This window comes from Trachypithecus francoisi, unplaced genomic scaffold (assembly GCF_009764315.1).
Source record: "Trachypithecus francoisi isolate TF-2019V2 unplaced genomic scaffold, Tfra_2.0 Lachesis_group5, whole genome shotgun sequence".
NCBI lineage: Eukaryota > Metazoa > Chordata > Mammalia > Primates > Cercopithecidae > Trachypithecus > Trachypithecus francoisi.
The window spans coordinates 80,990,303-81,120,668 of record NW_022681470.1 but is presented as its reverse complement, the minus strand read 5'-3'; the positions used below and the strand labels follow the sequence as shown (position 1 = coordinate 81,120,668).

General features: G+C 45.7%; 2 protein-coding genes and 1 pseudogene across 2 annotated transcripts; 2 read left to right on the top strand and 1 right to left on the bottom strand.

The window, feature by feature from the left end:
* Positions 1-22,538: 22,538 nt before the first annotated feature.
* On the bottom strand, positions 22,539-22,636 carry LOC117077005 (annotated as a pseudogene).
* Positions 22,637-43,961: 21,325 nt separating this feature from the next.
* On the top strand, positions 43,962-120,769 carry CAPN8 (calpain 8). Its single transcript, XM_033195321.1, has 22 exons — positions 43,962-44,280; positions 55,001-55,070; positions 82,010-82,128; positions 82,646-82,779; positions 83,633-83,801; positions 84,908-84,991; positions 87,517-87,602; positions 90,171-90,245; positions 90,984-91,144; positions 94,242-94,417; positions 98,121-98,132; positions 100,997-101,208; positions 103,423-103,459; positions 108,509-108,577; positions 111,381-111,438; positions 113,034-113,165; positions 116,182-116,233; positions 117,101-117,167; positions 117,549-117,627; positions 118,216-118,332; positions 119,239-119,297; positions 120,519-120,769. Exons 1-22 carry the CDS (start codon positions 44,002-44,004, stop codon positions 120,540-120,542), a joined length of 2,271 nt encoding a protein of 756 aa, XP_033051212.1. The 5' UTR covers positions 43,962-44,001; the 3' UTR covers positions 120,543-120,769.
* LOC117075278 (small nuclear ribonucleoprotein E-like) lies at positions 67,187-67,574 on the top strand. Its single transcript, XM_033197452.1, has one exon. It carries the CDS (start codon positions 67,187-67,189, stop codon positions 67,463-67,465), a length of 279 nt encoding a protein of 92 aa, XP_033053343.1. The 3' UTR covers positions 67,466-67,574.
* Positions 120,770-130,366: the final 9,597 nt, after the last annotated feature.

The window sequence follows — 130,366 nt, the reverse complement described above, 5'->3', positions numbered from 1 at the left end:
CACGATGCTGCAGTTACTACTGCTCAGCTGTTTATTTGATTACAGATAGGGTTGTTAGATTTGGCCAATAAGGCTGGGCGCAGTGGCTCAAGCCTGTAATCCCAACACTCTGGGAGGCTGGAGGCAGGTGGATCACCTGAGGTCAGGAGTTCGAGACCAGCCTGGCCAACATGGTGAAACCCCGTCTCTACTAAAAATACGTTGTGGCAGGTGCCTGTGATCCCAGTTACTTGGGAGGCTGAGACAGGAGAATCGCTTGAACCCAGGAGGCAGAAGTTGCAGTGAGACGACATCGCGCCACTACACTCCAGCCTGAGTGACAAAGCAAAACTCCGTATCAAAAATAAAATAATATAATATAAAATAAAAAGATTTGGCCAATAAAACAACAGCTCTCCCAAATGTTTAATTTGAATTTCAGATAAACAACAGATACTTTTAAAGTTATGTAGGCCCCAAATATTGCATGGGCATACACACTTATACTAAAAGAAAATATGATTCATTGTTTATCTGAAACTCATATTTAACTGGTAGGATGAGTTGGGTTACTGTTGGGAGAGGGTTTAGAATAGTGCCTGTGTTGGCTACTGTGACCACTCTGTTGTGGAGTTAGGGTGTGATTCTCAGCTCACACACAGAGACATGGGTGTGTGCCAAGAAATGCAGATGGGAAGAAATTACCTCCTCTCCTTCTCTACAGTAGTAGGGAAGAATTTGGGTTTCACTGGAAAATTGTGCATGGTGTACAGCAGTGGTTCTCAACTGGGGCAGTTGTGTCCCATATCCCACCCCAGGAGACATTTGGGAATGTCTGGAGATAGTTTTTATTGTCACAGTTAGGAGATGAGGTGCTACTGGCCTTTACTAAGTAGAAGTTAGGGATGCTGCTAAGCATCTTACAATGTCTGGGATAACTCTTGTGAACCCAGAAAACCTGAAACAGGTCTCAGTTAATTTAGAAAGTTAATTTTGCCATGGTTGAAGATGCACACCTGTGACACAGGAAGTCCTGAGGACACGTGCCCAAGGTGGTTGGGGTGCAGCTTGGATTTATACATGTTAGGGAGGCAAGAGTCATCAATCAAGTACATTTAAGAAATACATTGGTTTGGTTCAGAAAGGCAGGACAACTCAAAGTGAGGCGGCGGGGGATGGGGGCGTGGGTGGGGGCAGTGGGAGTGGCTTCCAGGATATAGGTAAATATTTTAACATTTTCTGGTTGACAATTGGTTGAGTTTGCCTAAAGGCCTGGGATCAATAGAAAGGAATGTTTGGGTTGCCATAAGAGGTTGTGGAGACAAAAGTTTTATCACATAGATGAAACTTTTAACTAGCAGGCTTCAGAGTGAACAGGCTGTAAAATGTTTCTTATCAGACCTAAAGTCTGCATTGATGTTCACACTGGAGAGGTATAATGAGGCATGTCTGATCTCCCCTTTCCTTCATGGCCTGAAAATTTCAGGTTAAAATTTTAAGAGCCCCGACTAAGGAGGAACCATCCATTTAGATGACTGGGGGTGGGGGGCGCGGTGGGGGCTTAGAATTTTATTTTTGGTTTACATTCTGCACCCAAAAGATGATCTAGTCCAAGACATCAGTCATGCAGAGGCTGAGAAATCCTGGTTTAGAGCATCCCCTTCCAGAAGATCTGGGTCTAGCCTTTCGTTGTTGTTGTTGTTGTTTTGAGATGTAGTCTCCCCCGTCACCCAGGCTGGAGTGCAGTGACATGATCTCAACCATCTCAGCGAACTGCAACCTCTGCCTCCCAGGTTCCAGTGATTCTCCTGCCTCAGCCTCCCAAGTAGCTGGGATTACAGGTACACACCACCACACCTGGCTAATTTTTTATATTTTTTGTAGAGATGGGGTTTCACCATGTTGGCCAGGCTGGTCTCGAATTACTGACTTCAGGTGATCCCCTTGCCTCTGCCTCCCAAAGTGCTGAGATTACAAGTGTGAGCCACCACACAGGCCCTTTTCATTGTTTTTGAGTTATTTTGTAACTCTAAGTTGTAGATAACTGTAGCAATGTACAGTTATCTAAGTAACTCTAAGTAAGTTATCTAAGTTGTAGACAACCGTAGCAAAATAATTTTTCCTATGGATATGCAAATGCATTCTGTCCGGTAGAGGCCTACATTGCCCCTGTAGAGAGACTAGCTTTTTGTCTAGTTGCATATTCAATTTCAATACTCTTTACATATGTAAATTGTGCTGCTTTGGCTTCTCCTTTGAACCAGTTATAACATTCACCAGATTGCCTCATTTAATCAAGTTAAATGGACTCTTTTATATATATTTTTTGAGATGGAGTTTCACTCTTGTTGCTGGAGTGCAATGGCACAGTCTTGGCTCACCACAACCTCTGCCTCCCAGGTTCAAGCAATTCTCCTGCCTCAGACTCCCAAATAGCTGGGAATGCAGGTGCCCGCCACCATGCCTGGCCAATTTTGTATTTTTAGTAGAGACAGGGTTTCTCAATGTTGGTCAGGCTGGCCTCAAACTCCTGATCTCAGGTGATCCATCCACCTGTGCTTCCCAAAGTGCTGGGATTACAGGTGTGAGCCACTGTACTCCACTGAAATGGAATCTTTAAAATGTGTTTATTTTATACTAATATGAGAGCTGTGATTTTGCCTTTTCTTAAAACAAGTATTTTTGTCACTATTATTCCTCTGCCCCATCTATTCTTGTCTCTGACCATGTGTCCATAGTCGCCCATTACTTACCCCCTTTGCTTGACAAAACTTTGGTCAGACTTCTCTCTTTCCTACAGATCCCTGAACTCTGCTTGCCCCCAAGCCTGAACAAGTACAAAGTGGAGTGTCCCTGCCAAGTCACCTCCCTGCCCAGCTTCTCCTGGGAATCGACTGAATACAGCTAGATCCTTTTCCTGTCAGCTCCCACGGGTCATTTCCCCTCACTTGTCCAGCTTCCCCTCCAAAGAGGCTGCTTATCTCCACTTGCCCCTCCTTTACCCTAGAAAAGAAGAACCTTTTTCTGTTTGATTCTGAGCTGCTTGCAGGTTCTCTGCATTGGAATTGTCTTTCTCTCTTCCCTCCCTCCCTCCCTCCCTCCCTCCCTCCCTCTCTCTCTCTCTCTCTTTCTTTCTTTCTTTCTCTTTCTTTCTTTCTTTCTTTCTTTTTTCTTTCTTTCTTTCTCTCTCTCATTCTTTCTTCTTTCTCTCTTTTTTCTTTCTTTCTCCCTCCCTTCCTCTCCTTCTCTCCTTTTCTCTTTCTCTCTTTTTCTTTCTTTCTCTCTCTTTCTTCTCTTTCTCTCTTTTTTCTTTCTTTCTCCCTCCCTTCCTCTCCTTCTCTCTCTCCCTCTCTTTCACTCTTTCTTTCTTTCTTGTTTCACTCTTGTTGCCCAGGCTGGAGTGCAGTGGCACAATCTCCACTCACTGCAACCTCTGCCTCCCAGGTGCAAGCGATTCTCCTGCCTCAGCCTCCTGAGTAGCTGGGATTACTGGTGCCAGCTGCCATGCCTAGCTAATTTTTTGTATTTTTAGTAGAGACGGGGTTTCATCATGTTGGCCAGGCTGGTCTTGAACTCCTGCCCTCAGGTGATCCACCTGCTTTGGCCTCCCAAAGTGCTGGGATTATAGGTGTGAGCCACCGCGCCTGGCCTGCAATAGTTATTCTTTCTATCGAAGTGTCCCTTTATCAAAGTCTGGATTTTTTTTTTTTTGACAGTTTCACTCTTGTCACCCAGGCTGGAGTGCAATGGTGCGATCTTGGCTCACTGCAACCTCTACCTCCTGGTTTGAGTGATTCTCCCGCCTCAGTCTCCCATGGTTTGGTTTTTATTTGACATCCTCCCTCTCTGGTTTGTAAGTCTGGGCACACTGCCTGATGGGCAGGTACCACCGTCCACCACCAGGTTTTGCTTTCTGTACTCTTGAATAAGATGGGGACACAGCTTTCATTGTGTAATGGTTGGCACTCTGGACTCTGAGTCCAGAGATGGGGATACAGGCATTCATTTCTAGCTCATGGGTTTCTGGTGCAAAGGTTTTATGAAACCATCACAATTGAAAACAGAGGAAAGAGACAGCCCTGTCCTGGAAGCTGTTCATTTGTTCCACTGTCTGATTTCCATTGGCCCCACCCTAACTTCTTCTGGGCTTGAGGCTCCTGAGAGAAAGCTTGTCCTCCTGCCCAGTGGGGCAGAGCTCAGGCTTCTCCTCCTGCAGATCTCCTCAAGGACAGCTCATCTCTGGAGGAAGTGACTCCTCCCAGGCAGGTGGAGGTTGTTTCCCTCTCAAGTCATTTTAGCAACAAATGGGCAGATCAAACCTATCATTCCAGTCAAATCAGAAGCTTTGCGCAGCCAGGGAGCAGAAGAGCCTCCTGGGTTACCTGAACTTCCTCTACCCTAGCTAGGCAACACCATCTTTGGTGCAGCCCTGACAGCTCCCCTTACCAGCCTTCTAGGTATCGCTGTGCACACAGGGTTCTGCTTACAAAGGGCTTTAGGCAGTCCTATGCCACCCACATTTATTTGCAAACACATACAATGACTACTTTCCCCAACCATTTGGACAAAGTCTAGTTTTTAAACCGGAGTAAATGCTGCTTTTTCTACTTCCCCAAACCTCTCACACTATGCTATCTCACTGGACCCAGCAAAGTCTTCTTTTTCTCTGACCACACAGTCCTTTTCACAGGAACACAGGGACACAGACAAACACTTCATGGTGGAAAACCTTCCTGGAGTGAGTCAGCCAGCCCTGGGGGTGCTGGTGAGTCAGAAACAGCTGGGATTATCCAAAACTGCCTGGGTCTGGGCCACTGACCTTGTGAGTAAATGTGAGAGAGAGAGAGAGAGAGAGAGAGAGAGAGAGAGAGAGAGAGGAGAGAGAGAGAGAGAAAGAGAGACAGAGAGAAAAAAAAATGAGAGTAAGAATGTGTGTGTCTCAGAGGGCTGTGGTAATGGAATCTTTTTCAGTAGCATTTTCCTTTAGATTATTTTCTCCTTGGCCCTGGATGTTTGAGATGCATCAGAGGCACAATCTGCAGGTTCTGGAATTTTTTTTTTTTTTTTTGAGGCGGAATCTCGCTCTGTCACCCAGGCTGGAGTGCAGTGGCACAATCTCGGCTCACTGCAACCTCTGCCTCCTGGGTTCAAGCGATTCTCCTGCCTCAGCCTCTTGAGTATCTGGGATTACAGGCGCTCGCTGCCATGCCTGGCTAATTTTTGTATTTTTAATAGCGATGAGGTTTTGTCATGTTGTCCAAGCTGGTCTTGAACTCCTGACCTCAGGTGATCCACCCATCTCGGCCTCCCAAAGTGCTGGGATTACAGATGTGAGCCACCGTGCCCAGCCAGGTTCTGGAGATACTAACCAAAACATCCTTTTTAATTTTGCACCTCCACGTGTCAGTCTCAGTTTTTATTTGACATATTTGTGCACTTTACACATATTTACACATATTTGTGCACTTAATCTTCACAGTTAGTCAAGGGAGAGCTTATCGCCTCATTGTATGGATGAGTAAACGGAGGCCCAGTGGAGCAGCTGACATGTGTTGTAGAGCCAGCCTGGCTGCCAACACCTAGACCACGGTCCCCTGGGGTCTGTCCGTGCCCAGTGTAGGAGGGCAGAGGGAACGGCAGGCCCAGGCTGAGGAAAAGACCCTGTTTTCTTCCCCTCCCTCTTTCAGGTCCATGATCTGAATCCAAAGGAGATCAGAGAGAATATGAATTCCACAGGGCTGCAAAGAACGGTTTCATTTGAAGATCTTTCTTTCTCTTGTGAAGCAGCTGCAGGGTTTCTTCTTTCCTCATAGCTGTAGCATGGGTATTGGACAGGCCTGTTAGACGCCACTCAGCAGGGAGGGCTTCTGGAGGGATTCCAAGAGCTGAAGAGGCGATGGAAAGGCTTCTCCCTGGTGTTGCAAAAGATGGGAGATGCTGACAGTAGAAGGAGAGAGGGAAACTCTGGAAAGAAATCCAGCCGCCCAGACAGTTTTCTAAGCCCCTTCTCTTTTCCCAGTCTGTTGGAGCTTAGGGTATTACATCCCACCCTTGCCAGGAGGCTAGAGCCGAAGCTGCAGCCCTTCACCCACCAGTGCTATCTCCCAGAGGGGTTTTCATAGCTGGAGTTCCCTAGTAGTAACTTTACTAATAATACGTGAAGTCTTATATGTGTGGGGTCTGGCAATTTTCAAAATACTAACTATCCATTCTCTCATCTCTTAAAATGGGGAAATAATATCGACTTTGCATAGTTCTCAGGGTTGTTATAAGCGTCAAATCACAGTGTATGTGAAATTATTTGGGGAACTATAAAACCTTAAATGCTATCATTGTTATCGCCGGCAGCAATGGCGCCTTTCTTCTAAAGGCACGTGAGTACTTGACATGTGGCAGCAAATCCTGTTTTCAAGCTTCCTGATATATGGAACAAATATAGAGAAGCATGCTTTTCTCCACTGCATGGGAAGTGATCAGCTCAGATGTCAGCACCACAGGGTGCTGGGAGAGGAGCTGGCCCCATCCATAATTCCCGTCAGCCAGCTCCCTAATAAATATGTCTCCAAGCCAGAACAGGGAGCTTACTAAGCAAAAACAGCTACAAAATAAGCCTCCAGTCCCCTGCCCCAAACTCCATCTACCATCCACATTTTATTTTTTTATCCCTAAGTCCCTCCCACATCGAAATTCTAGAACTGCCCAGATATATGCTCAAGTTCACGTGGTAAGAAAGCCAGAGTAGCACTCTGCCACTCAGTCTTCTGAGGATGTTGTCGTGGTGGTCAGTATGTCATTTCCCCAACACATCTGCTGGGGCAGAAACCAGTTTCCCCAGTATGGTTCAGTGGTGGTTCTCTGCGTGCAAGATCACCAGTGCTTGTCTAAATTGTGATTTAGGTAACCATAGGAGACACTTGGCTCTATCTTGCCTCTTTGTTTTGTTACTTTGCCCCATTCCATTTCTTTTCTCAGTCAGTCCATGGATAGACTTGTTATCAGGGAGTGATATTGAAAGTATTCCAAACCACTGTAGTGCTGACACTGGCTTACTGAATGGGAAGTTGGTGTTGGCCCATGGGCAGGAAGCCTCCACTGAGTTAGCCATTAATCCTGTAGTGGATGAACTGGGGGAGTATGGGAGTTGCCAGGAAGGAGCTGGTGGGCCAGGGTGCTGGAACAGGGAGGGGCAGGATGGGGCTCAGGGCAGCCAACTACCCATCTTGCTGTGACATATGACAGCCACCCAACTCCATCACCTACTCACACTGGGGCTCCACATTTCCCCTGCCTCCGTTACATTTGTTTTATGACAGTCTAGACGTGTTTCTATGTTTTCCCCTCAATTCAGTGTTGTATTTCCCCTGAGATCAGGAATTTTTTTGTTGTTGTTGATATCCTTGACTACCTCCCTCCTTCCAGGTACAGGGCTGAGCCCAGTGACATCTCATTATTTCTGTGGCCCACCTTATTGCAGGGCTGAGATTTCAGATACCGTTCTCATCTTGCTTCCCTCAGCTGTGGCTCCCTTTGGTTTTCCATCCTTGTGTCACACTGATCGTGACTCAGTGGCAAACTAAGACCTCAACTGTGGGTCTGAGACAAGTGTCTTGGTCTTCCTAGACCTCAATTTCTCCACCTGTAGAATAGGGAAAATGGTGCTGACAAAGCAATTATCAGATGGGAGGAGACTTATAAATATAGCTCGAGTTGCTAATGCAATTCAAACCAGCCTTTGGGCTTCCCTTCTGTAGAATAAGGCCCTAGGCGACTGAGGTGTTTCACACTTGGAGATCCATATGAAAGAATCCCAGGGTTGGATGGAACTTTAGGGGTCTTCAGTTCAATGTTTTTTGGTGTTTTTTTGAAATAGAGTCTTGCTCTGTTGCCCAAACTGGAGTGCAGCGGCGTGATCTCGACTCACTGCAGCGTCTACCCACTGGATTCAAGTGATTCTTGTGCCTCAGCCTCCTGAGTAGCTGGGATTACAGGCATGCGCCACCACGCCCTGCGAATTTTTCTATTTTTAGTAGAGATGGGGTTTCACCATGTTAGCCAGGCTGGTCTCAAACTCCTGACCTCAAGGGATCTGCCTGCCCTAGCTTCACAAAGTGCTGGGATTACAGGTGTGAGCCACCACGGCTGGCCCAGCTCAATGTTTAACAAACTTTACTCAGCAAAACGTTTCATGAGATGTTCATGAGAGGGTCTGTGGTGTGTGTGGATGTGAGTGTGTGGTTTTTAGTGATCAAATGAATTTGGGAAATGCTTTATACTATTCCCTCTTGATGAGTTATAATGTGTATATTTTAATATTAAAGGCTCTGACAAGTCCTGTAGCAAAGATTTCTGTTTAACCAAGTGTGTCAACTTGAGTCCTCTGGGAAGCAAATACCAAAGCAAAGTTAGACAAGCAAGAGACTTTTTAGGGTAAGTCCTGTGTAACTAGAGGGGAGAGAGAACAGGAGGAGTCCGGAAAAGCCTTCAGACTGTAACATAAGCCTTACACCTACAAAAAGAGAGGGGGAAGGAAAGGCGGTGTGGTAGGAGGATCCATAGACGGCAGTGCCACTCTGAGAAAGCCTTGGCCAACCCAGTGGGGATTCTGGAGCAAAGGTGGGCCAATAAAAGTCTGCATTGTGCAGAAATGACCAGCCCAGTACCTCTACTGTGGTGTCATTGGCTGCAGCAGCCTGGAGAGAACATGTTCTTATCTCAGGTGCTTTGCACATGGCCAGGCACAGCACATTGGGGGGCAGAGTTGAGAAGACTTCTTGAGCCCAGGAGTTTGAGACCAGCCTGGGCAATATAGGGAGACCTCCATCTAAACAAAAAAAAAAATCAAATGCTTTGCACATATTTACTCATTTAATCCTCAGAATAACCCTATGAGATAGGTCTTGTCATTGTTTCCATGTTTACAGATGAGAAAACTGAGGCACCAAGATATTCAATGACTCACCCACAGTTATACAGTCAGTGGGTAATGGAGTCGGCATTTGAATACAAAACTGCTTTTGGGAACCTCTGTCCGAGACGGGGCACTGTGGTTTGCAGAGCAAACCGGGGAGAACATGAACATTCTGAGCCTTACTTATCAGCACACTTCCAAGTGCAATGGCCACAGTCCCCGATGACTTCCTTGCTTTGAAATCCAGGGAAACCTTCTCAGTTCTTACCTTCTGTGTCCAGCAGCTGCCACTGCCACAGTTGCCATTCCCTTACTTTCTTCCCTCTGCTTCCATGGACACCTCTCTCTCCTGGTTTTTCTTCCACCTTCCTGGCTGTTCTTTCTCAATCTCCTTCACCAGCTCCTTCCTCTCCTTCCTCCACTTGTAACTTTGTGGATTTTTTTTCCCCTCAAAACCCACCTAGGTCAACAACCCCTATGCTTCTCATTTCCAGTCACAGGGGCCACTTGGAAATGTATCAGTGCTTGGGGGAATATCACCAGGACACTTCCACTGGCCGAGGCTGCGTCTCCCTCTGGGAGGTGGAGGTGGGTTATGTCCTATCCTCCTCGTTTTGTTCTCTTCTTGATATATATATGAGGAGACTTTTCTATGGACTTAGAGATAGTAATTTTTTTTTTTTTTTTTTTTGAGATGGAGTCTCGCTCTGTTGCCCAGGCTGGAGTGCGGTGGCCGGATCTTGGCTCACTGCAAACTCCACCTCCCGGGTTTACGCCATTCTCCTGCTTCAGCCTCCCGAGTAGCTGGGACTACAGGCGCTGGCCACCTTGCCCAGCTAGTTTTTTTTTTTTGTATTTTTTAGTAGAGATGGGGTTTCACTGTGTTAGCCAGGATGGTCTCGATCTCCTGACCTCGTGATCCGCCCGCCTCGGCCTCCCAAAGTGCTGGGATTACAGGCTTGAGCCACTGCGCCCGGCCAAGATAGTATTTCGGCTTTCACGGACAGCTAGTGGAAGTTTGATGGTGCCCAAGTCATTTTCCATATAATTTAGTATTATTTTCCTTCCTTTCTTTCTTCCTGTCTTTTTCTTTCTTTTCCTTTCCTCCCTCCCTCCCTCCCTCCTCCCTCCCTCCCTTCCTCCCTCCCTTCCTTCCTTCCTTCCTTCTTTCATGTTTTTTTGAGACAGGGTCTCACTCTGTCACCCAGGCTGGAGTGCAGTGGTGTGATCTCAGCTTACCGCAACCTCCACCTCCCAGGCTCAGGCAATTCTCCTGCCTTAGCCTCCTCTGTAGCTGGGATTACAGGCAAGCACTATTACAGCCCAGCTAATTTTTGTATTTTTAGTAGAGACAGGGTTTTACCATGTTGACCAGGCTGGTCTTGAACTCCTGACCTCATATGATCTACCCACCTTGGCCTCCCAAAGTGCTGGGATTACAGGTGCCAGCCACCGTGCCCTCCCTCCCTCCTTCCTTCCTTCCTCCTTCCTTCCTTCCTTCTTTCATGTTTTTTTGAGACAGGGTCTCACTCTGTCACCCAGGCTGGAGTGCAGTGGTGTGATCTCAGCTTACCGCAACCTCCACCTCCCAGGCTCAGGCAATTCTCCTGCCTTAGCCTCCTCTGTAGCTGGGATTACAGGCAAGCACTATTACAGCCCAGCTAATTTTTGTATTTTTAGTAGAGACAGGGTTTTACCATGTTGACCAGGCTGGTCTTGAACTCCTGACCTCATATGATCTACCCACCTTGGCCTCCCAAAGTGCTGGGATTACAGGTGCCAGCCACCGTGCCCTCCCTCCCTCCTTCCCTTCCTCCCTCCCTTCCTCCCTCCCTTCATTCCCTCCTCTTTTTTTTTTTTTTTTTGAGACAGTCTGTTGCCCAGAATGGCGTGCAATGACACTATCTCAGCTCACTGCAACCTCAACCTCCCGCGTTCAAGTGATTCTCCTGTCTCAACCTCCTGAGTAGCTGGGATTACAGGTGTGCACCACCACATCTGGCTAATTTTTGTATTTTTAGTATTGACTCACCATGTTGGCCAGGCTGGTCTTGAACTCCTGACCTCAGGTGATCTTCCTGCCTCAGCCTCCCAAAGTGTTGGGATTACAGGTGTGAGCCACTGCACCTGGCCTTCTTTCTTTCTTTAAAAATATTTTTTCTTTGCTTTTTTTTTTGTATTCTCCACATAGTTGAACATCCTAGAAATTTGTTCCTTTGCGTTAGTCTCTGAGGATGGGCCAGTTAGCTACAGAGCCATCAGAGTCTGAGTGTCTGGCACCCGAGCTCCTCCTTGGCCCACAGAAAGGCTCTGCCCACCAGCTCCCCAGAGAGAATATGGAAATGCTGCTTGGGACCAAATAAGGGAATATAATGAAAGGGGCCTCAGGGCTGAGTCTGTGTCTGAGTCACATTTTAGCAAAGTGGCCACATAGCTTCTGACTCAGAGCACAAAGATTCTTCAATTCTTCATGGCAAGAATGAGACTCACAAGAGCATAGGCTCAGAAGTGGAAAGGAGGGTAGAGCTGTCTCCTCCTGTCTAGTCTAACCAAGGCAGCTAAGAAGCTGAGGCCAGAGAAGGGAGGGTCCCGCAGTCCTAGGGAGGGCCGGAGCCAGCTGGGGCTTCTAGACTCTCAGGAGAGGTGCCATCCTGCCACCCACTCTGCAGGCTCTGCTCAGTCTGCTTGGACGTTGGGTGTGTCGGGAGGCCCTGTCACCCTGCCCCTGACCCGGCTATGCTGGGGAGACCTCAGCTTCCTGACTCATACTCAGAAGGGAGTGTCCTAGAGGAATTTCTTTCCACCCAAGCAGTCTATGGACTGATCAAAGTGCAAGTCATGTCAAGACGTAAGTGTTCTCTAATATGTATTCTGCGATGTGGAGTTGAATATAAACTGAAAAGCACAATAGTGAATAATTAGAGCTGTCATCTTAGCACTTTTTATGTAACTTCTGTGAGAGCGTGTATCACCTGGTGTTACAAATATTTACGTGTCCAATTCCCCGCTAGCCAGTCTGTTTCTGAAACAGAGACACCATGTCTTTCTTGTTCACTTTTGTGATCCTGGCATAGTGCCTGGCACCTGGTGGGTGCTTAGTAAAGGTTTGTTGAACGAAGGGTCATAGGCACAAAACGTTCCCAGGCAAAACTTGTTGGCATCTTTGATGTCGGAATCATTGATTTAGGGTGAGGGAAACACTCCTTGGGCCCTATGTCCTGCTAAAGGGGTCGCTCAATTGAGAGCTTCGAGGAGCCCAGATTTACTATCCACTAGGATTGCTTCAAATGTCTGAGTTTAGGGTGGGGTGGAGTGAACCCTCCTTTACAAGAGAACCAGAAGATTTCTCCCCCAGGGTTTAATGCTTGAATTCCTCTAGGAGAAAGATAAGAATGTTGCTGGACAAAGCTGCACAAGCATTTCTTGTTGCTCCCTCCTCCCCCTCTCTTTCTCTGAGGTTGACTGGTCTGTCCGTAAGTTGTGGGGGCTGGTGCTGGTGTGGAGGAGGATGAAGGGCCAAGGACATCTCTGTGGGGTCTACTTGGGACCAGACTGGCTGTCAACACACAGCCCAGCCTCTCCGCTTCATTGCCACTCCTGGGGGCATTTCGGTGGACTACAAAGTGCTAGAAACCACGGAGTCTCTGACGTCCCCTTGGCCCCCTGAACATTCTGTGTGTGGGGATGGGGGTGGTTGGGTGTGTTCTGGGAGTGGGGTCCTGGGGGAGGGTGGTGGTGGTAATGTGAGGTTGGTGTCAAAAAAAAAAAAAAGAAAAAATATTCAATGGCACTTGTTAAGGTATGATTAGGAAGGTTTTATTCAGGACCATTGCAATAGGAATAGGGGCCACTGCAGTGGGGTTTTGCAGGGGTGGATAGAGATTGGGCTCAACTCTGAATACGGCATGGCCAGGTGGGAATGCATAGCCAAGGATAAGAGTGGGGGTCGCGACGGATAATTACTAAGAGGAAACATAAAGAATAAGGGGGATTCTGGCTAAACCCACCTAACCGATTCCTGCTGAAGACAGGACAGGGTCATTGGACGTCACCTAGATGGTGGAGGATGAGGAGCACAATTAGATATTGGGGATGATCAGATAGCGAGGCATGGAGGGGTTCTGGCTAAATTGACTTAGCAGGTCCTCTTAAAACTGAATTTTTCAAAGAAGTGCACAGATGGGCCTAGGAAAGGATCAGGAGGCTCACTAAAGTTTGGTCAAGCAAAGAATCTTTGTCAAGGGCCAGAGGAGGCCAGAAGTGAGGCCAAGAGGTGAGGAGGGACTAGCTACTATAGAACCTTGTAAGGGGAATGGAGGGGTTGGAATTGGAGGGTGAAAGGGGTGAGTGTGGTGGTCAGGCTAGTGGGGAAGGAGTAGGGATCTGGGCAGCTCTGGAGAGGCTCCTGAGCCCTATCACAGGTGTTCAGGGGCCATGAGAGCGTCTTCCTGAAAGCAGGACTGCAGCCCCTTGGTCCTGCTCCCCTACCCTTCAGAAGCAGGCTCTGACAGAGAAGAACTTGGATTTTTATTTTTGTTTAAGCGACAAGACCTTGCTCTGTCACCAGGCTGGAGTACAGTGGCATGATCATAGCTCACTGCAGCCTGCGTTTCCTGGGCTCGAGTGATCCTCCCACCTCAGCCTCCTTAGTAGTTAGGACTACAGGCATGTACCAGTATGCCAAACTAATTTGTGTGTGTATATGTTTTGTAGAGATGGGGGTCTCGCTATATTGCCCAGGCTGATCTTGAACTCCTGGCCTTAAGTAATCCTGCCTCAGCCTCCCAAGTGTGAGCTCGAGTTTATGAAGATACAATAATTTGGGGGTTTCTCCCAGTCTATTTCCACCCACAATTTTTATTTTTATTTTCATTTTTTATGTTTTTTGAGGAGTCTCGCTGTGTCACCCAGGCTGGAGTGCAGTGGTGTGATCTCAGCTCACTGCAAACTCTGCCTCCTGGATTCAAGCAATTCTCCTGTCTCAGCCTCCTGAGTAGCTAGGACCACAGATGCTCGCCACCATGCCCGGCTAACTTTGCATTTTTAGTAGAGACGGGGTTTCACCATAATGGTCATGCTAGTCTCGACCTCTTGACCTTAGGTGATCCACCTGGCTCGGCCTCCCAAAGTGTTGGGATTGCAGACGTGAGCTGCCGTGCCCAGCCCCCACTCACAATTAAACACAACCTGCACACGTATTTCTGCACCAACAGGCTGACAGGCTCTCATTGGAGAGAAAATAACCCACTTCCTCCTTTTGTGGAACTGGAATGATTTGTGTGTCTTGGAAAGTTTTCCTGAACAACAAGATTTCCTGAGAACAAAAATAAGCTTACTAGACCACAATCATGCCTTCCGCTGTGAGCAATGGTGGGTGATGTCCTGCCCAGGAAGCTGATGACGGTAAAATGGAGCCTCCGAGGGCCTCTTTGATGTTGCATTAGCTCCACCAGGTGGCAAAATGCAGTATTGTTATTTCAAAGCAAGAAAACCCCTTATTTAGCCGTGGAAAATGAAACCACTATCTCAAAAGGCCTTTGATGCTTTTCAGCATCTTGCTTTGGATCTCAGGCAGTCATGACTCCAGATCCCAAAGCCCTCTGGAGTCCGATACTGAGCTCCTCGTGAACTGATCCATCTGTTTATGTCTGTCTTTTTATCATTATTTGTGGCCACATACGTGCCAGGCATAATGCTGAGTACTGAGGCTTCAGCCGTGAACAGGACACCGTACTGTCCTTACAGAGGACACAGACAATGGGCAACAGGCCGTTGCAATTCACTGTGGTAAGTGCTGTGGAGACAAATTACCGAGGATCCTCACCCAGATTTGGGGAGTCTTGGGTTATTTCACTTAGCATAGTATCCTCATAATATCCTCAAGTTTCATCTACATTGTAGCATGTGACAGGATTTCCTTCCTTCCTTTTTTTTTTTTTTTGAGACGGAGTTTCACTCTTGTTGCCCAGGCTGGAGTGCAATGGTGCAATCTCAGCTCACTGCAACCTCCGCCTCCCGGGTTCAAGCGATTCTCCTGCCTCAGCCTCCTGAGTAGTTGAGATTACAGGCATGCACCACCACACCTGGATAATTTTGTATTTTTAGTAGAGACCAGGTTTCTCCATGTTGGTCAGGCTGGCCTCGAACTCCCAACCTCAGGTGATTGATTCGCCCACTTCAGCCTCCCAAAGTGCTGGGATTACAGGCGTAAGGCACTGTGCCCGACCGATTTCCTTCTTTTCTAAGGTGGAATGATATTCTATTGTCTTAGATATACCACATACACTGAGAAAGTCTTTTTATATTTAATTTATTTTTTTATTTTTGAGATAGAGTCTCACTCTGTCACTCAGACTGGAGTACACTGGCGTGATCTTGGTTCACTGCAACCTCCGCTTCTTAGGTTCAAGTGATTCTCCTGCCTCAGCCTCCCTAGTAGCTGGGATTACAGGTGCGTGCAAACACGGCCGATTTTTTTTTTTTTTTTTGTATTTTTGGTCAAGATGGGGTTTCGCCATGTTGGCCAGGGTGGTCTCAAACTCCTGACCTCAAGTGATCCACCTGCCTCGGCCTCCCAAGTGCTGGGATTGCAGGCATGAGCCACCACGCATGGCCAGGAAGTCTTTTTTGAGACAAGGTCTCTCTCTGTCACCCAAGCTGGAGTGCAGTGGTGTGATCATGGCTCACTGTGGCCTCGACCTCCTGGGCTCAAATGATCCTCCCACTTCAGCCTCCTGAGTAGCTGGGGCTACCGGTGTGCACCACAACACCTAGCTACTTTTTGTATTTTTCATAGAAACGGGGTTTTACCATATTGCCCAGGGTGGTCTTGAACTCTTGAGCTCAAGTGATCCACCTGCCTTGGCCTCTCAAAGGGCTGGGATTACAGGTGTAAGCCACCATGCCTGGCCCTAAGGGAGGAAGTCATCAACTGGGGCCTGAGAGCTGAGTTAAATTCGTGTAAAGATGGATGGATAGATGGAGAGAGGATAGGAAGGGGAGAGGGCTCCAGAATGACTGAGTAATGGGCTGGGAACTGAGAGAAGTTTCGGTGGCTGTAGTGTGGACTGTCAGACGAGGACAGTGATAGGAGATGAGGCCAGAGAAGAGAGCAGGTGCCGGGACACACAGGGCTTGTGAGTTCTGCGAAGGAGTTTGCCCAGTGTCCAGCAGGAGGCAGTAATGGTGGTCTCCCCACCTTGTTCTTACGAGCCCGTAAGATTTAGGCTGTGGTTCTCGCTGCCTGGCTTCTCTGTGTCTGTTTCCTCAGCCAGATCTTTTCTGAGTGGACAGCACTTCGAGAAGACCTACGTGGGATGGTTGGATCCTGGAGAGGCCTACAAGTGGCCATCGATTCAGTCCAGACTCTGTATTTGCTCTGGAACGTGCGGGACTGGCTCACATTGGCTCCTGAGAGGAGGGAGAAAATGTGCGCAGGACAAGTTGGAGACGTTGTTTCTCAGTTTGCAGTTAGTTAGATCATGTCAGCCCATCAGGATATTAGCCAGGATGGAAACGAGCCTCCCAGAGCATTTGAGGATGGGGATTTGCCACTTGGGGAATTAAAGACAACAATGACAAAATGAGCTTATCAGAGGACCCAGTAGGATTCTCATTCCTATGGCTGGGTACTGTTGGCAGGGGAGCAACTTCCTGGGCACTCGAAGGCAGGAGGAACTTGACTCTTCACTGGGGAGAACACGGCTAACATCCGGTATTGTACAGCTGTGGCCATGCTGTTAAATTCTTGTGTCTTCTAGTTATAGTTAGAGGAATTATATCTTTTTACTGTGTCTGTTAGTATTTTTACATCAATCACGGTCTGTCTTGTAACAATAAAAAAACTTCCAAAAACTGTTTTTCTGTTTAGCCTAAAACTCTCTCTCTCTCTCTCTCTCTTTCTGTCTGTCTTTTTGAGACATGGTCTCACTCTGTTCCCCAGGCTGGAGTGCAGTGGCACAATCATAGCTTGATTATATCTCACTGCAGCCTTGACCTCCTAGGCTCAAGTGATCCTTCCACCTCAGACTCCTGAGGAACTGGGGCTACAAGCACACACCACCACATCCAGCTAATTTTTTTTTGTATTTTTTTGTAGAGGCCAGGTTTTGCTGTGTTGCCCAGACTCATATTGAACCCCTGAGCTCAAGCAATCCACCTGCCTTGGCTTCCCAAAGTACTAGAATTACATGTGTGAGCCCCTGGGCCTGGCCCCTAAAACTATCTCTATCATTTTTCAGCAAAAAGTATGATGAGTACTAATTCTCTTTTCTCCCAACTTCGTGCCTAAGATTTCGAATGTTGGGTGTTTAATGTCTGAAGGTATTTTCCTTCATGAAACATGCAGGAGAGGGAGCTGCAGCTGAAAACTACGGTTCTGAGGCCTCTTCTCCCTGTTCTCCCGCAGGAAGTCCAAGGTTCATAGCACCATGGCTAAGAACACATCTTAGATAGCAGGGCCTCTGGATAGAGTGCCAGGGGCCAGAGGAGACCAGGCTTCCCCTCCACAGGTATTAGTGTGTATGTGGGGGTGAGTCTGCTGCGGCTTGGGGCTGTCCCTGGCCATTCCACTGAGAAATAAGCCTCATGTGCTGGAGGGCCACCTGCTACTTTGGTCCTTTCTGCCTACGATCCAAAGGGGAGGATGGTGCCTAGTTAGCCTCATCTCACTTGTTCCCTGCTGGTTGATTGGGAAGTGTGAGCCCCCACCCCTGGGATGGCCAAACCAGTCTGCCTAAGACTGCACACCCTGAACTGATGTGATGGAGGCTGACACCAATCTTTTGGGGGTCTTTTGAAGGATTTCTTTTTAAATAAACTTCAGATTTATCAAAAGTTATGGAAAAATTGCAAGACTAGTCCAAACCCCTCCTGCATAATTTTTACCCAGATTTACCAATAATTTACTTTTTGCTTCATTTTTGCTTTATTATTCTACCATCCATCCATCCATCTACATACACACCATTATATGCATATCCATAGCATTACATCCCCATTACATATGCATGTATGTGCTCTGTGCCTGTGTGTGTATATTTTTTCTGAACCACTTGAGAGTCAGTTGCAGACATTGTGCCCATTTACTCCTAAGTACTTCAGGATGTATGAAAGTCAGAATATTTAACACTGACATATTGCTATGATTTAATCCAATTGATATTCAAATATCATCAATTGTCCCAATAATATCTTTTATAACCTTCATAATTTTTTTCTCAGGTAAATGATCCAGTACAGGATCATAAAATGCCTTTAGTCATTATGTCTTTTTAGTCTTCTTTAATCTAGGACAGTTCCTCAGCCTTATTTTGTCATTCGTGACCTTGACATTTTTGAAGAACACAGTCTAGTTAGTTTGTAGAATGCCTCTTGATTTGGAGTTGTCTGATGTTTCTTTATGAATAGATTCAAGTTATGCATTTTTGGCAATAATATCATAAAAGTGATATGTCTTTCTCAGGATATTACATCAGGAGGCACATGATATTGATTTGCCCCATTTCTGATGATGATAATTTCGACCATTTAGTGAAGGTGGTGGCTGTCATTTTCTCCATTGTAAAGTTACTATTTTTATAATACCTTTGAAATTAATCAGTTATTTTTTGGGAACTACTTTGAGACCATATACAAATTCTGTTCCTCAACAAACTTTTACCTACTGATTTTGCATTCATTGCCTGAACCAACCACTACTATGATTATTACAAAATAGTGTTTTTAAAAATTACAATATTTTTTCTTCCTTTATTGGCTGGTGTATGACTGCTAGGAAGAGTTTTCCATGATCTCCCAGTTATTCACATAAATAAGGGCAGATGGGTTTCTATTTTGTTCAATGGATTAAATGCATTACTATTGTTTTTTATTTTGACGCTCAAATTGCCCCAGATTTTGCCAGGGAGAGTCTCTTCAGGACAGCTCCTGTGCCCTTCTGACATGTCCTCATCATTCTCCGAGCATTCCCTTACTTCCTGGAACATGAAGATATTCCAGATTCCACTTATAATTTTTCTGCCCTAGCTCTGGAATTAAACATTTCTTTTTTTGTGAGGGGAAATGAAGCATTTCTTCAAGGAGCCTTGTTTTTTGTTTTCATTTTTTTTTTCTCCAGTGGGGAATAGTATTTAGAAACCAAGATCTGACTGCTCACTGCTACTGAAATCGCTTCTAGGGCCTCAAGGCAGACAGATCTCTGTTCTCTATAAGAGGACACTCTGTTCACCCTCTAGCTAACAGGCCCAGCCAAGAATTTTCTTATTCTTTTTTTTTTTTTTTTTGGTGGAGTCTCCAGGCTGGAGTGCAGTGGCATGATCTCGGCTCACTGCAACCTCCGCCTCCCAGGTTCCAGCGATTCTTCTGCCTCAGCCTCACAAGTAGCTGGGATTACAGGCGCCTGCCACCATGCCCAGGTAATTTTTGTATTTTTAGTAGAGATGGGGTTTCACCATGTTGGTCAGGCTGGTCTTGAACTCCTGACCTCATGTGATCTGCTCACCTAGGCCTCCCAAAGTGCTGGGATTGCAGGTGTGAGCCACCATACCAGGATGAATTTTCTTATTCTTTAGGAGAATGTACCTTGATTTGATTTGTTATTCACTATTGAATGGGGCCAGGACCATAACGCTACATATTAAGATGTAGATTTTTGTCTAGTATAGCTACAAATAATTTTATTCAGGGAAAAAAACCCACAAAAACTAAAACAAAAAATAAAAACCAAACAAATAAAAAACAAAAACCCTAGATCCCAAAGATTATAGTCTTCTTGCCCTGTATAACATTAACCAGTTTTGTATACCACCCCAAAATCCTATTTTAACATCTTTTATTCAGTGCCTGTCATACTTAATCTCTCAAGTTCTCTTTAAACCAGCTTTACCATCCCACTCATTCTCTCATTAATGAGGTCAATGAGGTTTTAAAAAACCAGGTACATAAATCCTAAACATAATGCTTTCTTTATAAAAGTAAATAAATAAAATACAATTTTAACTCACAAAAACTTATACCTGTGCTGGCGCAGAGGCTCACACCTGTAATTCCAGCACTTTGGAAGGCCGAGGCAAGCGGACCACCTGAGGTCAGGAGTTTGAGACCAGCCTGGTCAACACGGTGAAACCCCGTCTCTACTAAAAATACTAAAATTAGCCAGGCGTGGTGGCGGAAGCCTGTAATCCCAGCTACTTGGGAGGCTGAGGCAGGAGAACTGCTTGAACCGGGGAGATGGAGGTTGCAGTGAGCCAAGATCGTGCCATTGCTCTCCGCCTGGGGAGCAAGAGTGAAACTGTCTCAAAAAAAAAAAAAAAAAAATTATACCCAGCTGGGTGTGGTGGCTCACACCTGTAATCCTAGCACTTTGGGAGGTTCAGGTGGGCGAATCACTTGAGGCTAGGAGTTTGAGACCAGCCTGGCCAACATGGTGAAACCCCATCTCTACTAAAAATACAAAAAATTAGCTGGGGGTGGTGGTGCACACCTGTAGTTCCAGCTACTCAGGAGGCTGAGGCAGGAGAATTGCTTGAACCCAGGAGGTGGAGGTTGCAGTGACCCAAGGTTGTACCACTGTACTCCAGCCTGTGTGACAGTGAGACTATCTCTTAAAAAAAAAAAAAAATTATACCCTGCCACTTGAGTTTAAATTGGCCTCCAATTCCAAATGACCACAATGTGATTTACTTTAACTTTCCCTCTTTCCATATTTGTAATTCTCTTCTCCAACAATAGGAAATATTGCTTTCATCCTTCTGAATATATTTATTAATTTATTTGATTAAAAAATACACAGAACGTAGTTTTAGAATCACAAACCCATACTACCATGAAAATTACAACCACCAACTAGGGTTCAATATTTGTTTACAGTTCTTTCTGTCCTTACTGAGAACATACAGTCAAAATGCTATAGACAAAGTCTCTTGAATTAGTTCTTTTCCCCCCTATTCAGTCGATTCTTTTTGAATCTGTCTGGCGTGAGCCTATAATCCTAGAACTTTGGGAGGCCAAGGAAGAAGGATTGCTTGAGGCCAGGAGTTTAAGACCAACCTGGCCAACATAGCTAGATCCCATCTCTACAAAAAAAAAAAAAAAAAAAAGAGAGAGAGAGATTCTTTCTGAATCTAAAATCTGTTTAGAACAGGAGTGGCCTGGTTTACTCCACTACCCTTAGCTAGAGTGTTTTTAACTGTGGAGGTTCCTTTCACATGAAAATAGGTCCTCACTTTTTGCATAGGTGGCCATAAACATATAATAGAAATAACAAATAAACAAGTAGCAGAATATACAAAACAGTTGCATTTTGATCACTTCCCAGGAGTTGTGCATTCAATTTACCAGTGACTTCATGTTTTTACCAGCCTTTTGCTGATATCCTAACTACACATTAGTTCTTTCCACCCCAAAGTACAGTATTGGCATACTTTAATTAACTCCAGATATTTTTCTCTATTTAGAACTCTGAGAAGTTGATCTCTCTCCAGAGGACCCCAGATAATAAAAAGCAGTTCTAATTCTCTAGAGTTGGGCCATTCAAAGCCAGTTTTAAACAAGAGGTTGAATGATGTCCCCACATGTTCAATTTTATATATGGTGTTAGCATGCTTCCGGTGATAAGGGAGTTTTGTTAATGACTCATATAAATGACAGCTTAATTTTTACTTTTTAATAGTTGTGCTGTGTGCTTTGCTCTCATTTTTAATAGTTCGCTGTGTGATTTGTGTCCTATTAGTAACAGAATTCTAACAAAGCCTAACTCTGGGTGGAATCTGGAGTTTATCTTCAGGCCCCTGGCCCTGTTGTATCACCCTTTCCCACCTTGATGGTAGTCTCCCTATTTTCGTTGTATGCAGTGCCCTGAGGAGATCTTTTTCACACATGTAAAAGTCTTCTTTCATCACAGTATCTGAAAGTCATTCACACGAAGTTGTCAATATCAGATAATAGCTTAAAGTGTTACTCTTCTCCCTTAGACTCCTACAGGACAACCAGAGACAATCAGCTTCACAGGAACCTATTCTCCTCGCTGGCTATGTGATTTGCATAATTTGTAGGGCTGGGTGCAAAATGAAAATGTGCTTATCTTGCTAAAAATCTAGAAAAAAAACTGTAGTTAAAAATACTAAAATATAAAGCTGGCGTGGTGGCTCACACCTGTAATCCCAGCACTTTGGGAGGCTGAGGTGGGCAGATCACTCGAGGTCAGGAGTTCAAGACCAGCCTGGCCAACATGGCGAAACCCTGTCTCTACTAAAAAGACAAAAATTAGCCGGGCATGATGGTGGGGCGCCTGTAAATCCAGCTACTTGGGAGGCAAGAATCACTTGAACCTGGGAGGTGGGGATTGAAGTGAGTCAAGATTGCACCACTGCACTCCAATCTGGGCAACAGAGTGAGGCTCTGTCTCAAAACAAACAAACAAACCCCTAAAATATAAAGCTTTTTTTTAAAAAATAATTTTTATTTATAAAATGTAATATGGATAATAGTGATATATGAGTCATGACATAAACCTACAAATTGCAAAAATGTACCATTTTTTGTTTCACCAATTTATATAATACAATGGATAACAATACTTTATTGATGTGAAATCTTGATTAGTCATAAGATTTTTCTGACTCACCTTTCGGCAACTCATTTCTAAAGCCATCAAAAGTTGTATTTTCTGTTTTATTTTTTAAAAGAGGGGCTATGTTAATCTTCTCTGTATGGTTCCAATTTTAGTATATGTGCGGCCGAAGTGAGCACCAAAATTTATATTTTCAAGATGATGACAGCAGAGTAAGAAATAAAAATAAAATCCTAAGCCTCCCAACCAATTGAATGGAGTGCCTGTCAGCCAAAGGGACCCCAGAGGAACCTTAAAAACTGAGTTCCCAGCCATGAGGGGATGGGAGGTCAGACACACCTCAATATGCCCCATCCTTATTCATCTTTAACCAGAAATTTTTCCTAAGGAGTATGCAGAAATCAACCCTGGGGAACAAGAAACAGATGACTCATTAACTTATTGCCTTTAGCCAGTTATCTGAGGCTGTGACTGGACTCCCCCTTTTGTGTGTGTGTGTGTGTGTTTTTGAGATGGAGTCTCACTCTGTTGCCCAGGCTGGAGTGCAGTGGCATGATCTCCTCTCACTGCAAGCTCCACCTCCCGGGTTCACGCCATTCTCCTGCCTCAGCCTCCGGAGTAGCTGGGACTACAGGCTCTCACCACCACGCGTGGCTAATTTTTTGCATTTTTAGTAGAGACAGGGTTTCACCGTGTTAGCCAGGATGGTCTTGATCTCCTGACCTCGTGATCTGCCCGCCTTGGCCTCCCAAAGTGCTGGGATTACAGGCATGAGCCACCGCACCTGGCCTTTTTGTGGTTTTAACACAGCAACTAACCAGCATTCCTTTCTGATAAGAGATCACTTGACCACAGAGTGGTCCTCGGCAGTCTGCAGAAGATGTGCGTTGAGCAGATAGATATTCCATAGTTTAATTTCTTTAGCTTAGTGCTTTATTGTATAGTTAAAATTAAAAAAAAGAAAGCAAGAAAGGAAGGAGCTATCAAGTTATGAAAGGACATTGAAGAAACTTAAATGCATATTACTAAGTGAAAGAAGTTGTATTAGTCCGTTTTCATGCTGCTGAAAAAGACATGTCCAAGACTGGGTAATTTATAAAAAAAAGAGGTTCAATGGACTCACAGTTTCACATGCCTGGGGAGGCCTCACAATCATTGCAGAAGGTGAAAGGCACATCTTACATGGTGGCAGACAAGAGAGACCTTCTGCAGGGAAACTCCGTTTTTAAAACCATTAGATCTTATGAGACTTATTCACTGTCGTGAGAACAGCACTGCAAAGACCCACAAAAATCATTATTAGAGATAGAATGGGATTGTTTGTGATGATAGAGGCTCAAATCATTTTCCCCCATGATTCAATTACCTCCCACCGGGTCCCTCCCACAGCATGTGGGAATTGTGGGAGCTACAATTTAAGATGAGATTTGGGTGGGGACATAGTCAAACCATATCACAAGTCCATCTGAAAAGGCTACATAACATATAATTCCAAATATATGACATTCTGGAAAAGGCAGAGCAATGGAGACAGTAAAAAAAACAAAAAGATTTCTGGGTGTTTGGTGAGGGGTAGATGAATAGGCAGAGCACAGAGGATTTTTAGGGCAGTGAAACTATTCTGTCTGATACTATAATAGTGGATACATATTATCATATATTTGTCAAAAACCATAAAATATAACATACTAAGAGGGAACCCTGATGTAAACTACAGTGATAATGACATGTCAACATAGGTTCATTGATTTTAACAAATGTACCTCACTAGTGTGAGATGTTAATAATTGGGAAGCTGTGTGTGCGTGAACACCTTATTTTCCTCTCAATTTTTTGTAAACCTAAAACTGCTCTAAAAAATAAAATCTATTAATTAAAAAATTAATAGGAGGCTGTGTACAGAGATTCTTTTTGTACAAGGAACAAAATCAACTCAAATTAAGCAGAAAACAAAAGTAAATGCGTGATAGGTCTTGGTCCTGCCGTGTGATGACTTAAATCTAAGGTTATAGCAAAACATCTGAAGCTCATTGCCAGGCTGTGATGGTGTAAGACCCTAAACAGAATGCTCACAATGGAGAGGCTTATGACATTAAGCCACAGAGGCACTATGAGAAGCTTGCCACAGGTGACAGCAGCAGAGCTGTGAAAACTTGCCTGTGGATCTACACTTTGGAAGTGGCCCACAAGATGAACTTGATGGGAAAGAGTTGGGCAGGTGGATCCATGGCAGGCCTGCTGAGTCCTGTGCCTAGGACACCCAGTGCAAAAACCTCATCCATTTTGTGTTGTCTCTTCTTCTTCCTTCAAAAACCCATATAATGTATATTTCTCTTACCTTTTTTTCCTACAGTAAACCTAATCCTATAGATGCAAGAAGGCCTGTATACACAGAACAATCCCTGCAGTCAGAAATGGAGCCTCTCTTCTATTAAGTGACAGCGAAACTGAGTCACCAAATAGCCTAGGAGTAGAATGATGGTTGCTAGAGGATACAAGGAGAGGGCAATGTGGAGTTGGTGTTCAATGGAGATAAACCTGCAGTTTTGGAAGATGAACAGATGAAAGCTATGGTTTTGGAGATGGATGGTGTGATGTTGCCTAAGAATGCAACTGCATTTAGTGCCACTGAACTGTACACTTAAATGCTAAAGCTGGTAAATTTTATGTTATGTATATTTTATCACGGTAAAAAAAAGTCCAAAGTAAATGCATGCTAAAGATTCTGGAATGTCATTGTAAAACCAAGGTAGAATATGCATGGCCTCAGGAATAACTTAAACAGAGACTCAGAAAACATTGAGATCCCCTTTTCAAAATGGGAGGAAAAGTGCCCAAGCTTTATTTTTTACAGCTTCAACCATCAGATTCAAGTCCAAAAATCTAGGGAAAAAACTCACTGACCCATGTTGGGTCAGGTACAGTCTCCCATATCAATCAACTATGCACAAAATGTCCCCATGCCGCCAGGACTGTGCGGTGTGTGGCGGCCAGTCTTGGTAAGTACTCCATATGCATTTGAAAACAACATGGACTTTGCTGCTGTTTGGTGCAGTATTCTACATATGCTAAGGAAGCTAAGTTTGTTAATTGTGTTATTCAAATCTTCTATATGCTTATTGGTATTTTTGTCTGCTTGTTCTATCCATTACTAAGAGTATTGTATTAAAATCTCATACCAAGATTGCATATTTTCCCTTTTTGTCTTGCCAGTTTTTATTGTACATATTTTGTGGCTATGTTGTTATAAGTATGTAATTTTACTACATCTTCCCAATGAATTGATCTTTCATGATTATGAAATCTTTCTCTTTATCTCTAATAATACTTTTTGCCTCAGGGTGTTCCTTTTCTATTACATAGCTATATCAGCTTTCTTTTGGTGTTTGCATGCATTTCTTTCTGTACTTTCATTCTTAACCTTTCTATATATTTATAGTTAAGCTATGTCCTTTGTTGCTTTTAACTAGGCTGAGAATTTTGTTTTTAATGTAGTCATTTAGATTTAATGGAATTAGTAATATATTTGTATCTAAACCTACTTCCTTCGTTTTGCTTTTTGTTTGTCCCATCAAGTCTATGTTTTCCTTCCTCTCCTTTTTTTTTTTTTTTGCTTTCTTTTGGATTAACTATTTTTTATTATTTCATTTCACCATTAGACTGGTTTTTACTACTCTTTTGGTGGTTATCCAAAATGTCAATAATGCAGAGGCTAAGAAACCCTGACTAGCCTTTTGTTTTCTCTAAACTGGCGGTGAAATCTAGAGGTTTGATTGGATTCAGTTCATTTTTGGGGGGAGAACAGAGGTCTTCACAGATGGACCTGTATTGTACACTGTATTGTATGAGAAGGCAATCATGTCCCATGCATAGATGCACAGATTGATGAGTGGCCTTGGGTGTTTCAGTCAGATCCATCTATTACAAAGGTCTCCATTAGGCTTTCACCTAATTGTGTTAGCATCCATTGGTGATGGCTACCCAGACTCATTATTTCATTAGGGGTTGCAAGATGGTGACTCCTCTATCACTTATTATCCTATTAGCTGCAATTCTTAAGAAGAGCATTGGCTTGTTAACTATTTACAGTCCACACAGGAAAGGTAGGATAAATGCGTGATTGATGAAGCAGGAAAAGAGTGTTACTATGCAATATTACACCAAACACTTGGTTTTAAATTAATCTACGAGGCCTGTTGGAGGAAACAGACGTCTAGGGGGCAGCAGAGACCACCAGCTGCTGAAGCCATCACTGATCCCTCTGACACGCATTACCACTGAGTGTTGTCGCTGTGCAGTGTAATTTCAGCTGCCTAGAATGCCAGCTGCTCTCAGAGGCCATATTCCCTTGCTCCTGCAGTGAGGAGCTGGGGTTGTCTCTGGTGCCTCCTGGTCCTTGTCACCTGCTGCTGGAAGGTGAAGGAGTGTCTCACCTGGGACCTGCAGAGGAACCCAGCAGTCCTGTGTTGGGGGTAAGGGGCAGATGTGGAGGGGAGAGGGGACTCTGCCTGTGACAAGAATGCAGACTCCACCAGTTCAACTCCCTGGGTGCATTCTTTAAACAGTGTCAATATGGTATCTTGGATAAACGTGTGGGTTTTTAGCTAACACACTTGGGTTCCAGTTCTACTCCTGCTACTGAGGAACTGTGGATGAAGCTCAGCTTTCTCACCAGTAGAATGTGGCTGATGATAGTTGCTACTGCACGGCATTGTTGCAGAAGCAGGAGATGGTGTGTGTAAAGGGGTCGGCCGGGGACCTGATGAGCAGGTGTGTGTGTGTGCACCTGTGTGGTGTCGGAACAGGGAGCCCCTCACTGTTCCCTGGTGAGGCTTGGCCCAGCTCCCAAGCTGATGGCTGTGTTCAATGCCCAGCAGCCTTTCGCCTCCAGAGAACATAGCTAGACAGGGTGCACAGGAGGGCTGGGCTCCAGGCTCCCATGCCCTCTGTGACAGATGAGCAAAGGAAGACCTTGAGTGACTTCTCCAGGTCACTCAAGAATGTGGCAGAGTAGAGGCTGGAATCTAGATTTGCAGACTCTCAGTCTTGAGTTTGTATTGGCTGCATCGAAGTTATTATTTTCTCTGGATACTCTTAGTGCTTCTCAAAATCCTTAGGTTGTCTTTGTTTAAGTTGTAGTCACAGACATTTTCAGAGACTCACACATGAAATGAGCCCTCAGTATACACGTGTACTTTAATTCATACAATTATACTCATCCGGGGCTTAACTATACTCTATCTCTTACCAGCCCAAGAATGTGAAATACAAAGTGCAGCCTACACCCTAACTGCAAGGGAGAGTGACTGAGGGGCTGTGGATACCACCTTCCTAGCTGATTTCCCCGCCAGGCCTGCTGTGGGAACAGGCTTGTTAGATCTGAGGCACCCTGGACAGGATTCTTAACTCATAAATATCTCCCTCTCTACCTACTGTGGGGATTTCTTTTTTTACTGTCCATGTTCAAAATTGGATTAATTGTAATCCTTGATTCATAATACCCTCATTATTATTAGTCAACACAATGCTTTCTTTACTTTATTTATTTATTTATTAGGCAGAGTCTCACTCTATCACTAGGCTGGAGTGCAGTGGTGCGGTTCACTGCAAACTCTGCCTCCCAGATTCAAGCAATTCTCCCGCCTCAGCTTCCCAAGTAGCTGGGATTACAGGGATGTGCCACCACATCTGGCTAATTTTGTATTTTGAGTAGAGATGAGCTTTCACCATGTTAGCCAGGATAGTCTTGATCTCTTGACCTCATGATCTGCCCGCCTCAGCCTCCCAAAATACGGGGATTACAGGAGTAAGCCACCGTGCCTGGCCAACACATGGCTTTCTTTAATTTCTTTAAGTTATTATTAGTAGTATGATGAACGGGGCGCAGTAGCTCGTGCCTGTAGTTCCAGCTCTCTGGGAGGTCCAGGTGGGAGGATCGCTTGAGCCCAGGAGTTTGAGATCAGCTTGGGCAACATAGGGAGAGCACCATCTCTACAAAAAATACAAAAAATTAGCCAGGCACGGTGGTGTGTGCCTATGGTCCCAGCTATGTAGGAGGCTGAAATGGGAGGATCAGTTGAGCTCAAGAGTTCAAGGCTGCGGTGAGCCACGATCACACTGCCGCACTCCAGCCTAGGCAACTCTGTGAGACTGTCTCAAAAACAAAACAAAAAGTCTGATGAATTCCTATGTATCCATCACCCCACCCGAGAACTAAAAAATTACCTAAAACTTACATTTCTCTGTATGCTCCTCCCTCACTACGTTTCCTACTCTTCAGGGTGAAAGAGACCACTATTCTGTTCTTTTTGTATGTATTTTCTTTTTTTCATGAGTTTTACTTCATATATTTGTATGCATATGTCATATTTTCCACATTCAAAATTTCTCCACTAAACAGGGAAAAGAGAAAGACCCTTTACGTGGAAAAGAGCTAATATGTACTCCTTGAAAATAGAGCCTGGCAGCTTCCTATATATAATTCTTATTAAAAATATTAAAAATTGGCCGAGTGCAGCGGTTCACACCTATACTCCCAGCACTTTGGGAGGCTGAGGCAAGTGGATCACTTCAGGTCAGGAGTTTGAGATCAGCCTGGCCAACCTGGTGAACCCCCACAATCTCTACTAAAAATACAAAACTTAGGCAGGCGTGGTGGTGGGCGCCCTGTAATCCCAGTTACTTGGGAGGATGAGACAGGAGAATCACTTGAATCTGCAAGGTGGAGGATGCAGTGAGCCAGGATAGCACCACTGCACTCCAGCTTGGGTGGCAGAGTGAGACTCCATCTCAAAAAAAAAAAAAAAGTTAAAAATTCCTCTTCCAAAAAAAAAAACAACAAAAAAAAAACTTTGAATGAAATGAATAGTCCAAGAAAACATGTCATGTTGATGCTCCAGCATGTTGCCAAGCACCCCAGGGACATATGTCCCCAGTTAGAGAGCCACTTCTGGCAAGGTGGCTCTGATAGACTGAGAGAAGTATAGCCCTCTGGCCAAGGAAGTCAGGGGCTGGCTGCTGGGGGTGCAAGCACACCAGAGCTTGTGAGTTTGCAAACATACAGGGCTCCAAGGGGCATGGGCACTGATGTCATGTGCCACAGGAACCAGCCCCTTAGCTTGGTCAGTGACATGAGACCTGTGTGATCTGGCTTAAGAAGGTACCAGGGCCAATTAGATATTTCTCTTTTGGCAATTTAGACAGAAACACAAAGGAGTTACTTGCTAGTAAGTTGTGAGAGCTGTATTGGGCAAGTCACAAGAGGGTTGGAACTGGAGAGGATAGGCCATGGGGAAGTCCAAGTTGCACTGGAGCAAAAACAGTGAGTAATCAGTTGGATGCGGTGGCTCACGCCTGTAATCCCAGCACTTTGGAAGCCAGGTGGGCAGATCACTTGAGGTCAGGAGTTCGAGACCAGCCTCACTAACATTGTGAAACCTTGTCTCTACCAAAAATACAAAAATTAACTGGGCGTGGTGGCGGGTGCCTATAATCCCAGTTACTTGGGAGGCTGAGGCAGGAGAATCACATGAACCCTGGAGGTGGAGGTTGCAGTGAGCTGAGATCATGCCACTGCACTCCAGCCTGGGCGACAGAGTGATATTTCAATTCAAAACAAACAAACAAAAAACAATGAGTAGTCCAACGAGGCCAGTGGACAGCAGGACTGAATTAGACGGGTGACCAGAGCCGAAGCTTGCTAATGGGGGTGCAGCAGTGTAAGGGACCCACCGTTCTGATGCTGAGGCTGCTGGAGTCATGTGCAGCCAACATTCAGCAGAATTTACTTGCTGATTTTGGGAGGCCTGGCACCATCAAGGCTCTGGTTCTTAGATTTCTTGCTCTCACATATTCATAACCTTACTTAATCCAACTTTCCATCTGCCCTATGCCTGACCTGTGCCTGTACAGCTCAGTGTGACTGGAGTAAAGCACACAATCAAGGTGTGGTAGTTTTAAAAAATGCCCATAAATCATTTGGTATTCCTTACTTTAAGAGGTGGAGGTTAATTCCTCTTTTGAGAGTGGGCTGGACATAGCAATTTGCTTCTAATGAATAGAATAAACCTGAAGTGAGTAGACAACTTCAGAGACTAGATTGTAAAAAGCAGTTCCCTCTCTGATTTTTGTATCACTTACTTGTTGTGGAGGAAGTCAGCTGCCGTATCATGATGACATTGAAACAGCCTAAGGAGAGATCTACGTAATGAAGAACCGAGGCCTCCTGCCCTTGGCCATGCGAGTGAGCCATCCTGATAGGAGATCCTCCCACCACAGCTGAGCCATCAGTTGACTATATCTCCAGTCAGTATCTCATGAAAGTCTTAGAGGTCAGAACCACACAGCTAAATTCCCAAATTCCCTAGGCACTGAAATTGTAAGATAATAGATATTTGATGTTCTAAACCACTGAATTTGGGAAAATTTGTCATCTGCAAAAAATAAATAATATATGTGTTGATCTGTCTTACATTAAATTAATAGTCACTAACTCAACTGGCCCTTAATGCTACCTGGCAGCACCATGTCTTATCCATTTTTCAATATCACTTATTTTATTTTATTTTATTTAAAATTTTTTTTTTTTGAGGCAATGTTTCTTGCTTGTTTTCCAGGCTGGAGTACAGTGGCATGATCTCAGCTCACTGCAGCCTTCACCTCTCAGGTTCAAGTGATTCTCCTGCCTCAGCCCCCCAAGTAGCTGGGATTACAGGCATGCACTATACCTCCTGGCTAATTTTGTGTTTTTAGTAGAGATGGAGTTTCTCCATGTTGGTCAGGCTGATCTCAAATTCTTGACCTCAGGTGATCCACCCACCTTGGCCTCCCAAAATGCTGGGATTACAGACATGAGCCACCGTGCCCAGCCAGATCACTTACTTTATACTTCCTCTCTCTCTCTCAAACCTCCAACACCTCTGCCCCATTCTCACTCTCAGCTAAAGCCCTTCACTCCCATTTCCATGAGAAAGGTCAAAGTGCTGAAAATAGAACTTCCCAAGGTCCCACTGTGACACCTATCCTCACACTGTATCTGCCATCTCCCCTGTGACAAGGGATGAACTATCTGTGCTCTTAGCTATGGCCAACCTCTCCCCTTGGGCTCTAGGTTTGATTTCCTCTTGGCCACTCAAAGACATCCCTCCTGAAATTCTTCCCCCTCTCTATTTCTAGGCGGAAAGAGCATCGACCCATGCCCAATTAGCTACTTACAGGTCAACTAAGAAGAGGACTGAGAGTTAACCATTGGATTGAGCAACATCAAGACCACCTGGATATTGGCCAATGATTTTAACCTGAACATCTGCCTAGAGTGATGGTAAGAGAGAAAGGCAGGACAGAAATGAAGAGACAGTGAGAATACATACTACTTTCATGAAATTTTGTTGTAAAAAGAAAGGAAGAGGCCAGGCGTGGTGGCTCACGCCTGTAATCCTAGCCTGGCCAACATGGCAAAACCCCACCTCTACTAAAATTACAAAAATTAGCCAGGCATGGTGGCGTGAACCTGTAATCCCAGCTACTCAGGAGGCTGAGGCAGGAGAATCACTGGAACCCCAGGGGCAGAGGCTGCAGTGAGCTGAGATCGTGCCACTGCATTCTAGCCTGGGCGATAGAGACTCCGTCTCAAGAAAAAAAAAAAAAAAAAAGGAAGGAAGGAACAGGACAGGGGCATGGAGTCAAGAAAGATTAAACATTTTTTTAAGGCAAGGGAAACTATAGCAAACTTGTATGGGAAAGAAAACGATCCAGTAGAGAAGGAGAAAACTGACAACGCAGGTGCATCTGTGGCCGCTTGGCAGCAGGAACTGAAGGTGGGGAAGCATGTGGTATAGTGACATGCCCAGCAAGAACAATCTCAAAGTACACTCGTAAGTCCCCATATTGCATATGGATCTCTGTGAAGGGTTGCATGATGAACTTGAGATAGACACAGTTCCTACCTTTATGGCCTTGTTTTCTAAGACTAGGTCAGAGGACTCTCCACTTTTATGCCGTCTCTTTTCTATTATATTTATTTATTTATTTGAGACAGGGTCTCACTCTGTCACCTAGGCTGGAGTGCAGTGTCTATTTATGGGCATGATCATAGCTCACAGCAGTCTTGACCTCCTGGGCTCAAGCAATCCTCCCAACTCAGCCTCCCGAGTAGCTGGGACTACAGGCGTGTACCACGGCATCCAGTGAATTTCTTATTTTTTGTAGAGACAGCAGTTTTGCCATGTTGCCCTGGCTGGTCCTGAACTCCTGGGCTGAAGCTATCATCCCACCTTAGCCTCCCAAAGTGCTGGGATTATAGGCATGAGCCCCTGCACTCAGCCTGTCTCTTTTCTAGCCAGTAGTTTTCTTTCAGAGGAAATCAAAATGTCTCCCTATTTACACTAAATATAAGTCCTGAACTGTTTCAGCTTCTGGGGTAGGTGAGGTGAGGGTCTCTGTCAAATGCCAGTATTCAGAGGCATATAAGAAGTGTTCACTGTTTTCCTCTATTCACAACACATTTCGCTTCTGACACCAGATATGTGGGTTTTTCCCCCTCACTGAACAATTTTCCAACATCAGCTGGGTGTCCTACAAGTTAACTCGATTCTGACACTAATTGCCTGGAGTTACAACAAGTTAATGGCTCAGTCCTACAAGATCACCCCCACTTCAGAGTCCAGTCATAAGTGGTGGGTCCCCAGGTCACCCAAAACTTCTGTCTGACTTGGTTACAAATTGGTGGTTCCCACAACCTCCTCTTCATGTTCACTTATTTGCTAGAATAGTTCACAGAGAGCAGAAAGAAAAGTTACTAAGTTATGTGTTTATCATAACACGATGCAACTCAGGAACAGCCAGATGGGAGACATACATAGGCATAGGGCAATGACATGATTTGGCTGTGTCGCCACTCAGATGTCATCTTGAATTGTGGCTCCCACAATTCCCACATGTTGTGGGAGGTAATTTAATCATAAGTGCTGGTATTTCCCATGCTGTTTTCTTAATAGTGAATAAGTCTCATGAGAGCTGGTGGTTTTATAACAAGGAGTTCCCCTGCACATGTCCTATTCTTGCCTGCCACCATGTAAGATGTCCCTTGCTCTTTGCCATGATTGTGAGGCCTCCCCAACCATGTAGAACTGTGAGTCCATTAAACCTCTTTCCTTTAGAAATTATGCAGTCTCGCGTATGCCTTTATTAGTAGCATGAGAACAGACTAATACAGGCAAGTATGGGGAAAGGGGTGCAGAGCTTCCATGCCCTCTCTGGGCACACTACCCTCCCAGCACCTCCATGAGTTCAGCAACCCGGAAGCTCAGGGATTTTTTTTTTTTTTTTTTTTTTTTACCTGTGACCTTGCCTTCTCTCTCTCTCTCTCTCTCTCTCTCTCTCTCTCTCTCTCTGTGTGTGTGTGTGTAGATTTCTTTCTTTCTTTTTAAAAACTTTTATTTTAGGTTCGGGGGTACATGTGCAAGTGCTATGGCTTGGAGTTGTGTCCTCACCCAAATCTCATGTTGAACTGGAATTGCCAGCGTTGCAAGGAGGGGCCTGGTGGGAGGTGACTGGATCGTAGGAACAGTTTAATGGTTTAGCACCATCCCTCTAGTGCTGTTTTAAAAGTGTGTAGCACTCCCCCTTCCTCTTGCTCCCACTGTGTAAGATGTGCTTGCTTCCCCTTTGCCTTCTACTGTGATTGTAAGTTTCCTGAGGCCTTGACAGAAGCAGAAGCCTATACAGCCTGCAGAACTGTGAGCCAATGAAACATCTTTTCTTTATAAATTATCCAGTTTCAGATACTTCTTTATAGCAGTGTGAGAATGGACTAATAAAAAAAAATTGGTACCAGAGAAGTGGGGCATTGCTATAAAGATACTTGAAAATGTGGAAGTGACTGAAACTGGGCAATGGGCAGAGGTTGGAAGAGTTTGGAGGGCTCAGAAGAAGAAAGGAAGATGAGGGAAAGTTTGGAGCTTCCTAGAAACTTGTTGAATTGTTGTGAACAAAATGCTGATAGTGATATGGACAATGAAGTCCAGGCTGAGGAGGTCTCAGATGGAGACCTCTCAGATGGAACTTATTGGAAACTGGGGTAAGGTCACTCTTGCTATGTGTTAGCAAAGAGACTGGCAGCATCATGCCCCTGCTCTAGACATCTGTGGAACTTGAGAGAGATAATTTAGGGTATCTGGCGGGAGAAATTTCTAAACAGCAAAACATTCAAGATGTGACTTGGCTGCTTGTAAAAACCTACAGTCATATGCATAAGGAAATAAATATCTAAAACTAGAACTTTTATTTAAAAGAGAAGCAGAGCATAAAAGTTTGGAAAATTTGCAGCCTGGCCATGGGATAGAAAAAAAAAATTTCAGAAGAGGAATTCAAGCCAGCTGCAGAAATTTGCATCAGTAAAGAGGAACTGAATGTTAATAGCAGAGACAATGGGGAAAATGCCTGGAAGGCATTTCAGCAAACTTCATGGCAGCCTCTCCCTTCATAGGCTCAGAGGCCTAGGAGGGAAGAATGGTTTTGTGGTCTGGACCCAGAGCCCCACTTCCCTGCACAACCTTGGGACAGTGCTTCCTGTGTCCTGGTGGCTCAAGCTCCAGATACACCTCAGGCAGCTGCTCCAGAGGGTGCAAGCTGCAAGCATTGGTGGCCTCCACATGGCATTAAGCCTGTGGGTGTGCAGAGGGTAAGAGTTAAGGCTTGGGAGCCTCTGCCTAGATTTCAGAAGATGTATGGAAATAGCTGGATGTCTAGGCAGAAGTCTGCTTCAGGAGTGGAGCCCTCATGGAAACCTCTACTAGGGTAGTGCAGAGGGGAAATGTGGAGTTGAAACCCCCATGCAGAGTCTCCAGTGCGGCACTGCCTAGTGGAGCTGTGAGAAGAGGACCAGCATCCTTCAGACCCCAGAATGGTAGATCCACCAACAGCTTGCACTGTGCACCTGGAAAAGCCACGGGCACTCAATGCCCTTGAGAACAGCCATGGAAGCTGAGCCCTGCAGAGCCACAGGGACAGAGCTGCCTAAGGCCTTGGGAGCCTTAGGCCTTGTATCAGCATGGCCTGGATGTGAAACATAGAGTCAAAGGAGATTATTTCAGAGCTTTAAGATTCAATGACTGCCCTGCTGAGTTTCGGACCTGCATGGGGCCTATAGCTCCTTTGTTTTGGCTAATTTCTCCCCTCTGGAAAGGAAGTATTTATCCAATGCCTATACCCCTATTGTATCTTGGAAGTAACTAACTTGTTTTTGATTTTACAGGCTTGTAGGGGTAAGGGACTTGCCTTGTCTCAGATGAGACTTTGGACTGGACTTTTGAGTTAATGCTGAAATGAGTTAAAACTTGGGGAACTGTTGAGATGGGATAATTGTATTTTGTAATGTGAGAAGGACACAAAATTTGGGATAGGCCAGAGAGAGAATATGGTTTGGATTTGTGTCTTCACCAAAATCTCATGTCAATTTGTAATCCCCAGTGTCGGAGAAGGGGCCTGGTGGAAGGTGATCAGATCATGGGGTGGTTTAATAGCACCACCCCCCTAGTGCTATCTTAAAAGTGTGTAGTACCTCCCCTCTACTTCCTCCTGCTCCCACTATGTAAGATGTGCTTGCTTCTCCTTTGTTTTCACCATGATTGTAAGTTTTCTGAGGCCTCCTCAGAAGCAGAAGCCTCTATAGCCTGCAGAACCATAAGCCAATTAGACAACTTTTCTTTATAAATTACTCAGTTTTAAGTATTTCTTTATAGCAATGTGAGAATGGACTAATACGGCAGGTTTGTTATATAGCTAAGCTCCTGTCATGGGGGTTTGTTGTACAGATTATTTCATCACCCAAGTACTAAGCCTAGTACTAAGTAGTTATTTTTTTTGTTCCTCTCCCTCCTCCCACCCTCTACCTGCAGGTAGGCCCCAGTGTCTGTTGTTCCCTTCTTTGTGTTCATGAGTTCTCATCACTTAGCTCCCACTTACAAGTGAGAACATGTGATATTTGGTATTCTTGCATTAGTTTGCTAAGGACAATAGCCTCTAGCTCCATCCAAGTTTTGGTAAAAGACATAATCTTGTTCTATTTTATGGTTGCATAGTATTTCAGGGTGTATATGCACCACCACATTTTCTTTCTCCAATCTGTCATTGATGGGCATTTTTGTTGATTCCATGTTTTTGCTATTGCGAAAAGTGCTGCAAGAAACATTTGCATGCATGTATCTTTATGGTAGAATGATTTATATTCTTCTGGGTATATACCTAGTAATGAGATTACTGGATCAAATGATAGTTCTGTTTTTAGTTCTTTGTCTCTCAGGGATTTTTATCTCATAGGCATGGTGGATTATCAACCTAGTCACCAGCTCCTCTCCCCTGCCTGGAAGATGGGGAGTGGGGCTGAAAGTTTCAAGCTCTTTCTTTCCTTCTTTCCTTCTTTTTTCTCTTTCTTTCTTTCTTTCTTTCTTTTCTTTCTTTCTTTCTTTCTTTTCTTTCTTTCTTTTCTTTCTTTCTTTCTTTCTTTCTTTCTCTCCTTTTTCTTTTCTTTCTTTCTCTCCTTTTTCTTTTCTTTCTTTTCTTTTGTTTCTGAGACAGGGTCTTTCTCTGTTGCCTAGGCTGGAGTACAGTGGCATGAACATGGCCCACTACAACCTCAATCTCCTGGGTCCAAGAGATCCTCTTGCCTTGGTTTCCTGAGTAGCTGGGACTACAGGTGTGTACCACTATGTCCAGCTAGTTTATTATTTTTTATTTTTAGTACAGATGTCATCTCACTATGTTGCCCAGGCTGGCCCTGAACTCCTGGGCTGAAGTGATCCTTTTACCTTGGCCTCTCAAAGTTCTGGGATTACAGTTGTGAGGCACCTTGCTTGGCTTTTCCCAAGCTTTTAATCATGGCTTGTTCTTTCTGGTGACTAGCTCGCATTCAAGAGCCCACCAAGAGTTACCTTATTAGAACAAAAGACTCCTCTATTCCCAGGAAATTCCAGGGATTTAGGAGCTCTGTGTCAGGAACTGGAGTCAAAGACCAAATATTACAACAAAAGATGCTCCTATCACATTTATCAGCCAGGAAATTACAAAGATTTTAGAAGCTTTGTGCCAGGAACTGAGGACAAAGACCAAAATACATATTTCTTATTATATAATAAGATCACAAGAAGTATTCTGGCTGTGTCTTCCCTTCCTCCACACTCATCCTCAGTTTCTGGGACTCACAGAGGAGGGAAACTTGGGAACTCCTCTCCCTACCTGCCCAGCCCCAGTGCCACTACCTGAATTAAGCCATCATTGATTCTTGCTTGTTTCACAGCAACTGCACCCTAACTATAGAGAAGAAGTCCACACCCATTTAGGATGGCATTCAAGGCCCCCAGTGTTTTTCCTCTTGTTGTTTGCCTCCTGCCTCACTCCAGGAGTGAGTGATCTAGAATGATCTCATTCTAGATAATTAATATTCTCTTGGTACTGTGTGCAGAGCTGTTCCTTATTGCCATTTTCTTACTGTTCCCCTTGCCTCCAATGCCCTTTTTACACAGCCTTCTTTCAAAATCCTCATCATCCTTCAAGCACCTTATGCTACAGATCTAACTGGAAGGCCACCTCCTCCATGAAGCCTTCCTTATCACTCACCATCCTCAGAATCAACCACTCTTTCTTTGAGCACTGCCCGGTCTTTCCATTGCATGGAAGTTCTTTGTGGGCAGGCATAGTGTCTATTTGTCTTTTGGTTCTTTTCTTTTCTTTTCTTTTTTATTTTTCTTGAGACATGGTCTTGCTGTGTCATCCAGGTTGCAGTGCAGTGGCACGATCTCAGCTCTCTGAAACTTCCACCTCCCAAGTTCAAGTGATTCTCCTGCCTCAGCCTCTTGAGTAGCTGGTATTACAGGCGCCTGCCACCATGCCTGGCTAATTTTTTGAATTTTTTGTAGAGATGGGGTATCACCATGTTGCTCAGGCTGGTCTGGAACTCCTGGGCTCAAGTCATCTGCCTGCTTTGGCCTCCCAAAGTGCTGGGATTACAGGCCTAAGCAAATGCATCTGGCCTCTATTTGTCCTTTTATCTTCCTGCCAGCATTGACCCCTGCCCAGTGGAGTGTTGGCACAGAGATGGCTTGCAGATGGAGGGCTGAGTGAATCACTGGATTTCTTCCTTTTAGGCATCATGTCTCACAGCCTACTGCCCAGATCCGGTCTCGCTGTTGGTATGTGTTGGTAGCGTGCCTTAAAAAGAGCATGGGATTTAAAATCAGAAGACTTGGGCTCAAGTTTGCTACTTGAGTGACCTTGGGTAGCCTGACAATATGATCTTTCTTACAGACTTGTCATGAATCTCTAGACAGCCATGGCAGGAAAGTGCTATGTAGACCTTGCATTCTATTCAAATGTGAGTTTTTGCAGCATTACTTAGTCATACCAGGTCAACAGGATCTGTAGGCCTCTAGGGGACAGTCTCAGCTGGCCTTCCAACTAGGTTTGACTGAGCTCTTTCCTGCCAGGATGAAGGCCTGAGGTGTGACCCCTAAGATGCCATGAGCGATCCTGCAGACCTGGAGAGAGAATGAGCCTGCACACCTCAACTCATCCAGACTTCTGGTTAGGTAGGGTTCACTCTTACAGCTCTATGCATGTGCCAGGCACTTGATATCCTGGGCAGATGGGAAGTCAATCTTTTCCTTAGAGACCACCTACCAATGCTTGAATCATAGCCAGCCTTCCCCTCTGCAATGTCTTTTTTTCTTCTTTTCAATTTTAAAATTGAGATATAACTCACATAACATAAACATCACCAAAGTGTACACTTAAAGTGTGGTATTTATTTATTTATTTGAGACAGGTTTCACTTGTTCATCCAAATTGGAGTACAGTGGTGCAATCCTAGCTCACGGCAGCCTCAACCTCCTGGGCTCAAGCGATGCTCCCAGCTCAGCCTGACAAAGTGCTGGGATTATGGTTGTAAGCCACTGCCTGGTCTAAAGTGTGATTTTTAGTTGTGCAACCATCACCACCATCTCATTCCATAATAGTTTCATCATCCCAAAAAGAAACCTTGTAACTATTAGCAGTCAGCCCCACTTCCCAATCCCTGGCAACCACTACTCTACTTTCTTTCTCTATGGCTTTGCAATTCTCGGCATTTCATAAAACTGGAATCATACAATGTATGGCCTTTTGTCATTAGCTTCTTTTACTTTGCATGTCTTTAAGGTCCATCTATGTTGTAGCAAGTAACAGTATTTCACTCCTTTTATGGACTCCTTTTATGACTGAATAATATTCCAGCATATACATATAACACATTTTGTTTATCCATTTGTCCATTGATGGGCATTTAGGTTGTTTCCACTTTTTGGCTATTATGAATAATGCTCCTATGGGCATTTATGTGCACGTTTTTGTGTAGACATATGTTTTCAATTCTCTTTCAATCTTTGAAGTAGGATATTACTCAGAGTTACTGTGTAATTCTTTGTTTAGCACTTTGAGGAACTGCTGGACTGCTTTCCAAAACAGCTGCACCATTTTACATTCCCACCAGCAACGTATGAGAGCTCTGTAATCCTCTTGACACTGGATTCAACCTCTGCTTGCCTTAGCATTCTGAAATTGTCAGGCCCAAGAGAGAGAATTCTGCAGTTAGCTTTCACCCATCTTTTTCCCGAAGTTATAGTTATGCAAGACAACAAGCTTTGCAAACTTTAATCATCTGAAAAGAACACTTGGACCCCTGGGTGCAACAAGGGTGATTTGTCTTCCTTTCTAAGGGGACAATACAACCTTGATCCTTTTGACTGAGAGGAGCATGTATGGATACAGCTCAGCATCCCCACTTGGCTGGTATGCACAGAGAAGAGGCAGCACTCACCTGGGCTGTTTGCCGAGAAGTCTTATTAAGGAGATGCTGCCAGGCGTGTGTTAGGGGTGTCTGCACACCCTCATCAGCCTTTAGTGGATCCGCAGGCTGCTTGGCAAGGAGCTGGCACTGGCTCCTGTGGTGCCTGGGGTGTGAGACTGGAGAGAGATCTGTCCAGGTGGACAGAGACAATGGCTACAGGCTACTTCCTCCTGGGTACCTGACTGGAGAACACGTAGACATTTGTTGTCTGCTCTCAAGGCACTGGGGAGCAGAGACTTCTCAACTCCACTTGTTGTTTTTTTGTGCCTGGGTACACGAGGGCTCTATTTGCAGTGGCTCAGACCTGCCAGCTTCAATGAGGAAGGGTTTGTTCGTGCAGGATCTGGATGTGGGTGCGAGGTAATTCAGGCAGGTGGGGTGGGAAGGAGATTGCGAACCCCAAAGGAGCTCCTTTGTGCAGAAGGAAAATTACCAGCTGTGCTTATTCTGAGACTGGGTGGAGGAAGGGCTTGCTCATTTTAGTCAGTCTAAGGGGAATGTTTCTGGGAGGTGCAGGGGAGAAAGAGGCAAGAAAAACAATCCCATAGGATACTTGTTAATGAACTAATGACCCTGCCGGAAGGTGTCAGGTTCATTATACCTGGTGCACATTTATCCACAGCACATCTCATAACTATAGGTGTTCATTCATGCCACAAATATTTATTGAGTTCCTACTGTGTTCCAGGAGCTTTCTAGGGTTCAGGAATACAACAATGAGTAAAACTAACAGGGGTAATTACCCTCGTGAAGATCAAAGCCTTGTGGGATGGAGAGACATTAATTAAATGATTGCAGGAATTGGTGTGGGGCAGGATCTTGCAGGTTGCTATGAGAGCGTATAAGAGGGGAAATGGCTTAGTATGAGTGTGGAGTTGTCCAGAAAACCTCTCCTGGGGCACCCAGGTCTACTGGATGAACAGGGCTGGGGTGGGGAGAAGAACATTTCAGGTAGAGGACACAGCAGATGTCAAGCCCTGAAGCGGTACAGAACACAACATTCCAGGAATGGAAAGAAAGCCAGGAGGGGAGAATGGAGCGGGAGGAAAGTTGGGCAGGGCCAGCTGCTCGAGGTCTAGTGGGCTGTGCAAAAGCCCCCTTGCTCTTCTCCCAGGAGCAGTGGGCAGCCATTGGGGGTTTTAAGCTTGGCAGTGACACAGCCAAGATTTGCAATGACCATTCTGTATTGACTGAATGGAGTTGTGGTTCTGGTTTTAGGGGTGGTTGGGGCCACCCAAGTGAGACAGGGTCAACTGTGTGGGCTGGTGAAAATGTAACTGTGAACACTGGATGAGCTTAATAGTGGGCAGATGTGGAATCAAGGGGAAAGTGATGTTGAGGGAAGGAAGACAGGGTCCCCAAGGGGCCATGGACCATAGTTTTCTGAGGCTAGTTTTAGCCTCTGAAGGCCATTTTGGCCTTGAATTTCTTTTTCTTTCTTTCTTTCTGTTTCTTTCTTTCTTTCTTTCTTTCTTTCTTTCTTTCTTTCTTTCTTCTTTCTTCTTCTTTCTTTCTTTCTCTTTCTTTCTCTCTCTCTCTCTCTCTCTCTTCTTTCTTTCTTTCTTTCTTTCTTTCTTTTCTTTCCTTCCTTCCTTCCTTCCTTCTTTCTTTCCTTCCTTCCTTCTTTCTTTCCTTCTTTTTCAGACAGGGTTTCATCACTTTGTCACCCAGGCTGGTGTGGGTGACTCACTACAGCCTTGACCTGACCTCCTGGGCTCAAGCAATCCTCCTACCTTAGCTTCTTGAGTAGCTGGGACTACAGGCATGCACCACCATACCCACCTAATTTTTTCATTATTTTTTTTTAGGAGACTGGGTCTTCTTATGTTGCCCAGGTTGCTCTTGAACTCCTGGGCTCAAGCGATCCTCCTGCCTCAGCCTCCCAAAGTGCTGAGATTATAGACCTGAGCCACCATGCCTGGCCTGGCCTTGAATTTCTGATGAAACCTGGGAAACCACATGTTTTTCTGAACACCTGGGGAGCAACCCTTCTTTCTGCTTGCTCAGACCTACCCACCTAGCTAAGTGCTTAACATATGGACTGTCACTGGCTTAGAAGATCAGAGTTGGAGGCCTCAGAGGTCGGCTGGTCCAGAGCTTCTCAGTGGGCAGCCCTGGATCCTTGTATTAGCATCATCTCTGGGGTAATGGTTTGAAAACTACAGATTCCTGGGTCTTACTTCAGACCTCCTGAATTATAACTCTTTTTTTGGGGGGGGATGGGGGTGGAGGATTTGTGGTAGCACCTATTAAGGATTCAGCATTTTGAGCGAGTGCTCCGAGGGATTCTTCTGCACACGGTATTTGTTTCCTGCATCTTCTGTAACAAATGACCACAGATGTGGTGGCTCAGAACAACATACATGTATTCTCTCACCAGTCTGGAGGCCAGAAGTCCCAAGGCTGTGAAGTCGACGTGTCGGCAGGCCCACATTCCTCCAGCAGCTCTAGGGGAGAATCCATTCTGCCCCTTCCAGTTCCTGTGGCTGCTGGTGTTCCCTGGAGTGGGGCAGGATCTCACTAACCTCTGTCTGCCTCATCTCATCTCTTCTCCTTTTTGTCTATTGTCAAATCTTCCTCTGCCTTCCTCTTATGAGGACACTTGTATATTTAGGGTCAGGATAATCTTCTCATCTCAAGATCCTTAACTTAGTCATAGCAGCAAAGACCCTTTTCCAGATAAGGGACTATTTACAGGTTCTCAAGATGAGGACTTGGTATCTTTGGGGGACCATTTTCTAGTGTGCCACAAACACTGAAGTTCAAAAAGCATTGATGTGGTTGACATTCTTTGGGTAGACCAGATGTAGGAAACTGGAGCCCAGAGAGAAGTGACTAATCCAAGGTCATACAGCTTGTAACTCACTTCTGAGATTGGAATCAAGGCTCCTGATTCCAAGGCCTCTCTGGGAATCCTGGCTCCAAGGAATAGTGATACCTGACATTCACTGAATGTTACTTCCACACTGTTCTAAGCAGATGACATGTACTATCTCGTCACTCTTCCAAACAACCCTTTGAGGTAGGGTCTCCTATGATCTTCCAGTTTATACATAAAAAAGTTTAGGAGAAAAGAGATTAAATAACTTGCCCAATATGACAGAGTGAATTACTGGGGGAGCCAGGATAGGAACCGAGGCAGTCAGAGGCCAAAGCCTTCACTCACAGGTGGAAACTCCTCCAGTAGGGCTTATTCCAAATCTGGCCTATGAATCACCACTCTCTGATATTTTTTGCTTCCCTAGGAAATATGGACCCAAACTTTTCTGGCAGGAAAGGAGGGCCCTGTAGTAACCACTTGCCTTCTTCCTGCTCAGAGCCATGCCTCCAATTCCTTGGTGAATGTTTGCTTCAAGCTGCACAATGAGCCTTCTTATCTCAGTCAATGGGCTTGATGCAAGGCAAGCGGATCTTGCAAAGAGGTGTGTGGAGGGGTGGGGGTAAAGATGCTAATGGCCTGGGATGGGCCCTGGAAGGTTCCCAGACCCCAAATTATTTGCAAAAGGCAGAAGAAGGTGGGGCAGATTGGCCTGGACCTTGGGTACATATTTGTGCCTAACCATGACTCACTTCCTTCTGGAACAGGGCCTCAGGTGAAATGTTTGTCTGCTCCACCTCCCTTAGTGCCTTATAGCTCCCCTCTCAGTGGAGCAGGTGTCTGAGAGTACGATGCAGCCTTGCCCTTCTGTCCACCCTACAGAGTCCACGGCCATGGCAGCCCAGGCGGCTGGTGTATCTAGGCAGCGGGCTGCCGCTCAAGGTCTTGGCTCCAACCAAAAGGCTTTGAAATACTTGGGCCAGGATTTCAAGACCCTGAGGCAACAGTGCTTGGACTCAGGGGTCCTGTTTAAGGACCCCGAATTCCCGGCATGTCCATCAGCTTTGGGCTACAAGGATCTTGGACCAGGCTCTCCACAAACTCAAGGCATCATCTGGAAGCGGCCCACGGTAAGGAAGCGGGCTCGCTGTGGAGTGACATACAGGGTGGAGGGGCCTTACATCTGATCAGGAGGAACTGAGGGAGAAGTTGAGGCTGTGGATCCTAAGTGTCTGGATCTCACATTTCAGACCCCTCCACCACCACCTTTTTTTTTTTTTTTTTGAGACAGAGTCTTGCTTTGTTGCCCAGGCTGGAGTGCAATGGCACGATCTCAGCTCACCACAACCTCCACCTCTTGGGTTCAAGTGATTCTCCTGCTTCAGCCACCCGAGTAGCTGGGATTACAGGCATGTGCCACCATGTCTGGCTAATTTTGTATTTTTAGTAGAGATGGGGTTTCTCTATGTTGGTCAGGCTGGTCTCAAACTCCCAAAGTGCTGGGATAGCAGATGTGAGCCACTGCGCCTGGACCCCCCCCACCATCTTTTGAACTCTTTTTTTTTTTTTTGAGACAGAGTCTCACTCTGTCACCCAGACTGGAGTGCAGTGGTGCGATCACAGCCCACTGCAGCCTCAACCTTCCTGGGCTTAGGTGATTTTCCTGCCTCAACCTCCCAAGTAGCTGGGATTACAGGCATGTGCCACCATACCTGGCTAATGTTTATATATTTTTGTAGAGACAGGGTTGTGCTGTGTTGCCCAGGGTGGTCTTGAACTCCTGGGCTTAAGCCATCTGCCCATCTTAGCCTCCCAAAGTGTTAGGATTACAGATGTGAGCCACCATAGCCGGCCTGAACTCTTGTTCAGAGGCAGTGAGGTATAGAGAGAAGAGCATGGATGAACTTTGAAACTAGGTAAGTTAGATTTGAATCCTAGCCCTGCCTGTGTTGTCTTGGGCAAGTAAACTCTGTGAGCTTTAGTTTTCTCATCTGTAAAATGGCATTTACTGGCACCTTATTTTTCGGGGTTGGTATGAGAATTAGAGATAAATCTCAGGGCATAGTGCCCAGAACATAATAGATGCAGAATACATAGTTGTTATTAATGCATATGGTCCCTGGACCAGTGCACAATGGAACAACTCAGTGCTGGATGCAGTCAGCCCGCTGGTAAATTGTGACAACGTTATTGCTGAAAGGTGCACGGTTGCTCAAGGTCATGAATTGACATTATTCCATCAGGGCTGGTGAGTGGAGAGGTGGGAGCTGGGGCTCTGGGGATGCAGAAGGAAGGCAGGGGCTCCTAGATGTAGTTACTGATACTACCCAAAGCTCAAGGGCAAGGGGTGGAGAATGGTCCTCCCAAAACCTCGGCCCATGACCTATCACTATGTGACCCTTGTCAAGTGATTTAACCTCAGGGTTGAGAACCTCTCCCATACAGAGTGGTTGTGAGAATTGAGCTCATCCATACAAAGTGCTCTGTTCAACAGAGCTCGTAGCAATGTCTCAGGAGCGGGACTATGAAACGACCTGGGCACCTTTTGTCTTCTAAGCCATGATAGGGAAATCAAGTCAGGGCTCCTATTTTCTTGGCAGTGGTTGAAACAGGAAGATAAAGGGAGAGCACTTCTTCTAAAATGGTCAAAATCACTAACTCCAGCGACCTCTACCTTTTTTGCTTTGATCCTGCTGATTTTGCGCAACAGTTTTCATCTCTGAGAATAACTCCTTGGCCATGCTGCCCTCCCACCCACCGTGGTTCATCTTCCCATTCCCCTCTGAAATCTATGAAGTTACCAGGTATATTGATACAATCCAGATTGGGAGTTATGATTTTATATTCTAATTTCAAGACAGCCACATTTCATTTCAACGGACAGTTTTTTTGGGCTTCTGATTTGTGCCAGGCATGGGCTCTGCACTGATTGGGAAGGTGGTCAGGGAGAAACTGAGGAATGGGCTGTGGTCTCAGCTCTGATGGAAAGTGTGGGGAGACACAGATGTGAATAAAGGACTGATGCCCAAGGCAGAATGAAGTAAGAACTCTACAGAGGCATAAATGATGGGCCATGGGAACCTGGGTTGTCACCACTGGGTGGTGAAAAGCCTTAGGGAGGGGTACCATTGCAGATCCCAAGGGTCTTGGGGTAGGGGAAGGAGGGGGAGAAAAATTTCCTTTAGAGACCAAAGTCAGGTATCAGTTAACCTTTGCTTAATTTTTCTCCTTTCTTTGAAATCCTTAGAGACTTTACCTCCTTGACCACATAGCCTGTTCTTCCCCAAACCGTGTCTTCACCTGTTCTCATGGTCTGTGGAAATTTGGTAATTGTAGACTGGATGTGCTGATTTGTGGCTGTCAATGGAGGAAGTAAAATTCAGAGCATGAGGCAGTGGAACCTGAGTAACGAGGAAGGTGCAATGAAGGGCTCCTATTTGGAGTATTCAAGTGCGTGTTGAGTAAATGAATGTGTGTCAAAATTTAACCTCTCCATCCTTAATCATCAGTGAAAAATGATCACACAGCTGCTTTTGGGCAGGCTCATGCTCACATACCACAAGGTTACATTAAAGAATGCAGACTTATCCTCTAAGATCTTACAGGTTATTGAATAGATTCCTGAATCAGTAAAGATTCGATCCTATCTCTATGAGGAACATGCACTGAACGCTGAGAAAATTAGCCTGTTCCTAAATGGTTCATTATTATTTTTTCCTCCCGAGAGGCCTTTCAGGGGTTTGCAAACAGATCGGGGTATCCAGAAATGTGGTGCATTATAAGTTTACTTGTTGCATTTACTTATTTATTTTTAAATTGTGGTACGATACACATAACATACAATTTACCATCTTAACCACTTCTAATTGCACAGTTCAGTGGCATTAAGTACATTCCCATTGCTATGCAACCATTACCACCCTCCATCACCAGAAATTTTTTTATCTTGCAAAACAGAAACTAAATACACATTTAAAAACTTCCCATTCATTCTTCCCCAATTTCTTCCTTTTCTTTTTTTTTTTTTTTTTTTTTGAGATGGAGTTTCTCTCTGTTGCCAAGGCTGGAGTGCAGTGGCGCAATTTCAGCTCACTTGCAACCTCTGTCTCCCGAGTTCAAGCGATTCTCCTGCGTCAACCTCCCAAGTAGCTGGGATTACAGGCGCCCGCCACTATGCCCGGCTTTTTTTTTGTATTTTTAGTAGAGATGGAGTGTTGCCATGTTGGCCAGGATAGTCTGGAACTCCTGACCTGAAGTGATCTGCCCACCTTGGCCTCCCAAAGTGCTGGGATTACAGGTGTGAGCCTTTGCACCTAGCCATTCCCCCAGTTTCTGGCAACCACTGTTCTACTTTCTGTCTCTTTGAATTTAACTGTGCTGGGTACCTCATATAAGTGGAATTATACAGTATTTGTCTTTTTGTGACTGGCATAACTCACTTAGCATTATATCCTCAAGATTCATCCATGTTGTGGCATATGTCAGAATTTCCTTCCTTTGAAGGTTGAATAGTATTCTGTGGTGTATATAGACCACATTTTGTTTATTCACTCGTCCATTTCTGGTCTTGGGTTGCTTCCACCTTTTGGTTATTGTGAATCATGCTGCTACAAACATGGGTGTACAAACTTCTCTTTGAGACCCTGCTTCCAGTTCTTTTTGTTATATACCCAAAAGATATGACCCGTGGCTGGATCATATGGTAGTTCTATGTTCAAGTTTTTGAGGAACCGCTGTACTGTTTTATATAGTGGTTGTGCCATTTTGCATTCCCACAGCAGTGCACAGGGTTCTGGTTTCTCCACATCCTTGCCAGTGTTTGTTTTCTTTCTTTCTTTCTTTCTTCTTTCTTTCTTTCTTTTCTTCTTTCTTTCTTTCTTCTTCTTCTTTCTTTCTTCTTCTTTCTTCTTCTTTCTTCTTTCTTTCTTTTTCTTTCTTTCTTTTTCTTTCTTTCTTTTCTTTCTCTTTCTCTTCTCTTCTCTTTCTCTTCTCTTTCTCTTTCTCTTTCTCTTTCTCTTTCTCTTTCTCTTCTCTTTCTTTCTTTCTTTCTTTCTTTCTTTCTTTCTTTCTTTCTTTCTTTCTTTCTTTTCTTTCCTTCCTTCCTTCCTTCCTTCCTTCCTTCTTCTTCCTTCCTTCCTTCCTTCTGATGGAGTTTCACTCTTGTCACCCAGGCCACTGTGCAATGGCGCAATCTCGGCTCACTGCAACCTCTGCCCCTCAGGTTCTAGTGATTCTCCTGCCTCAGCCTCTTGAGTAGCTGGGATTATAGGCACTCGTCACCATGCCCATTTTAAATTTTAAATTAAATGCGAATTTTAAATTTTTAGTAGAGACAGGGTTTTGCCATGTTGGCCAGGCTGGTCTTGAACTCCTGACCTCAGGTGATCTGCCCACCTTGGCCTCCCAAAGTGCTAGGATTATAGGCGTGAGCCACTGCGCCAACCATTTTCTGTTTTTTGATAGTAGCCATCCTAATGGGTGTGAGGTGATATCTTATTGTGATTTTGATTTGTGTTTCCCCAAAGATCAGTGATGGCGAGCATCTTTTCATGTGCTTATTGACCAATTATAGATCATCTTTGGAGAAACGTGTATCCAAGTCCTTTGCCTTTTTTTTTTTTTGAAGGCAGAGTCTCACATTGTTGCCCAGGCTGGACTGCAGTGGCGCGATCTCAGCTCACTGCAACCTCTGCCTCCCGGATTCAAGTGATTCTCATGTCCCAGCCTCCCAAGTAGCTGGGACCACAGACTTCCACCACAACATTTGGCTAATTTTTTTGTACTATTAGTAGAGATTGGGTTTTGCCATGTTTGCCAGGTTGGTTTCAAACTCCTGGTCTCAAGTGATCCACCTGCCTCGGCCTCCCAAAGTGTTGGGATTACAGGTGTGAGCTACTGCGCCCAACTCCTTTGCCTATTTTTAATTGTGTCATTTGCTTTTTTGTTTCATTGATGCTTTTGAGGGTGATTTTGTACTTCTTCAGTGTTGGGGGCTTTAAGTCAGCTGACTAAATGTGACTCCTATGATCCTGGTTCCCACACAGACGTTAACTTCTACCGGCCTTTGTGGGAAAGGAGATGAGATGTGCTGAACATATATGTACACATGTTTTTGTCCTTTCAATAATAAAATAAAACTTGATACTTAGATGTTTTCTGAAATCATGCCATTTGACATCTTGTCCCTGCTGGGTGTTTCTGCCTATTCATAAGCAATTGAGCAAAGATTTGCTGCGGCTTTTGTCCCAAGGGTTTCAGGACAAGTTTGCCCAGAGGAAGGGCTCAAAGTCAAGCATAGGTTCTCAGGATGAGCTTTTGGTTATTCACAATCCTGAGACTATTTAGGGTTGGGCAAGAACAATCCTATCACAAACAGCATGGTTGGCTATGCGAGATCAGGGGGTGTTCTCAGCAGGCAGATTTTTACCTCCTTATTTTCTGACTTCCCCTCTGTGCTTGGTCAATGCCCAGCCCAGGTCCTGTGGTTTGAGGAATGCCCAGCATGAGTGGGCCCTGGTGCAGCGCAGTCAATGATATTCTTCCCTGAAGTGTCCACTTTTTGGCAATTAAGTGGTTTATTGATCTTAAGGAGAAATACAGCAAGACAGCAATGAAGTGATGTCAGCTGCATAGTAAGGACCCAGTTCAAGAGAAATGTCAAGGGGATGAATTGTTGGGAGGTTAGGATAAGGATGAGGGTGAGAGGCCTCAGCTTGGAGCCACTCTTTCTTCAGCTTTTATGTCTTGGGTTAGTGAATCTGGAGTTTTCAGTTTAGCCACGATTTATTGCATGCTGGTTGTGTTCAGGTGCTGGAGAGGAGTCTTTGTGGAGCTTTGGCTCATCAGGGAGAGACATATGGACAGCTGGCAGGCTGCAGAGTGGTTAAGAGCATGAGTTCATGCGTCAGGTAGATCAGGTTTCTGGTCCCCTCTGTGCCATTTGCTAGCTGAGGAACCATGGAGAAGTTACTAACCACCCCAAGACTCAGTTTCCTCATCCATAAAATAGGGATAATAATATTACCCACTTCACTGTTTTTTGGGAGGCTTGAATGAGGAAATCTAGCTATTATTACAAGACAGAATATCCAGAGGGCGAAATAAGTAGAAATATGAACAAAATGCATGGGAGTTCAGAGGAAGAAGCAGTTAAATTTGACAGTGAAATTGGGGCAGGTTAATTACTGGAGACATTTGAGTTGGGATTGTTGGAAGAGAATCAGGAGAGAGACTGAAGAGAAGGCGCAGGTGTGGGCAGAGGCACTGGGTTGTGGCAGTGCATCGGGAGCAAATGTATTCAGAGGAAGGTGGGAGTCCGTTGTGATGGGAGGAGAGTCATAATCACTCACTGTGGGAAACTGACAGACAAAGCTGGAAACATCCAGTGGGGCCAGATCACAGAGGGATGGAAGTTCTGGGTCAAGCAATGTGGCTATCCTTGAAGGTGATGATGATGAAGATGGCAGCATCTCTGTGGGTTCTAAAAACCAGAGCTCCTAAAGTGCAAACCAAAGCTATCAGACATGGGTAACGCTCTGGGAGAGCAGTGTGGCCAAGTAGTCAGCATCACTGAGACAGTGTGGGTTTCAGTCACTTACTGCCTTGGATTCTTAACTGATACCTGTATTTCCTTAGGCCTGGTCATCAGAGGCTGATCCTAGGTTAGAGTAATTTGTATTTATGGAGTGTTTTGAAATCCTCGCTTGAGTAATAGAAAACAGTATTACTAAAAAGACACGATTGTTATTAGGAAAGATTAAAAAAGGGTTCCAAGTGTGGGTAGGTGTGAGGCTGCCTCTTTACAGAATTCCGCCTCTTTAAAACCTCTCTGACTGCCAATTACTTTGTATCTCTGATCTGTGCTTCAACAGCAACTTAGGAATGGAGAGAAGACCATGCCCAGCTAGTTTTTGCATTTTTATTTGTAGAGATGGGATTTCACCCTGTTGACCGGGCTGGTCTCAAACTCCTGATCTCAAGTGATCAGCTCACCTTGACCTCCCAAAATGCTGGGATTACAGGCGTGAGCCACTATGCCCAGCCCAAAGTTGGGGACTTTCTGTGGTCCCTGAAAGATTCATGTAACATATTAGTCATGACATTTTTTGGTGTGTGTGTATGTGTTTTTCTGGGGTGGGGACATTTTTGAATTATATTGAATACCACATAGTAAAATGGACATTCCATCTACCTACAAACCACTTAGCACCATTCTGTATATTTCACTTTCAGTTGTCTGTAGCCTTTGCCAATCATTCTGTCTTCCAACCCAAACTCAACATTTTAATAGAACTTGGGAAGCTTATTAGATATGAATCTAATGAAATTCTATCTTATGAGCATTGTGACACAAGTAATTGAAGATACAGCTCAGGGAGTTATTTTGGAAGCATCAGCATATTCTGTGGTTAATAGTTGAAGCCATGGGGTTGAATGATGTCACCGAGCAAAAATACTTAGGGGTGTTACTGCTGTATGAAATGGGATAATCTCAGAGGGTTCAGGACCAAGAGCCAGGGGTTCCTTGGTACTTAGGGGCAAGCACAGTGGAGGAATGCATGGAAGAGACTGAGAAGAAATGCTCAGAGAAGCGAGGAGAAAATCAAGCATGAGTAAGGATATGGAAGTCAAGGGAGCAGAACTTTCAGAGAGGAATAGCCCACGGTACCAAATCCAAAGAGAAGTTAGTTATTGGTGACATGGGTGAGAGGAGTTTCATGAAGCTATGGATGTAGAAGTCAGATTTCAGGAGACTGACAGATGAATGGAGAATGAAGAACAGGAACCTATTTATCTATTTATTTTTTGAGACAGAGTCTCACTCTGTTGCCCAGACTAAAGTGCAGTTGTGCAATCTCGACTCACTGCAACCTCTGCCTCTCAGGTTCAAGTGATTCTCTTGCTTCAGCCTCCGGAGTAGCTAGGCCTACAGGTGCCCACCACCACACCTGGCTAACTTTTGTGTTTTTAGTAGAGACAGGGTTTTGCTCTGTTGGCCAGGCTGGTCTGGAACCCCTGACCTCAGGTGATCCACCTGCTTTGGCCTCTCAAAGTGCTGGGATTACAGGCATGAGCCACCACGCCCAGCCAAGAACCTATTTTAAGAGAGTTTTTAAGAAAAGAGATTCTTCCAAACCTCTATAGAGTGTGCTGTCTTTTCTTCCCTCTTGACAATACAGCCTTTTCCTTCTGTTTTTAAGACAACATTAAAATTAAAATTTTTTCTCTTTCTTTTTACTTATTACTCTTTCAGATCTCTGTGCCTTTTATTTGCCAAAAAATGACTGCCTGGAGACTGGGAGCTCTTGAGCACCCGGGGTGAACATTTGCAGCTACACACTTTTAGAACACCCAGATTGGCTGGTGCCACCTTTCTCTTTAAGTTGCTACCAGAGATTGCAAAAGACTGAAAGTGAATGAATAAACGAAAAACTAAAGGTCCATCACTGGAGAACCTTTATTTACAAATAAATAAATAGAAACAAAATAAACAAGCTAAATAACGTGTGGTACTTTTAATGAAGTTACAAAGCTCTCTATGTCCTAAGAAAAGATGCATGTACAAGACATATGTGATAAAAATGTGTGTCTGTATATAGATGTGCTTTTATATCAGAAGACAGTTTCTGGAGGGACACTTAAGAAACGCTACCAGTGCGGACTCTGAGGTAGAAGGGATTGTGTGTTTTACACTGTTATTTACTGTTGGGGATTTTCTCATGTTCATGTACTAATTTTTCAATGAAAAACAGGTAAATAAATTTTTGTTGTTGTTGTTGTTTTTGAGATGGAGTTTCACTCTTGTTGCCCAGGCTGGAGTGCAATGGTGTGATCTTGGCTTACTGCAACCTCCGCCTCCTGGATTCTCCTGCTTCAGCCTCCTGAGTAGCTGGGATTATAGGGGTGCACCACCACGCCCGGCTAATTTTTGTATTTTTAGTAGAGACGGGGTTTCACCATGTTGTCTAGGATGGTCTCGAACTCCTGACCTCAGGTAATCCGCCCGCCTCGGCCTCCCAAAGTGCTGGGATTACAGGCATAAGCCACTGCACCCTGCAAAAATTTTTTTAATACTTGAAAAAAAAAAAAGTCAGCCCAGGGGAACTGTTTCTGCCATTTCAGCAGGAGCTGTCACCTTATAGAGGCTATGGGGCTGCCACCTGGAAGGCTCCACCTCCCACAACAGAATCCCAGAATCCCCGTTGCCAGCTCCATCCAGACCGCAAGCGTCTGCCCTCAGCCCACCGTCCTGCTTCCCAGTCCTTTTTGATCTGCCCTTTCTTCACCTCTATGAAGTAAGAACGAAATGATTCTCTCTCTCTCTGACCAGACAGTCTTTGATGTAGTGCAGCCCAAGATGCCTCTGATTAAATGTAGGCTGACTTCCGTTTTGTCCCTTGAGGTCCTGTCCTTTTCCCCTAGCAGTTTGCCTGGTGAACAGGTAGACCCATCTCTTCTTTAGGAACCAGTACGTAGACTGCTCCTGCATCCTACCTTTCTAACGGACAGGCATCATCTCCCACCCACTAAATCTCGCAGCCATCATCCCTGTTGGGCCCTTCTCATTTTTCTCTCTTTGTGTTTTTTCTCCTTTTGCGGATATAGCCTACATTCTATTATTATGCACTAGCCTTTTTTCTCTGACTTTTTCATAATGTCAATCTTGGTTTCCTATATACACCACAAGCACCTTGAGGCCAAGAACTATGTGGTTTATTTCTTTTCTTTCTGCATTTCACCATGTTTCCCTCTTTCCCCTGCCTGCCATGGTTCAAAGGGTGCGGGATACAAAATGGGCACTCAAAAAATCCTTGCTGGGTAAACAAAGAAAGGATGACTAAAGCATGAGTCATTGTGCCCCAACAGAGCACCAGAGCCATGAGACTGCTTGTAGGCAGATGCCAGTTGAGATAGGTGAGTGGAGGAAGTAAGTGCAGGTCAGGTGTGTGAATGTATCAGAGATGAGTTCTCTTCTCAGGACACATGGTACTTCTGACACCTCAGTGTGTCCATCAGCACATGGGGTCATTATCATTTAGTCAAGACTTTAACAAGTGCCCACAGGGTGCACAGCAGTATGCTAAATATTCTTCTAATCTTCTCTTTATGTAAATAGGGGTGTTTTCTGAATAGGTGATATCATTTTTCATCACGTATTATCTCAGCCTTTGCCTTTCTCCTACCTCCGTGTTCCTCACCACCTTTTCACACCCACACACCCACACCACACATATAGTATTAAAACACTAGTCCTATCCGGGTGCTGTGGCTCATGCTTGTAATCCCAGCACTTTGGGAAGCCGAGGCAGATGATCACTTGAAGTCAGGAGTTCGAGACCAGCCTGCCTATAATGGTGAAATCCCATCTCTACTAAAAATACAAAAAACAAACAAACAAACAAACAAAATTAGCCAGGTGTGGTGCACGTGCCTGTAATCCCAGCTATGTGGTAGGCTGAGGCAGGAGAATCACTTGAATCCGGGAGGCGGAGGTTGCAGTGAGCCGAGATCATGCCACTGCACTCCAGCCTGTGCAACAACGCGAGATGCTGTCTCAAAAATAAAATAAAATAAAATAAATAAAAAATAACCAAAAAATGAAAACACTAGTTCTGGCAGGGGCTCTGGACTCCAGCTCCTGCTCTGTTCACCCCCGGCTATGTGACTGTGGGCAGGGCTCGTCTCCTCTCTGGGCTTCAGAGTCCTCAGCAACAAAACAATGTGATGGGCAGTAGACGATCTCCTGGGTTTCTTCCCGCTGTGCACTCTGGGACTCTGATGTTCCTTTCCCCAGGCTGCCACCGTCACTGAGCACCTTGTGACTTGTGTTTTGTTCCAAATTGCTTTCAGGAGTTGTGTCCCAGCCCTCAGTTTATCATTGGTGGAGCCACGCGCACAGACATTTGTCAGGGTGGTCTAGGTGAGTAACTGGGGAGAGTCTTATTTGTTTTGGGAGAGGGTGGGTGTGTATGTGTCATGAGGAAACATCAGATGAAGCTGTGAGACTTCACTGAGTGAATTAGGTACCTGATGTGTCTGTCTGGGTTTGTGTTTTTTGAGATTACATCCTTCACTGTGGGTCCAAATGACGGAAATACCTCTTGGCTCCCCCTAATGAGAGATTTTGCCAGCTCATTTAACCACTTTAATGCTAGAGCAAGGAGCCAGGATTACAGGCGTAGAGTAGATATCTGTGCTATACCGTGTTTTTGTTGCAGTTACCTTTAAGTAGACATAATTTGTCCTATGGAATGACGGGCTGTCATAATAAGTGCTTTTATAATTAGTAAGAAAACAAGAATCTTATTTTTCTAGCCAGGCATTCTTTCATAGGCCTGGGATCCTGTAATCAAAAACCTTCATTTCTGACCTTATCATATTCCTTTTAAATTGGGGGCAGTTGAGGTTAAGACATAATTTCATTTAGTTTTGTAAGTTCTAGCCTCCATTGTCAGAAACCGAGGCTCTCCTGGTAGCAGACGAGCTTTATTGATCTCGTAAGCCCTCCTGATACCAAGGCCTCACAGATGGGAGTTTCTGTGTTGAATTGGACAATCCTTACATTTTATGGACAACATGGCTGTGAATTGAATTTGAGGGGTTTCCAAATCACCCTACAGTGACAGCTGCAAAATACAGAACTGGAAATGAAGACAGAAAAGAAACAAATGCTGTTTACTGAAAATCGGCAACACAAACAGAAATCTCAGCATCACATGGATCCCATAACCGCCCCCTCTTTATTTTTTTCAGGAGGTTTTCTCTTTTTCTCATTCTTATTGCAACCGGGAAAGCCCTTTCTCTTCAACCTGCTGGAAATGTTCATGATTTTGAAAATCACAAGGCGTTTTATTTTAAGTGCTTCCCATGTTCTCTCCTTTAATGAATATAGCAAATATACCCTAGAAAGAGCTCACAGAGCGTGACCATCAAGCAGCGGGAATGATTCGGGGTGCCACATGCGAGCGCGTGCCCGGTTCCCTGAAAACCACAGCCTCCATTTCCCGAGCTTTTGTGTGAGGGCTCACAGAGGGGTAGCGTTCTGACCTTTTCTTGTTCTGGGTAAGTGTGGTGCCTTTCTACTTCCAGCTGCATGTTTAACCTAATTATCCCTGTGTCTCAGGGACACACAACTTCGAGTGCACCCCAAACAGCTCTTGTTGGAGATGAATTAACTGTGGGAAAGGTATTTAATAAGTACCTTTTCCTTGATGGGCTTGGATGGATTTTTCTTTGAATAGTTTTAAGCAAGGAGAAGTGAGGGTTTCCAAAAAGCGGCCTGAGCGTTACCATGGTGAGTGAGTGCTGCCAATGGAGACGGAGGCTGGAAGCACAGGAAATGAACCCAACCAGCTCTCCGAATCCAGCTCACATCAGAACAAATGGGGCAGCCTCTGTGGTGGTTGCCCCGGGGAGCCCAGCTGCTGCAGTGGTTTTCTTTTTTTTTTTTAAATTTTTTTTCTTTTTTTTATTATACTTTAAGTTATAGGGTACATGTGCATAACGTGCAGGTTTGTTACATATGTATACTTGTGCCATGTTGGTGTGCTGCACCCATCAACTCGTCAGCACCCATCAATTCATCATTTATATCATGTATAACTCCCAATGCAATCCCTCCCCCCTCCCCCCTCCCCCTGATAGGCCCCAGTGTGTGATGTTCCCCTTCCCGAGTCCAAGTGATGTCATTGTTCAGTTCCCACGTATGAGTGAGAACATGCGGTGTTTTGTTTTCTGTTCTTGTGATAGTTTGCTAAGAATGATGGTTTCCAGCTGCATCCATGTCCCTACAAAGGACGCAAACTCATCCTTTTTTATGGCTGCATAGTATTCCATGGTGTATATGTACCACATTTTCTTAATCCAGTCTGTCACAGATGGACATTTGGGTTGATTCCAAGTCTTTGCTATTGTGAATAGTGCCACAATAAACATACGTGTGCAAGTGTCTTTGTAGTAGAATAATTCATAATCCTTTGGGTATATACCCAGTAGTGGGATGGCTGGGTCATATGGTACATCTAGTTCTAGATCCTTGAGGAATCGCCATACTGTTTTCCATAATGGTTGAACTAGTTTACAATCCCACCAACAGTGTAAAAGTGTTCCTATTTCTCCACATCCTCTCCAACACCTGTTGTTTCCTGACTTTTTAATGATTGCCATTCTAACTGGTGTGAGATGGTATCTCATTGTGGTTTTGATTTGCATTTCTCTGATGGCGAGTGATGATGAACATCTTTTCATGTGTCTGTTGGCTGTGTGAATGTCTTCTTTTGAGAAATGTCTGTTCATATCCTTTGCCCACTTTTTGATGGGGTTGTTTGTGTTTTTCTTGTGTATTTGTTTGAGTTCTTTGTAGATTCTGGATATTAGCCCTTCGGATGCCCTCTCTCACCACTCCTATTCAACATAGTGTTGGAAGTTCTGGCTAGGGCAATCAGGCAAGAGAAAGACATCAAGGGTATCCAGTTAGGAAAAGAAGAAGTCAAATTGTCCCTGTTTGCAGATGACATGATTGTATATTTAGAAAACCCCATTGTCTCAGCCCAAAATCTCCTTAAGCTGATAAGCAACTTCAGCAAAGTCTCAGGATACAAAATTAATGTGCAAAAATCACAAGCATTCTTATATACCAGTAACAGACAAACAGAGAGCCAAATCATGAATGAACTTCCATTCACAATTGCTTCAAAGAGAATAAAATACCTAAGAATCCAACTTACAAGGGATGTAAAGGACCTCTTCAAGGAGAACTACAAACCACTGCTCAGTGAAATCAAAGAGGACACAAACAAATGGAAGAACATACCATGCTCATGGATAGGAAGAATCAATATCGTGAAAATGGCCATACTGCCCAAGGTGATTTATAGATTCAATGCCATCCCCATCAAGCTACCAATGAGTTTCTTCACAGAATTGGAAAAAATGGCTTTAAAGTTCATATGGAACCAAAAAAGAGCCCGCATTGCCAAGACAATCCTAAGTCAAAAGGACAAAGCTGGAGGCGTCACGCTACCTGACTTGAAACTATACTACAAGGCTACAGTAACCAAAACAGCATGGTACTGGTACCAAAACAGAGATATAGACCAATGGAACAGAACAGAGTCCTCAGAAATAATACCACACATCTACAGCCATCTGATCTTTGACAAACCTGAGAGAAACAAGAAATGGGGAAAGGATTCCCTATTTAATAAATGGTGCTGGGAAAATTGGCTAGCCATAAGTACAAAGCTGAAACTGGATCCTTTCCTTACTCCTTATACGAAGATTAATTCAAGATGGATTAGAGACTTAAATGTTAGACCTAATACCATAAAAACCCTAGAAGAAAACCTAGGTAGTACCATTCAGGACATAGGCATGGGCAAGGACTTCATGTCTAAAACACCAAAAGCAACGGCAGCAAAAGCCAAAATTGACAAATGGGATCTAATTAAACTAAAGAGCTTCTGCACAGCAAAAGAAACTACCACCAGAGTGAACAGGCAACCTACAGAATGGGAGAAAATTTTTGCAATCTACTCAGCTGCAGTGGTTTTTAATGAACAGAGCAGAAAGCGGCTAGGGAGTCCAACCTCCTAAAAGGAGCCAGGTGCAGACTGAGCCTCTGCCAGTAGAAAAGAAGATTCACAGCGCCAAGGCTATAACCCAGAGCATCAGGGTGGGGAGCTAGGGGCTGAGTTGCAACAGCCTCTGTGGCCTGAGGGATCTGAGTCAGGGCTGGTCCTGAACAGTGGGTAAATTGTGAGAGATTAAGAGGAGAGATTTCCCACTTGACATACTGTGTGTATTCCCAAAGAACAAGGGAGCAGCACATGGCACTTGTTGAATTGGGGCCTGATACACATTAACGTTTGTTAAATGTTCTGTTGGCTTTTCAGAGCACAACACAGCACAGTGTAATCTGCTCTAAGGGTTTCTAAAAAAAATGTTTATATATATAAATAATAAATAAATAAATATAAATATAAATAAATACATACATTCGTATATATTTATATATTTATATATATATATATGTATTTTTTTTTTTGAGACAAGGCCTGGCTGTGTCTCCCAGGCTGGAGTGCAGTGGCCCGATCTCGGCTCACTGCAACCTCCTTCTCCTGGGCTCAAGTGATTCTCCCACCTCAGCCTCCTGAGCAGCTGGGACAATAGGTGTGCACTACCACACCCAGCTAATTTTTTTGTATTTTTTGTAGAGACAGGGTTTTGCCGTGTTGTCCAGGCTGGGGTTTTTTTTAAAACAGTTTATTTGTATGATGAAAATGATGTCTTTTTCATAGAGTTCTGTGTTATTATTTCATCATTATTTTGAGTACACACAATATAAAAATTAAAGCAACTGAAAAGCACCCAGTGAAGTCTGTTTCCCAACTGTCTCCACTGACTCCATTGCTCACTGCCTTGCAGCCACTCAAAAAATTTCCTCCGTGTTTCTTTATGCAAATTCAAGCAAATCTAAGTACATATTCTAAATATCCCTTTCTTGTATTGAAGGCAGCACACTATCAACACTGTTTGGCACCTTGCCATTATTTGGTGTCATTTCACTTAATAAAGTATTTGGGAGATCTTTCCATACCACTCTATAAAGCACTTGGTTCTCTGTGAACCATTCCAAGTGTTGCACTCTGTCGTGAGTGTGCACTGTGGTGGATTTATCCTGTCTCCAAAGGATGGACATTTGAGTTATTTTCTCTCTTGCATTCGTATAAAACACGTGGCAGTGGATCTCCTTGTTCGCACTTCATTTTGGGTATGTGAGACTATTTGCCAGCAGGTCCAAAGTCTGGCTGCTTCTGTCAGGGTGGGCTATGTGTTGTCCCTTCCTCCCTACTGTCCTTGCTAAGCCAGATTTTCATCCTAAGTGTGTGAGTCTCTTGGCTACCATCAGATGTTATGCTTACATAGAGCCCAGGAGCTGGCTTTCCTTGAGGACATATTTTAGGAAATAAAGATTGAGGAAGCTGAATGCCAAGGATCCAATTGCTTCAAGTAATTTTTTCCGGTAGAATATGACTTTTCTTTGGGTAGCTCAGTCCCTGAAGGAGGACAGTATGATTTTACCTCCACTTAAGTAATTAAATGATTAATCCTTTGTTGAAACAGCCCTCAAATGAAAGCCCTCCCACAACACTTAGGCCTCCTGGCACATTGAGAAGGAGAGTTCTTCAAAGTTGCTGTTCCTGGCAATCCTAGCCTTTCCTTGCTCCATCTTCTCAGTGGAGCCTGTTCTCAACATGTCTAGCAAGGGCCACCCACACTCAGTGTCTTACTGGAGTGCGAGGCAGACTCAGGGCTGCCCCATGTGGTGATGGAGTAAGCTGTAAGTGGTCCCCTGTGGGTCATGTCTGTGGGTGCTTTTTCCAGTGGACACTCAAGGGTGCACATCACTCAGGAAACTGCAGGGACCCAGCCAGTCTCTCCACTGCTCATTCCATCACAGTCTCTCTCCCTTGCATTTTGGCCTATGCACATTTCAGAGCATCTCGAGACCTCTGTGGCCACTAAAATAGACTTTGTCCTAAGAATATGTACCCATTTCTGGCTTTGTGCAACGCCTTATAATAAGTCATACCCATATATCAACCAGAACTCCTTTGGTCACTGGCTTTCAAAGTCCAACCCAACTATTAATAGCTTAAGGAAAAGGAGAATTTACTGGCTTATCCAACTAGATCATGGAAGGGGAACGGCATTGTTGGCCTCGAAGCCTGGTTCCAGGGATCTAAATGTTCCTGGCACACTCTCTCCCCATCTCTCTTCTCTGTTGGTATCTACAGGTTGGCTTCATTCTCTTCCATGGCAGACAGGATCTATCTGGCAGGAAACAGGACCACTAATGATTCCAAACTTTCTCTCAGTATAATCATAAACCTGCTTTGGTTTTACTGATCTCAGAAAAGGACTGTGATGTTATGGTTTGGGTCTTCTGCCACTCCTTGAGCCAGTTACTGCAGCCAGGGCAGTGAGGTGCCATATGGTTAGCCCAGCCTGGATCAGGGGCCCATTCTTGTTGTTGGGAGCCTCTTGTGACTGGGAACCTTCTCTAAAACCACAGGGAGAACTATCCAAAAGAAGGGGCATGGCCATGGCTCTGGGCAGACAGAATAAGGCAGGTACACCCCAACATGTAAATGGAGAGGGATCCCAGGTCTGGTCCAGCCTGCACTCTCCCTCTCCAAGGCCACCTCTTCCCTCTGAGCCCCATGGCCCTGGCATCTTTCCCCCTCTCCTAAATCCATCACTCTGCAATGCTCCTGGAAATGTCTTTGCCAAGGGCCCCTCCTCTCTCTCTCTTGATCTACCACTAGCAGCATCTAATTCAGTATGCACAGGTAGTCTTCTTGTTGCACCTCTGCCCTCCCCATCTCAGATTTCACAGCTGTAAAGTGCAGATATAATCAAAGCCAGCTGGTCAGGTGGCTGTGATGGGTAGAGAGTTGACACTTGGTTCCTTGTCCTCTAGGAAGTGGGGGCTCCCATAGGTGGAGGGGGATGTTAATAACCCTGGGAGTCCTGACTGTGCGCTCCATGAGACTGTCTTACACATTGATATATCCATGGTGCTTGGTGCCTAGCCGGGCTCCATAAATGTCTGTTGCACTTTTGATCTGTTGATGTAAACCCTCCGCCTGTCATTGTTATTAAATCATTTGAAAACACAGATAGCCTAAATCCAAGGGTTTTTGTATTTTTCATTTTCCTTTGCCAGCATCACTCTTGGCAATCAGGCTGGATCAGGCATTTAGAATAAAAATTCCATCCTGAGGTTGCCTATGTGTCTCTATTTTCAAAAGATTTCAGAGTTTCATGCAAACCAGCTTGTCTGCATGTCTGTCCCCAGGTTGCTGACACTGCTGGGTGGGTACATTAAGGGGGTTGGAAGTGCTGGCTGATCCTTGACAGTGGAAGGATGTCCTGAGAACAGGTCATGAAGGAGACTGTCCCCAGCCTGTGATGGTGGCTGTGGATAAAGGAACACAATGCTCATTGCATCCTGGGGACCCCAGCAGGACTCTCAGAGTAAGCCTGTTTCTCACAGGCTCAGCAGTAACTGCTAACTCTACCTGCCATGCAAGCTCCATCCAGTTCTTACCTGAGTGCATCCACAGGTAGGGAAACACTAAGGCGTGGTATCATTTGTGCCTATGGTTGTGAAAATGCAACAGGACTTGAATCGTCTTTGTGTGTAAATAGGCCCAGAGGCCACATGAGCAATGCTACATATAAAAGTAGAAGAACTTGGTCTCTAAAAACTGAAATTTGATGCTTGCTGCTTTCAGGAATGGGGAGCAAGAGACTTTCTTCTTTCCTAAATGAGGACCAGAGACTTCCAGAATGTAGAAAGAAATTAGAGTGCTTTTTGAGTAACACATTGCTAATAGGTTTATCCAAACTTTGAATCTAGTGGGTGGTTTATTTTCCATTGGGATTCATGAGTGAGATGAGCTTTGCCTTAAGGGTTTGGTAAGTGCCGGGGTTTCTTTCTCTGTCTCCTGCTTTACCCATCTATTTTTCACTCTGTCTTATACTCTGTGTGTTTGTGCTTGTGTGTGTTTTTCTCTTCTAACTCCCTTTTCTCTATTGACCTGATTTTTCTCTTCACCTCTATGAAATGGATGTCTTTTTCATTTTTGTTGCATTTATTGAGTAGAGTTTTATATTCCGTATTTCTGTTTTGTAAAAAGAATGACTTTTTTTTACATTTTCATATGTCTCTAAAGGCAAACAAGGAACCAACAGCAACAACCTAAATCCAGTTGCCTTCTCTTCTGCATCCTGCACATTGATTTTCCTCTGTGAGTCCACGCTTCCCCACGGAGCCAGGCCTGGACTCCTGGAACAGGGGCCTGGTGTGCACATCACTAGTCAGTAATTGGAAGTAGTGTCAGCATCTTTAAGATCACTTTCCTGTACACCTTTTGATCTGTAGCATCCTTCGAGGACTGTGGCAAAGTAAATCAGTTCACTAGGACTGAGCAGATACTTTTAATGAGCATCAGGGAAGCCTCAGGGAACGTAAAGGGCCAAATCTACTCATTGATTCTGGAGAGCACAGGGTCAGGCCTCCGGCAGGTGGGAAAAACTGCAGATGACAGCTCCATGCGATCCAGGGGGCTTAACTGATTCAGGGGAAGTTCACTCTGCTACCCGCGGGGGCTCCCTTTCTCTGTGGCACATCTTTTCCCTCAATTTTGGGTCCTGGTTCTCATCGCCCTCTGGTTTTGTTATACTAACACCAATCTCCTTTCTACTCTGAACAAAGGGTCCAGGACAACAACTTCCACTTTAATGAGAGTGTGAGGTCGTGGATTACAGGAGGATTTGCATATTGCGCGTTATTTCAGGAGCACGAAAGAATTCTGCTTTGCGTGGAGAGTTCCGCAAACCTTCACTAACTTAGCTCCTTGCAGTATTACTGCAGGAGATGAAGTATAGTCATGGAAATCGGGGTGATTTTCATATCATATGACAGTTGCTGCAAATATCCAAAACCCCACATCTGCTCACTGCCATTTCATAATTATGTTGTCTATCAGGTCCCTCTCCAAATCTTTTGTTCAAGACATTAATAGAAAAGCATAGCATTATTATACTTTTTAATAAACATATTTTGATAACTTTCAGTATAATTGTTTTTATGGCCCTATTTTTAGTCTGAAGCATTTGCCAAAGAGGTCCTTCCTGTAAACCAAAAAGTGACCGCAGCAGGTCTCAATCAATTTGAGGTTTTATTTTGCTAAGGTTGAGGACACATCTGGGAAAAAGAAACACAAGTCACAGTAGGATCTGTGACCTGTTCTTTTTCCAAAGAGGGTTTTGGGAACTTCAACATTTAAAGTGGAAAGAGCAAGCAGGAGGGAAGAAAAAAAGGAGAGGGTAGGCAATGAGGCAAGTGGTTACATTCTTGTGAGGCTCTGATTAGTGCTCAGTGAATCTACACTTTACATGTGAAAAGAAGTGGGTAGAGGAAAAGTCATTTATGCATTTTTCTTGTGTTCAGTAAATCTGCATTTTACATAGGATAAAGCAAGCCTGTGAAATTACAACTATCTGTTTGGGAACAAAAGAAAGGTAGTTTTTGGGCAACTCAATTCCCAAGTTTAAATTTTCCTTTACCATAATGAGTTTGGGGTCCCAAGATTCCACTTTTCTTTCACAATGCACAGGAAAGGCTAAGAATCTTACCTTACAGGCATGCTAGGCTCCTTCTGCCAGGGCAGACTTCTTTTTGCCAGAAGAGAATTTTGTCAGTGCCCTCCAGTTTCACCTACTCAGAGGTGACCTGACTATTCCTCACTTTGTAAGAAAAGTGCAAAATTGCCAGTGAGCCTGAGTCTCCACGAAGACACCCTCTGAACCTTATGAGAGGTGGCAGGTCGTCCCAGGCCAGGGCATGCTCTCTTAGCTCCAGCTCAGCTGGGCTGCCTGAGGTTTGGGTCTGAAAATCAAGTCTTAGAGTGTTTCTGATTCCTACTGAGAGGGTTGCTTGTTAAAATGAATCTGTTTTGCATTCTAGGGGATAATTATTTTAACACCTTTCACAGACCCCAGTGTTAGGACTTGACTTCACACCTACCAGCTCTGCTCTCTGCCTGTGGCTTCAGTTTTGCAGACGTTATCCCAGGGCCTAAGGACAATTTCTCTGTCACAGACTGGCCGTGAGTCTTGGGTTTCTTCAGCTCTCTCTGACTTATTAGGGGTACCCTGCTGCCCCGCCTCAGCCATTAGTTCCAGCACTTGTGGATGGTTCTTAAAGGGGACAACTAAAAGAGATCTGAAGACAATGCAGTTGATCAAGCATCAGTAATGCAATATTCCAGTCCCCAAGGCTCAAGGGAGCCTATGCATGCTCTCTTGGGGATGTGGTTGAAGAGAAAAAGGTGGAGACAGGCTGGTGCAAAAGTAGGAAGTGTGAGGTTACAGGCTGTGTTAAGGCCTCTGTCACATTCAGGGCAGCTCTGGGCATTTACTGGAAGCCCTGGCAGCAGCATCTGGCACTGGCTGGGAGACGTACACCCTCAGTTCTTCCGTAGGCTGGCTCCCGCCATCCAAGGAATACAGCAGGATGCTCCCAGAAAAGGCTGGTCCTTCTGGAAGCAAATCCATACCACCTGCTCATGGGAGAAAGGACAGGTGACGCCCTTCTAAGAGGCCATGAACCTGAGGAATGGAAACAAGTCCCATCTAACAAGTCCTTTGCAGACACTGTTCTGTCTCTAGTGCTTTCTCTTGGCCCTGTGGTTGCTGTGTCACCTCCCTCTTGTTGTCTCAGCTGTTCTTGCTGACATCGGGCTGGGCAATCCCTCGCCAGCTGGCAGAAGTGGATTGGGTCTTCCCTGTACAGAGTGCAGTCTATTTTCCCCAGAGTGCTCCCTGTACCCCCATAGCCACCTTGTAAATTTACAGGGGGCATTTCTTGCTGGCTTAGGGAATGGGATGAAGCCACTCCATACCTTGCCCCAAACCTGCTCCTTGAAAGTGGAGCACTTTGGTTTACCCTCTCCCTTCTGCTCCGGGAGGCCTCTTTGTGCCTCCCTCAGGGGTCCCATAGGGCAGCTAAGCAGCCCTGGGATGTGTTCTCCGGCTTCATGACCCAGTACCTGGTTACTTTGGTCTGCATTCTTGTTCAGCCTTGGTCCCTGATGCTCTGCCACCTGGGACCCCAGCCTTCTGCTCTATAGTGGGAGAGAGACCTGGGGATCCCTCCCCAGTTGCATCTGGAGCCCCTTCTGTACACGTGTTCAGGACTCAAAAACTGTGTTTCTCCATCATTTAACAGGACAATGCCTGGAGTGGTCCCCCCATCCCCTTCAGACTTGGCTTAGGCTCATATTTCCTCAAATTCCATTTGCTCTGACTTGTTTTGCATGTCTGCTTAGGAGCAGTGTCTCCTTTCTCTGCTGGATCCTGGGTATCCAGAGTTGGAGGGTGTGATGGTTAATACTGAGTGTCAACTTGATTGGACTGAAGGATACAAAGTATTGTTCCTGGGTGTGTCTGTGAGGGTGTTGCCAAAGGAGATTAACATTTGAGTCAGCGGACTGGGAGACGCAGACCCACCCTCATTCTGGGTGGGCACCATCTAATTAGCTGCCAGCGTGGCCAGGATAAAAGCAGGCCGAGGAATATGGAAGGACAGGACTTGCCGAGTCTTCCCGACTTCATCTTTCTCCTGTGCTGGATGCTTCCTGCCCTTGAACATCGGACTCCAAATTCTTCAGCTTTTGGACTCTTGGACTTACACCAGTGGTTTGCCAGGGGCTCTCAGGCCTTTGACCACAGACTGAAGGCTGCACTGTTGGCTTCCCTGCTTTTGGGGTTTGGGGACTTGGATGGGCTTCCTGGCTCCGCAGCTTGCAGACAGCTTATTGTGGAACTTCATCTTGTGACCGTGTGAATCAATACTCCTTAATAAACTCCCTTTCATATATACATCTATCCTATTAGTCCTGTCCCTGTAGAGAACCTTGACTAATACAGACACATCTAGGGAAGGATTAACTCTGGGGGCCACAACTCCGATGCCTACAGAGGCCACATAAATGAGTAAAATAGGCCAGGAGGAGGTAACAAGAGAGAGCAGTGGGGACTGTGGCAAACCAGAGAGCATGCACTGTGTGAGGAGGAAGCCACAAACGAGGAGGAGGAACCACAAGCGAGGAAGTCACCTCACTCTAGCTGGATGTCACCACGCAGGAGCTGGGAGACCTTCCCAGACTGCCCTGCGTTTCCTAGCGCTCCCCTAGAAACTCTCACTCCCCTCACCCTGCTCTGGTTTCTTTACAGGATTTACCACCACCTGTCACATGTGTTTATTTATTGTTTGCTGTTCTCACTAGTATGTATACTCCATAACATCAAGGATTTTATTTTTCCCCACTATTGTATCCTTAGGGCCTGGAATACTTGGCACAGATTGAATGCTCAGTAAACATTTGTAGAATAAGTAGAGAGAGAAATTTTGGCCAGATTTTGCAGTTTTTCTAAGAAATCAGAAATCTAGGAAATTCCATCATGGTGTACTGTGGTCAGGGCCAGAAACTGCAGAAAGCTATGACAGAGCCCATCAATCTCATCTTCAGATCCTTACAAAATAGATCCCAGATTCAGGTATGGCTCTATGAGCAACTGAATATCTGGATAGAAGGCTGTATCATTGGTTTTGATGAGTATATGAACTTTGTATTAGTTGATGCAGAAGAGATTTATTCTAAAACAAAGTTAAGAAAACAACTGGGTTGGATCATGCTAAAAGGAGATAATATTACTCAGCTACACAGTGTCTCCAACTAGAAATGATCAATGAAGTGAGAAATTGTTGAGAAGGATATAGTTTGTTTTTAGGTGTCCTTTGTCCAATATGAACATTTATTCATATTGTTTTGATTACCCTTTTGTTATTACAAGATGACAATAAGTATTGTGGTATTATTTGTATTAATTTTTTTTTTTTTTTTTTTTGTTTTTTTGAGACGGAGTCTCGCTCTGTCACCCAGGCTGGAGTGCAGTGGCCGGATCTCAGCTCACTGCAAGCTCCGCCTCCCGGGTTCACGCCATTCTCCTACCTCAGCCTCCCGAGTAACTGGGACTACAGGCGCCCGCCACCTCGCCCGGCTAGTTTTTTTGTATTTTTTAGTAGAGACGGGGTTTCACCGTGTTAGCCAGGATGGTCTCAATCTCCTGACCTCATGATCCGCCCGTCTCGGCCTCCCAAAGTGCTGGGATTACAGGATTGAGCCACCGCGCCCGGCCCATTTTTATTTTTATTTTTATTTTTTTAAGGAAATCCGAAGTCTAGATTTTCTAGAAATCTAGAAATCACTACGCTGGCCAGTACTGTATGCGCTGGACAGACTAGATCTGCAAGCAGATTAGGACAGGTTTATCGCCTTCAGTCTACATCAAGCCCCTACCGGGCCTGAATTATGGTGCGGAGCCTGGGGACTTTCTACATTCCAGTCAGCTTTCACCTGTGATCTGCGTTGAGCTACTGCGAGCTGTCCTCACTTTGGTGTTTGGAGAAACTCTGTGCTTCTGTAGATTGTGTTCCAGGCTTCTGTGCAGTCAGAAGGCTTTCTCTGCAGTTGCCCTGCCCACCAGCCTGGCCAGGGTCCCCTCTACTACTCCCTTTAAGAGTTTTGCTTCCTTCCTATTTCCTTTCACATATTTTTGCTCTTCAGCATTGTACTCAGGATATTTTCCCAGCCTCAAAATATCTTGTTTTCTGCTCACATCACCCCACTGGGTTCCTTGGCATTTTAATATTTGAGGGCAGTTCATCTCATCTCAGTATATTTGAGCCTGGAGACCACTCTCATCTTGCTAGGAGATGCCATTATCTCTGTTTAATATTCGATGCAATTTAAAGATCTCTGTACATTTGGAAACCTCAGGATACCTAGCCCGGAGATGGAACTGCCATGCCACTTAGGATCATTTTTGGAGGGGACACTTGACAGTGTGTCAGGACTATCCCCAACAGTAACGACAATGTGCCATTTTTGTATCTCATCACGTGTATTTCAGCCATGGCTGGAGCTAACAATTCCATCTCAGTGCTCATCTTTTCATTTCTTTCCCTGTTGCACCTGACTTCTAGCATTTTTGTCTTATTTTTGAAACCAAAGAGAATTATAATTAAACTCAGTAAGCAAGCTGCTTTCCCTTGAAACAGGCTCTGAGATGTATTTACATAAGCCTCAAATATATTTACTCAGTGGGTTTTTTCCCCCTCTGGTGAATCAATTCCATTTTTTAATTTACTAAGAAAAATTTTTCCCTCTAAGCAGCATTAAAGGTTTGATTTAAAGCTGGAGGTGAGGCAGAAAGTCCTGAAGCTGTTTCATGCCATTCAGTCTTATTCCCTTCCACAATCACAGAAACAAGATGGATGAGAATTGGCTTGGTGGGCTTCATAAGCAACTAGGAGGAGCTCTGAAATAATCTGAACAAGTTTCTTCAGCTGTGAAGAGTTTGCTTGCTTTTTTTTTGCCTTTCCCTCTCCACTGAAAACTTAGAAGGTAAGGCAAAAATGGCTTCTGATTCAAAGATGACCCGCCAGCCTTTCCTGTTCTTTCCTCTGTTTTGAAGTACATTAACTCTCTGGGGTGCTCTGTAGCTCCTGGAAGCCAAAGATCCCCCTGGCCCAGAATTGTAGTGATGTGTGACAGCTGCCCTCCCTGTGGAGCTGGCCCTCGCGCTGCTATCAGGTCTGATATCAGGTCTGAGAGGCCCCTTCTGGGTCATAATGGGAACCAGGAGTGGAGGTGCTGGGAAGCCTATGGGGGGCAGCAGAAGTGGATTATTTAGTGTGCCTTATTATATGTAGCATGACTCCAAAGAGTTATTTTGAGGCTATAAAAAATATAGTTGCCATAAATGAGTCATGTTACCATTGTTCAGAAAAACACCAGTACTTTGGGGGCTAAGCTTTGAAACTCTTTGTTTCAGAAAAATACCAGACTTGGGGCTAATCTTTGAAACTCTTAGTGACTTTCTTCCCTGGGTGACCCCAATACCCCACCATCTGCTGAAAACACAGCACTTGGGCCCTTTTGAGTTTTCTGGGTATCTGTTATGCCCAGGATTGGTGTTCTCTATAATCTTGCTTCTAGAACACTGGTAACTTGCTATCATCTACTCTAAAAGGAGGATGATGTTCTAGTAAGGTGTGCCAGGTTCTTAATTTACAAGTACAGTAGGAGGTGGGCTCATGGTGTTGAATGGTGGTGGATTGAAGTACTGTTGGTTGGTTGTGGATGCTTACAGGAGTGAGGAAACATGTGGTTTATCTGACATACTCATTTGTCAGGATCAGGAAGAATTTTCATAGCCCACTTACTCATTTAAATATTTGTCAAATGTCTTCTTCATGCCAGGAAACAGCAGAGAACAAATAGGCACTCTTTCCTCTCCTGGGAAAGAGGGCGGGGAAGAAGGTTCTAGGCTGCAGGAAGAAGATGAATAAAGGTCCTTTGGCTAGGAAGTGCATAGCACTGGGGCAGGGGACTTGCAAAGTAGTGGTAGGACTGGGGCAAACATGGAGCAGTTAGTGCAAAGGCTGAGAGTGGAGAGGGGGCAGTGGCCAGATCACGCAGGGCTCCGGCACTGTGTGAAGAATTCTGGACTTTATTCCTAAGGGCAATGGGGAATACGGAAGATTTTGGAGCAGGGCTGTTTATAGCCAGATTTGCTGCAGTGTGGAGCATGCAGACACCAGAAAGAGACAATTGCAAGACAGGAAACCCTCATTTTATTTGCAGATAACTGATATTGGAAAGGGACCACTGAAAGTAAAATGGGGGCCCACATTTCTTAGTAAACAGTTTTTTTTTTTTAAAAAAGGTTTGATTAGTATCCTACTTTGAAAAATAATACAAACAATTATAAAAAATTTTCATGTGACTTCATATTTCGTGATACTTATGTAATAATTGCAGCTTTGTGCTAGCTCTTAGAACAAGGAATGAATCAGTTATTGACTTTTTGGAGGGAGGACTCATGCTGAAAAGATGGCAAGACATCAGGATGCAACACTTTTCACTTCCCGATTGAGTTTTGAGGAAGAATCATGAAAACTTTCAAAGATTTCATTAGTTTCTCCAAGGCCCTCCTTCAGTACCTTGACACTCAAACCATTCCCTTTTCAAGGACCAGTCCTGCCTTGAACCTCAGCACTTTTCCTTCCTCAGCTGCAACCACTTTAACTCTGCCAACTTCTTCTTGGTCAGTGGCACTGAAGCAGATCTCCAATATCACTTTCATCGACTTCATGAAATCCAGCAATTTGAGCAGAATGTTCAGTGTCACTTTGCAACCACCTTGCATTGTATCTGCATGTGAGGTTGGCATGGTTGGTAGTCCTAGTGTGTCTAGTGTTAGGTGGGGAGGGATGGTTGGGTGAAAACTCATGAATATTTTCACATCATGACAATTTTGCTTCTTTTTGCAACCTCCTAATTACTGCTCCTGGATAATGACTATATGGAGAAAGAGGGTCCCTTATAGTCTTACTGGGAGTGGAGGCAATGGCAGTAATGTTAGGGAGGAGGATAGGATTTGAGAGCTATTTAGGAATAAAATCAAAAGCACTTGGGAAGCAATTGGATATGAATGGAGTGAAGAAAAGGAATCAGAATGGCTCCTGGGCTTCAGCAACTGACAAACTAGTGATTCTGATGCCTGAGACAGGAAACCTGGGCAGGAAGGCAGGTGGTGGGAGTGAGACAGCAGTCCTGCATCCTATACCAAACACAGGGATGGATACGGAAGGACACCAGCAACTTCCTGGTATCATTTCAGTTTTTGTTTTCCTATAGGCAGTAGACGCTCAATAAACATTTGCTGATTCACTTGTTTGGGTTCCCTGGTGTTTGTGTTAATTGTATGTTGGGTGATAACAGTGAATAATAAGGAGGTTTATTGAGGGCTTTCTATGTGGCAGGCACTCAGCTAGGCACCTTGTGTATCTTATCTTATTTTTATCTTTATAACAACTCTAAGGAGTCAGGCTGTTTTATGTTATTGCAATGTAAGGAGATGCTATTTCATGAGGTAGGTCAGAGGGTGAACCAAATGCTAGCAAAGGATGGGGAGAGAGGCTTGTTGGTGGCAATTGGAAAGTGAGGATGTAAAGGGGCTGATGAGAAGCTATGTATAGGTTTACAGGAGGAGGGACTATTCCTGAAATTTCTTGCTTCCTTTGTACAGAGGTCTAGGGCATTTATTTCAAATGATGTGAATGTATTTACTTCAGCTTCTACGTGGCACTGCAAGATTTGGGAAGGCAGAAAACTCATCATCTTGCTAGAACTAGTCCTGGCTCTGACACTGTCTGGCCTTCGGGGTCCCTTGAGCTCAGGGCCTCAGCTTTACTTGTCTGGCAAATGGGCATTAAATAGCCACTTTATCTTGTGCAAAGCACAGACAGATTCAAATACAGGAAGTGTTAAAGGAAAAACTTTGGACAAAATAAATGTGACAGGGTTTATTCAAGCAAAGAAGGATTCGTGATTTGGGCAGCCCTGAAAACCAGAAGAGGTTCAGAGAGCTCCACTGCAGCAGCATGGGCTTTTAGAGGCTGAATATGGAAGTAAGAGAAATACAACACATTTGATTGATTACATGGAAAGACTGGTTTTAGGGATTAGTTGGTGGTTTCTGATTGGTAAAGTCTCTAGTTTCGTTTTACTGTTTGCATCGGGCTTTGGCTTGCTTAGGTAAAAACTTAAAGTGGTTTAGCTGCCCCAGTCTAATGGCTTCCCAATTAAAATGATTGTAACAGAAGCCACTCTCCTTATGCAATACACTGATGAGGGTGTGGCTTATGTGATTTCAACTCCTGGAGGGTAAAAGGCTGAGCCGACAGTACATTTTTTTTCTCATGTGCACTTTCTAGGAACTTACCCTGTCCAAGAGCCATCTGATTAATCTACTTTATTTTATTTTATTTTTTATTTTTTGAGACAGAGTCTTGCTCTGTGACCCAGGTTGGAGTGCAGGGGCACTATCTCTGCTCACTGCAACCTCTGCCCTCTGGGTTCAAACAGTTCTCCTGCCTCAGCCTCCTGAGTAGCTGGGATTACAGGTGCGGGCCACCACGTCCAGCTAATTTTTGTATTTTTAGTAGAGATGGGGTTTCACTATGTTGGCCAGGCTGGTCTCAAATTCCTGACCTCAGGTGATCCACCTGCCTTGGCCTCCCAAAGTGTTGGGATTACAGGCATGAGCCACCTCACCTGGTCGGATTAACCTACTTTAATTCTACATTAGCAGAATTTATTGTGGGCAACTTCCAAATGTGCAAAGTCCATTAGGCTGAAGTACCTTTGCAGGTTCAAAGAAGGTGCAGGGAATGGTGCTTTAAACCTGACTCAGAGCAGGCAGGTGGTAATGGGGTGAATGGATTAGGACAGAGCAGGGCCCAGCATAGGGACTCATGTTTTTAATTGTGCATGTGAGCTTCTGCCTGAGATTATTTCCTTTGGCTCTACGTTGTTTGTTCGAGGGGGAGTAGGGACCACAGAGCCTGGGGTGTCAGCAGAAGCCCCTGCCTACAATTGCCGGAGGCACTGAAGGTCCTGTTTTGTCCTGAATATGGAAAGGCCAGGGAATTGTTCCTTATCAGCAAAGAAGCAGTTGCTTATTGGAAGAGATTGTACTCAGTCAGGGAGAGAGAAGCTGGCTTACCCTTGGGGGAACATTAATCAAGATACTCCAGAGGCACTCTAAAAATATCATACCTGCTGTTATATATACACTTATGTGTATCTTTGATATCTTTTATGTCATGATGTCCTCTCTAGCCAACTGGAGACCACACACACACACACACCCCATACAGTCTTCCCTCTGTATCTGTGGCGTACTGGTTCCAGGATCCCCGTGAATACCAAAATCCACAGATGCTCAAGTCCCTGATATAAATGATGTAGTATTTGCATATAGCCCATGCGTATCCTCCCATATACTTTAAATCACCTCTGGATTACTTATAATACTTAATACAGTATAAATGTTATGTAAATAGTTGTTATATGGTATCATTTAGGGAATCATGACAAGAAAAAGTCTGTACATGTTCAGTACAGACAAACCATCCATTTTTTTCAAATATTTTCAGCCTGCAGTTGGTTGAACCCATGGATATGGAACCCATGGATACAGAAGGCCAACTGGAAATATATACAGATATCCCTAAACATTTTGCTTGTTACAAATATGCCCTTTTTGCTCAGTATCAGATGATCTTGTACAATAAACTATGAGGTCCAAACTCATTTTACAGATTAGAAAACTGAGAATCCTAGGAGTCAAGTGATTGCTACTGGTCACTCAACAGATAAGTAAGGGTCCGGGGCTTTGAACACAGGCTTTCCGAGTCCAAAACCTGTGCTATTTCTACTCTTGAGAAGTTTGTAGCCTTCTCAAGGGCAGAGACAGTGTCCTTTAGGTCTCTCTTGTCCCAGTGTCCTGCAGATGGCCCCACACATGGTGATGCTTGGTAAGCACTGGTGAGTGATGACGGCATACAGGAGCTACCCCTTAAGCCTGAAGGGAGAGGACCTCCAGGAGGGTTGGAGGTTGGTGCAAGATAGGGGAGATTTACTAAGTGATTCTAAGAAGATGGGAACTTAAACAGAGGATCCTGCTCAGGATGCTCAGGAGTAGGAACATGGCTGACTCATTCACTCCCCAGTCCCATGTGCCACCTGGCCAGCCTGCCCAGGTGCTGCTGCTGGATGGTGATGGGAATCAGGGGAGCAGGTGAGAGGAGCAAACAGGAGTACCTGAGGATGCTAAGAGGCCATGGCAGAGCTGGAGCCATCTGTGCTCCAGGGCTAGGCTGGGGAAGAGGGCAGAGGTGGAGTGTGGCTACAGATAGTGCTAGGGCTGCAGGGCGGGGGCACAGGAGACCCAGTTGAGCTGGTGTCCGCCAGGTTCAGAAAAGTCTAGGTTCACCTCTGGTCACAGTGGGTAAGGGTTGGCATCTGTATCATTTGGAGGGAATGAAGAATGGTATAATTACATGGGTTGAGGGAAGTCAAAAGGTCAGTCTCTCAAATCCAGGTAGACCTGAGTCTAACCATGATACACATGGAGTCTTCAGAGAGGTGGGTGTCAGAAGGTGGGGGAGATGAGGCTTTATATGAGGCATGGGCACCAAGCTTGAGAAGCAAGTCAGAGCCTTTCTTTGAATGCCAAAATTTGCTTTTAGTCAGAGAAGGCAGAAGTGAGAGAAAAAGGGGGGAAGCAGAAAGTGGGTCCCAGAAAGCTTTACTAGTAACAGGCTGCTCAAGATCTGAATTTTCAAATTACCTTTGACACAATTATACTGAGGTGAGTTCAGTCAGTAAGCATTTTATGCTGGGATCTGTGAGAACCACCATGCCCACTGTCTGCCTCCAGGCAACTTCCAAGTCTAGCCAGAGAGATGGGAATTGTCAATGAAGCAAATAGAGATAAAAGTCAATGTGTGAGTTGACTCTGGGCACACTGCCTATGAATTAGCCCTGCTCCACAAGGAGTGGTTTAAAAAAAAGTCAGTGTGTGTGTGTGTGTGTGTGTGTGTTTTAAGGTAGCCAAAATGGCATGAATTAAACGCCAAGGGCTTCAAAAGGCATGTTCACCAAGTGGGGGAAGGGAGGCTCTGTGACTGCTTCGTGGTAATGTACAGAGCTGAAATAGCTCCCTGTGTATAAAAACATTTAGAGCAGCCTTCTGTGGAAGAGTAGGCTAAGGATGCCTCAGCTGTGATAAAATATTGAAGATGGATTTTTAAAAAACAAGCATATATTAGCAGGGTCAAAATCTTTACATTACACTCAGATGTGCAATCAGCACAGCATTCATTATTTGGCTCAACTACTCTCAGCTTGCTGTGGAGCCCCAATTTCCATGGACCATGAGTAGGAGGGAAACATAAACTAGCCGATTAAAGGTATTATGCCTCTCCCTGTTTCAAGTTCTTCTCTCTTTTGGATAAACATTGCTTTTAATTACTCTATTTGAGTGGTGCTGTAGACTGAATGTTTGTGTCTGTCCCCCCTCCCGCCATTCATATGTTGCAATCCTAACATCCAATATCATTGTATTAGGAGGTAGGGCCTTTGGGAGGTGATTAAGTCATGAGGACAAAGCCCTCATCAATGGGATTAGTGCCTTTATAAAAGAGGCCCTAGAGAGCTCCCTCACCCCTTCTGCCATTTGAGGACACAACTGGAAGACAGCCATTTATGAACAAGGAAGTGGGCTCTTGCCACATATCAACTCTGCTGGTACCTTGGTCTTGGACTTTCCGGCCTCCAGAGTTGTGTTGTTGTTTCTAAGGCATCAAGTGTATGGTATTTTGTTATAGCAGCATGAATGGATGAAGACAGGTGGTTTCTCACTTTGTAAAGTCTGGTTCCTCCCCCACCATCCCAGGATGGCACCTGGGTATAAGGAAGGTCAAATAATGTCCTTCCACCAATGGGAGAAGCCCACTAGTCAATCTCAGCTCAATCTTACATAATACCCGAGGGAGACTTGGGGGCACTTCCATTGTCTCTCATCTTCTTCTTAAGTGCTCCATGATGCCATCTTTACTCTGCTCCTGGATTCCTGAATGGGAAGCAGGACATACGTGTTCTCTGCTTTGACTTCTGCTTCCAACTATCTGAGGCTTTACTCTTGTTTCCACTTCAGCCATTGTTCAACCACAAGGTAAGGTAGGGGCTACCATAGGGATTCCGATGTCTGACCTTTATTCTTTCCTTCCTCTTTCTTTCTACCTGCAGTCCAGAAGGATCTCCATTTCTTCCCTTGGTGTTTGGGAAATTCCGTTAAGCTGTAGCTCAAGTTCTTGCTACCTACAGTTTATAATAACATTAGACATCCAGACCTTTAAGCTTTGATTTTAATGTGTAAAGGGAATTTTTGAATTAAGGGATTTTTTTTTAACAATGTTTGATTCAGGATTATTGTCTCCTGGTGGATTTTAATTTTTTTTTTCTTTTTGAGGCAGCATCTTGCTCTGCCACCCAGACTGGAGTGCAGTGGTGTGATCTTGGCTCACTGCAACCTCTGCCTCCTGGGCTCAAGTGATTCTCTTGCCTCAGCCTCCTGAGTAGCTGGTACTACAGGTGACTGCCACCACGCCTGGCTAATTTTTGCATTTTTGGTAGAGATGGGGTTTCACCATATTGGCCAGGCTGGTCTTGCACTCCTGACCTCAAGTGATCTGCCTACCTCGGCCTCTCAAATATATATTTTTTTTAAAGAGAGTATTTGTTATAGTTTTTTTTTTTGTTGTTGTTGTTTTTTTTTTTTTGAGACGGAGTCTCACTCTGTCACCCAGACTGGAGTACAGTGGTGCGATCTCGGCTCACTGCAAGCTCCGCCTCCCAGGTTTACACCATTCTCCTGCCTCAGCCTCCTGAGTAGCTGGGACTACAGGTGCCCGCCACAACGACTGGCTTTTTTTTGTATTTTTAGTAGAGACGGGGTTTCACCATGTTAGCCAGGATGGTCTTGATCTCCTGACCTCGTGATCCACCCACCTCTGCTTCCCAAAGTGCTGGGATTACAGGCGTGAGCCACCGCGCCTGGCCTTGTTATAGTTTTTTAGAGAGCATTTATCTCCATTTGGGGACCAGACACAGGCATTCCCATCCAGGTCTTCTAGTCTCCCTAGAATAAATTTAACCCAGTGCATGGGAAAATGTGTGTATTTGAAAGGCTATTCCCAACCTTATTTTGGAATTCCTTTTGTGGAATTCTTTTTTCAGAGCCAATTTATGGGGCATACCAAATCACTCTGTAGTCATGCTTCTAATATTAGTTAGAAAAACCTTCGGCTACAAGAAGCATAAAACCCACTGTTGTGGTTCAGACAAATAGGGGGCAAGTTCTTCTTTTATAACAAGAAAACTAGAGGTAGATAGCCCGGGGCTAGTGTAACTTTAATAATGCCCTTAGAGAGCTAGACTCACACTGTGCTCTGCTCTGCACTCTCCTGTGCTGACTTTCATCTTGCACCTGCAGCCTTGGGATTGCAAGCTGGCTCTGCACCTCCAAGCACAATGTGGACTTTCCAGATGGGAACAAGAGGGAAGGGCAATGGGCCAAAAAGACTGCCAGCCAAGCCTGCCCCACTTCATCAGGACATGGAAACCTTCCCTAAATTCCCACGGAGTGCACCTCTGCTTAAAGCGCATGAGTGAGCACTAACTCCTGAGCAGCGCTAGCTGGAAGGTAGCCGGGCGGAGGGACTTGTCTATCAAGGTATTTCCCGGTGTTTTTGTCTGCCTTATTCACCACCTAACTAGTATCTCAAAGCCTCCTGACTGCTTTTGAAATTTAAAAAATTGAAAATTAGCCAGGTATAGTAGCTCATGCTTGTAATCGCAGCACTTAGAGAGGCCAAGGTGGGAGGACTGCTTGAGGCCAGGAGTTCAGGATCAGCGTGGGCAACATAGTGAGACCCCATCTCTGTATTTTTAAAAAATAGCTGGGCATGGTGGCACATTCCTGTAGTCCCAGCAATTTGGGAGGCTGAGGTGGGAGGACTGCTTGAGCATAGGAGGTCAAGGCTGCAGTGAGCTGTGGTTGCTCATCTGGGCAACAGAGGGAGACCCTGTCTCAAAACAAAACAAAACAAAACTAAACAAACAAAACAAAACCTATGCTCCTAGATCAAAGCTGTTTTTCTGCTGGCAGGTCCCCAAACAAGTTTCTGAAATGTGAACAACAGAGTAAATGTCCATCTTCCAGAGGACTCTGAAGTGAAGCACAATTGGACATATTCCTTTGAAAACGCATTCTCGTCATGACAATCCATTCACACTTCATGCAGTAACTGACAAGGATCCAAAAGCCTACACAGCCATGGCATCTCCTCGAGCCTCTGTGCTTGCTTGCAAGAGCCAGGTAGACCCTGTGAAATGTCAGGAGTGAGGTAGATGAAGAGAAAATTAAACTCTCCTCCAGCTGGGCCACCTTGTTTGATGTCAGCAATGGAGGGACATTTTGTTGCTGTGACTTGAATTGTAATATCTAGGGAGTGCTCTGGGTGGGCTGTCGGAAGAAGCTTAGACAGGGAGCCAGAACCTTCACATCAGAAGGGAACCAGGACCATGCTCAGTAATGAGGGCTATATGGCTGCTCTGACCTCTTTGAGAAGCCACTTGCTTTAGAGGTGTTACAGAGCAGTCACACCCTTCACTCCCCAGAGGACTGGGCTTCTGTGCTTGCCTTACCTTGTTTATCTCCCACTGCCTGATGCTGGTGGAAGTGAAATCTGTCAGGTTCGATGCAGGTTCTTGTTGAATGTCACTTCCCTACAGACCTGGGAGGTTGAGGTGCAAATATATGTAAGATGTTGTTGGAGATTTGCAGAAGAACAAAATATGATTTATTGATTCATGTGGTCATCTGCTTATTTGTTTTTATTCATCAAACATCTGTTGAGCTGCTTCTATGTGTCAGCCACCTGCTGGGGATGCCGAGATGAGTGAATCCACATTGCTGCTTTGCAAGAAGAGGTCAGAGAGAGAGAGAGAGGGATGGGGAGAGATACAAACAGATGTACTCAAGTGGCCTTAGAACTTACTGGAGAGGTGTGAAGAGGAAGGGCTTGGCGCTGGTGAGACACGCCAGGGGCAGGGGTAAGGAAAGCTCTGCCAAGGAGTTGATGCATGAATGGGGTTTTGAGGCCACTCTGGGTGTGAATCGTGATCTGAGGCAGCTTGTGATAACTCTGCAAGAGAAGCGTAAATAAGGTCTTTAGGACACATACAAAAAAGAGGTGACTTCTGGCTGGAGGGTAGGAGGTATCAGAGAAAGCTTCATGGAGAAGGGATAAGATTCAGCAAGAAGTTTGCAAGCAGAGGGAACAAACAAGAAAAAACACATCAGTGAAAAAGACCAGGGTATGTTTTGTACATATCCAAGTTTGATTGGGAGCTTAGATTCATAGCGGGGAGCGTAATAGGAAAAAGACTGGAGAAGTAGGTTGGAGTCATATTGTGAGGGTGTTGATGCCCTGTTAGGTTGTACTTAATTGGTGAGCAATGGAGGACAGTTGCAAGATTTCGAGCAGGGGAGTGACATGATCACAGCTGTTCATAGAAGAAAACTGTGCTGAGAGGAGCTGGGTGGGAGGAGGAAACTGTGTTATTTTGCTCAACCTTTGGAAGTTGCCTTTTAATAAGATACTGCCCTGCTTGAGGCTTCTTTGGTGAGAAGCAACATAACTCATGCCAGTCCAACCACATCAACACTGTTTCCCTCGACTACCAGGTCTAGTCTCACCTAGGAGCCCTGTTGCCATTAGGAAGATAGTGTTTGTCTGTGAAGGAGAGCCTGGTGAGAGAGTGAGGCAGGAAGCAGGTTGTCTCCTGGATCAGAAAAGCTCTTCAAAAAGTAATATGGCCAGGCATGGTGGCTTGCACCTGTAATCCTAGCACTTTGGGAGGCTAAGATAGGAGGATCACTTGAGTCCAGGAGTTCAAGACCAGCCTGGGCAACATAGCAGGATCCCGTCTCTATGAAAAAATTTTTAAAAATTAACCAGGCATGGCATGCACTTGTAGTTTCAGTGACTCAGGAGGCTGAGGTGGGAGAATGACTTGAGACTAGGAGGTTGGCAGTGCAACGAGTCATGATAGTGCTACTGTACTCCAGCCTGGGCAACAAGCAAGACCCTGTCTCTTAGAAGAAAAAGAAAGTAAATGAGTATGTGTGGGTGTGAGACAGAGAGACAGCGAGAGAGCGCGAGAGTGCGAGAGAGAGAGAAAGAGAGGAATTAATTTATTTGGGGTCAGATCATGAACCTCTTTGTTGGGAAAGATCCAGGCAGACAGAGATCGGGGCTTTCTAGGATGACCTGGTGATGCAGCAATTCTGAGTGATGATGAAGATGATGGCTCCTCAGATGTGGGTTCCTGGCTTACTGCTTGCTCAGGCAACAGGTTTTCTGAGAAAACCATAATGTGTTCACACTTAGAATATGTATGTAGCTCTGGCCACAGTGTTAAAAGAAAACTTAGAGTGAGACAAGGTCCACAGATGGTCTCTAAAAGGTTGAAGGGCCTTACATCTGAACACACATTGAAAAGATTCAGATCTTTTATATGGAAAAGATAAAGGCTGAAATGCACAGGCAGGATTTTGGAGCTGTTTGAATGGAATGAATAGGAGAAATAGGCACTTGTTCACCAAATCTTAGACTACTAGAGCTAGGGATCTACAGTGAAGGTGGAAAGAAGCAGTACCAGGCCAGAAAGATGCAATAGCCTTTCACACGATGAAAAGCACACTTGAGGACACAGACCTCAGAGGTTGATGTGAAATAAGCAAATAAGTAGAGGTGAGCAAAGTTACATCACTTCTAAGATGATAGATTCACCATAGGATGCTAAGGTAGGCAGCGGTGCCTGAGCCTGTGCTGCTTCTTTTGAAGTTGACACTGCAAGGGACAACGATGCCTCCCAGGGAAGCACCACTCAGTGGCATCAGTATGGTGGGTCCCAACTTGCACAGAAAGGGGTTTTCTGTTTTCTTCTGCATTTCCTTGAATCTCCAATGTGACCAACACCAAACTCCAGGATTTGTAACCTCTCTTGACTTTTATTTCTTCTGCCTCAAATTATGATGACTTAATGCTAAGCAATATCTCAAGGGAGTTTTAAGCAATGAGGCATCAAGGCTCTCCTGGTGAATTCTGAAACAAGAAAGGGCAATACTGTAAACAGACCACGCAGAGCCAGCTCTCCATTATCCAAGGTCAGGAGGGGCAAGGAACACACACACACACACACACACACACACACACACACTCTTACATGTACACATCGCAGATTGGATTAACAGCTTCAGTATTTCCCTCAACCAACTTAATCAGAGCTGCTAATAAGGGGCCAAACGGACTTCTCTTCTCCTCTTCTCTTCCCTTCCCTTCCCTTCCCTTCCCTTCCCTTCCCTTCCCTTCCCTTCCCTTCCTTCCCTTCCCTTCCTTCTCTTCTCTTCTCTCCTCTCCTCTCCTCTTTTCTTTTTTCTTTGTTTTCTTTTCTTTTCCACTCCACTGGCTGAGTGTGTAGGAGCGGGGAAATGATCAGCATGTGGGGGAGGGGCAGCCACAGGGAGGAGCAGAGGATGGACTCCCAAGTAAACAAATCCCAGGGAGGCAGGGGAAGCTGATGACTGCAGGTGCATTTCCAGCACCGGAGGAGGAGACTCTACCTGACTTAAAAGGGAATGGGGCAACGTGGACTCTGGGTTAAATGGGACAGGGTCAGAGAACGCAGGGCCCCTGCAGGCTGGGCCTGACCAATCTGTGTCCCTCGTGACACTGTGCAGGTGACTGCTGGCTTCTGGCTGCCATTGCCTCCCTGACCCTGAATGAAGAGCTGCTTTACCGGGTGGTCCCCAGGGACCAGAACTTCCAGGAGAACTATGCGGGAATCTTTCACTTTCAGGTACTGTGCTCTGCTCAGGCCCTTTGTCGCTGCTTTCCGTACCCTTAGGTCCCACCGCAGATCCATTGCATCAGAAATTCTGGGTTTGGGGCACAGTGACCTATGTCTTAACAATCCCTCTAGGTGACTCTAATGCACATTTCAGTCTAAGTACCTGCTTCAATGCATCCATCCAGATATCCACACATCCACCCCCTTCCCAGCTCCCCCAGGCCACGTGGCCTTGAGGAAATCACTGTAGACTGAGGGTCAGGAGGTGTGGGTCTGAATCACTTCCTGCTGCCACTGGGTGGCGCTGGGCAAGTTCTCTGATGCACAAACGCAGACCCTGGACTAGATGTTCCTGGGTTCATCTGGCATCTTCTATGTGCACAGATAAGGCAGACACAGGTCCTGCTCCTACGGAGCCAAGACTTGAACACTGATGGCACAGAGTCCCCACATGAGGTCCCCTGGAGGGACTCCCTTTACACATCTGCTTATTCATGTGAGCTGCCACTGTGTCCCCTCTCCCCAGTTCTGGCAGTACGGAGAGTGGGTGGAAGTGGTCATTGACGACAGGCTGCCCACCAAGAATGGAGAGCTGCTCTTCCTACACTCGGAGCAAGGCAATGAATTCTGGAGTGCCCTGCTGGAGAAAGCCTATGCCAAGTAAGTGGGGGAAGCCAGGAGCTGGGAGACACCAGAGCCTCCCTGAAAGCTCTCACCTGTCCCTCCCACGTCTGCCTCCCCACCCCAAACTCAGGGCGTCATGGCCACGTCTTTCCCAGCATCCAGACCCCCATGAGCTGGAGAGAGAGCACTTTTCAGTAACTAAGAGAAACAGAAATCTGGGCGGGGAGTTTAGCATCTCAGCTCTGCCTCCGGTGAATGTGTATGTGGTGGGGCGAGCCTCTCTGCCCCTCTGGGCCTGAGCTTTTCCTCTTTCAAATCCCAAGGTAGATTCCTGGGGCAATGTAAATGTTTGAAAGAATGATGAAGAATAATGAAACAAATGTACTAGATAGCAAACTCAACAAAGTGTCTGCTCTTTCCTCAGGAGTTCTTCTTCTCACCGGTGTTTGATGTTCAAAACCTTCTTTGGGGTTCTTTTAATTACATTTGTTTACTGACACCCTTTTCTGCAACCCCACTTCCTTTCTAGTCCTATTTCCCAGTAAGCCTCAGCAGATGCCTCTCAGCCTTGAGAGAAAGTTCTCCTCCCCATCTGTGGCCCCAGCCCCAGAAACCCAAGTAGCTGGGGCCAGCTCTGGAGGGATTGCCCTTGGCTTTGTAAAGGAGAGGGTGGCTGGAGAGAGGTTGGCTGAGGTCAGTTCCTAGTGAAGTGCTGAGCTGGGCACACGAAACAGTGGCCTAAGCACCTTCCTGGCCCGTAGGCAAAATTGGCAAAGAGCCCTCTTTTATCTTCCAGGCCACAGTACGTCCTAGCACTGTCCCGGTCCCCAATCCCTGGGTCTCCTTGCTGGGGGTGCTAATGGGGCATGTGTTCTTTCTTTTCCAATAGGCTCAATGGTTGTTATGAGGCTCTCTCTGGAGGTTCCACAGTGGAGGGGTTTGAGGATTTCACAGGTGGCATCTCTGAGTTTTATGACCTGAAGAAACCACCAGCCAATCTATATCAGATCATCAGGAAGGCCCTCCGTGCGGGGTCTCTGCTGGGCTGCTCCATTGATGTGAGGCATATGGCTTCTGTACTGCCCCATCTCCCCACCACCTCCACCCCTTGTGTGGTAGGGAAGGGACGAGACAGCGGGAAAGAGACATAGGAAGGCTTTGGGTCAGAGCAGAGTCTGGGGCTTAGTGGGCAAGTCTGGTGACACATAGGCCTGCACATGTGGGGCTGGTGAAGACCTAATTAGTAGGTAGGAACTGGGGTTAGTTGCATTGCAGGAGTCCCAATTTCCCTCTCGCTGTTAGAGCCCCTTCAGTACTGCTGGACTGGCCCTAAGAACATAGTTTAGGATCCCTGGATCCTCGGCCACCCGTTTGCTACGTCCTTTTTGCTAAATAATCTTGAGGTTTTGGAAAACAAATGTGATGCTTGATGATACCTGATGGATCTTGAGATCCCTGAAGAAAAGAGAAGTTCTGAAACCAGAGGCTGTGGCCGGACACCAGGCTGAGCTGTGTGGATTTCCAAGGTGGCTGTGGAAACCAGAGGCTGGAGGCCCCCAGCCCTGAGGTCCTGTCACCACCTCAGACTCTTGTGACCAGCTGCCTTCTGGCTGCTCTGTCTTCCTCTCTTGTCCTTACCTGGTGATTTTAGAAATGTGAAAGACAAAGTGAGAAGATCCTCCTTTTTTCCTCTCTCTGCAAACCCCAGCAGGAGACGTGTGTTTTTGGTGGAGGGGTGGCACGGGGCATGGGAGAGAGCGTGCTGAGGAAATGGGAAGGATAATGAGGAGTCCGCTCAGGGAGAACCTTGGAGCACTGGGACCTGTCCAGAGCCATCAGCATGGAGAATTAGCCTTCTTCAGGCAGCTGGGGGTCACTCTCAGAGAATAAATGACTTCCCAGTTTCTTGGTGGCATTTTGAAGGCTGGTAACTTGTCTTCCAGGCTTGGCAGGCACCTGCACTGGTCCGGAACTGCAGGCCTAATTAAAGAGGGAGTCTGGTTGGAGATGACTCTATTTACCTGAGGTTCATTGCCACTCCTGCACCCCTAGTCCCACACTGAAGCCCCCAGTGGCTGTGTAGTGTGTCCTTGGAAAGCATTCTATGGCCAGCCACTGCGCGGTAAGGGTCAGCCACTCTGAATGAACTTTCTCCTCTACCCAGGTCTCCAGTGCAGCTGAAGCAGAAGCCATCACCAGCCAGAAGCTGGTTAAGAGTCACGCATACTCTGTCACTGGAGTTGAAGAGGTAAAATTGTGTGTGTAGGGGGACGGTAACATGTGATAATATTTCCATGAATCCAAGCCATCCCGGCAGGAAGAAAGAGGTGATTACTACTAGAAGGTTCAGAATTGGCTTTTGAGCTTCACTGTCATGTTGGAGTGCACTCCACCTGTGCAGAACCCCGATACCACAGATGTGCATTAGCTCTTGCTCATTAGAACAGCTCTTCTGGCCAGGTGTGGTGGCTCATACCTGTAATCCCAGCACTTTGGGAGTCTGAAGTGGGAAGATTACTTGAGACCAGGAGTTCAAGGCCATTCCTGGGCAACATAGTAAGACCTCATCGCTATAAAAAAGTAATTTTTTTCCCTAAAACATAGAAAATAAATAAAGGCTCTTCTGACTTTTACTCACTTGAAGATGGACAACGTAACCTCTTTGAGCTTTTGCTCAATAGGTTTTAACTAAATGCAAGCCCTCTCCTTAGATAAGGCCAGGAAAGCTGTAGAGATTTTCAATTAGATTCTACAGACATTCGAAAAAATATGTTTGTGTGGGCAAAACAGTGGGAACTCACAGAATCCCTAAATGGGAAAAGGGGCAGTAGTCCCAGCTTTTAGGGTGGAGTAGAGTCGTGGAAAGGCAAGCAAGTATTCCTTACTCTCCAACCCAAGGAAAAAACGTGGGCTATACTATTCATTATTTTTATTTTCTACATTGTGTCTTCTTTCAAAAAGGATTTAAGGTGGCTTACAATTATTTTATTTATTTATTTATGTATTTATTTAGAGATAGGGTCTTGCTACTTTGCCTGGGTTGGACTGCAGTTGCATGATCTTGGCTCAGCCTCGACCTCCTGGGCTCAAGTGACCCTCCTGCTTCAGTCCCCCAAGTAGCTGGGACTACAGGCAAGTGCTATCACGCCTGGCTAATTATCAATTTTTAAAAATTTTCATAGAGGCACCATCTCTTTATGTTGCCCAGGCTGGTCTTGAACTCCTAGGTTCAAGCAATCCTCCTGCCTTGGCTTCCCGAAGTGCTGAAATTACAGGTGTGAGCCACCATGCCCAGCTGATGGTTTACCATTAAAAGAATAGACACAATAAAACCATACAAGTACAGTAAAATACATCAATCCAGGCTGCAGGCAGTGCTATAATTGAGAAATTAATTTTGCTCTGGGCTTCCCAATGGCCAAGGCAGAAAGGGAAATGCAGTGAATGTCCCACTTCTTATTATTTATTTAAGTGAAATAGGCCAGGCATGGTAGGGCGTGCCTGTAGTTCCAACTACTCAGGAGGTTGAGGTGAAAGGATCGCTTGAGCCCGGGTGGTTGAGCCTGCAGTGATCGCACCACTTCACTCCTGCCTAGGTGGCAGAGAGAGGCCTTGTCTCAAAAATGAATAAATAAATAGTGTTAAATGAAATATATGTTCTTTACATGTGTTTGTGTTTCATAAATATGCATTTTTTTTTTTTTTTTAGATGGAGTCTCGCTCTGTCGCCAGGCTGGAGTGCAGTGGCACAATCTTGGCTCACTGCAACCTCCGACTCCCTGGTTCAAGTGATTCTCCTGCCTCAGCCTCCTGAGTAGCTGGGATTACAGGCACGCACTACCACACCCAGCTAATTTCTTTTTGTATTTTTAGTAGCAACGGGGTTTCACCATGTTGACTAGAATGGTCTCAGTCTCCTGACCTCGTAATGTGCTGCTTCAGCCTCCCAAAGTGCTGGGATAACAGGCGTGAGCCACTGCGCCTGACCCAAATGCACTCTTTAATGAAGTTAATCTCATAAACGGGAATTGAACATATACATGTAAACATTGGGCTAGGTGAGTTGGGGGATACACAGGAAATGAAGACAATGAGGACCTTACAGCTTATGCAGTTGGTGTGTGCACATGGGAATGCAGGTGTGTGTGCAGGGCGCAAGGGGCTTATGCTTGAGTGTTCAATAAATAGGCGAAAGCAGTATATGTGGATTTAGGAGTGTGGGCTTTGGAGACAGACTGCCTGGGTTCCCAGCCTGCGCTCACCACTTACTAACTAGATGATCTTGGATAACATAACTTCTTTAAGCCTCAGATTTTTGAGCTATGAAATGAAGATAATTCTTTATCTTCTCAGGATTGTCATGAGTGTTAAATGAGGCAATAACGCATCTTAAATGCTTAGCACAACACCTCATCTATAGTACCTGCTCAATAAATGTTAACTGCCATGCTTTGGTGTTTGTTGGGAGGGCGTTTGTTATCATTAGGCCTCATGTATTAAGAGCTCAGTCAATCTTAGTCAACTATAAAATCTAAATCTGAGTTAAAGCAGACATAAGCTTGTTTTTGGGTTAGACTCACTCTTCATTTATTCAAACAAATTATGAAAAACAGATTACTTGGCTCAAGCCTGAAAAGATGCGTTAAGGGAAAATAAAAGTGTGGTCCTTTAGGAACATTTGAACAATTTAATGCAGATCCTCTCAGGTGCAGACATGCCTGCAAGGCAACAGGAACATAGTAATTCAGCTGCTTTTCTGTGTGGAATTTGCAGGTGGATTTCCAGGACCATCCAGAGAAGCTGATCAGACTCAGGAATCCATGGGGTGAAGTGGAGTGGTCGGGAGCCTGGAGCGATGAGTAGGTTTTTCCCCTGCTTCTGCAATCCTCTCTCCCTCTGCGGAAGGGTGTTGTGTAAAACACACAATTATGATATCGATGTCACAGTGAGTTCATCAGCACGTCCTGTCTGCAGATCACACAGTGTGTTCAGCAAAGAGTATTAAATGGATCCAGGCTGAGGAAAGCAAAATAAAAACCACTGGGCTGTAGTCTTCGATTCTGGCTTTCTGCTTTGGCATTTGAAAGTTTGGTGGCTCTGCGGAATTTTGCTTCGCGCTGAAAGGTTTTTGTGTTTTTTTACCTGACACACCGTGCTGGCCCAAAGGTCAAATCGATCACTCACAGTCTGTTTCTTTCCACCCCACAAACACTGGACACTCTGACAAAGGCCAAACCCCTCAGCACCAAGAAGAAACAAGGATGCTGAGAAAATGAAATTTGACCCTAGGAGCCCTGGGCCCTGGCAGCAGTGATGAATGAGGCAGCGGCACTCGCTCCTGCCCTGTGCAGGTTTCATCACTGACTGGAGAGACTCCTCTTGGGCAGGCCTCTTTGCTGAGTCGGTCAGAGGTGGTGATGTCCCAGGACAGCTGTGCCCTGGAATCTATGCCCCCATGATGCAGGAGGATGGAAAGCATAGGATGGTTTCTGTCCAGTAAGCACAGCTGGCCTGGGGGAAGCAGGTTAGTGTGGAGAAGGAATTAGAATTAGCCAGTCTCGGCCGGGTACAGTGGCTCACGCCTGTAATCCTAACACTTTGGGAGGCCTAGGCAGGTGGATCACTTGAGCTCAGGAGTTCGAGACCAGCCTGACCAACATGGTGAAACTCTGTCTCTACTAAAAGTACAAAAATTAGCTGGAAGTCACTTGAACCAAGGAGGTGGAGGTTGCAGTGAGCTGAGATTGTGCCACTGCACTCCAGCCTGGGCAACAGAGCGAGACTCCGTTTAAATAATGATAATAATAATAATAATAATTAGCCAGTCTCATGGACAAAGAACCATCAGAAATGAAATTGGTCACAATAATGCCCCCTTCTAATATATCCTTAATCCTCAAGTGCTGTCGGTACTCTGTTATGCCACCAGGGCTCTCGAAGGGCATCGCCACATTTAACCACAGCATCATGACTGGTCATGACTGCACAGAGGGGTAGTAACTCCCTTCAGGGTTGTGTCATGAAGAAACACGTGTCTCTAGGGCCGCACATGAGCCTCCTGTAGGAAGGATTTTTCATTCCACTGCCTAAGTTTGAGCAAAACCCAAAACCTCCGTTCTGCCAACTTCCCTAAAAGGATGACAGGGCTATGTGAAATTGAAACCCTGAATTTGGGTCATTCTTACCAAAAGTCACTTACCGAGCTGTCCAAAGGGCTTGTTTGACTTTCTCTCCTTTCCCTGAGCACCTGCTGCCTGGCAGGTGGGAGGTGGTGACTGTCAAGGCCTGGAGGCCCCACCAGCTGGCGATGCAACCTGGGATAGTTACATATATCAGCTGTTGGAGAAGGAGGGTGCTGAATCTCTAAGGCGACATCTCTAAGCTCAGCCCAGGGATTAGTGAGATTTTACTTTAAAAAAAAAAAAAGTTAAAAAAAAAAAAACCAAAAACCAATTGGAGCAGTAGGTCAGATCTAGAATTTTCCAACTCCTGCCCTAATCTTTGTTTATAACAAGCACATTCTGAGATTTGATTTTAATCAAATTAATGTTTCAATGAATTGAAGAGGCCCTGGGAACTGTCCTGCTGACCCCCAGGGCCTTAAAGCCTAGCTTGGAGGGAGAGGCTGGGCTGGATTGTGCCACAGCTTTATGCTGGGGAGAGAAGGTGCTTAGGTTTTGCCGAAGGTATTCAAGCAGGGATTTTTTTATTTTTATTTTTATTTTTTAAGATGGATCTTGCTGCTGCTCTGTTACTTAGATGTCACATACCTATTTCAGGAAAACCTAACTTTGTAAAGGTCAGGAAGCTGGAGATGGCGTTCGAACAAAGTGCATGGATATTTCCCTTGAAAGGCCACCAGCAGGAGGTCTCACGGGTTGACATTACTTCTGGGAAATTGCCGTAAAACTGGGCTGGATGATCATTCTTGCAGGTGGAAGGAAGTGAACCAAGTCCATGTCCCCAGAGCCGGTTAGACTCTGTCAGCATATTCACCCCAGACTGCTGGATAAGCCAGAGTGACAAGTGACTAATGGGTACTGGAATGCCTGCCTTTCTAGTGACAAGAACTCATCCATGTCCTCTCCTGTGCCTCCCCATTCCTGAGAACAGGGGCCTGGGAGTCTTAATTAGAAATGTCAAATGTGCCTGGAGAGTAAAAATTAGAGAATAATGTTTGAGCCCTAATGTTCCTGTCGCATGTCCAAGGCCACCCTGCTAGTGCCCGTGGAGTCCATGTCCTGGGTCTGTGTCCCTTCCCTAGACAGTGAGCTCACTCCGCACTGTCCATCCTGCCTTTCTGTCTGCATGTGGTGCTTTTGGTATTTTGTTTCTGGCTCTTAGGGGGGAAGTTTGGGTGCAGTAAACAGCTTGCCCTGTGTGTAGAACCCCTCAGAAGCGACCACCTCTGCTTGTTTTCCCCTCAGTGCACCAGAGTGGAACCACATAGACCCCCGGCGGAAGGAAGAACTGGACAAGAAAGTTGAGGATGGAGAATTCTGGTGAGTTTTCTGCTGAAGCGCTGTCCCATTGGTGATAGGTCCATTTTCTGTTCTGATGTGGGTGCAGCCAGTCTCTAGGTCTTCCAGGAAGGCAACATGGTTCCTGACCATGATGAATTCATTCTTCTCCTCCTTTTGTCCTGGTAAAATTCCACCTCTATACCAGCACATCTAAAGCTCTGAAACCGTGATATCTGGGCCCTCAGCCTGGCTTACCTATCAGCCTGTCTTTCTCAGTTCTACTATCTCTCTAATGAACTGAGAGCACTGCTTCTATCTGTTTAAGCTAAGATTTACCTACCATCAATATGGGATAACTTCCTTTGCTAGTGAACTAAGGAAGATAATAAGGATACTCCTTGAATATGGTACAGCTTAACTATACATCACTCTGAATTAAACAAAAATAAACCTCATGTGAGCTTAGACTTAACCCAATCTAGAGGCAGAGGCTTTGTCGAGATGACCTCCTGGGGTCTTTTGCAGTTTACAGTTCAGATCCTTTGCTTGGCTTTTAAGATACGTGAGGGGGGCTCCCTATAAGAGCCAAGAAGCTAGCACTAGTGAAGAATGTGGATTGTCATCTCTGCGTGTTTGTATCAGTGTGCTGCAGGAAAGATTATGCTAGCCCACGGCCTCTAGGGCCTGTGCCACGGCTCCTTCCCGTGCCCGGTATGCGTGCCTTTAATCACAACCCAGCCCTCTTCACTGAGAGCCCTCTGGTGCCTCTGCCCCCAGGATGTCATTTTCAGATTTCGTGAGGCAATTCTCTCGGTTGGAGATCTGCAACCTGTCCCCGGACTCTCTGAGTAGTGAGGAGGTGCACAAATGGAACCTGGTCCTGTTCAATGGCCGCTGGATCCGGAGCTCCACAGCTGGGGGCTGCCAGAACTACCCAGGTAAGGTGAAGGGCTGCCTCGGCCCAACCTCCTCCAGCTTATCCTCCTTGAACTGGGTCACTTTATATAATTTTTTGTTGGTATTTTGTGTGTTTTTTTGAGACAGGGCCTTGCTCTGTTGCCCGGGTTGGAGTGCAGTGGTGCGATTTCTGCTCATCACAACCTCTGCCTCCCAGGCTCAAGTGATCCTCTCAACTCAGTCTCCTCAGTAGCTGGGACCACAGGCACACACCACCAGGCCTGTCTAATTTTTAAACAAATTTTTGTAGAGACGGGGTCTCACCATGTTGCCCAGGCTGGTCTCGAACTCCTAGGCTCAAGTGATCCACCAACTTTGGCCTCCCAATGTTCTGGGATTACAGTTGTGAGCCACCGTGCACAGCCCCATATGTTAATCTTTGGATAAGGCCTTTGGACTTTGTTCTTTGACTTCTGGGCACCCTCTGGAGGTCCTGCTTCTCCCTAGGGCTTGGGGGCCAGGGTTGTGAGGGTGGGCAGTGGCTCTGCAGCCACTCAGCTGCAGCCTGAACTGTGTGTTCAAACCATCCCTGCTTCGCCCACCCTCCCCTCCCCCAAAGGACATGCTTTCCACACTAACCCTGCTCTTAGCACCTTATGCTAAGGCCTCCTGTTCTTCCTTTGGGTTTTTGCCCCTTCCTCCCCACTCCCCCAACCCAGCTGGCTAACAGTCATCCCGCTGAGCTCTGGGACAGAGTGGCTGATGGTGTGCTAGGGGAACACGGGTACAACATCTGCTGTTTCAATAGACTGCATCCATTAGAGCTGCTGTTTCACTGTGTGTTTGTGCCTGAGTTGGAGGTGGAGGGCAAAGACAGTCCGTGGTGGCCACACACAGGGCATGCATGTCATGGGGACTCAGTCCCTGGTGGAGATAGCATGGTGATAGTATAGGCAGGTTGCATGGCCTCCGCACTAACCCTGGGTCCTCACTTGATGAAAGGTGGGAAGCTTTCCTGGCTCACAGAAGATCACTAAAGTGTCCCCTGTGTAGGCTCCTCCTAGGTTGAATCAGCTGAGGCAGCACCTGATGAAGAAACTCGGGAAAACAGCCCCACATCTCTAAGGAGAAATGAAGAAAAGCAAATCCTGCTCTCTCTACTTTTCACCTCCTGCTCCCCATGCTCCCTGCCTGGTTTGCTGTTGATGTGTTTATTGACTTAGACTGTAAGCACATGAGGCAGGGCCAGTCACTTTTTTCTCTTGAACAGAGCTCACTGCAGGGCTGTGCTCAGTGCTAGTGAAGCAACATTAGAATAAAACCCCACCTGGGTGCAATGCTGGGTCTTGACAAGTTCTCTCTTCTTTCATCACCCATCCAACCCAAAGCTCCCAGTTCAGGCAGCTGTGACCAGAGTGCTGAACAGAGAGGAAGGAAAGGGGTCCACGTCCTGCCCTTGTTTGATTTAGACCCTTGGGAAGGGCATTTCCCTCTTCTGAGCTTCAGTTTCCTAATCCTCCAGATGGAGTTCGATCTTTGAACCTTACTGGGTCACTGTGAGCCTTGGAACACAATGTGTAGGAAAGCACTTTGTAAACTGTGTAGCATTATATAAACGGGATGCATTGTTTTACGGCCCATTCTCTTCCTCCAATACTGTTAAGGAGTAAACAAAAAATGTATGGATTGCAGTAATGTTGCATTTGGGAGAAATTAAAATCTGCTCACCATTAGCAAGCTCTTAGAAAATGTGTAGGAGATTTGCATGGATCATTTTCGGAGCTCAGAACCATAAGGGGTGCCCTAGGTATCTGCAAACACCAAATCACAATCCCATCCTTGCCGTCAACTAGCTGTCAGGAAGACATGGATAGTTCCTGCCCTTTGGTAGTGATGGAAGTATAGGTGATTACGGAATTTTTTCTGTCTCCTCTGGAATCCACAGATATCTGACTTTAAAATCCATACACTTGAGCCCTAAAATCAATCAATCAATCAAACAAACAAACAAACCTGGAAGTGGGAATTCTGGGAAGGTGGAATTGAATAAGAAATCCTACTGTAAAGAAAAGTGATAATCAATGGCTCTTGGTCACCTGTGAATGCCTTGTTATTTTTCAAGTTAGACTCTTCTTTAAAGGATGTAAAGAAAAATCCCATGCCCTTCCACTTCTTTTTTCCTCCAGGGCACATGGCTATTGAAATTGTTGAGGCCCTAGAGTGGAGACACCTGTCAGGCATGTCTTCTGCAATTATGCTCTGCCACTGGACTCTGTCATAGACTTGCTGCGTGTCCTTGGATGATCCTTTTAACCTCTCTGTGGCTTGGCTTGTGTACTTACTATTCTGAGAGATTTTTAAAAAGCCATCTTTGAAATGAGGGAGTCTTTTTCAATATCCATAGGTGGTGTGGCAGGACTGCTTCTTAACTGCCAATTGTGATTCCTCATGCATTATTAAATGACTTTCTCTTGAAGAAAGTGTGTCTCATCAGTAGGCTGCGACACTGAAGCCATCCTGTAAGGCCCCTGGGGTGATGGACAGCAGAGTAGTTCTCAGGGGTGCTGCCGGCTGTGCTCTGCAGCTGGGGCCCTCTCAGAGGGAGAATAGGTATCAATCAGATGGCAAGAGCAGTTGTCTTTATAGTGTCAGGCGGAGACCTCTTTCGTAGCTAGTCTCTTCTGGGACTTTCTCCTCTTCTGTCCTGGGGACATGGTTTTTACCCAGAGATCTCCCTTCCTCCAGAAGGTGGGTTTGCCTTCACAGGTCAAGTGCTGAGAGCAAGGTGATGTTAAGTCTTTCCCCAGGAAGACTTGGAGGCAGTGCTGCCCAGTGTGGCCCTCGGATCACGGGATCCTGAATATTCCCAGTCAAGCGCTTCTGGGCTCCTGGTTGATCAAATGGACAAGCATACATTTCCAATTGCGATGGGATATGTCTGTGTGTGTGGATGTGTAGGGAGGTAGGAGGAAATTCCTGACCACCTTGTAAAGAACACTTTCTGAGGCCCGCTTACTAGGCACAGTTTGGACAGAGCTGTGCATTCATTAGGATGATCAAGGTTCTTCCTTTTACTTTATTCTTCTTCATCTCCTCACCCGCTACATGGAGAACCACCATCACCTGGGTGACTTCCAGCCACTTACTGGACCAATCCTCAGTTCAAAATCCATTTGGATGAAGTGGATGAAGACCAGGAGGAGAGCATCGGAGAACCCTGCTGTACAGTGCTGCTGGGTCTGATGCAGAAAAATCGCAGGCAACGGAAGAGGATAGGACAGGGCATGCTTAGCATCGGCTATGCTGTCTACCAGGTACTGCTGTGCTGGATTTGTCCTTCATTACACACTTTATGTTTTGGGGCTGAATATCTTGGCCAGTCATTGTAGCACATCTTTCTTATTGCTGGAGTATTCCTAATCGAGAAGTGCCCTTGCTCCCCTATATAACAATCCCAGTGGCCTTACTGAGGCCTGAATTCCACAATTAGAGATTCATTCCTATGGCTTAAGTCTCTGCTGTTAACACCGAGATGTGTGACACGTTAACCTTTGCCTGTCATTGAAGGCTCAGTGTACAGGTGTTCATTGGACTCTTTTCCAAGTACAGGCTTCCCCAGGGACAAGAGCCAAGAACATGGGGGCATAAGGCACTTGAGGTGGCACAAGGAGGATGAGGGGCATCACTGAGTCAGGGAAGGAGGCTGGATATGGGAGCCAAAGACAACTATTCCCTGGGAGGCCTTGAGACACTTGGAGCACACAGAGCATGAGCTGGGGTGATGGAAACCACGTGCCCGTTTTCAGTTCTGGTGTCTCTGGAGTCTGGAATACAGCTGACTCTGGGCTCACGCTGCAGTCCCTGGCTAACGTGCCAGTTTTCCTGGCAGCCACCCCTCTACAGACTTAACAGCCTCACAGATATATTAAAGTAAGACCTTTGTGTCTTGACAAGTCTAGCCAGAAATAAATTGGAATCCACTTTTTTATACAGGCAAAGACTCCTTTTAACAAATTCCAGCGGGACTTATGGTGGTTGTTTTTTAAAACAATTTTGTTAAAAGAATTTCTTGGGAAAAATACAATTCTAATCAGGAAGACCAAGAGCTGACTGGAGGCCCAATATCTCAGTATAAATTAATGTATGAAAAAAAATTGTAATAAGAAACCAGTAAGGAAATAGTGCAATTGTCAAGATCCTGTCTGCACCCCACCCTTTATTTCTCATATTCTGGAATTTAGGGCTTTAGCGTTTAGGGTGTATATGTGTATGTGTGCACATGCACGGGCACGCGAGTGTATTTTATGTTGAGGAATGGGAGTTGGAAAATAATTGCTAAGTGATGGCAGGAGAAAGGAATTGCAAATAAATAAGCTCCAATTCTCCTCCAGCTTAGCTCTTTCATCTCCACCTAGAATGTTAGTAGCACAAAGCCAGACTCTGTTTGAAGAGATAAAAACCTGTTTAGGCACTTAGTGTATGCACATCACGTCAATAAACTTTAATGAGCATCTACTATGTGCTGGTGCTGTACTATAAGCTGAGGACATGGAGGAATATCACATAGTTACTGTCCTCAAGGTGCTTGCAATCTGAAGTGGAAAGTCAAATGCACACTCCACTGGCAACAGAGCAGGGCAGATCTGCTGTGATGGGGACCAGACACAATGGGCTGGGGTCACCTCAGCTTCATGGAGGAGGAGATTTTGATGAGAACCTTGAAAGATGAGCTGGATTTCAAGGGAGAACATTCCAGCCAAAAGGATATTTCTTGACAGTGTGAAAGTTAAATGATGGTTTTGGAGAGTCGATAGTAGGTGGGCATGGATGCAGGGTGGGCTACTCAGTTCTTCATCCATCAGGTCTACCTTTTTTTTTTTTTTTGAGATGGAGTCTCACTGTGTTGCCCAGGCTGGAGTGTAGTGTTGTGAACTCGGCTCACTGCCACCTCCATCTCCCAGGTTCAAGCAATTGTCCTGCCTCAGCCTCTTGAGTGGCTGGGATTACAGGTGCATGCCACCACATCTGGCTGATTTTTGTATTTTTAGTAGAAATGGGGTTTCACCCCTGTTGGCCAGGCCGGTCTCAAACTCCTGACCTCAGATGATCCACCCTCTTCGGCCTCCCAAAGTGCTGGAATTACAGGCGTGAGCCACCACACTCGGCCAGGCCGACCTTATATAACCAGACCAGCAAAGCATTCTTTCAAACGGACTGAAATAGCTTTGTGTGGCATGACATTTGCACTCGTAAATAATATATAAAGCATATCAGTTTTTTAGTCATCAAATTACAGCTGCTTAAAAAATATTCCAGTGTATGTGATCTGTGGTCCTTCTACATCTGGCCACAGGCATATAATTTAGAGCATGACATCCGTAAGTGAAAACAGTTTAAAAGTCAGGTTAAGAGGGTATCAGGAGTAGCTGGGGTTATAGGGAGTAGCTGGGGTTGCAGGGAGTGGGTGCCATATTCTTATTCCTGTATTTCTCTCCTCTTGCTTTAACTGGAGTTTGGATTGAGGATGAAAACCTGCTGCTGACTGAGAAGCAGCCAGGTGCCTCCAAAGGCTAAAGAGACCTCCTTGTCTGGCCTCCTCTCTCTCCCCTTTATCTTCCTGCAGTGATGCCAGGCCAGTCTGTCATTTGCAGTCAGGATCCTGCATTTCAAAGATGACTGTTTCTTTCCATCCACCCGTGGGCAGTGGCTAAGGCCTGCTTCCTTACCTTGTTGCTCTGGATTTGTGCCACCAAGAGGCCCCACCTGCCTGGCTCAGTTCCTGTTGGGTGATTCTTGGCAGGGTGAATCTGGAGCATATTGATGGCAGCAGAGGTGGTCAAGTTGTTTGTGAAAAGATGGCCCAAGGGGTTAGGAAAGCCCCTGCCAAGGGTGTGTAAAGGCCAGGAGCCAAGAGGAAGATACTTGTGAGGCCTCTGCATGGGTGATTTTGGTTTTACATTCAAAATTAGAGGAATGACTATGACCCTGGACTCTTCTGCTTCTGCTGCCAATGACACAGGGGGCTCCAGAAGTGAGCGTGCTAGCATTTTCCCTAATATTGTTGTTTCTCAGAGTTATAGGCAGTTGACCATAGACCTAAGTCACAAACAATGGTTATAATGGTCTTCTGGTCAAAAGGGCCTATGTGTCAGGGACAAAGAGTGGAAAGGGACAAATTGGGGGGTCTGAATCCTCTTCTCTAGCCTGGCATAGGAACCCCAGGCATGGGGAAGCTCCTACTCTGGATCTGAGAGCTACTCTCTTGTGGGAGTCAACACTTCCAGTTGCATAAAATAGAGCCTAACTTGAGCTAGGGTAGTGAAAAGAATATACCAGCTCATGAAACCGAAGCAAGGGAAGGAGATGGAGGCTTGGGACAAGGGACTTAGATACTACCAGGATTATTTCTCTTGACATCTCCTCCCTAGTGTTGATGACATTGTGCTAGTCTAGATTTCTTCATTCCTTAATATCACTAGCATTAAGAAAGGAGCCCCTTCTGTTAGTTCTGATTCAGAAATCCCAGAGAAGTAAGTCTCTGATGGGCTAAGCTTGGGTCACGTGCCTATTCTTGACCCATTTCACCACAGCCAAGGGCAGAATAAACTATGGCTCAGGTTAACTGAGATTCTCTCTCTCTGGTCAAGCTCTTGATCTTGGACTCTAGGTCTGTAGGTCTATAAGAAGAGATTAGCTCTCATTGAAAGCCGAAGGCTATTACTCTTGAAGAATTTGAGATCTTGGTAGATTCTACAACTAGAAAAGTATGAAAGTAGAACTTAGAAATCTGGTGGGCCCCCACCAGATTTCTAGGATCCTGTTTATAGATGGCCTTGAAATTCATCAATAATGTTCCAGTTTCAGAAATGCTGACTGGCTTCTCACTTTAGCACAAACGTCTTCCTCAGTGGCCCCAGGACTGCACAGTCTGTCTGCAAGACATAGGAAGGGAGGAAAAGGAGCAGAAGGAGGACCTTGGAGCTCTCAGGTGACCTGCTCTTTTCTTCTGCCCCACAGGTTCCCAAGGAGGTGTGTGAGTGCTGATAGAAATTCCTTCCTTTGGTGAGAAATAGTTTGGCTGCCTTCAGGATAGGCAGCCGGCAGCATCTGTTTCCTGTGATAGAAACTGGTTGTTCCACAGCTCTTACATGATCCAGTCATGAATCAAACCACATGAGTAGGCTGGTAGCTCTGAGAGTGGGTGAGGACCACTGCAAGTCCCATCTGTCAGGCCCTCATAGAAGGAACAGTGGTGACCTTTTCCCCCATACCCCTGCTGGTCTGAACAACGTGATTCCAATGGGCAGCCAAGGTTGAGAACCAGTGTTCTTTCTGGGCTTCCTCCTGCTGGAGTCAGTTGCACTAATTAGGTAGAGGTGTATCCACCCTGCTGCAGCTTTACCCCAGTTCTTCTGGATTTTCAAGCTTGGCTAGCCATGAAGCATGTGCCAACAAGGCTCAATTCATCAGGTCTAGTGTACGCCTTGGTCCAAGGCTGCAGATTACTGGTCCACCTGCCCTTGACTCACAAAGTGCATGTTATTGATTACGGAGGGAACAGACAAGCAAGTGAATGGTTTAGAGCAAATACTTCTTACTGATGCAGGACAGGTGAGCCCTCAAATTGGGGCTTAGCCTGGGAGGGTTCTTGGCTTCACCCAGGAAAAATTTCAAGGACCAGCCAGTGGTGTTAGACAGCAACTTTTATTGAAGTGGCAGGGTAGAGCAGCAGCAGAGGTCCTTGCAGAGCAGGGCTACCTCATAGCCAGTGAGCCCAGAGTAGCAGCTGACAGGCAGTTCCACACTCATACCAACTTTTAATTATATGCAAATTAAGGGGCAGATTATGCAGAAATTTCTAGAAAAAGAGTGTTAACATCTGGGTTGTCAGGTTGTTGCCATGGAAAGGGGCAGTAACTTCTGGATGTTGCCAAGGCAACAGTAAACTGATATGGCACACTGATGGTTATGTCTTATGGAGAGGTGCTTTCACCTCTTCCCTGTTTCAGCTAGTGCTCCATTTGGTCCAGCCTCCTGCTAGGAGTTGAGCCCTAGTACCAGAAAATAATTAAAACCAAAGCTGAGTTAAGTCTGGGTGATGGTGGTTCCCATCAGAAATGCCCCATTTCTATGAGTGAGAGGTGACGTACACACACAATGGAGCTTTCTCCAGTAGCACCTCACAGTGCCCTCAATGTGTTACCCTGGATCCTGTGCTCTGCAAGTGCCAGGGGGCCTTCAGGACAACAGTTGTCAAACTTAGGATGTGTTTCTGAATCCCCTAGAATGCTTTTTAAAGCACAGATTTTTGGGTCCCGCTCCTGGAGTTTCTGATTCTTTCAGTCTAGGGTGGGGCCTGAGAATTTGCATTCTAACAAGTTACCCTGGGGTGCTGCTGTTGATCCTGACCCCACACTGAGAACCACCCTTAGTTAAGCCTGCCCAACTTCCATCCTGTCATTTTGAACTGTGCTATGTCAAGGGCAGATGTGGGGGCCAGGGACCTTGTGGCACCTGCTTACTTGGGGTCCCTGGTAGGACAGAGTCTTACCCAGATCTTGCCTCAGTGTTCTTCAGTCCCCACTCTGGCCTCCCAAATAGGACTTCTCTAACCTGCTCCACCCTGGATTCTTGCTGGAACTCAGTTTGCCCCCTTCCCAACCCAAGCCAAATTAGAATAGCTTCCCTACTTCAACTCTCCTGAGTGCTTTCTCCTGCTAGTGCCCTGTCTCCTCCCTTTGCTACCATCAGGTATGGCAAGAATGACCTTTAACTCATGACATGTAGGCCTTGGTCACGTCCTCGCTGGCCACACCGCCAGCATTCTCCTGCCCAGAGTGTAAGCATTTTTAGGGAGAATCTCAAGGACTGTGGGCACCCTAGTGGCTGGGTCAGTGAGGACTTCCTGGGGGCTCTATGTGGAGTCCTGGCTAGGGTAGTGGGGGCAGGTGGCCTGCTTCCTTCTTTGCTTAGCAGATCTGTAATCCAAAGAAGGTCTGATGACCACGAGTGAACACTGTCCACTCTGGGGTGGACATTTCAGCTCCAGGTCACACAGAAGTTATAGCCCTTGCAGCGTATCAGCACCTGGCCTCTGTCACAGGCATCTTGATGAAGATTGATCGTAAAGACGCAGTGCTATGGGGAGGCTTAATTACAGCAATAATAATGTTGGCACCTGTGTTTTGGAAGCACTGTGCAGTCACTAATTAGCCTGTGTCATGCACCAACAGCCTCCCACCTCCCCGCAACAAATAAGTGGGTCCTGGAGAGCATCATCGCCTGTTGAGGAGAGTCGAGGCCCTGGGGAGGCTGGGGGGACTCCGGATTAGGCCTAGCTGTGGCTGCCCCCACTGCCTGTCTCTTTTAGAGCTGCCTCCCTGGGCTTCCAGACTGACCATCGCAGTCTCTTTGCAGAGCAGTTTTCCCAGATAGTCAAAGGTGAGCGAGTTTTTGTGGCAGCTTTTGCTTGAGGACTAGGATTTAAGCTCTTTTATCCAGCCTTGGGCCTGTACTGGGAAGGTCAGTGCCACACTTCCAGAGACAGCTGCAGAATAAAAGAGTCTATTGGATTAGAGAGGAAAAATATCCAGACAGAAGCTGAGCGCACACTGGAGATCCTGCTACTCAACCTTCATTTAACTGGGGAGGCCCACAGGTCAAGGTCACAAAGGCAAGATCAATGCCTCAAACAGGGCCTGGCACCTAGAAGGCACTCAAAATACACTTGATGATTGACATACAGTGAGTTCACAACAGAATCCGTGGCCTCCTGATTCTTAGCGCAATGGTAAAAATCAATAATTCCTAAATTATCACGATAAAGCTGGACTCTTGGGCTCTCATCTTCCAGGATTTAGCAATAAATTGACTCTGCCTGTTGTTTTGTGCAGCTGGAGAGTCACATGGATGCACACGTGGGCCGGGATTTCTTCCTGGACTACCAGCCCTCGGCGCGCACCAGCACCTATGTCAACCTGCAGGAGGTCTCTGGCCGGGCCCGGCTGCCTCCTGGGGAGTACCTGGTGGTGCCATCCACGTTTGAGCCCTTCAAAGATGGCGAGTTCTGCTTGAGAGTGTTCTTGGAGAAGAAGGCCCAGGCCCTGTGTGTCTCCTTCCCTCCGTGGTGGGGAAGAGTTGTCTGTGGGCCCACAAAGGGAAGTGGCCCCATGCAGGTGCAGGACCCACCCCAGTTCCCAGTACATGTTTCCAGAAGAAAGCTCTAAGAAACTACAAGGCCAAAGGACCCTTTGCTGGGTGTCCCCCTCCTACCCCTCCACCTCACTCTATAGGTCAAGGAGAGAAAGGGAACCAGGAGACCAGCAGCGGCCTGGACTGGGGCTCCCACCCCTGCAGAAGGAGCATGTGAGGCCCTGAGAGCGGGACCTGAACCGGAGTACCCCCACCTCCCCTCACACACACCCCCCATATACACACCACACACACACATACACACACATACACCACACACATACACACATACACACACATACACCACACACATACACACCACACACATACACACATGCCACACACATACACACCACACGCCATACAAACATGCACCACATACCACACACGTACATCACACACACACCACACAACACACAAACATGCACCATGTACCACACACATACACCACACACATACACACCACACACATACACACATGCCACACATGTACACACCACACGCCACACAAACACGCACCACATACCACACACATACATCACACACACACCACATGCCACACAAATATGCACCATGTACCACACACATACATCACACACATACACACCACACACATACACCATACACATACACACCACACACATACACACATGCCACACACATACACACCACACGCCACACAAACATGCACCACATACCACACACATACGTCACACACACACCACACAACACACATACACAACACACACACTCCACTCACACACACCATGTATGTACACACCACACACATACGTCACACACACACCACACAACACACATACACAACACACACACTCCACTCACACACACCATGTATGTACACACCACACACATGCACTACATACATACACACCACATGCCACATATACACACCACAAACACATACACAACATGCACATTCTCCACTCACACACATACACCACACACATGCTCCACTCACACACACTATGTATACACCACACACATATACACATGACATGTACCACCTACACACATATACATACCACATACCACACACATACTCCACTCACACATAACACATATATACCACACATATCATGCACACACACCACACATACATACCACACACACCCCACACATACACAACACACACACACCAGGTATACACTACATGTACACACCATGTACATACAACATACCATGATACACATACACCATGTACACACACATACACACACTACACATCAGTCATACACTGCACACTATATACCACATACATCCCCCATACATAACTATACATGTGCCATATACACACACCACGGACACACCATGCACACACATATACCACACACCACACACACATGAACATTATGTATTACATATCACACACATCACATACTACACAAACTATACACACTACACATACACACCACACATGTACATCACACACACAACATGTATACCACACACGCAGCACACATACTACAAGCACATGCACACCACACATTACATACCACACACACCAAACACACCACACACCATACGTACACACTGCACACATCACACATCATACAGTACACACACCGTACACCACTCACACCATGTACATACAGTGTACACTCCACACAGTCACACAGCACACACTCATACCACATACACACTATATACATACTATTCACACACACCACATACATATGATACACACATAACATACCCCACAGCACACACAACATCTATGCACCCCTGCAAGGACTGTGAGCTTGCTGGCTCAGCCCCAGCGGACATGTCAACAGGATCATCCTTCTGGGGAATTCTGTCCCTACCTTACCCCAGTTACCATTCTTGTCCCTGGGAGTGATCCATCAGGGTGAACACTCTGGAATCCTTGAAGGGCCAATTGCACTGGGAAACTCTTGTCTCTGATGAAAAACTCAGGGTGGGGTGGAGGTTGAGGAGGAGAGGGAGACGAATCCTGGCTAAAGATTCTGTTTATGCAGTTTTTAGTAGGAAATGAAGTCTGGGGTGTGAGGCCAATCTCTCAGGAGGGCCAAAATCTTCCTCAAAGAACCCAGCCATTAGCTGTATGTTTTGTACTCATGTTAGGTTTATTTCTTTCTTTGTATTTCAGGGAAATTGGGGATGTGGTAGCTGGAAACCCACATGAGGTATGCAATCTCTTTGTATGCCAAACTCTGACACTGTTGCATAGCAGTCATTCCAGGTTTCTTATTGATTCCTCAGAATTATTTATGTATTAAGGATAGTAACTTCTTATTAGTTAGGGCCACAACATTTTCTAGTCCCTGTCTCTTCCTGATGAAGATGAGACAGAAGTAGCCCTGGAACCCAGGCTTTGTAATATATCCCTATCCCCTGGGGGAGGTCTTAGCGTCGTCTTCCATGTTTGATAAGCAGGACCCACAGATAGAGCACCCACTGTGCCTAAGCTGTTCTGTGAAGGATAGAGAAGTCCATGGGAGAACAGATCTAGTGTCCTGCTCTTGGATTGACCTCCAGTCTTTTGGAGGACAAATGATGAAAATATACACAAAAGATGAAGAAAAGAACACACCAGAAAACCCATCTAAACTTGAGGACGTGTAATCTGAGGGGTGCTGGGGGAGTGCCTAGTCTGGGAAAGCCCCATGGAGATAGTTCTGAGCTGACTTTGGAGGAAGAAATATGTAGGGTTTGCGGTGTGGGTTCACCACCTGACTCCCTTTATCCCTCACTGTGCCTTCAATGTAGTGTCCTTGCCCTCAGATGGTGGGTGTGCCGGGTGATGGGTATGTTGGGTGCTGCTGCTCCCTGAGAGCCATGCTGTGTCTGTGGCCAGTGGGCCTGGGGTGGGGCAGGACCATCTACATGGGGGCACAGGCCCATCTTGCACCCCTCCGTCCAACACTGACGTGTCTCTGGCTGCAGATGCCACACGGAGTGCTCCCAGCTGCTGGGCTTGGCATCTTCAGCTGAACGGGGGTGAGGGCAGACATATTCTGTGATTTGACATGTGTCAAATTTACAGGCTCCTGTTTCTGCCGATGCATGAGATGGTGCCAAATATGGATCCATCTTGCCCTGGGGGTTTTTATTGTGAGTTTATCAGATAGAAAATGCATGTCCCATGTCTGTTTTTTCTTTTTTTTTTGAAAGTTTTTTTTTATTATTATACTTTAAGTTCTAGGGTACATGTGCACAATGTGCAGGTTTGTTACATATGTATACATGTGCCATGTTGTTGTGCTGCACCCATTAACTCGTCATTTACATTAGGTATATCTCCTAATGCTATCCCTCTCTCCCCCCCTCTCCCCACAAAAGGCCCCGGTGTGTAATGTTCCCCTTCCTGTGTCCAAATGATCTCATTGTTCAATTCCCACCTATGAGTGAGAACATGTGGTATTTGGTTTTCTGTTCTTGTGATAGTTTGCTGAGAATGATGGTTTCCAGCTGCATCCCTGTCCCTACAAAGGACAAGAACTCATCCTTTTTTATGGCTGCATAGTATTCCATGGTGTATATGTACCACATTTTCTTAATCCAGTCTGTCACTGATGGACATTTGGGTTGATTCCAAGTCTTTGCTATTGTGAATAGTGCTGCAATAAACATACGTGTTCATGTGTCTTTACAGCAGCATGACTTATAATCCTTTGGGTATATCCCCAGTAATGGGATGGTTGGGTCAAATGGTATTTCTAGTTCTAGATCCTTGAGGAATTGCCACACTGGTTTCCACAATGGTTGAACTACTTTACAGTCCCACCAACAGTGTAAAAGTCCTATTTCTCCACATCCTCTCCAGCACCTGTTGTTTCCTGATTTTTTAATGATTGCCATTCTAACTGGTGTGAGATGGTATCTCATTGTGGTTTTGATTTGCATTTCTCTGATGGGGAGTGATTCCAGTTAGTTTCTGAACTGGTGTGACTGCTTCCCTGCGCACTGTAGTTCAGCCAGTGGTCAAAAGCGGCCCCTCCCTCGAGTCGGTGGCAATACCTGGCACCAGAGGCCTTTTCTGTGCTTGTGACTCTTGGTGATCTGAGCTGGGCAGAATTTTCCCTCCTACCCTCGCCTCAGTTGCCGATGCCAGCTCAGCCTTCTCACTGCTCCCAGGAGGACTTATCGCTCACAGTGGCATCTCTTTCTATGGGTCCCAGGCATATTAGAAAGGCTGCTGTTTGCCAGTGTAGAGTATGGAACTGAGCTTGAATTCAGGTGCTAAGAATTATTCTCCCTCCTTTTTTGTGTGGGAAGGGCAGGGTTCTGCTAAATCAACTTCAACTGATTCTAAGCCCCCCTTGCACCAGGTTGGCAGGAGTTCAATCTTAGTCACTACTGGGACTTCCCATCTCCACCTCCCATGGTATTGGGGTTTTCTAAAGTCCCCAAGCAACAGGAAGTCTCTTCTGGTCCTGGGTCCATACTGGTTACCCCTGTGGTCAGCTCACAGGTTCCTTTATGACTGACAGCTCTTGGGCTTCTGTGCTCAGCATGGGGCCTAGAATCTTTGGTGAACTGGGAGTCCTCAGGCCAATGGTCAAGCCTCCCCTGCTGAGGTACCAGGACATGGCTAAGGAGCCTTCAAGGGTTCCCATACCCTCAAGATCCTGCAAACTTCAACATCTTCTTGGTCTCAGGGAAACCCTGCTTTTTCTCTTTAGGGCACCACTGTGCTATGACTCTCTCTCTCTCTCTCTCTCTCTCTCTCACACACACACACACACACACCACACACACACACACACACACACACACACACACACACTCCAGAATACACAGATAATGTCCTCAGGGGACTCAGGACTTTACAGGAGACAGGAAGGGCTATTGCCTTCAGGAACTTCTGTTTTACTCCCTGCAGAAATCTTCAAGTCACAAACAGTTGGACATTCCAAGAGCAGAATCACCTGCTTTGAATGAGGGAAGGAAAAATTACAGGGTGAACAAACACACTCTTGGAATTTAGCCATGTTCACTTTGAGCAGGGTTGTGAAGATATTCCCAACATGTGATATAATGAATAACAAGAAAATAATTCCTTGCTTTTGCCATGCTGCCATACCATTTGCAAAGCATTTTCATATAGATTGTATCAGGCAAATAGAAAATTCTACTATAATAAGTTCCTTGAGAACAAAAACTATGCCTTGTTCACCATTGCATTCAGACGCAGGTTCTGAACAGTTCCCAACATGTGCCAGGTGTTCAGTAAATCTTTTTCTGAATGAACAAATTGTGAAGAACCACAGTTGCAACCATGTACACACGTTTCCCTCATTCCCAGTGTCCAAAAATTCCCTCGTTTCCAATGATAGCCAATAGTGACGGGGTGCCTGCTCTGCGCCTGTGTGTGTCCATATCCATATACTGTTTTGTTGTTTTTTTATATGCAACTTTATGCTTTTTCCCCAGAATAATAGAATATTACTCCATGTCCAGAATTTATGGACATCTCACAAGATTTTGGTATACTGCATTACATGAATGATATAATGTTGTTTTTTCCCTTACAAAACCACTTTAAAATCATAGATGTGTGATGAGATACGATGTGTTTATCATTTTTTCTTCTAAAAATCTAGATGCATTTTTGGATTAGCACATCTTCTATGTAAAACAGCATGGTAGACGTTAATATCCTCATTCTACACGTGAGGAAACAGCCCCAGAGAGGCTGAGAGTAGTCAGATGCAGAGAGCATCTTCTGTGATGATCATTCCAGAGGGTGGTGGAGAAACGCATAGGCTGGAGTTTAATCCTGGCTTCACTGTTTACTAGCTGTGTGATCTTGGCCTGTTACATAATATTTAAAATGAAGTAACATTTAAAATTCCAGTTTATCCATTGGTGAAGTGTGGACAGTAATGAGATGAACCTCACAGGACAGTCATGAATATTAAATGAAATAATCCATGCAAAGTACCTGACAGGTAGTAAGTACTCAACAAAGACAAGTATTAACACTACAGTGGTTATCCTTATGAGTACAGCATCATTAAGCTATATTGGGCCTTTCGTACTCATCTTAGTTTTATGCATGAGTAGTTTTGGAATGCATGATAATTTTGGAAGAAATTGACCCGGCTTTCTAGAAATTTCATGTCATCTGGGTAGCTGTCACTTTTCCATTCTGTCTTGTGGTGACAACTGGGCATTGTTCTATTTTGGGCAGAGCCCACTGTCACATCAGAAAGTCTCTGGACAGAAACATTTATATATGGGTTTGTAATTTCCAAAGGACTTTGACTCACATTAGCTCTCATTTGATTCCCAAAATGGCCCCATGAAAATGGTCAGGTTAAGTCAATATTAGAGTAGAGGCCATGGATGTTCAGAGCCCTGAGATAGTGTCCAGTAACGGGCCAATCTGCTATTAGAACTCCTGGGTTCTAGTTCTGCTCTTTCTACTAGGCCATGTTCTCAACTACTTTTGAAATCATGTTGCTCTTTGTGAATCTGATGAAAGCTAAGAAAAATTTTTTTTTCTGAGACAAGGTCTCATTTTGTCACCCAGGCTGGAGTGCAGTGGTACAGTCTTGGCTCACTGCGGCCTCAGCCTTCTGAGCTCAAGCGACCCTCCTACCTCAGCCCCCCAAGTAGGTGGGACTACAAGTGTGCGCCACTACACCCAGCTAATTTTTGAATTTTTTGTAGAAATGGGGTTTCACCGTGTTGCCCAGGCTAGTCTTAAACTCCTGGGTTCACGTGACCTGCCTGCCTCAGCCTCCCAAAGCATTAGGATTTCAGGTGTGAGCCGCCGTGCCCAGCCAAAAATGCATTTAATATGACTCCAAGTTTTCACGCAATTTCTGGAGTTCTGACTCCTTGGAAAATTATCAGTGGTTCCTTAGGAGTCCACAGATTCACACCAAGATTTTCTGGTGTCGGTGTCATTTTCTGAAAGTGGTTCCGGTTGTAACCTGAATTCAGAAATTCTGGGTTGGTGGGGCTCACTTCACCAAATCACTTAGAGAGAAAACTGCTAGGCCCCAGCGCTGCCTCCCTGCTCATCCCTGCTGGAATGTAAGCTCCCTGGGGCCAGAACCTTGGCTTTCTCTTGGTTTACCACCATGTGCCCCTACTTAGCCCAAAGCCTGGCACACAGTAGGTACATCATAGATACTAAAGGATGAAGGAATGAATTTTAAATCTTTGTCTTTCATTCACCTTGACGATTCCCATTTTAACTTTGCAAATGTCCTTCTTTTTAGCCGCATCCCAGTGAGGTGGATCAGAAAGACAGCCAGTTCAAGAGCCTGTTTGAGAAGCTGGCAGAGAAGGTGAGTGGAGGGCAAACACGGCTTCCCAGGTGGGCAGGAGAATATTCAGGAATGCTCAGGTCACTTCAATCTTTACTCCCTGAGGTCTCTAGGAGTAAAAAGGCTGAGACTCAGATCTCAGGGGCCCCCAGCTTCTGTGTTTATCGCTGTCCTGTCTTAAGATCGAAGACCTTTCCTACATTGCTTGGGAATTGGTACTGAGGCCACTTATCTTGCTGCATTGACTGACTCTTGAGAAAATAGAAAAGCCAGATCTCCAGGTCCTGCCAAATGCTTTCTGTTTGCAAATTGGCCCTGTCAGATTGGAACCTCTGAATAAAAAGCTGGGACGGCAAAACCTCTCCAAATCGATATGCTTCAGAGTGGGGATTGCCCAGTCAAAGTGGAAGCCAGCTCAGCTAACCTGGCTTGGGATTAGTGTGCAGGACTAGCCCTGTTCCCTGTCACTGTCCTGCAGCCCTGCCTGCCCTCTGGGAGACCAGCAGCCTGAGGAATCCAAGCTTTGCCTGATATGAATGTAACTTGGGCACTTGAGCAGAGAAAAAAGAACCCCCGATCCTTCTCCCCTGCCCTGGCTTGCAGTCACTTTGGTAGCAACCCGGTGGGGGCCATAAGTCAAAGCATAGCCAGGACTTGAAATGTCAAAACCAGCCCCATAAATACAGTGAACGTGTTGCTCTTTGGAGGATAATAAACTGTGTGAAAAGGACCCCGAAGAGGAAAAAAACAATGGTCTCCACCACCCCCCCAGGGAAGCTCAGGGCGACTTTCTAGACTTAAGGATAAAATAGAAGAAAAGACATCAGAATCCCTCGCAGGAAATAAAACCTGGGAACAGTTTCTTTGCATAGCTATTGAATAAAACCTTTGCAAAGATAAGCCAATTTATGTTTTAGATGGATTTATAGGCCAGTATTTTTGCTAACAAAACCTTGTTTCCTTAGCTGCCAAGGGGTCATATTTTATTAAGAACATCAAGAATGATGAAAGGAAAAGCTCATATTTGCATAGTTCTTCATGCACCTTATCTTACTTTTCTCTCTGGCTGCATGGGGCAGTATTGGTCACTCTCCTTGCTCTGCTTGTAAAGTGACCTGCACAGAGAGGTTAAGGAGCTGGCTGAAGTACAAGGCCTCATGAGAGATGGGGTCAAGGTCCAAATGTAGACTCTCGACATCCCATTTCTTTCCTGGCAGGCTAATGGGGGTGGTCTTCTAACCCCAGAGGCTTTTTAAAGGGGCCTCAGGTCTTTTTTTTTTGAGACGGACTCTTGCTCTGTGACCCAGGCTGGAGTGCAGTGGTGTGATCTCAGCTCACTGCAACCTCTGCCTTCCGGGTTCAAGCGACTCTCGTGCCTCAGCCTTCCAAGTAGCTGGGACTACAGATGCCAGCCACCACGCCTGGATAATTTTTGCATTTTTAGTAGAGACAGGGTTTTGCCACATTGGCCAGGCTGGTCTCGAACTCCTGAGCTCAGGTGATACACCCCCCTCAGCCTCCCAAAGTGCTGGGATTACAGGTGTGAGCCACCGTGCCTGGCCCAGGTCCTCAGGCCTTATTATTGGGACTGACCACTCTGTGCTGGGGTGAAGCCAGTTGTCTTCAGAGGAGACACTGCTTTGTGCAGCTCTTGCCTCTCTCATTTCCAGTAGAATTGCCAGGGTCTGGCTAGTGGAGGATGGGAAGATGGAAAGTGACTGGGCTAAAGTCACATGATGAATAAGGGACTGGGTTCAGACTGGGACCCAGACATCAGCCCAACACCCTTTCTCTGCATTTCATTGGTCATCCTGCCTGAGATCTGTCTTCCGTCTGAGAGTTAAGGGATGACTCTTCTCTCTGACTCAGTGTTTATCCCAGATGCACACAGAATATCCTATTCTCTCAATCTCTGTCCCCAGTTTGAGATGGGCTCCTGTGTGAAATACCGATTCCTGTAGGTGCAGTGGGGAAAGCTGGCACTTTGGGGTGAACCAACCTTAGGTTCCAGCTCTGCCTCTTGGTAGCTACAAACCACAAGCAATTACGTCACATGAAAATGACAAATGATGTTGTATGTATACAGTTCTCAGCAGTTTACAAAATCGTGACTTCCTTAACTCGAAAATGGCTGTGGAACTGTTGTGAGGATTTAAGGATCTTCCACACTGGCTCTGGCACATCTGGTTCAATCCTATCATTGCTGTTCCTGTTACTTTATCCCTGTTCAAGAGAGCCCTGTGAAAGGCAGCAGGACCCTGGCATGGCAGTCTTCTGCCACACTGCATACCACACTCATGGCACTAACACACCTCTGGCCAGGCTGCTGGGGTCCCCAAAAGAAGAGGAGAATTTGAGTTTTTAAAGATGTCACTTGCTTTTAAAATCACAGTGTTGACTGGGCACGGTGACTCATGCCTGTAATCCCAGCACTTTGGGAAGCCGAGGGGGGCGGATCATGATGTCAGGAGTTCGACATCATCCTGGCCAACATGGTGAAACTCTTGTCTCTACTAAAAATACAAAAATTAGCCAGGCGTGGTGGCATGCGTCTGTAGTCCCAGCTACTTAGGAGGCTGAGGCAGGAGAATCGCTTGAGCCTGGGAGGTGGAGGTTGCAGTGAGTAGAGATCGCACCACTACACTCCAGCCTGGGTGACAGAGCAAGGCTCTGTCTCAGAAACAAAAGCAAAAACAAAAACAAAACAAAAGTCACAGGGCCAGTGGACCCGGTGTCTGACTGTGAGGAAGCACTGCATTAATTCACTGTCTTGAAACAACTTGTCAGGGCCTGACATGGTTTGCATTTGGGTTCCTCTTTCTAGGATTCTGAGATTACTGCCAATGCACTCAAGATGCTTTTGAATGAGGCGTTTTCCAAACGTAAGTTCCTTCTCGGGGTCTTTCAGAAAATCTGTAGGAGATGCTGGGACGGGGTGAGGGAGGGGCAGGCATTGGGCTGGGAGCACCACAGGTAGGAGAAAGGGCTTTGGTGTCTGACCCCAGGGGTCCTGATTCAGTCCAGCAAGACAAGATGGGAAGAAGGAGAGGCAGGAGAGGGGGAGATGATGGTGGAGTTGAAGGCGGGGCTGGTGCTGGCGACCAGCCAGCCCCTGCGGGAACAAAGCTCTGTAGTGTCAAATGAAATTGCAGGCTGAGTCCCAGGAGAAAAAGAGCTGGGCTGGATTGACTTAAGTGAAATTTTTTCGCAAAATTAATAACTTGGATACCGTGGAAACCTCTGCAGATGAAAGATCCAGTTCTGTAGCACATCTTGGGGGAAGGAGGAAGGAGGGATGATTCTGACTCTCCTAGACTGTCCTCAGTTCCCCATCTTTAGATTTTTGCAAGCCTCAGAGCTGTCAGAGGGTCAAACTGCACTCAGGAGGAAAGATTTGCATCTCCCCTCTGAGCCCCAGCCCATAGAAAGCCACAGGGAGTTGATTTCTCTCTGAGTCCAGGGATGGGCCAGGTTAAGTCTTCCAGTGAGTGATGGGCTCTCATTCACTCACTGCAGCAGGACTGGGCTTGAGAATTCATGAAGCAGAGGCTTGGCCCAGGAACCAAGTCATACCCCTCCCAGGGACGAACCCAGGGCTGAGCAGATGGATCCCCAGGGCCCAGAGCACAGGCCCATCTCCTGTCCAAACCACTCTTGCTCCTGCAGTTGTGGAACAGTGGAGAGAAAGAGAGGGGGGTTGCAGGGTCTTTGGCACCTGTCTTGGCTCTCAGGTATATGGAAGGTGAGGGTGGAGACCAGGGATGGCTGGAGCTCCAGTGACATGCCTGCAATTTAGTAAGGAAGGGCAGCAGCTGTCATTGAGTGGCTGTATGTTGTGATTAAAAGCTCAGGCTGTGGAGATGGCTGGCCTGCATTTAACTCCTAGCTTTGCCCCCTACTGGTTGTGACCTTGAGCAAATCATATAATCGCTCTGGGACTCAGTTTCCTCATCTATAAAATGGGTATAATGATAGCATCTACCACATGGAGTTATTTTGAAGAGTATCTGTGCAGTGCTTATAACAATACCTAGCCATATAAAGTTAGTTGTTTTATTAAGAACTTATCATATATCAAGCCTGGGCTAAAACTTCACTTCTATTATCTCAATTAATACCCAACCAGTCTTTGGGGCAATTATGGTCATTGTTACTGTTATGATTATTCCCATATGATGGAGGAGGAAATTAAAGCACAAATATATTAATTTGCTAAAGTCTGTGGCTTGTGGGGAGCCAAGCCAAGGTTCAGATGCTGTACTTGGATGCTGGCGCTTGTCCGTTCTATCTCCCAGGGCACCAGGAGGCTCAGGCATATCTGCCCATAAGCCTGCCATGACGCTCTCCTCATTTGGCAGAGACCAAGTTTGGCTCCACACTCTTGGATGGTATCTTTGCGGGTCTTCTACCTTGGAGGTTCTTTCCCTCACCTTCAAATGATCCAATTCCCACTCCCCTTTTCTATTTAAATGTTTGGGAACAGACATAACGTTCGATGGATTCAACATCAACACTTGCAGGGAAATGATCAGTCTGTTGGATGTATCCTTTAAATGTTGTATTATTTTTTACTTTCGTCCTGTTTTTAAAGACTCCTCCACCTTTTCCAGCTAGAAGGAAGGGAAGGGTAAAAAATGAGAAGGGGAACGAGCAGGCATGGAGCATATGTCAGGGATTGTACTTGAAGCCTCAAAGGAAAAATGTATCATATCATGGATGTGCCTCAAAAAGCTTGAGATTATCTCCGTTTCACAGGTAAAGAAACCGAGATGTGCAGTTTTTAGGTGACTTATTTAAAATCATGTAATCTGGAGGTAGCAAGCATGGGGCATTTGTGTACCTCCTCCCTCCACACTCTGTTCATCTGTTCATCTTCCTCCTCCCCTTCATTTCCACCCATCCCCACCCCCACCCTCTACTGCACCCTGCTTCCTGAGCTCTCCACATCACTATCTGATCTTTGCTTCAGAATCTTAACATGGTTTGTGGACAGCCACTACTGATAGTTTAGAATTATCACACAAGATAAAACCTATTTGTTCTCCCTGATCTAATTTAACCCTCACTTGATATTGAAGTATGATGTGTTAGGCTGTTCTGACTGCTATAACAGGAGACCATAAACTGGGTGGCTTATAAACAACAGAAATTTATTTCTTACTGTTCTGGAGACTGCGAAGTCCAAGATCAAGGTGCTGGTAGATTTTGTGGTGGATGAGGGCCGGTTTCCTAGTTCATAGATGGCATATTCTTGCTATAACTTCACATGGTAGAAGGCGTGAGGGAGTTTCCTGGTGTTCGTTTTATAAGGTCACTAATTTCATTTCTGAGGGTTCTACCCTCATGACCTAATTACCTCCCAAAGCCCCATCTCCTAATACCCTCACATGGGGATTGGGTTTCAGCATATGAATTCTGGGGGACAAAAACACTCAGTCTATAGCAAATGGGCAGTAGTTTTTGGGAGGAATGGAGAAGGTTAAGGCATTCTAGGTGGAAGGAACCTTCTAGGTGTGAAGGCACAGAGGGTGAGTGGTGTAACATCACTTCCTTAGAGCTTTGCCTACGGTGGGTCTAGGTTGCCATTCATCACAGTGCTGATGGTGAAGGTCATTTCTTTAAAAATGGAAGCCTTGGAGGGTCCTTCTCCATTCCTTGGGGCCGCATCCATGATGAGCTCTGTTAATCCATGATGATCTTTACTGTGGGTTCTTTCATTAACTTTGGGGGAGGAAGGGTTTTCCTTTGCGTGGTTGTCATGCAGAGTGGTCCTGGATGACAGAGCATGTGTGCGCACCTCTGCATGGCTGATCCGCCATGGAGGGCTGGTGCTATCTTTTGGCCTCTGAGCTTCAGGCTGCCACTCCCTGCAAAAGGCTGGGGCTCTTTAGCCCTGTGTCTTTTCTCCATGCTTAACAATTTAATTTGTGGGCCACAAGGAACTGTTAAGTGTTGATTCACTTTACTGCAAATAGTTCCTTGGTTTCTGAATCACTGTCATCAGACCCTGTCTGTTGACTTCAGTTTAGATTTGAGAGTTGCCTTGTAATCTACCCATTCATTATTCCCAATGGTATTTGTGTCTTTCACGGTTCCAAGAGGGGCGTGACTCTCTGCCACTCTTCAGGAGTTTCTGTTCCACAGTTTAGGTGGTGTGGGGCAGTGGTTCTGAATCAGCAGAAATACCCATGGAATCCTTAAAAAAATAACAGCTCTATTGAGATATCATTTACATACCATACAATGCACTCATTTAAAGTATATCAGTCAATGGCTTTCGTGCATTCAGAGTTGTGCAACCATCATCACATAATTTAGAACATTGTCATTACCCTAAAAGGAAACCCTGTACTCATATTACCAGTCGCTCTCCATTTCCCCCAACCCCCACCCCCATCCCTAGGCAACCACTAATCTACTTTCTGTCTCTGTAAATTTGCCTATTGTGGACATTTCATATAATGAAATTATACAATATGTGGTCCTTTGTGATTGGCTTTTCTTACTGAACATGATGTTTCACGTACTATAGCATGTATCAGTACTTTTATCACCCATGGGGTGTTAAAAATGCAGTTTAAAAATACAGGCTTTCACATGTCCTACAAAGTGATAGAAAAAAATTATAAAAATTGGCTGAGCACAGTGGCTGATGCCTGTCATCCCGGGACTTTGGGTGGCATTGGCAGGCAGATTACTTAAGGCCAGGAGTTCGATACCAGCCTGGAACACAGTGAAATCCCGTCTGTACTGAAAATACAAAAATTAGTCAGGCGTGGAGGCACATGTCTGTAATCCCAGCTACTTGGGAGGCTGAAGCACGAGAATCGCTTGAGCCTGGGAGGCAGAGGCTGCGGTGAGCGGAGTTCGCACTGCTACACTCCAGCCTGGATGAGAAAGTGAGACTCTATCTCAAACAACAACAACAAAGACAACAACAACAACAAACAAACAAAAGCCCCTGATTCCTGGAGATCCTGATACCGTAGGTGTGGTCTCTGCAAGCAATTTTGTCTGGAATTGAAGACCACTGGTGTTAAGGGACAAAGGCTTAGAAACAGACAGGGGTCCAAATTCTGGCTCTACCACTTATTGAGGTGTATAAATTTGAGGAGATTGCTAAATGCTCTGAACTTCAGTTTATCCTGGAAAATGGGATAATGATATTTAGCTTGTGTGGCTATTGTTAGGATGAAATGAGATACAAGTCTGTAGAGTACCTAGACCCGAGTATTAGCTTCCTTTGCACACTACTCTTCTGAGATGTGTTGGTTGAATTATTAGTAAGGATTTGAAGGCTATGATGCATTCAACACTCAGTGCAGATTATAGATCCAATAAAACAGACTTTCTTAAAGGATGAGGCTTATAAGACTTTTTGTTTGGCTAGTTAAAGGAAGTGAGAGTGATAGTCTGTTTTAGAATTCTAATGATTTGTTCAGAGATGGGGTCTTGTCATGTTGCCCAGGCTGGAGTGCAGTGGCTATTCACAGGCACGATCTGAGCTCACTGCAGCCTCAAACTCCTGGGCTCAAGCAATCCCCTTGCCTCAGCCGCCTGAGTATCTGGGGCTATTTCAAAATTTTAACATTGGTGCTGTAATGTACATACTGTTTATTGATTAGTTGTGATTGGTGAGAAAATTGCAGAGTCTCTAAGAGACTTAACTTTAGGAGCGTAAGTGCAGTTCAAAACGAAATCCCTATTGACTAGCACAGTGTTAAAAAAACAAATAGTTGTGGCACTTTGGGAGGCTGAGGCAGGCAGATCATTTGAGGTCAGGAGTCCAAGACCAGCCTGGCCAACATGGTGAAACCATCTCTACTAAAAAAAAAAAAAAAAAAAAAAAAAGAAAAAAATTAGTGCAATGTGGTGGTGGGCGCCTGTAATCCCTGCTACTTGGGAGGCTGAGGCAGAGAATCGCTTGAACACTGGAGGCGGTGGTTTCAGTGAGCTGAAATCACACCACTATACTCCAGCCTGGGCAACAGAGTGAGACTTCGTCTCAAAAAAAAAAAAAAGTTATGGAGTAAATGTAAATTGGACACAGAAAATCCCTCATAATATCCTCTTGTTTGGTTGTATATTGGCCTATCGGCAGATCCTGTGGCTTAGACTCCCAATCCCATGGTTCCTGGCTCCTGATGTCTTTTCCCATAATATTTTGACATTCCAATAAACTCTAATTAGCTGAATGATCAATCACAGAAATGTAAATCTAGAAGTGAATTTACAGGTCATACAGCTCCACCCTGTAAATAAAACAGGATGATTAGGGTACTCTTGATTTTGCAGATTGGCCAGCTCATGACTTGCCCTTTTTTCCTAGCTCTGTGCTTGGCCTCAGAGGAGGGTCTTGGTGCGTGTTTGACTTTTAAATCTTTATTTGAACTGTTACACACTGTCACCCCTACTGCTCTGCTTGCCACAGACATGGAAGGTTCACTAAGGCCTTAAGGCACTCGTGCAAGCTCACAAGAGAAAGAAATCCTTAAGGCATGTAGAATTTGGACTCAATCATGTTGGTCTTTAATGTGCCTGGAGCAATGGAACGGGCACTTTGGGGCCGGTGGAATTCAAGATGCTCTGGCTAAAGATTCAGAACTATCTGGTAACTCTTCTCTTCCTTCTGGGCATCCTCTCTTCTGTTCTAATCCTCACTTACACTCATTCCTGGTCCATCATAGTCTGACCACATCCTTAATCATGGTCAAAACTATTGAGACCTGGGCACATTGATCGTGAAGGAACAAGAAGGCAATGAGAGACTCTCATGCCAATCACTGCCCTGAAAGCCCTGCTGTTCAGACAGCAAAGGGGCCAGCATTGGCCAAGCTCTTATCTTTGCTCTGAAACCTTCTTGGGAGGAGTCAATAGGGTCTCTTTTTGAATGTGTCCCTGGCCTTTTGAGGAAGCAGTGTGGTGGAGGGAGATGATTCTGATAGGGGCTGTGAATGGCTGTTTTCTACTTGGGATTTCTTTCCTGCTTTAGGAGATCTATCGGGAAACTGATTATAACCACTCGGGCACCATCGATGCCCACAAGATGAGGACAGCCCTTAGGAAGGCAGGTGAGGACACATCCTGTAGACAAGGTCTTGGGATCCAGGTATGCACATTGTAAATATTTATTCTCATGATGATGATTGCTAATGATCATCATTTGTAGCTATCTTATATGGGATATCAAAGCAACAACAGAGCTTTGTTGAGTACCTTCCCTGTCCAGGAAAGGGAGAATATTGCTGGATTCCGTATAGCATAATATTTTAGAATTTTTCCAAGATCTCTGCCTGTTCCTGGGAAGGTGACAGCAATTACAGAGGATGGGGCTATGAAGGAGACAGAGAGGAACTGGCCAGACAGGCAGCTGCCTCACCTTCTCTGCTTTCGCTTGCTGATGTCACCCATGGCTGAGTTGATGCTGGTGCTAGTGCTGGACATGGAATGAGGCTGAACCTGATGAGGAGTGGCTACAAGGAAAGGGATGGATGGCAGGACGCCTTCTGGGATCCCCTAGAGAAGGCAGAGTCAGACCTGGGTTGTAGTTTGATACAGAACCACAGAGGGGCCCCTGCAATGTCAGCTCCTTGAGTGTTTATGGGAGACAGTGCTGAATCCTCTGTTCCACCCGTGACCTAGGCCCCCTCTGCCCTCAGGTTATACCCTCAATAGCCAGGTGCAGCAGACCATTGCCCTGCGGTATGCGTGCAGCAAGCTCGGCATCGACTTTGACAGCTTCGTGGCTTGTATGATCCGCCTGGAGACCTTCTTCAGTGAGTCACTCTGTCCTCCAGCACCATCCTACTAATCCCAAGGTGCAAGGTGGGGCAAGGGCAGGACCAAGGGGCAGAACCAGACATTGCCTTTAGGAGGCCAGGGGCCCAGAAAATGATAGACAGGGTTTCTGTAATGCTGGCACCTTGGGGGTGAGGGGCAACTGGACCCGAAGGGGCTGAGGAAGTCCGGGCTGGCCAGATCCAGGACGGAGGCTGCCTTTTTTTGGAGACTTACAAAGCTGCCATCCAGACTATCGTGTATCTACAGTGTGCAGTCACTAGGCCAAGATGAATGAGTCCCAGTAACTGTTCTTAGATGGCTTTTAATGTCTATTTATATTTGTTTTTCAATATGGATCATATTGAGAGCATTCCTCCCAGTGAAGGGATGGAGGGGGCCCTCTGGAAGGCAATAGGCATTTTCCTGCCATATTGGGCCTTGAGATTAGATATCTTATTAGGGAGGGATTTTTTCCTTGCACTGAGGTTTGGTAGGTGTTATGTTCTAGTAAGTCAAGGTCAGTTAGCCAGAGACAATGCTAAAGGGCTGGATTACCCACAAGCAAGACAACCACCATCTGTTTGACAACACTGCACCTTGATAAAGTAATTGCACGTTTCTGATATAAAGCTTCTGAGGATGGAGATACCAAAGGGACCATCTCTGCTGGCAATGGGGTTTGTCTGTTTTGGCAGGGGGGCATCTGATCCCCCAAAAGTTCATCGTGTGCCCTGGATCTAGCTTTTTGAGGTCCCTGGGGCTAGGTGGGGACTGGAGGGGAAGGGGTTGTAAGGGAAAGGGGAATTCCCCAGGTGGGGATGGGGTAGACAGAGGCAGCTCTCTGACTGTTCCCAAGTCCAGGAACAGCTTTATCTAATTTCATTCCTTCTCTGGTGTTTTAGAACTATTCAGCCTTCTGGACAAAGACAAGGATAGCATGGTGCAGTTCTCTCTGGCTGAGGTAAGTGTCCTGAGGTTTGATGAATTGCTGGCTGAAATTCTTGGACCACGTAGTTGCCGAGTGGTGCTTATTCCTGTTGACTGTCTTAGTTCCATGCGAATACCGTGCATATTCTGTGGCAGGCACTGTGGGAAGGAAGGCAACTGTTATACAGCTTTCCAAACATTTTTGTTTATTATTATTATCATTGTAAAGATAAAGCTACAGCTACATTTCAGATAATTTCAGAGATGCAAGCCCTTGTTAATTTGGATGGAGCTGTGGGTGGTGGGCACAATATAAAGTGTCTGGCTTCTAGGACCAGCTGTCTTAGAGGGACCCATGGAAGGATGTAGGAAACAAAAATGAAATTGCAACAGGTAGAATGAAGATGCAAAATGAATGAGTGTTTTTACTGTGTACAAGCCACATAATGTTTTTGCAGAAAAAATCAGAGTACTTCCCCTGTGGACACTGCACCCCTGTATGGCAGAGGCCTTTACTGGCCAGAAGGGACAGCAGGAAGTGTGGAGATGTCTCTAGGGTCCAGGCAGGGGAAGGCATTGGCCTTTGACTTGCTTCTGAGGCGGTGGAACTAGAGCACCAGGTTATTACTGGCTGTGCCCAGTTGTCTGTGCCCATCCACTTTCTTTTCTTCTCTAAAGTGGGAATGCCATTGACCTCTTTCCTGTAGCCCAGGAAAGGCCTTCCTAGAAATAGACCTGTGGATTCTTACAGATACCTGGACAATAGTGTGGAACCTGAAATGGAGTGTGGTTGTGTGGGTGCATAAAATATACATATATACACACACACAAATATACATATATAGGAATATATATACATATAGAAACAAATACATATATAGGAAAAGATATATACACATATATAGGAATCTATAGGGATATATTCACACATTTATTGTGTATATATATGTGTGTATATATTAGTATACACTATTGTGTGTATATATGTGTGTGTGTGTATGAATATACATGCACATACCTGTTTTTGGAGCTCCCTTTGGGTCTAGAGCTTTTTCTGAGTCACGTTTCTGTAGTGCCCTTGTTCAGGAGTTAGTGACGTAGTGAAGGCCTTCCTTGCTTCCCATGTTTGAGCAAGGCACTTACTGGAGAGTGGAGATAAAAAGATCATTGCCATGTGAGGCAGGAGAGCATTGATGGTGAAAGCACCCCAGCCCCTGAGAAGCCAAGAACTCAATCTCATCCTTTTCCTTTGCAGTGGCTGTGCTGCGTCTTGGTCTGACCTGGGGTTTCGGACATCAGTGACACTCCCTGCCCCACTGCTTGCCTCTTGTCACCTCTTCTCTACAATTTTGTGAACATTTATGCTCCAGTGGCATTCACTGGTTGTTCATACCTTTCTTGCCCTGGGTCTCTTTCAGCAGCACTGAGCTGTGAGCTATGTAAGCCGACCTGGTGGGCCCAGTGGAGGGAAAGCAATCAATTAAAGTTGTGAGCCAGAATGGTTTCCGCCTTTCTCTCGTGATATGCTATCTGGGCTGTATCCTGGGCTTTTTATGCTTTAGGAAAGAAGATGTTCTCGGGAAATGGCACAACACAAAACTGCTGAAATACAAAATGTAGGTTGATTTCTCAGAGGAGAGGTCTTCTGTGGACCGAGATGCATCCGGAGGCCACCTTCAGGAAAGGAGCCCAGGAAGGGAGCAGGGATGGGATGCTGGGAGAACAGGGCTTTCTTCCTTATTTGCAGACACGGGAGGCTGCTGGACTGTACTGAGGAAAATTCTTACCTGGCAAATAGCTAGAGGGGAAAGGCAGTTCGGGTTAGTTTTGCTCACAGCTGAACGCTGGCATCTTTGTTGTTGGTAAGAAAATAGATGGCACAGCCATGGTGTCCTAAGGAAGGAATGAGGACAGGGCTGGTTGTTCTATGCAGACACGAAATATCAAGGAGCACACACACACACACACACACACACACACATGCCTTGGCCCTGGATCAGTCTGATTGATTATGGATTAATTTTCTCTTTCTGGAAGTAGATGTAGATGAATGTTCCTTATAGGAATACGCCTCCTAAGTACGGCAAGCACTAGTTGACTTCAATGCTGCCTTTGAGTCTCCCAAGACCCAGTCGGGAGGAAGGGGCAGGCCCTTCACTGAAGAGAGGAGGTAAAAGTTCTGGGCCCTCACTGATCAGGGAGGGGCTGTGCCATCACACCACTGCAGGGAGGGCTCTGTTAATGTGATGGGAGAGAAAGAGATATAGTTGTTTTAGCAGCCTGCGGGTCCCAGAAGAAAAGGGGTCCTTCCTCGTCCAGTTAGGGATAAGACAGAGACACTTTAGCAGCAGGACTCAGCAGGTGTGTGCCCGGCCATGCTCTGGCTGCCTGGAGAGGCCATGCAGCCTGCTCCTGTGCCCAGCTGGTGTGATTCTCATGCTCATTGTCATGCCAACCAGGAACAAGTCTTTGTTCTACCCACTGTAGAGGACCACAACCAATTCTCCCTAAGTAGAAAGTGCTATGTTATAATCCACTTGCAACAGGTAGTTTTATTTTGAAGCCCTGCAGGGTTCAACTACTTGAGGGAATAGTCTGGTAATAAATAAAATACTGTCTTATTACAAAGCATCCTTTGCTTTCAGGGTCCTGGGTCTGAGGTAAGGACTGTCCTGGGGACTCCTTACCAATACAGCCCAAGAAGCAGGTTAAAGATCCTAGTACTACACTTTCCCTCTCAAACGCATGAGAGTGTGCCTTTTGCTTCCTTCTCCCCAAAGATGAAGGCTGTGGGAGATGATGCTTTTAGTCATGGCCTCGTCCTTGCCCCTAGATGTGGCTGCATCTCAGGAAAGCTCAGTGTCTGCTGGAATCCACAGCTTCCACAGTGCCCTGCACTTCCCCTCCGGGAGCCGGCACCACACTTTATTGCATTAACATGGTGAGTTGCTTGTCTTCCCCACTCCAGTTGGATAGTCTGTGGATGCAGAGATGGAGTTTTCCTTGTTCCCTCAAAACCTAGAACAATGCCTGGTGCTTAATGAATGTGAACTCTGTCTTTCCCTTTGCAGAAGAGAGGCTCTGTAGACTGCAGAGCAGGCGCCTCTCTGTGTTTTCCCAGCAGAGAGGCTGTGTTTGCACTGGTCCCTCACAGATGACACAGCAGTGCCTGACAGCAGAAGCCCCAGTGGGGACTGCCATTGATGTGCAGATTCATCAAAGCTGGGTCTCTGTTGGCAGGGAGGTGCTGGGAGTTGAAAGGCTGTGGAGCTCTGGGAGGAGATGTGGCCCCTGCAGGGTCTCCTGCTGAGCCGGTCCCTCCCCAAGCTTCTCCCCACCCTGACAATGCCGGGAGGAGAGAAAGCTGTGGCTGCCTCCCATGTCAGGGGTCTTTGATTTGTTCAGAGAACCCCAGGGAGCTCTGATTCCCCCAGTGGGAGTAGGGGTGGGGTGAAGTCAGCCTGGAGTCACGGGGGTCTTCCTCTGTTGCACTCCCACCCTCCCTAGCCTTCAGAGTCAATTTGTGTCACCTCTTAAAGGCACAGTTTGTTTCCTTATTAGTAAATAGGAAGAAACGCAAGACACCGTGCAACTCCCAGACTCAACTGAGACCTTCTGGAACACGGAAGCTGACATTTCGGTGAGAGGTGTTTGGGGTGTCCTAAATATTCTAGGTAATTCCACCACAACAAGACCATCTTCAGTGAGCTCCCGTTTCCTGCTGAGAGTTGTGGATTAGCTTTCTCCTCACATCCACCTGCCCAGGCAGGACTTTTTGTAATTATGCACAATCACAGAAGCAGCTTGGAGCAGGGCTGGGAGAGCCAGGCAGACAGCCCATCCGCAGGCAACAGGAGGCTCTTCCTGGCCAAGGTTCTGACAACAGCCGTGTCTCAGCAGCTGGGCTCTGCGGGGTTATGCACAAGGGCCCATCACAACTGGCAGACAGGCTCCCAGCCCGCCTGGGTGGTCTCTCTCTGCCTCATTGACTGGTTTCTCTCTCATACCAGCTGTTATTCTGAGTCGGGGCAGGCTCAGACCGCCAGCTTCTCCGATGTTCAGCATCTCTGCAGCTTTGGATGTTCTAATTCCCTCTGAGCCCCAACCCCTGTCCTTGCTTCTAGCTCTGGCTCTAGGATGTGGCAGTTCCACCACATCCTAACCTAACTCTTTTCTGCTCTCCTCTCAGTCTCCCAACCATGTCTTCCATCCATTTGTTAACGCTTTCCTTCAATTTATGTATGAGGTTGGCTAACCTTGGGAGTTGACATCATTGATGGTGAATAACAAAGACGCCCACTGACCTCTCCACTTCAGAAAAGATAGCATCAGAAAGAACCCACTTAGAGATGGACCCCTCTGCCACCTTTTCACTTTCTCTCTCTCTTTTTTTTTTGAGACAAGCTCTCGCTTTGTCACCTAGGCTGTAGCGCAGTGGCGTGATCTCAGCTCACTGCAGTCTCTACCTCCTGGGCTCAAGCGATTCTCCTGTCTCAGCCTCCTGAGTAGCTGGGACTACAGGCATGCACCACCATACCCAGCTAATTTTTTGTATTTTTGGTAGAGATGGAGTTTCACCACGTTACCCAGGCAGGTCTTGAACTCTGGGACTCAAGCAATCCGCCCACCTCAGCCTCCCAAAGTGCTGAGATTAAAGGTATGAGCTACCTACCATGCCTGGCGTAGGTTGTAAGTGGTGTGACTATAGAGGCCATCTATGTGTTACAATAAGTGCTATAGCCTGAAGGTTTGTGTCCCCAGTCCTGAATTCATACATTAAATTCTAACCCCCACTGTGAGGGTGTTTGGAGGTGGGGTCTTCGGGAGGTAATTAGGTCATGAGAGTGGAGTCCTCATGAATGGGATTAGTGCCCTTCTAGAAGGCACAGGAGAGCTTCCTAGTCCCTCCCACCCTTCCAGAACACAGTGAGAAGACGGCCCTCTGTGAACTAGGAAGGGGCCCTCACAGACACCAGATCTGCCAGTGCTTTGATCTTGGACTTCTCAGCCTTCAAAACTATGAGAAACAAATTTCTGTTGTTTATAAGGCACCCAGTTTACAGTATTTTATTGCAGCAGCCAGAACGGACTAAGACATTAAGGATGAAGAGACGCGTCCTGGATATCCTCTGTCACGAATCTGGTCTGATGTGTGGCACTCCATGTCCGAGCTTATTCCATTAGCTTTGGTCTTTGGAAAAGACAACGTTAGTCACTTACTAGTGGCAGTTGCATGGAGAAGGAGGGCTCACTAATGGGGGACAGGGTGATCATTTGGAGTTTGCAAGCTGTGAAGACAGATGTTGGCTCTTCACAATTTTGGAAGAGTTCACCAGTTAAGTGTAGGACCTTATGGGGGATGGAAATAAGGCAGAGGCATGGTTCTGGTCACTGAGTTCCTTAAGGTCTGCTGAAGGCTGCCGATGCATCTCTCACTCACTCATTATGCTCTGGAGCAGAGCCAGGGGCTGGAGGAATGTGGGGCGATCCTTTCATTAACCACCATCTGTTGACACTTTTCTTTTTCTTTGTGAAAACATTTATATTTATATCTTTATATTTAACATTTTTATTTCTATATAAATCATTTTGTTTATTATGTACTTGTCAAATTATATACAATTTTATATATTTATTTATGTATTTTGATATTATTTATTTATTTGAGACATGGTCTTGCTCTGTTGCCCAGAGCTGGAGTGCAGTGATGTGATCTTGGCTCACTGCAGCTTAGACCTTCTGGGCTCAAGTGATCCTCCCACCTCAGCCTCCCAAGTAGCTGGGACTGACTACAGGCATGTACCGTCACACCCAACTACTTAAGAAGTTGTTTGTAAAGACACAGTCTTGCTGTGTTACCCAGGCTAGTTTCCATCTCTTGGCCTCAAGTGATCCTCCTGCCTTGGCCTCTCAAAGTGCTAGGATTACAGGTGTGAGCCACTGCGTCTGGCCCAGATATTACTTATATTATACAAATCTAATATAAGTAAAATTAAAAGAACAGTATATTGAAGCCCCATCATTATGAATTAGGACAGAGCGAGACTCCATCTCAAAAAAAAAAAAAAAGATGTTAATATTTTATCATACCTATTTTGTCATTTTTTGCTGAAGTAAATCACAGATACTATGACATTTTACCCTTAATTATGGATGTCTAGGAAAGGACATTTTATGACACAAGCACAGCACCATTCTCCAGCTAAACAAAATTCACAAGAATTCTTTAATCACATCAAATAACCAATCTGTATTCAAATTTCCTTGATTGGCTTCAAAATATACTCTTATAGTTGGTTTATTTGAATGAGGACTCAAAGAAGACCCCTAGCTTGCACCTTTTAATCTAGAGCAATCTAGATTGAATGATTAACAAATAATTGGACTTTTAAAAAGGGACTCTGGCAATATGAATGTGCTTTACATGTTTCTCAGTCTAATTAAATCTCATGTGAAGTTCCCATTCTACCCAGCTTCCTCCCTCTCCCCAGGGCTACACAGAATGGTTTACAGGGGCAGCAAAATGGGAAAAGGGTGTCTAATTTTCCCTCCGCTGTGGTTGCTGTCGAAGCCTGCCTGTCCTTGGAGGTGCCATCTCCTGCTCTGGCCCCGTGGGCTCCAACACTAACTGGGCTGGGAGCTGCTGCCTGGGTGTGGGAACAACTCTCTGCTGTGGGAATCTTTTTCCTGGCCTCTAAGAATCCCCCCTTCCTCTGAATCTTTCCTCCCCAACTACTCCTGACTCCCTCCCAGAGCTTCAGCTTTGAGAGAAGAAAAATTCCAAAGGCATTCTCCTCGGGCTGCTTCTCTTGGTCATGTTGTCCCCTGAGGCCAGAGAGCACACAGCTTGACCACCCGCTGACTTGACCGCAGAGGGAAGGAAGCTTGAGTCCTTCGTGAATTATCCTGCCCATTAAAGAAGCAGCTCACTGGTGGAGAGAGGAGAAGAAGAGAAAGTTTACAGTCCCTGAAAGGGCTCCCCTGGGCTGAAATTTCATTTCATTGATTCATTCACTATTAAAACATTTGATTTCTACCACCCCCCGCCTTCAAAAAGATGTCTACGGATTTCCTCGACTGTCATCTTCCCTTCCCTGTGCCTCAGTTTCCTTATTGGTAAAATGAGATAGTAATAGATATATATCTTATAGGATTGTTGTTAGGATTAGTGAGACACTGTACAAAGGCATGCAGAAAGTGCCCATTCCCCAGGAGATACGCCATAAATATCAGTGATTATTATTATTGCTTTTGTAGTTATTATTAGAAGCAGAGTTCAGGTCTCTTTAGCATCTATTGAGCCTTGTCTGCTGGGCTTCCCTTTGGTCCTGATCAATTTTCTTTTTTTTTTTTTTTTTTTTTTTTTTTTTGAGGCAGAGTCTCGCTCTGTTGCCCGGACTGGAGTGCAGTGGCCAGATCTCAGCTCACTGCAAGCTCCGCCTCCCGGGTTTACGCCATTCTCCTGCCTCAGCCTCCCGAGTAGCTGGGACTACAGGCGCCCGCCACCTCGCCCGGCTAGTTTTTTTGTATTTTTAGTAGAGACGGGGTTTCACCGTGTTAGCCAGGATGGTCTCGATCTCCTGACCTCGTGATCCGCCCGTCTCGGCCTCCCAAAGTGCTGGGATTACAGGCTTGAGCCACCGCGCCCGGCCTGATCAATTTTCAATATAAGACAGAGGATCTTGAGGTTCAGCGATATTCTCAGAGTTGTACTATCAAGTGTTCCTGTTGGCCAGTGGGGGCAGGGCTCTGCTAATCCTGGCCTGTCTGAGGCTCTGAAGATGCCAGGCTCAGGGGAAGGGCATTGCCAAAGAGAATCAGCTTCTCAATTTCCACAGAAGGGAATAGCTCTGTTAGTAAAAACAGAGGAAAGCAGATGGAAACTCGTCGGGATTTTAGAAGGTTCTGCGGTTCTGTGTATATTATAAGCCTTCAATTTAGGCATGTTGAATTGAATTCAGTTCAACAAGGAAGAGAGGATTAGGAGATGAGAGGCATGATCTGGTGATGAAATTCAAGCCAAAAATCATCCCGCAGTCAAAATTATCCTGTGTATGCTCTGGAAGGGATTGCTGGGGAGTCTGTTCCAGAACTTCATGGATACTAATGAGTGGATTTGCACAGTGGATTTACCCAGCAGGCATGGGCTGCTCCTGCTTGGCTCTTCAGCTTCTCCTGGCTACCTGAAATGGGAACCCCCACCACCCCGAGGAGACCGGGCAGTCTCAGGTGATTGAGTCACTGTCTTTAATTCTGCTCAATAATTCTGTCAATAAGCATTTCTTAAGCACTAACTACATGTCAGGCTCAGTGTTTGCACGGAGAGTTGCTGAAAACAGATGCAAAGATGAATAAGACAAGTTCTTGCCCCCCGTAAGCCTGCCATTGAATGGAGAAGACAGGTCCATATACAAGTAGTAGTAATTTGAAAAGGCATAGTGTAAGTGCTATAGGAGACATACAGAAAAATCAAGCCAGCCAAAAGGAGAGAGAGGTTAATGCTGACTCAGGAAACAAAGCAGGCTTCATGCAAGATGGGTAGAAATTTGACAGGTAGAATTTCACTCATTCATCCAGTAAATATTTATTAAGCATCAGCTATAGTCTAGGTACTGTGTGAGGCTCCAGTAAAGGAGAGGGAAAGGTATTCCAGACAGAGGGAACAGCATGAGAGAAGGCAAGAGGATGGGATAAACTGGAGCTTGCGTGGGGAAGCCCACAATCTTCTGGAGGAGATTGAGCTTCACCTTGTCTTTGAGGCTGTCACTGCAGCCTCAACAGGACAGCCTGGGCCAGGAAGCAGTCGTCTTCCTTGCTTAGTCCTGTCTTCTGTTCCATGATCCTGTCTATGTTACCAATGTGGTAATTTTCCTTCCTATTTCAGAGAAATAATTTCAGGCTACTCCCCAGTTAGAGGAAAATCTTTGGACTCTCCAAGATTCAGGTTGCATGGTAACATCTACCCCATCCATTCCCTGGGCTGGAAGGGCCCTGAGAGCTCTTTGGGCAGCAAGAGACACCTTCTATGGCTGCTGCCTAGCAGTGGGTCAGAGCACCTTGATATGCAGCCAGTTTGTGGCCTTTGTAGCTATATCCTCACCGCTGAGGGTGAAGAAGGGAGTGCCAACCCTCAGAACCATAGAGGCCAGGTGGCGTCCTTTATGGCGGATGTCCCTGGGTGAGCCCGAGATGCTTCCCTGGAGTTGGAAAGCAATCCAGATGCAAGGCTGATGGAACGCAGTCGGCTCCCACTTCCACCTGCATTCTTGAAACATTTGCTACTAATTAATTTCTGAATTACACAACAATGCACTTCCTAATTACACAGGGGAAGCACCAGCAGCTATAACAGGGTTGTTATCTATTGCACAAGTGATTCTATTAGATGCTCTATCAGAAAGGAGAGGAGGGAGGAAGGGAGGGAAAAGGAAGAGACGGAGGAGAGAGAGAGAGAGAGATGAACAGATTGACACTGAGAAGAAAAGCCTGGCTGATAATGCTTTCTAGTCTCAGGAGGGAGGCTGGCTGTCTTGGGACCTCAGCATCCCTTCCAAGAGATGTGCAGCCATCTCTGGGCTTAGAGAGAAAAGTCTTCCTCAAAAACTCTGACAACTGTGCAAATATCAACACAGAAATATAAAGAATAACATGCAGACTTCATGAAACATAATTACGGCCCAACATTATGAGGAAAGAGACTCACCGGAGACTGGTCATATTTTTTTTTTATCTAAAGGTTTGGTTTTGCATGGGGGTGATTAAAGCAAAGACTCTGGTTTCTTTCTGTCTCTCTCTTTTTTCTTTTTTGGTTTTTACTGCCATATGGATTTTTTATATTTATGTCAGGTTGGACTGTTCATTAAAATGAGTGGCTTTCATATCCTGTTGAAATATCTGGGTTGTCAAATGTTTATTAGACTCATTGAATGTTACTGAGCAGCTACTATGAGTGGGGCAAGGGTGAAGTATGCAGGGCAGTAGGGCTACAGATATGAATAACATATGGCCCTGCCTTTGGGTGCGTCACCAGTCTGAAGAGATGGACAAGTGTAAAAACAAGCAGCTTCAAAATGAGATGATAGGAGCAATGGTGGGGACAGACGTAGGGAGTGGTGAGGGTACAGGGAAGCACGAGCTTCGTGTCGGGGTTCAGAAGAGAGTCTGTGGAACAGAGGAGAGTGTGAAACAGGAGTTGCCTCCAATGGAAGCTGGATTGGGAGGGCCAGGGAGCCCTTGCCCATCCTCTGTGCCTGCGTTACAGGTATGAGGCCAGGCAGGAAGGCTGTAGGCGCAGGTGGTTATCCTGAATGGTGGCTTGTAACTGCCACGTCCATCCATTGGGAGACTAAAACTGCACCAGTTATTTGGACAGAAAGAATTTAATGCAACAAATTGTCAAGAAAGTATAACATTATAACTAGTAACTGAATGGATAAAAAGAGTACTTCAGGCTGGGCACAATGGCACATGCTTGTAATCCCAGTGCTTTGGGAAGCCAAGGGAAGCAGATCACTTGAGGCCAGGAGCTCGAGACCAGCCTGGCCAACATGGCGAACCCCATCTCTTCTAAAAATACAAAAATTAGACGTGGTGGCATGTGCCTGTCTCAGGAGACTGAGGCAGAAGGATCACTTGAACCTGGGAGGCAGAGGTTGTGGTGAGCCAAGGTCGCACCACTACACTCCAGCCTGGGCGACAGAGCAAGACTCCGTCTCAAAAAAGAAAACAAAAAATCCACTTCCTCCTATAGTTAACAACTATAGGAGGAAGCCACTGCCTGTGGGGCTGAGTGAACAAAGGGATGAGGTTGGAATTATTAAAACTTTAAAAAGAGACCCTGTGGAGCTGAAACTCAGATCTCTGATGAGTTGGTGTCTTGGGGAGGACCAAGCTATGCCACGAGGAGAAGGCTGATTCTACAAATACAGGAGAAACTGCAAAGTGGATTCAACTGCTGCTTGTGCCCTCTATTGGCAGAACCTGGCATGGAACGAGGGGCAACTCATCATAGCTGCCATAGAAGGTGGCATCATCCCGTAGCCTGCAGTCAGTCATTCTACATAGATGTTTGAGCACCCACAAGGTGTCAGGCACTTTTCTAGT

Excerpts from the sequence above, each read along its gene's own strand:
- CAPN8 (XM_033195321.1), top strand. The coding sequence starts at position 44,002 with ATGCAGCCTTGCCCTTCTGTCCACCCTACAGAGTCCACGGCCATGGCA. Across the intron at positions 82,780-83,632 it reads CTGGAGAAAGCCTATGCCAA|GCTCAATGGTTGTTATGAGG; the intron begins GTAAGTGGGGGA and ends CTTTTCCAATAG. Across the intron at positions 118,333-119,238 it reads CCGCCTGGAGACCTTCTTCA|AACTATTCAGCCTTCTGGAC; the intron begins GTGAGTCACTCT and ends CTGGTGTTTTAG.
- LOC117075278 (XM_033197452.1), top strand. The coding sequence starts at position 67,187 with ATGGTGTACTGTGGTCAGGGCCAGAAACTGCAGAAAGCTATGACAGAG.